We start from the raw sequence: 144179 nt of genomic DNA, 5'->3' as shown, positions 1-144179 counted from the left end.
ACGCCAGGGCAGCGCCGGGGGCTTCTGGGCAGTTGCATGAGGGGGCGAGAGACCCCGCGAGAACAGCATGGTCTCTGTATCCGCAGGACGCGGGGGGCTGTCGGGGCAGGGGGTGACCGGCGGTGGGTGGGGGCCTGGGCGGATGGGGAGGAAGCGGCTGCCACGGGGGTCCCCTCACGGAGGCTCTTCTCTCCGTGCCCAGGGGACGTCTTCCAGAAGCCCTACGTGTCCGGGGAGGCGGACGTGGCCTCCCGGGAGCTGACGGGCTCCGAGGACTACCTGCTGCTCGCCTGTGACGGCTTCTTCGATTTCGTCCCCCACCAGGAAGTCGCGGGCCTCGTGCGGAGCCACCTGGTTAGGCAGCAGGGCAGCGGGCTCCATGTCGCCGAGGAGCTGGTGGCCGAGGCCCGGGAGCGAGGCTCCCACGACAACATCACAGTCATGGTGGTCTTCCTCAGGGACCCCCGAGAGCTGCTGGAGGGTGGGGTCCAGGGCACAGGGGACTCCCAGGCAGATGGGAGGAGCCGCGACTTGCCCTCTGGCCTCTCAGAGCCCCAGACCGAGGCTCCACGGAGAAGCTAGGTGGTCCCGGCCCCTGCCCGGCGTCTCCTCCCGCCCTCGCGACTCTGCCCCTCGGAGCGCTCGGGAGGGCAGGCAGTGGCAGGGGCGGCCGCCCACACAGCGCTTTCCCCAGCACCCAGGAGCGCTTGGGGTGCTTGCCACGGTGGCTGCGGGACTGCACTGGGCAGAAGGAAGCCGAGGGAGACCTCACCAAAGAGAAAGTGGCCCAGGAAAGGGACAAGCTCCTGCTCCTGGCTCCCACTGGGCCAGGGGTGGGACCAGAGGCCACAGGTGCCCAGCGGGAGCCAAAGCAAAGACACTGGTGTGCGGTGGGGCAGCGCGGTCTCGGGGGTGGGACCCTCGAGCAGACCCAGGAGCCGCAGACTTCTTCCAGCGTGTCCTGGGGCCGGGCACACAGGCAGGGTGTCCGGCCTGGTCGTCTCCCCACTGGGGCGGGCCGGGAAGGTTGGTGCTGGCAGGTCCGCCGGCAGGTCCGCGGTGGCCGCCCCGATCCGCAGGCCCCGGGCGACTCTGGCCACGCTCTTCCCTCGGGCACCCCGGGGAGGTGAAGCTCAGAACGGACGTCTCACACGTGTCTTTTGTTTGTGTGTTTGGTTTTTTTCCAGGGAAAAGTCAGAAGCAGTATTTCAGGTTTTATCAGTGCCATGGTGACCCGTTGTGTCATCTAATTTAAGCAAAGCTTAGTGTTTATTTTATTCCTTAGAAAACTTAAGTATTTACTTTTTTTTTAAAGCTATTTTTCAAGCAAACCTTTTTTGCAGTATTACTGAATTTATTTTCTAAATCAGGATTGGAACAGAAACTTTTCCAGGTGGTGTTAATAAGCCACTCAAGTGCCTTAAACAGCTTTAGACGAGGCCAGAGCTGCTGTGCCTGCCGCGGGTTCCGCTGGGTCGGAGTCTTTACAAAAGCAGGATTTGTTTTATTGGGGAGGTGTGATTTTGGCTGGAATCTTTCTGGAAGATTCTTTCTGCCTCCTGGTGATGCGGAGTGCCCAGGCGCGTGGCTGAGGTGCGTGCGGGAGCTACGGCTGCTGGGCGGCAGTGCCAGGCCCCACAGCAGGGCTCCGGGCACCAGGGGTGACTGTCGCCTGTCCGCCGCCACACCCAGCCCCGGGCCCTGGCTGGAGCCCAGGCGGTGAGACCTTGCTGATTGCCTGGAATGTCCCCGAATGTCTTGTGTATTTGTAATCAGACTGGTCTCATGGGGAAAGACGCTTAATTAAGAGGCTCTGACAAGCCGGCGGCAGCCTGTGTGTCTCTGGCGTTGTCTGGAGGCAGCAGGGGTGCTGCTGGGAGTCTGATGGCACCGGCCACACCCCTGTCTCGCCGTGGCCCGCGGCCTCCCTGCCTTGCTCTGCCCTGTGACCCGAACAGCTCGTTCCCTGGCGCACGCTGGGGAGGTGGGGCTGACACGCAACCACTCGTGGGTGCCTCGGGGGCTCACAGAGCATGTGCAGAGCCAGGAGTGGCAGGGCTGGGCGCGGGTGCCAGGCAGAGGACAGGGACACAGGTCGGCCAGCGCAGGAGGTCCCTGGGGAACAGCGTTGGAAAGGCCGAGCCACGGGTAGGGCTGCTTCGGGCAGAGGTTCAAGGTCTCCTGATAAAAAGCATCTTAAACATAGTCATTGTCATTCAGAGAACACTTGGCCCCCAGCAATGACCAGGTGTTGCTTGGCTTAACTTGAAAGCTCTCTGCCTCCTGGGAGCCAGAAACCAGGGCTCCTGGTGCCCTCTCGGCACAGGACTGCCAGCCTGTCCTGCCCTCGGGCATGACCGTGACAGAGGAAGCGAGCTATTGGCTTGTTTTTGTCTTTTTTTTTTTTGCTAATCTTATTCTATTCATGGCTGCCAAGAGTGGAGCTTCACCCCGTGGAGGTTGGGTCACCCCGTTTGGCGGTGTGGTTCACCCTGGCCGCAGGCCCTAGCAGGAGATCTCCCCAGGCCTGTCTGAGCGCCTCCCCTGAGCCCTGCGCCAGGCTGCTTGGGGACAGCCATGCCCCTGCCTGGCAGAGGTCTGGCAGCCAGCATCGGGGGCCAAGGGAGCCCTCGCTCTCCCCCCGTGCAAGGCTGGCCTTGTGCTGGCACCCAGGCACAGAGGGGGCTCTTCTCTCTTGACTAGGGCTGGACTGGGAGTCACCAGGCGCCTTCAGCCTCCGAGACTCCTGGGCCACCTCTTCAGGCCACGGTCCCACAGGGAGCCCTAGCCGGGGACACTGGTCTGGAAATCTTAATTTCTTTCTCAGGCCCTAGCTTGGCCACTTGTTTATTGTACGAGCTTAGCAAGTCATTGCACCTCCCCAGGCCTCAGTTTCCCTTTTGTAAGGCGCAGGGGTTGTGCTGAGTCTGCAGGGGAGATGCTGCCAGAGCCCAGGGCCCCTCCCCCACCGCCAGCGGGGAGGGGTGATTAAGTATTATTAGTGTCTATTCTTAAAAATTAAGTGGGTTGGAAAAGACTGGAGCTCCAGATGCCAGCGCCTTATATGGAATACAAAACCGCGCACCGGCGCCCTGCTTTACAGGTAGGGCAGCCGGCTGTGGGGGCGGGAGGTGCTCCAGCCTCATAATAGGAAATGAGTGTGTTTTAGGGGGCGAGGGACACGGTGTGACATCAGGGCCCCAGGACCCGTGGGAGAAGCACAGGCTCTCTGAGGTCTTGGGTCAGCCTTGAGCCAGCCCCTGCCCTTGGCCGCAGCCGTGTCCGGCCTCCCTCGGGCCAGCACGGGCCCAGCTCTCGCCCTCCCCTGCGCCGTGAGCCCTGCCGGGTGACCGGCTACCTCAGCAGTGTTCCCAGGGCTGGGAGGACGGCCCTGGCTGTCCCCAGGCCTGCCCCTGCCCCAGCTGAATGGAAGCCGGGTGGGCCTGTGTGAAGGAAGCTGTATGTTGGTTCGATTCTCTGCAGCGCGAGGGGGCAGCCCCCGGGGTCCTGCGCCCTCGGCCCAGGCTCCACGGCTCTGCCAAACGCGCCGAGCTTTGCCATCACGTGCCGCACCGGCCTTGCCAAGGGTTTATCTGCACAGCCCAGTGCGCGTCCTGGGACCGTGTTCTACGACAGGGTGACTGTCTCCCATGTTCCTAGGGCTGAGTCCCAGGAGGAAGGGGCCAGAAGGGTGTTCTCCCGGGGCCCCCTGTGCAGAAGTGTCAATAAACCACGAGTTCTGATCTCTGTCTCCTGGGTCCTGCTTGCCTCTCTCACCACGGAGCATCTGGGCCCCCTGGGGGCGCAGGGTGTGTTTGGAAGCTGCTGAGGTGTTGGGGACCGTCTACACATCTTGCAAAGCGAGTACCTGAATTCTGGAGAGAGCCCTGCCGGCCCCCAGCCCCTCGGGTCCAGCCAGCCCAGCCTGGTTTTCAGCCCCGACACCCTGAGCCCGCCCCTGCTCACACAAGGAGGGTGACGGGAGCGAGATCAGGCCTCTGGACCTCAGTTGACACTGGGGAGCTGCAGGAGTCCCTGGAGGCCCCTCACTCAGCAGGAGCCTGGACTGCCCGGGTGCTCCCTGCTGAGGGTGGAGTCCCTCCAGGCACAGCACTCAGACGGGCCACCATTCGTACCCTCCTGATACTGCCCAGGAATTCCGGTTAGGAAACAAGTACTAAGTGTTTCTTTTGCCCCTGGCTCCTGTCACCCGTGCTGTCCCCATACTCTTGGCCTGCCTGGCACTCTGCCCATCCTGCAAGAAAAATAGAAAACTTAGCCAGGTGTGGTGGTGCACCCCTGTAGTCCCAGCTACTCAGGAGATTGAGTCAGGAGGATCGCTTGAGCCCAGGAATTCGAGGTTGCAGTGAGCTGTGGCCACACCATGGTACCCAAGCCTAGGCGACAGAGCAAGACCCTGTGTCTTAAAAAAAAAAAATGCTTTTACCAAAAGACGCAGGGCAGTCAGCCCACAGCAGAAGGCAGGGTGACCTGGTGGACTGGGAGTGGCAACGGTGGCTCCACTGAGTGGAAGGGCACGGCCGGGGCCGCCCCAGCCCCACGGTGGGCTCCAGTGGGGGGCAGGCTCACCATTCCTGGAGAAAGGCGCAGAGCCTGGGGGTCCCTTTGTGGCCAGAGGGACTGGCCCCTCACGGCTGCCTGGACAGGCATCAGGACCCTGCCTCGGGCCACCGCATACGGCAGGGTGTAAGGGAGGCCCCGTAGGGCCCAGCCACCCAGCCACCTGCCGCACTTTCCACCACACCTGTGACCCCAACAGTGACCTCCAGCCCAGACCTCTGTCACCTCGCGCACCCCAACATCGGCTGGCAGCCGAACAGAGGGCCTTGGCCCCGGCACTGTGGCCCCCGGCACTGCGGCTGGTCGTTTAGCAGCCGGGACGCCCAGGAGGGCTGGTCCTCGAGCCCCCGCGCGGGCGCACATGCCCAGTGCGCACAAAACCAATCTTAGACCCACCTCAGAGCCTTCTCAAGGCCCTCGGGGGTCTGTACTCTGTCGTTTCAAGTCCAAATGGCTCCGAGAAGCAGCCAGTCTCGGGACTCAGTTGTCCAGTCCTTTAGTGGACATTAGCCTGGGATTGTCACACTGTTCCTAAGCTGGGACGAGGGGTGACAAAGCAGCCACCAGCCGGCCACCACGTCACCACCTGAGACAAAATGGGACTCGGCTTAACACACGGGTGTGGTGCCCCTGGGCCGCGAGGCCATGACAAGTCCGAGCCTCGGAGAGCCCAGCTGTGCCCCCCGGCCCGGCGTGACCCCGCTCTCCGGCGCTCTCGCTTTGGCCTTTGGTTCCTTTCTGGTGTCAAGACAGGGGAGAGCGGGCCGGCAGCCTCCTGCTTGTGCTCTTGGCTGGGCTCAGGCCTCAAGGGGACACAGAGCATGTCAAAAATGCCTCCGTGCAGACAGCTGAGCTGCAGCCCCCGGACACGGCCCTGAACTTGTCCCCAGAACGTGGGAGAGTTGGGTCGGCCGGCCCAGGACTGCCCGGGCCGCTGCCTTTTCCCAGCCTTCCCTCTGCCCGCCAGCCCCTTCTCTCCTGCTCGCAGTCCCTGTCAGCTCCTCCCAGACCACCCCCATAGCCCTCAGGATCCCCCCCCCCACCCCAGGGGGTGCCAGATGCCCAAGGCTGCAGCCTCTGACCCTTAGGACCAGCTGCAAGGCAGGCAGCCTCACGGGCCTCCCCTGTCACAGAGGGGGCATCCTCGGCAAAGCACGAGAACTGGCCCGGGATGCACGGACTGGGGTTCCCCGCCCGGCCCGGGCCCCAGCCCACCTGCTCACGTCGGTCTCCCCTCCTTGCCCCTCTGAAGCTCCCAGCAGAATCTCTGTAAGTATAGCATGTCTTGATTGTTCGCTAAGGAATTGTCCCGTGTGCCTTAATCCTGGCTCCGTAGCCAGATGGTGGCTCTGTGCTCTCCCTGCCCCCACCTTTAGGGAGCCCGGGGCCTGGAGAGGACCCACTGGGTGGGGCGGGGGAGGCCTGAGGGACGGAGGGTGCACGGGGCGGGCAGGGCTGCAGGTGGTTTACCCGTGAGACGAGGCCATCATGGCGGCCAGCGGCGTGGGGTGGGACTTGAGCTGGGCTCTCAGCCAGGAGGGGACAGACCTCCAGCTCAGTCAGCACAGACAGCTGAGGCCGGCAGTCTGCCTGGGGCAGGGGTGGGGAACAGGCTGGGGGGCCAAATGCCCTCTGAATGGGGGCTTCCGCTTAAAGCCAGGCCAGGCCTGGGCTGAGGCAGAGCCCAGGAAGCCAGCAGGATTCTAGGCTGGGAGGGCAGGAGGGCGGATCCCTGGCCCCAGAGTTCCCCTGGGGGGTGGTCCCAGGACCCACAGCTGTCCCCTTCTGGTCCTGCACACCCTCCCATCCTTGGCTGGCTGGTCTGGGGCAGAGTCAGGCTCTGAACCATCTAGAACAGGGCCTCAGCTGGGGCCCCCGGCACACAGAGCTGTCTTGGGTCTGCTTCCTGGGACTGCGAGGGGCAGGGTTCTGGATATCTGGGCCTCCCTAGACCAAGGAGTGGGCGCAGCCGCCACCCAGGAGCTAGCCCTGAGGATTTGTCCAACGCCCACAAAGGGTCCTGGGCAGGTGTCAGCTCAGGGAGTGGCACGGAGGTGGTGGCAACCCCGCAGCCTCTCCCCAGGCAGGCCCCCCTCGGACCACCGTCCCGGACAGTCATTCTGTCCCTGGCGGGGAGACCTCTTCCTCACTCGTCCTCCTGGCCTGCTCCCCGCTTCCCCAGGCCTTGTCCGCAAAGAGAGCTCCAGGTCACTTCTAGTCAGGGTCTTGGTGGCCTCTGTCCACATTACATTCGTGACAGCCACGCGCAGCATAACGTGGTTGCTTCAAAGCATTATGTAGACAGCTGCTGTCGCGTGAGTGTTTCTAGCTGAGATATTAAATTGAGCATAGAGATTTTAAAGGGTATAAAGAGTGATTAAAATGTATTCTGCATTTCCCAAATGATAGAAGTAATCTAACAACATGACAAAACTTGGAAAAGAGAGAAGAAAAACAAGATTTGATTTTGAGCACGGAGCAAAGTCATCAAGGTAAGTGTTGGAAAATGCAGTTTAAAAAACAAAACCTCTTGGCCGGGCGCGGTGGCTCACGCTGTAATCCTGGCACTCTGGGAGGCCGAGGTGGGCGGATCGTTTGAGCTCAGGAGTTCGAGACCAGCCTGAGCAAGAGCGAGACCCCGTCTCTACTAAAAATAGAAAGAAATTATATGGACAGCTAAAAATATATATAGAAAAAATTAGCCGGGCATGGTGGCGCATGCCTGTAGTCCCAGCTACTCGGGAGGCTGAGGCAGGAGGATCCCTTGAGCTCAGGAGTTTGAGGTTGCTGTGAGCTAGGCTGACGCCACGGCACTCACTCTAGCCTGGGCAACAGAGTGAGACTCTGTCTCAAAAAAAAAAAAAAAAAAAAAAAAAAACCTCTTGAAATGAAAGGCACCCTTTTTGCCCAGAGAGACTAAAACAACACAGAGTTGCTGAAGACGAGAAAGAGTAAGTGTAAGAGCTGTTGTCGAGTCACAGCTCTGTGTGCATATTTCGTTGACAAAACCGGCCAGAATTTGGGACCTTTAATGTCCTCCCCAGATGCTAACTCTCCTGTTTCCATCATCGGTCGTGAGTTCGTGTTCTCTGTGAATTAGGAGGCCTCACTTTACCGAGCTGTTTCTCGGTAGCTGCCACTCCCATCCAGGACAGCGGAGCCCCCCTGGGGGACAGTCAGTCCCCTTTCAGGAGCCCACGAGCTGCGGGTGGCGGCCTCTCCAGGGCCTCAGGCTCAGCCCGGGGACACACATGGTGTGCCGAGCCCTCCCACGTGCCGCCTCCACGCCCGCCCCTGACAGTGCATCAAGCTTGGGTGGGTCTTTCCTTTTTGTTTTTTTTTTTTAGAGACGGGGGTCTTGCCCTGAGGCCCAGACTAGAGTTCCTGGTACCTGGCCAGGTTCTTCTATTTATTTTATTTTTTATTTTTATTTTTTTTTTTTTGAGACAGAGTCTCACTTTGTTGCCCCGGCTAGAGTGCCCTGGCGTCAGCCTAGCTCACAGCAACCTCAAACTCCTGGGCTCAAGCGATCCTCCTGCCTCAGCCTCCCGAGTAGCTGGGACTACAGGCACACGTCACCATGCCGGGCTAATTTTTCTGTATATATTTTTAGCTGTCCATATAATTTCTTTCTATTTTTAGTAGAGACGGGGTCTCGCTTTTGCTCAGGCTGGTCTCGAACTCCTGAGCTCAAACAATCTGCCCGCCTCAGCCTCCCAGAGTGCTAGGATTACAGGCGTGCGCCACCGCGCCCAGCCGCTTCTATTTTTAAAATATGAAGTATTGGCTGTGCTTGGTGGCTCACACCTGTAACGCCAGCACTTTGGGAGGCCAAGGCAGGAGGATCGCTTCAGGCCAGGAGTTCAAGGTTATGGTGAGCTATGATGGTGCCACTGCACTCCAGCCTGGGTGACAGAGCAAAACTCCATCTCTAAAATTAAAAAAAAAAAAAAAATGCTGTCTTTGACATTAACACCTAGAGAATTGATGTCATTTATCTGCCCCAAAGCCTAACATTGAATCAGACGCCACAGCTGTCCGTAATACTGAGGCTCCTTCAAGAGCCCAGCCTGTGGTGTCCCGAGGCCTCCCCCAGTCACCAACATCCTAAATATTTAGAATCAACCTTACACAGCATTTCTTTATAGATCTCCCGCTGTATGTATATCCCTACACACTGCCATTTAGTTTTGCTTTTTTTTAACTTTGTGAAAATGATATTTTACTATATGTATTCTTATACTTCATGTTTTCACCGCCCAGCATATGTTTCTTGGATTCATCCAGGCTGTGTGGGCTCCTGGCTCTCTGCAGAGACAGAGCCGCTATAAACATTCTCGACGGGTCTCCCGGTTCCCATGGACAAGGGCTTCTCCCGGGTACATACCAAGAAGTGAAACCACTGGGCAGGGCTGGATATGTAATTTGTAAATTAAATTTAAATTAATTAAATTTTAAAATTAAATTAAATCTAATGTAAAGCTAAAATTAATCCATTAAATTATAATTAATTTGCACTTTATAAGTGCTTAGGGGTTTCGGGCCAGCAGCAGCCGCCACTGCAGAGCCCTAAAGCAGGTGCAGGGCCCCGGCCTGCCCAGGTTCACGGCCACCCGCCGGGCTGTCCACAGGCTCGAGCCCAGCATCCGCACACCGGCACCCGCTGCTTCGAGTCCTCCCCGTCACTTGGCACCGTCAGACGTTTTAATTTTTTGTCGGTGTAACAAGTGTAAAACGCTGTCTCACTGTGGTTTCAATTTGCATTTCCTTGGTTACCCACAAGGGTGAGCAACTTGTGTGTGTGTTGACTACAGCGGACAGAGTTGCCTTTAGTTCCGTTCTTGCCCCTGAAAAACCATGTGGGCTAACCCCGAACCCTAACCCCTAGCCCTAACCCTACTCCTACCCTAACCCTAGCCCTAACCCTGACCCTAACCCCCAACCCAACCCTACCCTTACCCAACCCTAACCCTAAACCCAACCACAACCCCTGAGGCCTCGACAGTCTCATCTGACCGCTAGCAAGATGCTGTTCCATAGTCCTTTCCGTACCTGCCTGCCATCAGATCACGTCCCCTTGAGGTCATCTTTGCATCTTTAGCGCAGGGCCTGCCCCAGGCTGGTGTGCACGTGACTCTGTTGGGCCCACCCTGCCTCACTGGCAGCGAAAAGACCTGGGGCCCAGAGAGAGGTGTGAGCCCCAAGGCGGGGCCTATGGATGCACCCGAGAACTCAGGGGTGGAATGAAAAGAACAGCCACTGTTTCTGCCTCTGATTCATTTGCAGATGAGTGGAAGGCCCTTTGCCCAAGGTTGCAGAAGTTGGCAGAGCTCAGCTTTGAGTTAGGTCTTTGCTTTTGTCCCCCCCCCCAGTCCGATTCCTGCCTGGACTCTGCACCAACGGGCCACGGAACTACCGAGACAGGTTTGCAGGAACAAGGGGGAAGCCCGTCACGCCAGAGCTCTGGCTGAGGTGGCCCACGCGTGCCCCGCTCTTTTGATTGAGGTACAGTTTACACAACACCACATTTTAGGACTGAGCATCTGAGACCCCTGTGTGATGAGCTTAGGGGCAAGAGCGTGATAAAGTATCAGAAATTGCGACGTTCCTCCCCCTCCTCCCCAGCTCACCTATGTCCTCACACCGGCATTGCTGAAATACTTGGGATGGCTTCATCCTCCACCAGCCAAGCTGCTGGGGGACCAGGAGCAAGAGCAAAGCGAGAGCAGGGGTGGGTGAGGACCACCTCTCCAGCTGTCTCCTGGGCAATGTCCCTTGAAAGTCATGTGGGCACCTCTGACCCTCTACCTATGTAGGGGTATGTACATAGTGGTGAATCTATAAAGAATTCCTGTGTAAAGGAGATCCTGAACATTCATTACACACAGGTCTCGCTATGTTGCCGAGGCCAGTCTCGAACTCCTGGCCTCAAGTGATCCTCCCTCCCCGTGTCCCGCAGTCACTGCCCTCCACCCAAGCTCCACCTCACCCTAGGGATTAGCATCGCCATCCTCCACCCAGATACCCACAGCGGACCCCAGGAGCTGGCTCCGCCCCCTCCCCACCCTGCCCAGCCTTCCCCAAGCCCTCTCGGAGGAGGTCCGTGTAATTCATTGTCCAAACCGTGACACCTCCGAGAGGCAGCGAGGGCACTATTAATGATTAAGCTCAGACAACAGGCAAACGCCAGGACGTCTGGCGACAGGGGACGTGGATGAGTCGCGATCATTACCAGGCTGCTGCTACTGTAGCCAAGAAGGCGACAGCCTCACTGTCCACCACCAGGAGCTGCTCTCAGGACGGGGTCCCACTCAGTGTTCGAAAATGCTGTTGCTAAATAACTTCAGAAAATTTGAATAGAAAATAAAAAACAGCTGGGAAATTTAAATAATCAGAAAAAAAATTTTAATTAGGAAAAATAATTGGGGAAGAGTTAAGGTAAATGATAAGTGACAAAAACATGCTAAGTGTTTCTGAGTGTGTACACAGACGTACAAATATGGGCAGAGACGTGCGTACTCTGTGCACACACAGAGAAAAGGCTAGAAGGAATCACACCACAGTTGAAATCACAATTGCCTCTAGATAATTGGATTTTGGTTTTGGTTTTGTATTTTTTTTTTTTAATTTTTAATTAAAAAATTTTTTTTATAGAGACAGGCGTCCCACTGTGTTGCCTGGGCAGTTATCAAACTCCTGGCCTCAAGTGATCCTCCTGCCTCAGCCTCCTGCATAGCTGGGGTTACAGGCGTGAGCTACCTCACCTGGCTGTATTTTCCAAATTTTTCATAATGAGTTTTCAAATCAGAAAGGAGAAAAAAAACTTTAATGTTATTTCAAGAAATCAAAACAGATTCGTTCATTTGTAAACGCTTGCTGAGCCCCTATTTCGGATAACTCACTGGTCTAGACTTTGGGGTGCAGAGACAAGTGGACAGAGATGCCGTTCTCGGGCTGTAGCTCTGTCCTTAGGCCTGAGGGCGCGAGCGAGAAGGGCTGGGAGGACCAGGCCGGCGGGCGGCCCGAGGCCTTGCTGCTTGGATCTGATGGGAGGGAGGCCGGCTGTCTCGGAGGCTCAAGAGCTTGGTGACAATGGCCCAGGGACAGCAGAGGGAGGCCCAGGCCAGATCACAGACCTCATTGTCCATGACATTCCAAGGGAGCCTGGACACGCTGCACAGGTCTGGGCGGGAGACTGGCTGGACCGATGCCTTCCAGGCTGCTTCTGGCGCCTGTCCAAGAAAGGGCCTGGCAGACGCCCCGAGGGGGAGCCAAGCAGCTGGTGTGGGGGGTGCATGCAGGAGTCCAGGTGGGCTAGAGCCAGGGACAGCGTCTCTTCAGTACACTCATTCAACAAACGTCCATTCTCACTGAGCCTGTAGCTAAGACCTGATACGGACGCACAAAAGTGACAGATTGCGGGGAGAGCAGGGGGCTGGGACAGGGATAGAGTGCTTCGTGTGTGCGCGGAGCAGGTGGCACCTCACTGCTGAGAGAGAATGCGGGGCTGGAACAGCTTTCTGGGCAGAGGGAACAGCAAGCCAGAGCCGGTGCGGGGAGGTAGCGCTTGCTGCTCTCCTGTGGTTCCGACACTATGTCGCCTGCAGCCCAGTCCTGGCAGGGACTGGACATCTATGGCTTGGATTTCCCTGGCTGCATGTCGATTTCCCTGGAGCCTCACAGAACACCAGGCTGGAGGGGCAGAGAAGCCTGGGGCTGAAGGTACACGCAGGGATTCCATCTCTACAAAGCCAAGATCTGTGGTCACAGAAGTCAAAACGGTATTCCCCCTGGGTGGGGGAGGGCCGGAAGGGGCACCCGGGGAGTGATGGAAACATTCTATGTCTTGATTTGGGTCTTGGTGACTTAGGTAAATGCATTTACCTAAATTCTTTAGGCCATATGCTTGAGATTGGAGCAGTCCCCGGTGTGTGATTACACCTCGATACACGATGAAAAGCCTCCAGCATTCGTTGTCATCCCTGGGCAGAGGAGGAGAGTCAAGGTCGCCACCTCGTGCAGCATGACCCAGCTGCCTTCGTCCAGAGAGCCAGAGCCAGGCGTCCCCACCGCTGGCCATCACCTGCTGTGGCTGAGAAACCACAGGGTAGCAGGTATGGCGTGCGTGCGTGTGCACACGTGTGCATGTGTGAGCCACACGGCTGCACGTGCGGCTGAGTCAGAACAGAACAAGTAGGAACCGAGTTCCGCGTGTGCCTGCAGCGCGTCTTCAGCAGGCTTTGCTGAAATCTCTCCTCCAAGAAATGATCGGTTGCTCAATTTAGAAGATAAATACAGTCTCAGCAAGAGGTGGAGAGTGCGGGCTGCTCCCCTCGGTGCAGAGGGTGTGGGTGCGGCAGGCCTGGGTACAGGACGCCTCCACTGGGGTCTTGTCTCTGTTCTGCAGCAACAGCCAGCCCTGCCTGGGCGCTGAGGGCGGGCGGGGAAAGCAGTGCATTTGTGGCAGGTGGAACGGCTGGAGATGGCATGTGTAACAGTGCAAACCAACCTCCATGAGGCCACACCGCACTTGCCCGTGTGCATACGGACAGCACATGCAAATAGGATCATCCGACTTTAGTACGGGGACTACTTGCCAAGGCGTGGGGAAGGTGCAGGGGACGGCTCAGTGCCTCAGGGCCAGCGGGACAGCTGGGACTGTCCGGTGAGAGACTGTCAGGGAAGACTCCTGCAGGAGCTGGGACATGGAGGGTTGTAAGCAGCCAGTGCGACCTGCCAGTGCGACCTGCCAGGAGGGAGCAAGCGGACAGTGCCCTCAACTCACTCTCCTCCGCCCTGTAACCTCCCACCAGCGTCCCCTTGCCAAGCCCCACCAGAAACCAGCCCAAGTGGAAGTCACCCTTTAAACCTCCGTCGGTGAGTGAGAGGTGAGAGGATAAATGATGGTACATTCTCATAACAGATGCCTGTTTAAAAGATTGTAGTAGCCCCGCTCGGTGGCTCACGCCTGTAATCCCAGAGACTCAGGAGGCCAAGGTGGGAGGATCACTTGAGGCCACCAGTTCAAGACCAGCCTGGTCAACAAATCAAGACCCTGTCTCTAAAAAAATGAGGGGAAAAAAAAAAGCCAGGCATGGTGGCACATGCCTGTAGTCCCAACTACTCAAGAGGCTGAGGCAGGAGGATGGCTTGAGCCCAGGAGTTTGAGGTTGCTGTGAGCTAGGCTGACGCCACGGCACTCTAGCCTGGGCAACAGCAAGATTGCAGTAAGATTTATTGTGCTCAGATCTGGGGGGTAAAAGCAATGAAAATATATAAAACTATCCTATTTCACTGTTAAAAATTATACAAACAGGTGCATAGGAAAGAAGTCTGTTAGCTCTAGGAGGTGGCATGTTGGGGGCGGTTGGAAACGTTCATGCCATGCTTTGTATGCGTTGCGTTATTTGAGCTTGCAAAAATGAACATGAAATAGTTTTGCAATTTAAAAAAATTGTAAAGAAGAAAAAAAAGGAAGGAAGCCCCCCTGGAAGCCTGAGGGAATGAACGGGCTTGAGGAAGATGCTGCTGGCCACGGAGAGGCCAGCTGAGCAGTGGCCAGGACGCCCAGGGCAGGCAAGGAGGGACAGAGTGGAGGGTGGGGTCCCTGAGTGCTTAAGACACTCCTCCTCCTCCTCCTCCTCCTCCTCGTCCCTCTCCTTCCTTCCCTTAGAGACAGAGCCTGGCTGGAAGCCAAGGAGGCAGCTGGTGTGGTCAGAAAATCGAACAAATATATTGAGAATATGGGAGCCAGGTTTCTCACAGTTGGAGAAGGGAATTGCAAATATGGGCGGGGGGAGGGGGGGGACCGGAAAGAACCCTGAGGATTTGGAGATGTCAGTTCGAACTTTTTATGCATATATGTAAAGTTGCGGGTGTCAGCCTGGAGGGGCTCCCACTGACCGAGTCTGGTATGACAGGCATCCAAATGACAGCCATCAGAGACCACAAGCTACTGCACAAACAGGCGTCCCTGAGTCCGCACTGGTGCATGGTACAGTGCCACCCACCAGGGTGACAGGGGTGAGGGAAGTGGAGAAACCAGGCTTTGGGAAGCACCATAGTGGTAGGCAGACTCGGGCAGGAGGGTTGGGGACTCAGGGCTGCCAAGGCTGGCGGGTGGCGGGTGGAGGAGGAACAGGATGTCGCAGGACACGCAGTGTATTTTCCAAACTCTGTTCCCACAAAGTCTCCCTACCCCCCACACTCTCCTGCCACACCCCCGCCAGGAGGTGAGTCTAGTGTCCCTCCCCTTGAGTCTGGGGGGCACCTTAGGGACTTGCTTGGAACCAATGTCACGTGGTGGGAGTGACACTGTGTGACTCCCAAGGCCAGGTCAGCTTTTGCCTCTGTATCTTGGAACTCTCTCTCTCTTTGTCTCTCCCTCTCCCTCTCAGCTGACACCGTGGTGTGAACATCCCAAGCCACAGGGAGAGACCACATGTCGGTGGCTCCGGTGAATAATCCCTACTGAGCCACCTCCGCTCAGGAGCCATTGTGGAAGTGGACCCTCCGGTCACCAGCCTTGAGAGTCACTCCCGGAAGTTGGAGTCACGTCAGCGGAGAGCCAGGCATCACGGAGCAGTGAGGAGCTGGGCTGGCTGTGTCCTGCCTGAATTCCCAGCTCACGGAATTCATGAGCACAATAAGATGGATTTTGTAATGTCACTAAATGTGGGAGTGGTGTATCAGACAAAAATAGATACCTGGAGCGCTGGCACAGGCTCCGGTACCTCTCCGCAAAGGCTGACCCCGTGCAAAGGACAGGATGGTGGCTGCGTAGTGGAAAGACCTGGTGGACACCAGCTTGGCCATGTAACCAAGGTCACTGTTGTGGGTGACACGTCATCGTCGTGTGCCTCCTGATGTGAAGTGCTGGGAAGAACACAGCATCGTTTCCGGCCAGCAGTGCGTGGCCTGGTCCAGTCCTCCCAGATTGCGACCAGGGCTGACTTACCCATGCTACTTTTATAGGCCCACAAACATGTTTAATTTTAATTCACTTTGAAATCAGAGGACAAACATGAACATAACAGTGAATCCAGCATTGATTATATTCACCTTTATATCAATGCAATATACGTATTTTAATTTTTTTCTTTTTCTTTCGTGCGCGCGCGCGTGTGTGTGTGTGTGTGTGTAGCAAGAGACTGACAAGTGCAAAACTGCACGGGGCCTACAAAAGCCATAATGCATCCTTGGGTTGGGGACATCCTGCAGAATAAAATATGCCGGTGCAGGTGGAGCCGGCACACTCTGCCCGTCTGTGCCATGGAACGCAGCCATGAACCCCGGGCAGACGCGTGGTCCGGCTGAGAACTGGGAATGGGAAATGATAGTGGGCATACTGGGCAAGAGTACTGAATTCTAAGTGCTCCTCACCCGGTAGTGACTCCCCGCCTTCTTTCTCCTCCAGTATCCCCAGTCTAGACTCAGTGCAGCCTGCAACCTAGAGAAGCCCATCAGTGCGGGGAGAGACAGCGTCAGGAGAAGCCCGCTAGCTCTGGCTGGAGGAAGGAGGAAGGGGCCTCTTAACACGCAGAGAAAATAGGGTAAGATCCCGTTTGTCTTCTTTTTCTCCTCCCCACCCCAGTCTGTCTTGTCCCATCAATTTCGTGTTGGTGGCAGCCACCGTGATAGCAACGGCAATGGGGGCCTTTGGGAGCCTGAAATTCTGAGAGTGGAACCTTCCTCTCTGATCAGAGCAGTTGTGATTCCCAGGAAGATGAGTCTTGTCTTCTCCGTCTTCCACTGCTCAGCTCCTGGTGTGGCTCTAGTCGTGGGGAGTATGTGGAAAATGGGGGAAATAAAGCCACAGCTTTCTTGTCAGAGAACTGCGGAAGGGAACGCCAATAAACAGGGAAGGACCAGGAAGACTGCGGAGTTGTTTATGAACTAGACTCACCCAAAGGTGGGCACGTGTGGACCTGACTCTAAACAGTGTCCCACACACAGACTTTGAGAACTGTGGAACTGATACCTGGGTCCCAGACTGGCCACTGGGTGGTGCAGCTGGGGGACAGAGCTGAGTAGCACGACAGAGGCTCTGAAAACAGAACTCACGTTGAACCACAGCACACAGAATGGTCAGAACTTGCAGCCTGAACCCAACCGAATCAGCTGCCTGCTTGAACAATAATATCAACATTCTCATAGGATTTAAACAGGACCCAGAATCCTATAACATATTTTAAATGTCCAAGATATAATCTGCTGTTGACTGTGTCTTCTCAAAATTCATATGTTAAAACCTAATCCCCGGCCGGGCGTGGTGGCTCACGCCTGTAATCCTAGCACTCTGGGAGGCCGAGGCGGGTGGATCGCTCGAGGTCAGGAGTTCGAGACCAGCCTGAGCAAGAGCGAGACCCCGTCTCTACTAAAAATAGAAAGAAATTATATGGACAACTAAAATATATATATACAAAAAAATTAGCCGGGCATGGTGGCTCATGCCTGTAGTCCCAGCTACTCGGGAGGCTGAGGCAGTAGGATCGCTTAAGCCCAGGAGTTTGAGGTTGCTGTGAGCTAGACTGACACCATGGCACTCACTCTAGCCCGGGCAACAAAGTGAGACTCTGTCTCAAAAAAAAAAAAAAAAAAACCTAATCCCCACTGTGATGGTATTTGGGGGCGGGGCCTTTGGGAGGTGATTAGGTCATAAGGGTGGATCCCTCATGCATGGGATTAGTGCCTTTATTAATGCTCTCTCACCTCAGAGAGCTCCCTCACCCTTTCTGCTATGTGAGGGACATGTAAGAGATTGGCCAACTATGAACCAGGAAAAAGGTACACAACGGACACCAAATCTGCCAGTACCTTGATCTTGGACTTCCCAACCTCCAGAACTGTGAGAAATAAGTTTCTGTTGTTTATAAGCCACCCAGTCTATGGTATTTTCATTATAACAGCCCAAACGGACTAAGACATATTGCAGTATATTTCTAACAATGACTATGTATTATTCAGTTTACAAAAGGTCAGGAAAATTTCAACTTGCCTGGGAGAGGACAAACACTATTGAAAAAAATGGAAACAGGCCGGGCGCAGTGGCTCACGCCTGTAATCCTAGCACTCTGGGAGGCCGAGGCGGGTGGATTGTTTGAGCTCAGGAGTTCGAGACTAGCCTGAGCAAGAGCGAGACCCCGTCTCTACTAAAAGTAGAAAGAAACTATATGGACAGCTAAAAATATATATAGAAAAATTAGCCGGGCATGGTGGCATGTGCCTGTAGTCCCAGCTACTCAGGAGGCTGAGGCAGGAGGATGGCTTGAGCCCAGGAGTTTGAGGTTGCTGTGAGCTAGGCTGACGCCACGGCACTCTAGCCTGGGCAACAGAGTGAGACTCTGTCTCAAAAAAAAAGAAGAAAGAAATGAAAACAAATAGAAAGGCATCTCAGAAAAGAAATAGAAGATATAATGAAGAACCAAATGGAAAGTAGATCTGAAAAATACAATAACTGAAAAGGAAACCCTCACTGAATGATCTCAATAACAGAATTGAGATGAAAGGGAAAGAATTATTTAATTTGAAGATAGAAAAATAGAAATTATATAATCAGAACAACAGAGAGAAGAAAAAAGATGGGAAAAAACAGAAAGTCAGGGACTTGTGGGACAAAACTGAAAAGTCTAACTTTTGTGTTATATAAGTTACAGAAGAAGAAGAAAAATCATGTAGTCCAGAAAACAATTGAAGAAATACTGGTGGCTACACTGGTGAATTCTACCAAATGTTTCTAAAAGAACTGATACCAGTCCTTCTCTAACTTTTCTAAAAAATTGAAGAGAGGGAACACTCCCTAACTTATTCTCTGAGATCAATAATACCCTGATACCACAGCCAAAGATACTACAAAAAAAATCCACAGACCAATATTTCTGATAAATACTAATGCAAAACTCCTCAAGGCAATACTAGCAAAAAAAAATTCAGCAGTATATTAAAGGATTATACAACATGACCAAGTAGGATTTATTCCTGAAATGCAAGGATGGCTCAACACATATGAATTGGTCAGTGTGACACATCACATTAACAAAAAGAAGGAAGAACACCACATGATCATCTCAATAAATGCAGAAAAAAGCATTTGAGAAAATTCAACATTCTTTCAGATAAAAACACTCAACAAAGTAGGAATAGAAGGAAGCTACTTCAATATGCTAAAGGCCATATATGGAAAGCCCACAGATAACATCATACTCAATGGTGAAAGATTAAAAGCTTTTGCCCTAAAATCAGGAACAAGGCTCAGAGTTGCTAGCATCTGTAGGGAAAAAAAGCAAAATAAAATAAAATAAAAAATAAAAATTGGGAACAAGGAAAAGATGCCCATTTTTGCCATTCTATTTAACATAGTACTAGAAGTTATAGCCTGAGAATTTAGGCAAGAAAAAGAAATAAAAGTGATCTAAATTGGAAAGGAAGAAGTGAAATTATCTCTGTTCACAGATGATGTCATTTTATGTGTATAAAACCTAAAGATTTCACCAAAAAATCCTTTTAGGACTAATAAACAAAATCAGAAAAGATGCAGGATACAAAATCAATGTGCATAAATCAGTTGTGTTTCCATACACCAACAATGAACAGCTCAAAAAGGAAATTAAGAAAACAACTTGGCCGGGCGCGGTGGCTCACGCCTGTAATCCTAGCACTCTGGGAGGCCGAGGCGGGTGGATTGCTCAAGGTCAGGAGTTCGAGACCAGCCTGAGCGAGACCCCGTCTCTACTAAAAATAGAAAGACATTATATGGACAACTAAAAATCTATATAGAAAAAATTAGCCGGGCATAGTGGCGCATGCCTGTAGTCCCAGCTACTTGGGAGGCTGAGGCAGTAGGATCGCTTAAGCCCAGGAGTCTGAGGTTGCTGTGAGCTAAGCTGACGCCACGGCACTCACTCTAGCCTGGGCAACAAAGTGAGACTCTGTCTCAACAAAAAAAAAAAAAAAAAGAAAACAACTTTATTTACAATAGTATCAAGAGGATTGAAATACATAAGAATTAACTAAGGAGGTAAAAGACTTGTACATAAAAACTACAAAACATTTCTTAAATGACAGAAGACAATGGAGGAGCCTCCTGCGGGGGAGATAAAATGATGGAAAAGATGCGCCACACAACCACAAGAAAGCTGAAACAGCTACGTTTACATCACACAAATTTTTCTTGAGAACAAAGAAAATTACCAGGGATAAAGAGGGGAATTACATAATGATAAAAGAATCATTTCACCAAGAAGACTAACAATCTTAAATGTGCAATAACAGAACTACAGGCCGGGCGCGGTGGCTCACGCCTGTAATCCTAGCTCTCTGGGAGGCCGAGGTGGGCGGATCGTTTGAGCTCAGGAGTTCGAGACCAGCCTGAGCAAGAGCGAGACCCCATCTCTACTAAAAATAGAAAGAATTATATGGACAGCTAAAAATATATATAGAAAAAATTAGCCGGGCATGGTGGTGCATGCCTGTAGTCCCAGCTACTTGGGAGGCTGAGACAGGAGGATCGCTTGAGCCCAGGAGTTTGAGGTTGCTGTGAGCTAGGCTGACGCCACGGCACTCACTCTAGCCCGGGCAACAGAGTGAGACTCTGTCTCAAAAAAAAAAAAAATAAATAAAAAAAAAAAATAACAGAACTACAAAATACATGAAACAAAAATTGACAAAAACTGAAAAGAGAAAAATAGGCAAATCCACAAATATACTCGGACACTTCAGCTCCCCTCTCTCAGTAATTGTTAGAATTATATCCAGAAAATTGGCAAGTATATAGAATTGAACCATTAACCAATCATTAGCCAACTGTATCTAATTAACCTCTATAGAACACTCTACCTGCATCAGAATATGTATTCTTTTTAAGTGCACATAAAACATTCACCAAGAAAGACTGTGTCATTGATCATTATAAAAACCTTAACAAATATGAACAGAAGTCATACAAAGTATGTTCCCTGATGGTGATAAAATTAATCTTGACATAATCACAGAAATATAATTGAAAAACCTCCAAACTATTAGCAATTAATTATACTTATTAAATAATCCATGGGCCAAAGAGGGAGTCTCAAATGAAACCAATATGTCAAATTGAATGAAAACAATAATATAGTGTATCAAAATTTGTGGGCTGCAGCTAAAGAGTGCTAAAACAGAAATTTATAGCACTAAATTCTTACATCAGAAAAAAGGAAAAGTCTCCAATTGATAATCTAAGCTCCCTCTCCAAAAAATGAGAAAAGGAGCAAAATAAACCCAAAGTAAGCAGAAGGTATGGAATAAAAATAAATGCAGAAATCAGTGAAACTAAAACCACAAAAATGATAGAAAAAAATCAGTGAAACCAGAAACCGAGTCTTTGAGTAAATCAATGAATGGTACCTCTAGTGAGATGGACAAAAAAAATAAATAAATAAGAGAGAAAGAGAGAAAAGACACAAAATTACCAATTTCCAACGTGAGGAATGAAAGAGGGGATATCAGTGCAAATCATATATATTAAAAGGATAACAAGGAAATACCACAAACAACTCTACACACAAAAATTCAACTTTTTAATGAAATTGTCCAATTCCCCAAAGGCCACAGACTACCAGAATTCACCCAAGATGAAAACGATAATCTGAGTACTTCTAGAGCTATGAGAGAAATTAAATTAATAGGTTAAAACTACCTGAAAAAGAAATCTCCAAGCCCAAATGATTTCACTGAAGAATTCTATGGAACATCTAAAGAAGATAGAGCTCCAATTCTACACAATTCTACACAATCTCTTTTGGAAAACAAATAGGCAGGAACACTCCTCAAATCAGTTATCAAGGCCAACATCATGCCTCTGTAATCCTAGCACTTTGGGAGGCCGAGGCAGGAGGATTAATTGAGGTCAGGAGTTCGAGATCAGCCTGGGCAATGAGACCCTGTATCTACAAAAAAAAAATTTTTTTTTTAATTAGCCAGGTGGGGTGGTGCATGTCTGTAGTCCCAGCTACCTAGAGGTTAAAGCAGGAGGATCACTTAAGCACAGGAGTTGGAGGCAGCGGTGAGTTATGACGATGCCACTGCACTCTAGCCTGGGCCACAGAAGGAGACCCTGTTTCAAAAAAAAAAAAAAATTATAAGAAAACCAGTATCTCTCATGAAGATAGATGCAAAAACCCTGGCAAAATATTAGCAAATCAAATCCAGCAATATATAAAAAGAATAATATACCACTGCCAAGTGGGGTTTATACTAGGAATGCAAAGGCTTTTTCATTATTCAAAAATCAATCAAAGCAATTCACCATATCATATTAAAAACTTAAAGGAAAAACCCCACATATCAATTGGTGCAGAAAAACCTTAATAAAATTCTACATCCATTCATGATTTAAAAAAAAAAAAAAATCTCTCGGCAAGCTAGGACTAGAAGGGAACTTCCTCAACATTATAAATAATACAGAGAGACTAAATTTTTCCCCCCTAAGTTTGAAAACAAAGGATGGACACTCTCATGGCTCCTAGCCAGTTCAATAAGGCAAGAAAAAGAAATAAAGGATACAGGTGACAGGAAGAAATAAAGTGGCCTCCATGTGCAGATGACATGATTGTCCACGTAAAAACTACCCAAAAAAATCTACCACAAAGCCCTGTTAAAACTAACCAGCGAGCTAGCTGAGCACGGTGGTGTGAGACTGTAGTCACCTACTCAGGAGGCTGAGTCAGGAGGGTCCCTGTGTGTCTGTTGCCACAAGAATAGACGACATAGATCTGGAACAAAAGAGAGTTCAGACATAAACTCTCACAAATATAGCCCATTTAATTTGTCAGTGGCAAAATATATACTGTAACAAAATTTGCCATTGTAACCAATTTTTAGTATTCTTTTTTTTTTTTTTTTTTTTTTTTTTTTTTTTCGAGACAGAGTCTCACTCTGTTGCCCCGGCTAGAGTGAGTGCCGTGGCGTCAGCCTAGCTCACAGCAACCTCAAACTCCTGAGCTCAAGCGATCCTACTGCCTCAGCCTCCCGAGTAGCTGGGACTACAGGCATGCACCACCATGCCCGGCTAATTTTTTTCCATATATATTTTTAGCTGTCCATATAATTTCTTTCTATTTTTTTAGTAGAGATGGGGTCTCGCTCTTGCTCAGGCTGGTCTCGAACTCCTGAGCTCAAACGATCCGCCCACCTCGGCCTCCCAGAGTGCTAGGATTACAGGCGTGAGCCACCGCGCCCGGCCCAATTTTTAGTATTCTTGTTGTGGTAAAATATACATAATATAAAACTTACTATGGTAACCACTTTAAGTATACAAGTTAGTGGTATTAAGTAAATTCACAATGTTGTGCAAACATTACCACTGCCTATTTCTAGAACTTTTCATCACCCAAAGCAGAAACTCTACCCATTAGGTAACAACTCCCCAGTGTCCCCCACCCTCAACTCCTGTAACCTCGAATCTACTTTCTGTCTCTATGAATCTTTCTATTCTAGACATATAAGTGTAATCCTAAATTATCCTTTTCTGACTGGCGTATTTCACTTAGCATAATGTTGTAAAGATTCATTCCCGTTTACAGATGAACAGTATTCCAGTGCATTCATGCACATGTTTTGTTTATCCGTTCGTCTGTTGATTGACATGTGGCTTGTTTCCATCTTTTGGCTATTATGAATACTGCTGCTATGAACATTGACTCCCTCTCATCAAATATTTGGGCTATATAACTAGGAGTGAAATTGCTGAGTCATATGGTAATTTTATGTTTAACTTTTTGAGGAAGCACTGAACTGTTTTCCACAGCACTGTATACTTTTGTATTCTTACCAGTAATGTATCGGGGTTCCAATGTCCCCACATTATTTCATGTGTTTATCTGCCATTTATATATCTTCTTTGGAGAAATATCTACTTAAGTCTTTTGTCCATTTTTAAATTTTTGTTGTCATTGTTGTTCATTTGTAGGATTTTTCTATATATATATTCTGGATATTAATTTTTTCAGATATATGATTTGCAAATATTTTCTCCCATTCCTTTTTTTTTTTTTTTAAGAGACAAGATCTTGCCCTGTTGCCCAAGCTGGAGTGCACTGGCACAATTATAGCTCACTGTAACCTCCAACTCCTGCGCTCAAGCAATCCTCCTGCCTCAGCCTCCCAAGTAGCTGGGACTACAGGTGTACACCACTATGCCCAGCTAATTTTTCTGACTTTTTGTACGGATAGGGTCTTGCTATGTTGCCCAGGCTGGTCTCCGACTACTGGGCTCAAGCAATCCTCCCACCTCGGCCTCCCAAAATGCTGGGATTACAGGTGTGAGCCACCACACCCAGCCTATTTACTCCCATTCTGTGGGTTACCTTTTTACTCTCTCAGTAGTGTCCCTTGATATGCAAAACGTTTTAATTTTGATGAGGTCCAATCTATTTTTTCTTTTGTTGCCTGTACCTTTGGTGTCATATCTAAGAAATCATGCCATTGTGAAGCTTCTCCTCTATGCTTTCTTCTAAAGGGTTTATAGTTCCAGTTCTTATATTTAGGCTTTTGATCCCTTTTGAGTTAATTTTTGTATGTGGTGTGAGGTAGGGGTCCATTCTTTTGCATGTGGCTATCCAGTTTTCCCAGCACCATTTGTTACAGAGATTATTATCCTTTCCCATGGGATGGTCTTGGAACCCTTGTCAAAACTAATTTGATCAAAACTGTATTTCTGGGCTTTCTATTCAATTCCATTAATCTACATGTCTGTCTTCATGCCAGTATCCACAGTTTTCATTACTATAGCTCTGTAGTAAGTTTTAAAATTGGAACGTGTGCGTCCTCCAACTTTGTTCTTCTTTTTCAAAGTTGTTTTGAGTATTCAGGGTCCCTTGAAATTCCACATGAATTTTAAGATGGATTTTTATATTTCTGCAAAAAAAAGTCATTGGGATTTTGATAGGAGTTCCACTGAATCTGTAGATCACTTTGAATAATATTGACAACTTATAATATTAAGTATTTGAATCTATAAACATAAAATGTCTTCACATTTATATTATTTCTATTTATTTATTTTGAGACAGGGTCTTACTCTGTTGCCCAGGTTGGAGTGCAGTGGCATCATCATAGTTCAATGCAGCCTCAAACTACTGGGCTCAAACGATCCTCCTGCCTCAGCCTCCCAAGTAGCTGGGACTACAGGCATGTGCCACCACACCTGGCTAATTTTTCTATTTTTTTGTAGATGGGGTCTCTCTGTTGCTCAGGCTGGTCTCAAACTCCTGACCTCAAACAATTCCCCCTCTTCATCCTCCCGAAATGCTGGGATTACAGGCACGAGCCACCGCGCCTGGCCTTTTCTTTCAGCAACATTTTGTGGTTTTTAGTATACAAACCTTTAGCTTCCATGGTTAAGTTTATTTCTAAGTATTTTATTATTTTTGATGCTATTAGACATATAATTGTTTTTTTAATTTCTTTTTGGAATTGTTCATTGTTCATGTATAAAAATGCAACAGATTTTTGTGTGCTGAGTTTATCCTGCTACTGTGCTAAATTTGTTTATTAGTTCTGACAGTTTTTGGTGGAATCATTAGGACTTTATACGTATGAGATCATATCATCTGTGAATGGAGATAATTTTACTTCTTCCTTTCCAATTTGGAGGCATTTTATTTCTTTTTCTTGCCTAAATTCTTAGGCTACATCTTCTAGTACTATGTTGAATAGAATGGCAAAAGTGGGCATCCTTGCTTTGTTTCTGATCTTAGGGGAAACAATTTTAGTCTTTCACCATTGAGTATGATATTAGCTGTGGATTTTCCATATTTTTTTTTATTATATTGAGGTAGTTTTCTTCTATTCCTAGTTTTTTTAGTGTTGTTATCATGAAGTGTATTAGATTTTGTTAAATATCTTTCTGCATCAGTTGAAATAATCATATAATTTTTTTTCTTTCATTCCATTGTGTGATGTATTATACTGATAGATTTTTTTTTTTTTTTTTTTTTTTTTTTGTGAGACAGAGTCTTGCTTTGTTGCCTGGGCTAGAGTGAGTGCCATGGCATCAGCCTAGCTCACAGCAACCTCAAACTCCTGGGCTTAAATGATCCTACTGCCTCAGCCTCCCAAGTAGCTGGGACTACAGGCATGTGCCACCATGCCCAGCTAATTTTTTCTATATATATATTTTAGTTGGCCAGATAATTTCTTTCTATTTTTAGTAGAGACGGGGTGTCGCTCTTGCTCAGGCTGGTCTCGAACTCCTGAGCTCAAACAATCCACCTGCCTCCGCCTCCCAGAGTGCTAGGATTACAGGCGTGAGCCACCGTGCCCGGCCCTTGATAGATTTTCTTATGTTGAACCACCCTTGCTTTCCTGAAGTAAATCCCACTTGGTCATTGTTAATAATCATTTAAAATGCTTGGATTTGATTCACTATCATTTTGTTAAGGATTTTTGCATCTGTATTCATAATGGACATTGATATATAATTTTTTTCTTGTGATGATTTTAATCTAGCTTTGGTATCAAAGTAATGCTTGCCTCATAGAATGAGTTACAAAGAATTTGAAAAGAATTAGTATTAAATCTTTAAATGTTTGATAGAATTCACCAGTGATGCCATCTGGTCCAGGAGTTTTCTTTGTTGAGAGGTTTTGACTGCTGATGCAATCTCTTTACATGCCATAGACTTGTTGAGATTTTCTATTTCTTCTTGTGTCAGTTTATGCAATTTGTATATTTCAAAGAATTTTTCTATTTATTCTAGGTTATCTAATTTGTTGGTATACAATTGTTCATAGTATTCATGTGCAATCTTTTTTTTAAATCTGTTTAAGGCTGGTAGTAATGTCTCTGGTATAATTTCTGATTTTCTTTATTTGTGTCTTCTCTCTTTTTTACATTGCCAATTTAGCTAAAGGTTTGTCAGTTTTGGTGATTTTTTTCAAAGAATTGACTTTGGGTTTCACTGATTTTTGTCTATTGTTTTTCTATTCTCTTTCAGTTATTCCCACTCAAGTTGTTATTATATACTTCCTTCTCCAAGCTTTGGGTTTTCTAGCTCATTAAGGTATCAAGTTAGGTTACTGATTTGAGATCCTTCTTTTTTTTTATTTTATTTTATTTTTTATTTTTATTTATTTATTTATTTTTTTTTTTGAGACAGAGTCTTACTCTGTTGCCCAGGCTAGAGTGCCATGGCGTCACAGGAACCTCAAACTCCTGGGCTTAAGCAATCCTCCTGCCTCAGCCTCCCAAGTAGCTGGGACTACAGGCATGCGCCACCATGCCTGGCTAATTTTTTCTGTATATATTTTTAGCTGTCCATATAATTTCTTTCTATTTTTAGTAGAGATGGGGTCTCGCTCTTGCTCAGGCTGGTCTCGAACTCCTGACTTCAAGCGATCCTCCCTCTTTGGCCTCCCAGAATGCTGAGATTACAGGTGTGAGCCACCGCGCCCGGCCGAGATCCTTCTTTTATAACACAGGCATTCACAGCTATCCATTTACTTCTGGGCACTATTTTCGTTGTATCCATTAAAGTTTGGTGTACTGTCTTCCCTTATTACATATGGGAGATGGTGTATCCCGGCTTATACCCAAATCCCTGTATATACTCAAGGCCTGTGGAACCTGGGAAACCAGGTATGTGAAAAGTCGGCCCTCTACCCATGCAGGTTTCTGCATCTCCTCAATACTGTCTTTTTTGTTTGTTTTTGGGATTTTTGTTTTTTATTTTGACATAGGATCTGACTCTGTTGCCTGGGCTAGAGTGCAGTGGTGTCATAGCTCACTGCAACCTCCAGCTCCTGGGCTCAAGTGATCCTTCCACCGCAGCCTCACAAATAGCTGGGACTACAGGCATCACCACACCCAGATACTTTTTAAAATTTTTTGTTATGTTGCCCAGGCTGGTCTGGAACTCCTGGCCTCAAATGATCCTCCCACCTTGGATTCCCAAAGTGCTGAGATTACAGGAATGAGCCACCAGGCCCAGCCTCAATACTGTATTTTTGAACCATGTTTGGTTGAAAAAAATCTACCTACAAATGGACTTAAGCAGTTCAAACCTGAGTTGTTCAAGGGTCAAATGTATTGTATTTTTATATTCATTCCTCTCAAGGTACTTTCTAATTTCCCTTGTGATTTCTTCTTTGACCCACATATTTGCGAGTTTTCCAGGTTCCTTGTTATTCTCTTCTAGTTTTATTCCATTGTGATTGGAAAAGATGTTCTGAATGATTTCAATCTTTTAAAATTTAGTAAGATTTGTTTTGCAGCCTAACATGTGGGATATGCAGGGTAATGTTGCATTAGCACTTGAGAGGAATGTGTGTTCTGCTGTTGTGTGGAGCGCTCTGTTATGTCTGTTAGGTGCAATTGGCTTATAGTGTTATTCAGGTTCCCTATTTCCTCATTGTGCTTCTGTCTGGTTGTTCTTTCCATTACTGAAAATGGGTATTGAAGTTTCTAACTATTTTTGTAAAACCACCTATTCCTCCCTTCAGCTCTGACATATATGTTGCTTCATATATTTTGTGGCTTTCTAGTTAGGTATACATGTATTTATAATTGCTCTCTATTCTCGATGTACTGAAACTTTTATTAATAATAGAAAAGTCCTTCTTTTTTTTGTTGTATTCTTTTAGCAACGTGAAACTAGATGTCTCATAACCTTTTTTGATTTAAAGTCTGTTTTGTCTGACAATAATATAGCCGCCTCAGCTGTCTTCTGGTTACATTTGCCTGTAATATCTTTTTCTATCCTTTTACTTTCAACTTCTTTGTGTCCTTATATCTAAAGTGAATCTCTTGTAGACTTTATAAAAGATGGGTGCTATAGTCTGAATGTTGATGTTCCCCCCAAATTCATATGTTGACACCTAATACCCAATGTGGTACTATTAATAGGTGAGGCCTTCTGGGAAGTGATTAAGTCATGAGGGCTCTGCACTCATGAATGAGATTAATGCTCTTATAAAAGACGTTAAAGGGAGCTGCATTCTGCTCCTTCCACCATGTGAGGACATAGCAATGATGTCATTTTTGATTCAGAGAGCCTTCACCAGATGCTGAATCTGCTGGTGGCTTGACCTTGGACTTCCCAGTCTCTAGAACAATAAGAAATAAATTTCTATTGTTTATAAATTACCCAGTCTAAGTTGTTTTTTTAAAGACTAGTCCAGGCCGGGCGCGGTGGCTCACGCCTGTAATCCTAGCACTCTGGGAGGCCGAGGCGGGTGGATTGCTCAAGGTCAGGAGTTCGAGACCAGCCTGAGCGAGACCCCGTCTCTACTAAAAATAGAAAGACATTATATGGACAACTAAAAATCTATATAGAAAAAATTAGCCGGGCATAGTGGCGCATGCCTGTAGTCCCAGCTACTCGGGAGGCTGAGGCAGTAGGATCGCTTAAGCCGAGGAGTCTGAGGTTGCTGTGAGCTAAGCTGACGCCACGGCACTCACTCTAGCCTGGGCAACAAAGTGAGACTCTGTCTCAACAAAAAAAAAAAAAAAAAAAAATAAAGACTAGTCTAAGTTATTTTTGTTATGGCAGACTTAACAAAGACAATAAATCTTGTTTTTTTATCCATTCTGCCAACCTCTGTCTATTAATAGAAGAGTTTAATGCATTTAGTGATTAAAGTGATTACTTGTAAAGAAGGATTTAATTTTGCCATTTGGCTATTTATTTTCCATATGTCATATATGCATTTTGTTCCTAAGTTCCTCTGTTACTGTCCTTTTGTTGTATTTAGTTTATTTTTATAGTGTACCATTTTGATTCCCTTCTTTCTTTACTTTTCTGTATATTTTTTAGTTATTTTCCTATTGATTACCTTGGGGATTACAATTCACATGTTGAACTTATAACAATCTAGTTGAATTATACCAATTTCTTTTCAGTGGTATACCAGCACTCTGCTCCTGTACATCTCCATCCCTTTCTCTCAACATTTTTGCATAAATTACATTTTTATACATTGTATGCCATCTACATAGATTTATAGTTATCATTTTATGCATTTACTTTGTAAAACATATAACAAAAAGAGAAGTTAGAAACTAAACCAAAAATACAATAATATTGGGGGTTTTTTTCTCTTTCATTTTTAGAGATGGAGTCTTGCTCCATTGCCCAGGCTGGAGTGCAGTGTCATGATCACAGCTCACTGCAACCTCTAACTCCAGGGCTCAAGCTTTTCTCCCACCTCAGCCTCCCAAATAGCTGGGACTACAGGTGCATACCACCACACCTGGCTAAGTTTTTTACTTTTTGTAGAGATGGGGTCTCACTATGTTGCTCAGGCTAGTCTTGACCTGGCCTCAAGCAATCCTCCCACCTTGGCCTCCCAAAGTGCTGGGATTATAGGCATGAGCCACTGTGCCTGGCCAATATTGGCTTTTATATTTACCTATGAAATTACCTTTACTAATGTTCTTTATTTTTTTTTCTTATGTCTTCAAGTAACTATCTAGTGTCTTTTTGTTTTAGCCTGAAGAACTACCTTTAGCATTTCTTTTAGGGTAGGTCTACTGGTAATCAATTCCCTCAGCTCTTATTTGTCTTGAAATATCTTAATTTCTCTTTCATTCCTTCAGGATAATTTTACCGGATATAGAATTCTTGGTTGACATGTTTTTCTTTCAGGACTTTCAATATGCCATTCCACTACCTTCTGGCCTCCATGTTTTCTTTTTTCTTTTTTTTTTTTTTTTGAGACAGAGTCTCACTCTGTTACCCAGGCTAGAGTGAGTGCCGTGGCGTCAGCCTAGCTCACAGCAACCTCAAACTCCTGAGCTCAAGCGATCCTCCTGTCTCAGCCTCCCAAGTAGCTGGGACTACAGGCATGCACCACCATACCCGGCTAATTTTTTCTATATATATTTTTAGCTGTCCATATAATTTCTTTCTATTTTTAGTAGAGGTGGGGTCTCGCTCTTGCTCAGGCTGGTCTCAAACTCCTGAGCTCAAACGATCCGCCCACCTCGGCTTCCCAGAGTGCTAGGATTACAGGCGTGAGCCACCGCGCCCGGCCCCTCCATGTTTTCTAACAAGAAATCAGCTGTCAATTTTATTGAGGATCACTTGTATATGATGAGTCATTTCTCTCTTGCTGCTTTCAAAGCTCTCTCTTTGGCCTTGAGTTTCCACAATTTGAACATAATATGTCTCAGTGTGGATCTCTTTGAGTTTAGCCTGCTTGGAAATCTTTGAGCTTCTTGGATGTGTATCTTCATATTATCATCAGATTTTGGAAGTTTTTAGCCATTATATCCTCAAGTATTTTTTTCTGCCCCCTGCTTCTCTTTCTTTGGATGCCTATAAAGCATGTTTTCTGTTTGTTTGTTTGTTTGTTTTTTGAGACAGAGTCTCATTCTGTTGCCCGGGCTAGAGTGCCATGGTGTCAGTCTAGCTCACAGCAATCTCAAATTCCTGGGCTCAAGCTATCCTCCTGCCTCAGCCTCCTGTGCAGCTGGGATGACAGGCATGCACCACCATGCCCAGCTAATTTTTCTATATATATTTTTAGTTGCCCAGCCAGTTTGTTTCTATTTTTAGTAGAGACAGTGTCTTGCTCTTGCTCAGGCTGGTCTTGAACTCCTGAGCTCAAACAATCAGCCCACCTTGGCCTCCCAGAGTGCCAGGATTATAGGCATGAGCCACTGCACCTGGCCTAAATCATGTGTTGATCCACTTAGTGACATCTCATAGTTCCCTAGACCTGTTGAGTTTTTTTCACTTTTTTTTGTTTCTGCTCCTCAGACTAGATAATTTCAAACATCTTCATGCTCATTGATGCTTTCTTCTGCCTGTTCAAATCTGCTGTTGAATTGCTCCAGTGAGTTTTTAGTTAATATACTTTTCAGTTTCACAATTTCTTTTTGGTAACTTTTTCTCATTTCTATCTCTTTCCTATTGATATTCTCATTTGTTCAGATAGAATTTTTTTTACTTCCTTTGGTCCTTTTCCATGGTTTCCTTTAGCTCATTGAATATACTAAAGACAGCTGATTTAATGCCTTTGACTAATAATTTCAATGTCTGGGCTTTCAGGGATGGTTTCAGTCAAATTATTTTTTTCTTTTAATGGGCCATACTTTCCTGTTTGTGTGTTCTGTAGTTTTTTGTTGTTGTTGTTGTGAACTGGAAATTCTGAGTAATTATTGTGGTAGTTCTGTAGATCTAATCCTCTCATTTCTCAGGGATTGATGGGTTTTGCTTGTTGATGCTGGGAACCATCCTTTTGTGACCTTTCCAAGCTATTTTTTGCAAAGCAAGTATTCCTTATTGGGTATTTTCACTAAAACTTTTCTACCATTGTCTCTGGGGTCAGCCAGTGACCCGATGTGATTTCTTTAAATGTCTGACTCCCAGGAGGAGAAAAATAAATAGATCCTGTCTCTTTAAATCTCCTCTTGGCCAGGAAGCTGCTTCAGCCTGTGGTTTAGGAAACAATAGCCAACTTCTGTGCTGGCCCCTCAGCGATCAAAAACAGCAATCAGTAATCAGAACCCACAACTTGATTTTTGGAAGACAAGGTCCTTGTTGCTCACCCGGAATCCAGCAAGCTATACCAGGAATAGGAACTGCAGTCCCCCACATCTGCCTGCCACTGGGATGGGGCATAGGAGATGGCAGCCCCTGCTGTGTGAAAAAACTGAAATTTACCTGGCTCTTCATCAGGCTCTTCCCTGGTTGCTGAACTAGATTCGGGAGTTCCAAAATAGTTGCTTCAGGCAGTTTCTGCCAGTTCAATTGTTTCCATGGATAGACAGATTCCTGGAAATTCCTACTGTGCCATGTTCCCTGATGTCACCTCCTGCCAAGTGATGTTTTACAAAGCTGCAAAGGCAATTCAATGGAAAAAGAAAGAGTCTTTTCAAGATATGGTATTGGCATAATTGGGCCTCCATAGGCAGAAAAATGTACCTCAATCTAAGCCTCACACCTAATGCAACAATTAACTCAAAATGGATCAGAGGTCCAAATGTAAAACTATAAAACTTTTAGAAGAAAAACAATAGTAGATACCACTGTACACCTATTAGAATAGCTAAAACAAAAGCTATTGACAATACCACTATGCTGGCCAGGATGTGAGCTAAGTGGGAACCTCATATATTACTGATGGATGTAAAGTATATGGTACCTCTGGAAAATAGTCTGGAAATTTTTCACAAAGTTAAGTATATACTTACCACATCACTCAGCAATCCCACTTCTGGGTATTTACTCTAGAAAAATGAAACTTATATTTACACAAAAAGCTATACATAAATGTGTAGAGCAGCTCTATTAATAATCACCCAAACTGGAAAAAAAATGTCCTTCTATAAACAAACTTTGGTACATCCATACAATGGAATGGAATATTCTTCAGCCACAAAAATGGTCAAAATATTGATACATGCAACAACTTAGATGAATCTCAAAGAAGCTTGCAGAGAAAGATTACATATTTATTTTATGGCCGAATGTTTGTGTTCCCACTAAATTCAAATGTGGAAGTCTGAATCCCTACTATGATGGTATTTGGAGGCGAGGCATTTGGCAGGTGACTAAGTCATGAGCATAGAGCCTTCAAGAATGGGATGAGTGTCCTTATAAGAAGAGACACAAGAGAGATGAGCTCTCTCCTGGCCATGTGAGGACACATGGAAAGGCAGCTGTCTACAAGCCTGGGGGTTGACCCTCACCAGATACCATATCTGCCAGTGCCTTGATCTTGGACTTTCCAGCCTCCAGAACTGTGAAGAATAAATGCGTATTGTTTAAGCTACCAGCCTATAATATTCTGTTACAGCAGCCCGAACTAAGACATTTTATGATTACATTTATATGACATTCTCAGAAAGACAAAACTGTAGTGATAGAAAACAGACCAGTGGGTTGCTAGGGGTAGGGGCTGGCGGGGGAAGGGGGAGAGTGTGACTATAAAGGGACAGCACAGGGAGGTTTTATTTGGGGGGGCGGGTGATGGAAGTGTTCTATAGCTTTAATGTAGTGGAAGTTACATAAATCTATACATGTGTTAAAACTCACAGAACTACTGTGTACATTTAAAAAGTCAATTTTACTGTATGTTAATTTTTAAAATTTTTAAAAATTAAAAACAGCTCACTAAAAAAAAAAAAAGAAAGAAAGAAACAAAACCACATGGTTACAAAAGATGGGGAAAGAAAAAGGAAGTGTTACAGACTGAAGAAGACTAAAAAGACAGCTAAATGCAACTCATGATCCTGGATTAGATCCTGGACCAGAAAAGTAAAAGAGACATTGTGCAGCAGTCGGCAACATTTGAATGGAGTCTGTGGCTTGAATGGCAGTGTTGTATTGGTGCTAATTTCCTGAGTCCAGTGATCATACCGTGGCTATGCAGGAGACTGTCTTGTTTTGGAAAACACTCACAGGGGTATTTAGGGTTGATCGGGGATCATCTCTTCGACTTTCTCTCAAATGGTTCAGGAAAAGAATTATGATAATGATCATACACACACACACACACACACACACACACACACTTGTTCCTTGACTTACTACTATAAGGCTACATCCAGATAAACCCATCGTAAGTTGAAAATATCATAAGCTGAAACAGTACCTAACCTACCGAACATTATAGCTTAGCCTAGTCTACCTTAAACACACTCAGAACACTTACATTAGCCTACAGTTGGGCAAAATCTTCTAACACAAAGCCTATTTTATACTAAAGTGTTGAATATTCATGTACTTTGTTGAATACTGTACTGAAAGTGAAAAACAGTACAGTTGCATGGGTCCTCAAAGTAAGGTTTCTACTGAATATGTATAACTTTTGCACCATTGTAAAGTTGAAAAATTGTAAGTTGAACCATTGTAAGTTGTGGACTGCCTGTAGAATCATTATATGCATATGTATTTATGTATATATTCACATACACATACACACATATATATACAGTTGTCCCTTGGTGTCTGAGCAGGGGTTGGTTCCAGGACCACACACACACACACACACACAATAAAATACATGGATGTTCAAGTCCCTTATATAAAATCGTGTAGTATTTGCATATAACCTACACATGTCCTCCTGTATACTTTAAATCATCTCTAGGTTAATTATAATAATGAATACAGTGTAAATGCTATGAAAACAGTTGTTATATACTGTATTGTTTAGGGAATAATGACCAGGAAAAAAAAGTAGTCTATACATGTTCAGTACAGATGCAAGCATTCATTTTTTTCCCAAATATTTTTAATCCAAGATGAGTTGAATCCATGAATGTGGAACCCATGGATATGGAGGGCCGAATGAATATATATGGGGGGAAGATATGTGATATGGGATTTCTTTGTACTGTTCTTGCAACTTTTAAGTTTTATTTCAGAATAAATTCTAAAAATCAATATTAGAGATGAATATCCCATCCAAAAAAATCCTAGATAATTTATGTAGATACACCACCCTCAAGGAGGTGGAGCCCAACTCTCCATTCCTTAAGTATGAGTCATGCATGGCGACTTCCTTCCAAAGAATACAGCATGGAAAGGGAGGAAAAAAGAGTACCTTTACAGGGGAGAAATCTGACAAACACTAACTCAGCCAGGTGATCAAGGTCAACACTAACAGTGACATGTCATGGTACTAGTATGTAACCTTGACGGGATGAAAATGGTACTTTAACTTTGGGGTCTTCCTCCCCTAAACCCATAAAACCAGAGTTATTATGAGAAAAACATCAAACAAATTTCAATCGAGGGACAGCCTATAAAATACTTGGCCAATACTTTCAACACTGTCAATGTCATTGAAAACAAGGCAAGTCTGAGAAACTGTCACAACCAAGAGGAGCTTAGGGAGACACAATGACTAAATGTAATGCAGTCTTTTGGACGAGATCCTGGAACAGAAAAAGGACCTTTGATAAAAACCAAGGAAATCTGAATAAAGTATGGACTTCAGTTAATATTAATGTATTAATACTACTTCATTAATTGCAACAAATGTACCACACTAATGTAAGAAGTTAACAATAGGGGAAATTTGGCATGGAATATTGGGAACTCTCTGCACTATCTTCACATTTTTTCTGGAAATCTAAAACTGTTCTTAGTCCATGCAGACTGCTGTAACAAAATACCATAAACTGGGTGGCTTATAAACAACAGACATTTGTTTTTCACAGGGCTAGAGGCTGGAAAGTCTAAGATCAAAGCACCAGCAGATTCAGTGTCTGGAGACAGCCCCTTCCTGGTTCACAGGTGGCCTTCTTTTTGCCAGAACCTCTCGTGGCAGAAGGGGGCCTCTTTTATAAGGGAACTAATCCCATTCATGGGGGCACCACCCACATGACCTAATCACCTTCCAATGGCCCTGCTGTCTAATACCGTCGCCTTGGGGTTAGGATTTCAACGTATGAATTTTGGAGGAACACAAACATTCAGACCATACCATGTTCTAAAAGCTAAAGTATTTATTTTTTTAAAAAGCCCATATTTAGGCAGTCCAGTAAGGAAGATTTGGGCATGAATTGTATGTGGGGTCGGTAAGGAACAATGATGAGGAAGATGCTTGCTTTCTGGCTTGGGGAACTGGAGGATGGAGGGGCTCTTGGCTAAGACAGGAAACAGGGAGTGGGCAGCTGAGGAGTACAGGTGCAGATCTGTGGTGAGAGGCTGCACTCTGGAGGGGCAGCTGGGCACCTGGGTGGTGAAGGTGAGGAGCCCCCCTGGGAGGAGTGTGTCAGGTGAGAAGAGTAGAACACTGGCGCTGGCTGTCCCTCCATGCTCTCTTTCTTCCTGACTACTGGAGCCCTGATTTGGCTGTGGTGCCCACCGTCCCCCATGAGGTCAGGGGAGAGTTACCCACCCTAGGTTCTAAGGGTAAATCCTGATTGTCCTAAGACACTCACAGTGATTATTCTTCTTGGTGCTGAGTAGGTGGGGTCAGCATGTGACCCAGTCTGCCAACGAGGCATGAGGGGAAGACTGCTGGGTGGCTTCTTAGGCCTAAGAAGGAGACCCTCAAAGAGATAGTCCCTTTCTGCCTCTGAACAGTGTGGTATCCCCTGTGTTGCCTGGAACGGCCGCAGCCATCTCTCTCCCTACTTGCCCGAGGAGGGTGCCAACACACAGAGGAAGGCAGAGCCTCGAAAAGAGCCGAGGAGACGAGCCAGAGCCGTACCTGTGTCGGATGAGAAGGAATGCACAATTTGGTCTGGCAGGGCCAGAACCAGGGTGAGGCAGTCCAGCACCTAGGACAGATTGTTTAGGGAGGTGCTCACTCTCAGACGCTGACGCTGCACTGGCAGGACCCTGAGAGCCAGGGCCTCCTTCAGCGTCGCCCCCCAGGGGCCTCACTCACCCTGCTCCTGGCCCTGTTCCATTTGGGGCTTTCTGCACTTACAGCTAAAAGCTTCTGGCTGCGAAGGACAGGGCTCTAGAATTTAAAGAACAGATAGATAAGAGGAACCCAGAAAAGGAGATTAAAAAGCAGCTGCTCTGTTTGGGCCAGAGCACTGTTATATAACAATGGTGCCAGGGGCCAGCCCAGCCTTCAGCCTCACATCAAAGGACTCGTTCTCCAAGTCTGTAGTGGTCGTCAGATTATGTCCATGATTCTGCGGAATGTGTTACTGTGTTCATATTTCCTTTCTGACTGAAACATTATGTAGTAGAATGTTTGTCAATGTTCTAACAAAGTATTAATTCTTGGTTGGATGTTTGTTAATTTTAAAATTTGTATATGTGGCCGGGCGCGGTGGCTCACGCCTATAATACTAGCACTCAGGGAGGCCGAGGCGGGCAGATCGTTTGAGTTCAGGAGTTCGAGACCAGCCTGAGCAAGAGCGAGACCCCGTCTCTACTAAAAATAGAAAGAAATTATATGGACAGCTAAAAAATATATATATATAGAAAAATTAGCCTGGTATGGTGGCGCATGCCTGTACTTCCAACTACTTGGGAGGCTGAGGCAGGAGGATCACTTGAGCCCAGGAGTTTGAGGTTACTGTGAGCTAGGCCGACACCACGGCACTCTAGCCAGGGTGACAGAGCAGGACTCTCACTCAAAAAAAAAAAAAAAAATTTGTATATGTGATTTTCTTTTATTAAATTGTGCTATGATCAGAGGATTTGACCTTGATCACTTTTTGGTTTATTTGGATTTAGTAAAACTTTTTGTAGTCCAGTGAAGGGTAAATTTTTGTGAATGTTCTAGAGATATTGGGAATGGTGGGAATCTATTTTATGTAGGTACAGAATATAGCATATGTTATTATCCTTATTAATTCTGTTGTTTAACTGCATTTTATTTTTATTTATATGTCATAGTCTGATGGTGGTATAACTGTGTTTCTACTAGTTGTTATTTCTAAAAATTTTTGGCTTCCTTTCCCCGCCCCCCCCAGACAGGGTCTTGCTATGTTGCCCAGGCTGCAGTGCATTGGCTATTCACAAGCACAATCAACGATCATAGTGCACTATAGCCTCGAACTTCTAGTCTCAAGTGATCCTCCTGCCTCAGCTTCCTGACTAGCTGAGACTACAAATGTGTGCCACCATGCCTGGCTCTGCTTCCTGTTTTGTGTTGCTATGTTATTTGGTATCATGATGCCTTTTACACTACACACACAGACACACACAGACACACACACACACCTTTTTAAGAAACAGTATATATTCAGTGTTTGCCCTTTGATCTCATCTGAGATTTTCATATTTTATATAGTAATTTTATCTATCTACATTTTTCTTATTTATTTATATTCGGCTTATTTGTTACACTTAGTCTAACCTTTGCTTGTCTAATTTTCTGGCATTTAGATATTGTTTTTTATGATTCCTTGACTTTTTTTTTCCATTTACATATGTGAGGCAAGTGTCTAGTATATTTCCTGGTACAAGATTCTTGATTTTTGCTATATTAAGTACATTTTTTCCTTCATCTCCTGTAATAATTTATAAGGTATACACAAAGCTTTTTATACTGAAAAATTATATGAAATTATACCAATTTTAAAAGTAGCTTTTATCCTCATTTTATGTAAAACAAAGAAGTGTCTTGTTTTTTCTACCCTCTTTCTTCCTCCCTGGTTTTCACTGCATAATCTCAGGTTAAAAACCCTATTTCTAAAGATCCTCTTTCTGAATTTTTTTCTTTTGCATTTTGTTTGTTACCATAGCAACAATTATTTCAACTTATCGGTATCAAACAGTCTCTACTGAGTGGTGTTTTTATTCAGTTATCTCTCTATCTTTAGCTAGTTTCAAGGCTCATTGCCAGTTCTTTTCTCTCATTTCATCATTCATGAGTTTCTGATTCATGTCTCAGTGATTTATTGTACAATTCTGAGCAATTTTGGCAGAAAAGGGAGTTAATTGGGTAGTGCATTAGTCAGAACTCTTATGGTTTCAAGTGGCTGAAACCTAAAGTCCAGGCTCAGCTGAATGCAGCTTCAAACTACGGCATCAGGAAACTCTCTCCATCACGGCTTTCCGTGTGTCACCTCCACTCACTCACAGAGGGCATTTCTCACATCCCGGAGTGTTTGGCCCCCGACTCACATTTACTGCCCTAGCAAGCAAGCGAAAAGGAAACACCCCTTTCACGTAGCTTCTGCAAAAGTCTGAGCCGAGTGTCACTGGCCTGGTTCAGGGCACAGGGCCACCCTTTGAGCCAACCTCTGTAATGCTGATTAGGGAGCCTTGGGTCACATGCTTACTCTTGGAACTTGGGGGTGGGGCCAGCTCTTCGATCACATGAAAATGCAGAAGGGACAGTTCACTAAAGAAAAATTGGGTTGCTGCTACCAGAAGGAGGAGTTGATGCTACGCAGGAAAAAACAACAGATGTCCGTTGTTTTCTAAGATTCTACAGATTGTGAATTGTTACCACTGTAGAGAGACAATGAGGAAGGCATCCAGGTAGCCAGCCTCACGCTCAGATGGTAGCTTGGTATGGTCTTACAGTGTTCCCGAGCCTGCCTCTCTGCTCTGTGCTTCCAGAAACTTGCTGTTGTCGGCGTAGCTGATGATTGTTCCCTCTGGGCCTGGCTCATGCTAATCTGACTCAGCAGAGACTGATGAGACTAAACCCCATGTTAGAACTAACAGTAATTGCCACAGGACCCAAATAGGCTGTCCTCTGGCCAGGGCACTTTCCCTGTCAGGAAACCACAAGTGAAGCCACAAACTCTAATCATAAGGTTGCTTACTGCCCATGGAACCAGGCAAGAGGAGTTCTCTGGAGAAAATCAGTGGTCAGATGCATTATGCCACGAGAGTGTGGTAGTTTAAAAATGTCCACAAATGCTGGAATAGTGGAGAGAGAATATGCTACAGGGAGAGAGGCTGATACACGCACAGACCAAAAGACAAGAGAGAACCGAGAGTAATTTCACCTGGCTGGTGCACGGAAGGCAAGGAGGGGAGAGCAAGAGATGAGCGTGAAGACATGGTTAGCAAAGACCTCACTCTGAGTGTAATGGGGAACCACTAATTTCAGATGGGAAGGGACACTGTCAGATCTGTGATGGAAAGATTGATCTGGGTATAAGGAGAAACAGCTGCAGATGGGCACTCCGAAAGCAGAAGGGTTAACTAAGGCTGCAGTGGCAGCCTTGCTTAGACAGTTGATGCAGCGGCTGTAACCAGCAGAGTGGCAGGTGGGATGAACTGGTTATGTTTAAAACAGTGCTTCTCAAAGTTTAACATGCATGCAAATCACCTGGGGGTCTTGTTAAAATGCAGATCCTGATTCAGGTCTGGGTGGGCCTGATGCTGCATTTCTAACAAACTCCCAGATGATGCTGATGCTGCGGTCTGGAGACCACACTTTAAGTAGCAAAGATTTCTGATTTTTTTTTTTTTTTTTTTTTTTGAGACAGGGTCTCTCTCTGTTGCCTGGGCTAGAGTGCAGTAGAGTCATCATAGCTCATTGCAACCTCAAACTCCTGGGCTCACATGATCCTCCTGCCTCAGCCACCCAAGTAGCTGGGACTACAGGCGTGCCACACCACGCCCAGCTAATTTTCTATTTTTTTGTAGAGACGGGGTCTTGCTCTTGTTCAGGCTGGTCTCCAACTCCTGGCCTCAAGCAATCCTCCTGCCTGGGCCTCCCCAAGTGCTAGGATTACAGGCATGAGTCACTGCACCCAGCCAGATTTCTGAAATACTAACGAAATAGAATTTACAGGAGTTTGCGATTGGTTGGATGGGGTTGGGGGTAGGGATTGAGGTATTAATAAAATGCATTGTTAAAGATCATAGCCAAATTTCCAGCTTGAGTGTCTGGATGAAAGTGTTGCTATCCATAGGTATATATGATGAAGAACAGGTTTGGGTGGGGTAGATAATAACAACTGATAACATTTATTGGGTAAGTAACATACTATGTGCCAGGCTCTTCATATATGTTGTTTTATTTACTCTGTCCAACAAACTTATGAGGCGCATATTATAGTGATCCCCATTTTAAGTCTGAGGAAAATGAGGTCAAGGTCACACAGGTGGTAAGTAGATCGGCTAAGACTTAAAAAGTCTCAGAACAGTTAACTCATGCAGTTAACCACTGGTGGTTTGGATATGGGATGTCTACGTGGAGCTGTCCAGTGTGCAGTGGACATGCTGACCAGGAGCTAAGGAGAGATCTTCTGACGGATAAAGATCTGGGAAGAAGGTGGGTGTGGTGGCATGTGCCTGTAGTCCCAGCAACTCAGGAGGCTGAAGTGGGAGGATCGCTTGAGCCCAGGAGTTTGAGTCCAGTCTGGGAAACATAGCGAGACCCTGACTCAAAAACAAAACAAAAGAAAAACAAAAAAGACCTGGGAGGAGTAAGTCATTGAGCGAATGAAATCACCTAGGGAGGTTATAAGGTGACAACCCTAGCCCTACCCCTTCAGAGTGCTGTCAATCTTGCTCCATTTTGAGGAGGAATCTCAAAGAATGCCAGTTTTTGGCTTTTTTATAAATAAACTTTTTTTCTTTTTCTTTTTTTTTTTTTTTTTTTTTGTTGTTGAGACAGAGTCTCACTTTGTTGCCCAGGCTAGAGTGAGTGCCGTGGCGTCAGCTTAGCTCACAGCAACCTCAGACTCCTCGGCTTAAGCGATCCTACTGCCTCAGCCTCCCGAGTAGCTGGGACTACAGGCATGCGCCACTATGCCCGGCTAATTTTTTCTATATAGATTTTTAGTTGTCCATATAATGTCTTTCCATTTTTAGTAGAGACGGGGTCTCGCTCAGGCTGGTCTCGAACTCCTGACCTTGAGCAATCCACCCGCCTCGGCCTCCCAGAGTGCTAGGATTACAGGCGTGAGCCACCGCGCCCGGCCAAACTTTTTTTCTTGATTGGAAAGTATTAGTGTTTGTTCTTTATCCCTGAAATTTAACAATTTTTCTGGATTATGTCCTGAAGTTGGTTTCTGCTTATTTTCTGGATTCTAGTGAAGCCACTCAATTTCCCACCTCCACCTCAGATCTTTTCCCACGTAAGAAAAGTTTTCTCCCATTATAATTGTGGTTTTTGTTTGTTTGTTTGTTTTTGTAGAGACAAGGTGTCATTATGTTGCCCAGGCTGGTCTTGAACTCCTGGCCTCAAGCGATCCTCCCACCTTGGCCTCCTGAAGTGCTGGGATTACAGGTGTGAGCCACAACCCCAGCCTCCCATTATAATTTTTATTGTCGCCCGTCTTCCTCTGGGGAATCCCATGATTTGAATCCCCATGATGCTCTCCATCCCCACTCTCTTCTCTCTTAAAGGATTCCATCACTTTATTCTGTATTCTCGAAATTTTTCTCAACTTTATCTTCTATAATATATTACCAGTTTGTTCTTCTGCATCAAGTCTGTTTTTTACCACTTCAACTCTTGCTTTTACTTTGGTTATGTGGTTTTAATATCACGGTACCCTCCATTTATCTTGGCCTTTTTAAAAAAAAAAAAAAAGATGGATTGTCCTCTTTCAGTAATGAATAAGAATTAGGTGTTTTCTAAAATTGGGTTCTGTTGTGGTGAAGAAACTCCTTTCAATGAAGGAGTCATTTTTGGCTCTACCACTTTATTTCTTTTCCTATGTGCCACATACTTTTTTCCCCACAGTTGGTTTGTTTGTTTTAGAAACTTGTCTATTCTCCTTTGAGATTGATTAGTTGATCTTTATTGATGTCTGGAAGTCCAGAGCTAATGGCCTTAAAGATAGAAGTGTTGGACAATGGATCTGTCACTCTCCCTTCCCCCTTGAACAGTTCGGAGGCAAGTGGCTGGATCATCTTCTGTCTCAACGTCTTAGCTCTTCTTGGTATTCACCTGCTTCAGGATTCCAATTTTTATTTTTCAACCTCTGATGTCTGTGACTGTTCCTGAGCCTCAGTGTGTCCGTCTCTTTTTCTCTAAATCTTTTTGTTTTGGTTTTAGTGATTCCAGATTTGCATTTATATTTCATGATGTTCTATGTCTAAATTTCTGCTCATCTATACCAATCTGGGTCTCAGTCTGAGTGCCAATGCCTTTCTCAGGTGTTTCAAGCCACTACTCCTAGTCTCTTACTCTGTTTTCTATTTCTTCACAGTTCTTATCGCAGCTTGGGTATTACATCTATTTGTATTATATCTTCTCTCTAGAAGTCATCTTCTACGAGGGTGGCTCCCCAGGGACATGATGGGTGCTCAACAAATATTTGTTGAAGTAACCTGATTAGCGGCTCCTCTCAGTCTTTCGTTTTGGTCTCTACATGAATGTGTGACACTTTCTCAGTATGCAAAGGTCTTTGTCGGGCTCGGTCCGGGTTCTGTCCTGGTCTCGAGGCCCCTACGTGTATCAACGTGTGGGCCACGGTTTCACAAAGGCCTGTCTCGGGCCGGCCACCGGTGTGTGCCGCGTCGTCAGGCCTCACGCCCAGTGGGGGTCGCTCGCTGGTTCGGTTCGGACCCGGCTCCGGAGCTCGTCCCGGCCCTCGCCGTCTCTCAGCTCAGGTCAACAGTTTTGTGCAGACTTCTCGGTCTCCCTCGCGGACTCCCACGCCCGCGCACGTGACCGCGCCCGCCGGCTCCACCCCAGCCCGCAGAGCTCCGCCCTGCGTTCGGCGCTTCCGCTGGCCCGCGCGGCCCCGCCCCAAGGCGGTGGGAGCCAATCCGCACGCACGCTGCTTGGCCCCGCCCTGGCGCCCTCCTCGGCGCGCGCCCCGCCCTCCGCCCGCCCGCCGGCCCGCCCGTCCGTCAGGCAGGCAGGCAGGCAGTCGGTCCCAGTGGCCGTGGGCTCTCCACCTCTCCTGCACGGCGCCTTCCTTCCTCCCTCCCGGTCAGCGCCGTCGGCTGCACCGGCGGCGGCGCGATCCCTGCGGGAGGCGCGGCAGGAGTTGCGCGGCGGCCGCGGAGCGTCCAGCCCAGCGCGGCGGAGGAGGCGGCGGCGGCCCGGCAGCCAACATGGCGGCGGCGGCGGCGGCGGGCGCGGGCCCGGAGATGGTCCGCGGGCAGGTGTTCGACGTGGGGCCGCGCTACACCAACCTCTCGTACATCGGCGAGGGCGCCTACGGCATGGTGTGGTGAGTGTCCGCGCCCGGCCCCCACCGCCCGGGACCGCAGCGGCCGCGGCCGCGGCCTCGCCCGTGCCTCGGCCTCCCGCGCGGCCGCGACCCCGAACCCGGGCTTGGCCGCGGTCCGCGAGCCGTGGGCTCGGGCGGGGCCCCGGGCCGGTCGAGGTTCAGGTGTCGCACGCCGCGCTTCCCGGGCCGGCCCTCGCTCTCCACGGGGAGGGGCACGGAGGGCGGAGGCCGGGACGCGGTGACCCCCGGACCCGGGCGCAGCGCGGACTTTAAAGCCTGACCCCCGAGAAGGGAGCAGAAGCGTCCCCACCCACCAGTTTGCTGGCATCATGGGCTGCTTTTTGACATCCGATTGTAAAACCCGGAATTCCATCAGAGGCTTGGCGGCCGTGGTCTTGAAAGCAGTTCCCTTCGGGGTGCGTGCAGAACACCGAAATAATTATTATTTTTCTCTCCTCGCCTCTGTTTACCGCAAACGGCTTTCATTAAATATCTTCAGTGGTGCTAATGGTGCTCTCCTGCGCAGGCTTTCTAAAAAGCATTAGTGACACCAGCGTCGGTTGTAGAATATTTCACTCTTGAAGTTTTTATTTTTAAATGGATTTTTATATCGTACTGTTGGTATTTCAGGAAGGATAAGCCAGTATCACTCTCTTGATTTGTTGAAGATCGGTTTGGAGTTGGGCCTAATTTGACTTTTTTTTTTCCCCTTTACCCTGAGTGAGCTCTCTCACCAGCGTACATGCATCCAGACATTTTAGCCCAATTACTGTGGACTTTTCCTGTTAATGTTTTAGTGGTCAGTATATACGCAACCTTAGTGGAATTCTTGCAGAATCACATGCAGGCTCCCTCATCTTGATCTAGGTCCCTCAGAAAAATTCGTGGAATGATGGTGATGGTATTGTTTTTATTAGAATGATCTAGATGAAGTGTTTTGTGCTGATGAAGACTTGTGGAAGTAGGTACCCTTAAATTTGAATCTTGTTGTAAGTGTCTTTTGTGTTGAGTCAAGTAAATTAATTTATTGAGAGCTTCGTGGCAGGTACTGTGCTATGTACATTGCTTCACTTTATTTGAACAGCCACATTGAGGGAGGAAAAGATAGGGCTATCCCCTTTTTCAGGTGAGAAAGTATTTCAAGGTGAAGCAAATTCCTAAGGTCATAGAACCAGAGAGTCAGACCGAAGATTGTAGACTGAGATCCTGCTTCAAATTGGTGCAGCTGTTTTCATGACACCCTGCTTTCCTTAGCGTTATGAATAATTTCAGAATTTTAGTGTCTTTTACTCTTATAACTATGTCTGTTTCAGAAATGTATTCGAATTTGAATGGTCATAATTTTAGAAATACCACTGAAGGCATGTTTTACCAAGTATCTTAGCTAGGTAGAAAGGCTAGTTAAAATTCTTTATAAAAAGATTTTAATGAAATCTTGAGTATTTCATTTTTCTTGAGGAACAAAATGCTTCACAGAATACAACTGTGAAAATTAGTGTGAACTCACCAAAGAGAAATTAAATTGGGTCAGGCCTCAAAGAAATAAGGCCCTAAAAAGTAATGGGGAGAAAGTATTGCCCACAGCATCACTTCTCTGTGATACATCTTATTGCCGTTGCACCTACTGGTAAGTGTGCCCAGAAACGGGTCTCGTTATGAGAGGCTTAGAATTGCCCTTCACATCCTTTGGCTCTTTTAAAAAAAATTAGCTTATCTAAAATATGGACTGGAAAAAATCTTTAGGTTTAGAATATGTCAGTTGAAAAGATTTTCCCCTACATGATAAGGTTTTCCCCTGTCTGATAAGATTTTTACTAGTCCGAAGATGATTTAGATCTGGGAACTGTTTCCATCACTGCTGTAGACTTATTTAATGTTCTGAGTCTCTAGTTGAAATGCTAGGTCTTCGTGCTGTAATTTTCCTTCCCTAAGTAAAATAGAAATATAATTGGAATTTGAATCCTGGGCCCAGATTATAGACTTTTATCAGATTGGTGATATATTCTACTATTAATTTAATTTTCTACATTGCACATTATTAGTGTTTAATATGTGTTGATTAACAGTGCTGGGTTAATGGAGGGCTTCTTGGTTGAAGTGTTAATATTTGAATAGCAGTCTTTAAAAAACTTAATGCGTACAGAAGCATTTCATGCAGGGATGGGGAACTTGTGGTCTTTGGCCTTCTAGGTCCTTAAGTGTGGCATTTTGACTGAATCTCAATTTCACAGAACAAATCATTTTATTAAAAAGGGGTACAGCAGAGAAAGGTGAAGCTTTTTTTTTTTTTTTTTTTCTTCTTTGGTGCTTAAAAAAGAACAATCTTGAAATCAGAAGCTACAGGTTTCCCACCTGTGAAAGGATTTTCCAGCCATTTTGTAGCATTTTACCCCCATTTCCTTATCATTTCATTAGGTATTGTACCTGTTTTGCTCAGCATCCTTTCCTAATCATTATGGAGAGGGTATAAAGAAGGAGAACGGGGTTTGAGTTGGACCTGTTAGTGGGTGTGATTTTGATATACAGATAATAGGAGCAAGTGACAGCTTGAGCTGTGGAGTCTAATTCTGGAAAAGCACTTAGGTGGCAAACTGTAGAGGACTCCAAAGCCAAAACTGAGTTTGTACATTTGTGCAATGCAGAAGCATCAACATTTTTGAAGGAAGCATTCACATGGCCAATTTTGAAATTTTGGGGGGCGATCCATCAACACTGGTGGGAATGATAGGAAACAGAACTGGAGTGGGGGCATCAGTTAGGGTATTGTGACCATCTAGAGGTGCAGTAACACAGTGGCAGTGGAAAGCACCAGTGGAGGTGAGGGGCCTTCTATAGATAGAATAGGTAACAGGGCTTTTGTGGAAGGAGTGATAGGAAGACTCTTAATCATGGCAGGTGCGAGTGGAAGCAGAAGATGATGAGACCCTAAAGGGTAAGAGACCAAGAGGTGGGATTTGGATTTGAGAGGGATTTCTGAGATAGAACAAGACAGAGTTTGGTGGTTGATTTGGTGTAGGCATAATTGTTCATTCCAAGGCTTCTACCTTGGGAGCCCGAGAGAATAGTGGTGCCATTATCCAACTCCTGTTAGGCAGAGCAGATTTGTCAAGGAGAAATAATGAGTTCTGGTTTGGACCTGTTAAGTTTGTGATGCTTGTGTGCCATTCGGACTACATCCAGAAGACATCTCAAAATTTGTAAGAGAGGAGCAGAAGATGGGGGTGAAAATTTGTGTAAATGATAGTTAAAATCTTGCATGGATGAGCACACATTTTTATTTGGGGTCATTGGCTAGGTGAAATTGCAAGCATGTGTTTTGTATATTCATTGTTTTGGTGAATAATCCATAGCATTCAATAGGTCTTCAAAGGACTCCATTATCCCAGAAAGGTTAAAAAACCACTGAGGTAGAGCAGAAGGACCAAAGAGGTAACTCTGGCAAAGGAAGAGGAAATGGAGGACTGGTGAAATGTGTAAGGGAACAGTGGAGAGGACGGGGAGGAGTAAGGGAGGAGAAATTAAAGCTATATGCTTGGTCATCTTAAATTAAGATAGCAAGTGTCTACTTGAGTAAGTTGAGTTTGAAATACTGTTTCTGAATGTGACAGAGGTCATGGGGTCATCTCTGTAGAGATACTAATTGGAGCCTTGAGAATGGATACGATGAGGGAAGATCTGAGAATTGAGCCAAAGGAATGCTTGCCTTTAGGCGTCAATAAAGGGCAAGTTACAGAAGAGGACACAGGAAATGTGGTCAGAGACCAGAAGACCAGAGTGCACGTTATCAAAGGAGCTGAGCGAGGTGGTGGTCACTACGGGATTGGTACTGAACGCTGCAGAGGGCAAGCAGAACACTGCTGAAGACAAGCGGCTACTATTTGTTGTCTTTGAACCCTCCTTTTTTTTTTTTTTTTTTTGTTAAAAAGGATTGGTCCAACTAAAATTTCATTGTGATCACATTCCTGATGGTACAATATCCTGTCCTGTTAAGGTTTTTGTGAATATAGCAGACTAGTAGAACTACCATTTATTCGGTACTCTGTTTTCTTTGTTTTTTACATAAATTAACTCTCATCCTTACAACCACACTGCATAGGGGGTTATTTTTGTTGTTGTTTTTAAACCTGTGAAGAAACCTGAGACACACAGAGGTTAGTTAACTTGCACAAGGACACACAGCTAGGAAGTGATGGAGCAGCCCAGTCTGTCTGGTTCCTAAGTAATACTCAACCAAAGATCGGAGTAGAGAAAACAGATTATTTCAATAACAGAAAATATTTGTTGTCTGCTTTTGCTTGTATCACTTTTTAGCCTTCCTTAAAACCTTTCATGCAAAGTCCAAAAACATTTACTGAACACTTGCGTGCCAGGATTCACATGGTCCCCTGCCCTTTCGTAACTCTTCATCCAAACAATGGGATGAAATTGAGCAGTAACACAGGGACTATACCAGCGCTATTCAGGAGGATTGTGTGAAGTGCGTGAGAAAAAGGCCTGAGTGTGTGGGGCTGTCTTTCTATGGCTTCTCAGACTTCTGAAGTAGGTGTTGATGTGTGACTAGGAGTTTGCCCTGAGAAGTGCATTCTGAAGTATGGAAACACATCAGGTCAGAAAAACTGAAAGTTACTTGGGATGGCTGGAGGATAGGGGTGTCTTGGGGACAAGGCTGGAGTGCAGACAGCTGAGGTAAGCAGGGCCAGGTCCTGAAGGGCATTGTTTGCTAAGGAGTTTGGACTTGATCTTGTAGGTGATAGAAAGTCCTTAAAGAATGGCCCTCTTTCTGCCACTTCCTCATCACATTTTGTTGATTGTGTTCCCCTACTTTGTCTCTTATGCTTTCTACCCACCGGGCCTGCTCTCTTCTTTCTGCTTATCTAAGTGGTCCTCAGTGGGTGTGATTTTACCTCTCTTCTGTGGGGACATTTGAAAATGGGGGAGGGCTTTTTTTGTGTGTTATCACATTATTGGGGGGGTGTTAGTGGCCTTCGGTGTGTATGTGATGGGGGCAGACATGCTAAATGATCTGCAGTGCGTGTTACAGTCCGTCCGCTGGAGAATGGTCCCGCCAGGATGCCAGCAGTGCTCCCCTGCAGCCCACCCTGAGAAACAGAGGGCTGTATTCAAGTCCTGCCTCTCTGTAAGGCTCATCTCTATGAATTTCGCCTTCGTACTGCCTATCAATGCACTCCCTCCGTGGAACTCTGCGGGGTGTTTGTACCACCTGTTTGAAAGGCAGGAACGGCAGCAGTGTGCATCATATATAAAAGCTCTAGTCCTGGAGACAGAGATCTGAATTGAGATTCTTAGTTTTGCTTGCTAACTCTTTAACTTTTAATAAAGAAGTCTCTTGTATACTTTTTGGAGCTCAAAGATGTGAGGAGACCAGCTTACATGAGGAACAGAAAAATCTATTGCTTCTAAACAGAGTTTAGAGTACAAGTAAAACTCAGAACAAATTTTCTTTTCTTTTCTTTCTTTCTTTCTTTCTTTTTTTTTTTTTTTGAGGCACAGTCTCACTCTGTTGCCCGGGCTAGAGTGCCGTGGCGTCAGCCTAGCTCACAGCAACCTCAAACTCCTGGGCTCAAGTAATCCTTCTGCCTCAGCCTCCCGAGTAGCTGACTACAGGCATGCGCCACCATGCCCGGTTAATTTTTCTATGTATATTTTAACTGTCCATATAATTTCTTTCTATTTTTAGTAGAGATGGGTCTCGCTCTTGCTCAGGCTGGTTTCGAACTCCTGAGCTCAAAAGATCCACCCGCCTCGGCCTCCCGGAGTGCTAGGATTACAGGTGTCAGCCACTGCGCCAGGCCTGAACAAAATTAATTTTGATGTTAATAGCATCCCTAATAATGTGCTCCTGGTAGTTAGCTATAACTATTACAACATTCCCATAATTTGATTTGTATAAATTGGGTTTTCCCAGGAATCATATATAGCTTATTCCTCACCTTAATGTACCTCATGCCCCAGCAAACATCCAGAGCTCCCTGTATCCAGCTTATTCTACCTACTTGCCTCTCTGTTTCTGAGATGCTGTTTCTCCCCTTTTGCTTCTCTTTTCTTTTTCCCTTCTTGGGGCTTCCACACAGAGATGCCCAGGAGCACATCCAGTAGTTGTACTGTCTCTGCTCCCTCCAGGAAAGGCCACCTTCCTGAACTTGGAAATGGCTCACACTGTACCAGAAGGGGGAACAAAGAAAGATTCCAGGAGGATTCTGACCCCAGGCTTTCTGGAATCCAGGCAGAACCACAGGAGAAAGCTGTGGACAACTCAGCAAATATGTGGGTCCCGATTTCCCCCTGCTATAAAATGAAAGGATTGGGCTATATCTGTGGTTTTCAAACGGCCTTCTGTCTTAGGGGCTTCAGGCTTCACCCCAAATGAGGAAACCTCACATGCAGCACTTGCTTTCCCCTAATTGAAGCATCCCCGCTTTTTCCTTTTGTTCATTATCATCTTCACGTATATAACTATTAGGATTAGCAGGGTAAGGTTCCATTTGGGAAAAGGATTTAGTTGCTTTAAAAGTGTTGGGAAACCAACAGGACAGATGTTCTCCAAGGTCCCTCTCAATTCTCAGCCTAAGAGCAGGCTCTGGGTTCTGATCTTATGGCCATTAAGAGCTAGATGGGGGGTGTCTGCATGGGATATACCGTGACTAATGACTAACGTTAGTTGCTAGCCTGCCTTGCTTTAGGTGGTTTCAAATTCGTTCTCATCCTGGTCTTTGAGTTATTATATTTTCTCACTTTACAGATAAGGAAACTAGGTCTCAGGTCACTTGTCCAAGGTTCACAGCCAATAAATACATTGCAGAACTGAGATTTGTCTAGACTCCAAAGCCTGTGACTTTTTTTCTTTAACTAACATAGGCTTTTCTCTGTTATACCAAGTTACCTAGAAAAATGCTTCCCATAGCCTGGATTCTGGAATGCATTGGCACTGTAGTTTAAAATGATGATTGTCACAGCCAACTCAGTCCTGAAGAGGAGGCTGGAAGTGGGTAAGGTTAAAGCAACTTAGTTCTCATCAGGAGGCTAGTGTTGATTTCTTCTCACCCCTCCTATTTACCAGTTTGTTGATTTTCATTCATTTAATAATAATTTGAATTAAACATGTGCCTGGCCTATGCCAGGTGGTCGGAACAAAGTGGTGAACAAAAGAAGTGGTTCTTTTGGTACTTACAGTCCAACGGGACAGTAATAACAAGCACTGAGTGTGATGGGTTGTGGAGTGCTACCAGAGGATATAAAAGGGAAAGCTAGGGTATTCTGAGTAGTCAGGAAGAGGTTTCCTGGAAGAAGTGGTGTTTAATTTGGGACCTGAAGAATGACTTCAAGCTAGCTGGGTCAGAGGTAAGGTGGAGTGCTAGAGACTTTAGGCATTACCTTGTAGAGACTGTATTGTAGAAAATCATTAAGATCTGGGGCAGGGCGCCTCATGCCCATAATCCCAGTGACTCGGGAACTTGAGGCAGGAGGATCGCTTGAGCCCAGCAGTTTGAGGCTGCAGTGAGACCCTGTCTCTTAAAGGGGGGGGAAAGATCTGGGGGTCTTTGCTGTGGTACTGCAGGGAGCAGGAAGCGCAGTTAAGGCTTCAGGTATAGTTGGAATCAGGAACTGGAAAATAGACCAGAGCAGCTACTGCCCTCCCTGTTTACATTTACAAACTCTTCTTGCGCCCACATCTCTGAACAGCTGGAGTTTTTTCTTTTCTCTTTTATCACTTCCCTCTGCACTTGGCAGAAGAGAGCTGACCCTAGCTTCCCAAAGGTGTGTGTCTTCAGTTCATTCAACGACCAAAGGCCAAGAACACTCTGAATCTGATTCCTGGGGGAGAGAATCTGACCCAGCTTGGGAGAGTATCACCTCTGGCCTAGTCCTGAGGTTATTTGGTAAGGCTGGACCTCTCTAAGGTCTGAGGGGCGAGGTGGGAACGGTTAAAGGAGGTCTCTCCTGGACTCTGACTTGCCAGGTTAAAGTTTTTAGTGCTGTTTCCCCTGCTGTTCTCCAGGCTGAAACCTTTCACTGTTGTTGGTGTGGGGAAAGGACAGAGGGGAGAAGGGAGATGTGTTTGAGGCAGGAGAAAGGCCTTGGATTGCATTTAGGGCTGTTCTGCCTTCCCATTTCTGGCAGTATGAGGTGGCAGCTAAACTAGGTGGCATATTTAAAATAAAATTTATTTAATATTTAACACATATATGACATATGTGAGTTACGTAGCCTAATGATAAACACCTAAGAACCTGCCACCCACTGAGTGACTTGACCAGGTTTTCTGAGGCCAGGTTCCTGATGCCTGGCCACGGCCCTCGCCCCGGGGTTTATCTCCTTTCTGGTGTCTGTACGGTGGAGTGGGCAAGAACATGGGTTCTGACCTCTTATTTGTGACTGTGTCAAGTTACCCACCTGAGCCTCGTTTACCTCATCTGTAAAAAGGAGGTAAACTATACCCCTTATGGTGTCCTGAGGATTAAATGAGGTAATGTAGGTGAGCGGCAGCCCACTGGGGACTGCTTACGGTGCTGTTGTTGCTCCCTTGAAGGGGGCCTGGCAAGATGTAGACCCTCCCTTGCCTCAGTCCCTGGGATTATCCTCCTGGAATGTAAAGCAGAATGTGCAAAAGTGAAAATATCAGACTTGGGTTCATGCAAGGTGTGTGTCAAGTTCCAGTCATGTGTTCTTGGGCGACTTGCATTCCCATTCTTTGATTTCACAGGGAGCATCTTCTGTGCCAAGCCCTGGGCCACGTTCCTACCCTTCCTCAAGAATGTGGTACTCTAGTATTGGGGACAGATTGATAAGGAAATAAATTACTGTGTAACATGGTTTGTGCTTTTAATGGAAGATAAACACTGTTAGGAGATCGTTCTGGACAGGGCGGCTAACTCCACCTGTGCTTCCCAGTTGCTAATTAATTCAACAGATAGTGTATGTACTGGGTGATGTTCTCCGTGCTGTGGCTCCGTTAGTGAACAAAAAACATGTAGCTTTCAGAGAGCACAGGATCTGTGGGATAGCCAAATGGGAGTGACTCGAAGCAAAGGTTAGAAAGGATTCATCAGGGCCTTGGCTTTGAGTTCCTTCTAATAAGTTTCTCTATTTCTCTTTTTATACATTTATCACAAAGGTCTAAAATACATTTTTCAAAGTCTGCCGACATGTCATTTAATTTTAAGTGGCCTACCCTATTCGTCTGTTTGCTTGTTTTGCGTTTGGGCAGCTAAAAAATAAGTGGCTTATGCACAAACCTGTTTTTTTTTTTATTTTAAGTGAGTTATTCTTTTTGTTGTTATTAAGTGGACATGAAGCCCGTCTGAGCAGTTCCTACGGTAAGCAGATCATACATGTTTTCTTTTTTCTTATATACGTCCCCTAAAATTTTTGAGAATTCAAGACTGTATCATAATTGTCCCCCATTTAAGAATCATATTCTGTTGTAAGAAATAAAACAATATTGACAAATAAAAACTTGACAAGACATCCTAACCAGGAAAATTAATAATTTCTCAACAGTCAGGATTCTCTATGTAAGTTTAAACTTTGTCGCTGCGCTGTTATTTTAATTACTAGCAAGGACAGGTTTGCCTTTCTAAACCCAGGTGCTGGAGGGATGGCTGATGTGTGAGTCTCCCGCAGATTCTGGGAATTCCCTTTGAGGCAGGCCTGAAGGACCAGACAAATTGAGAGTCTTGAGGTCCCACATTTTGCAGTTTGGACCTTAATTTGGGTTAACAAGGTCTTTTAAAATGCTCATTCACAGCTGGGTGGAGTACCCTGTAATCTCAGCTACTCAGGAGGCTGAGGCATTACTTGAGCCCAGGGATTCAAGGCAAGCCTGGGCAACAGTGAGACTTCATCTCAAAAAATGCTCATTCACCCCTTTATACTATATTGATTTTTTAAAAACTGACCAAACAACAAGCAAAAAGAGTTTGTCTCTAACATTTTACTTTTTATTTTAAAACAGCTTCACTGACATACCATAAAACTCTAAGTGTTCGGTGATTTTTTTTTTTTTTTTTTTTTTTTAGTAAGTTTACAGAGTTGTGCAACCATCGCTACAATCCAGTTTTAGAACATTTCCATCATTTAAAAAAGTTCCCCTGCCATTTGCAATTCCCACCCCCACCCACAGGCAACCCCTGATCTGTTTTCTGTTTTGTCTCTTCTAGAACTTTCATGAAAATGGAATAATGAGGATGTAGTTCTTTATATCTGGTGTTTCTTTCACTTATGTGTTTTTGTGATTCATCCATGTTGTTGCTGGGATCAGTAGCTTGTTGCTTTTGTCATCATATAGTAATTACTTGGATGATACACCAGGTAATACACACTTGGAAAGTTTTCAGTTTTTGTCTATTATGAATAATGGTGCTGTGAACACTGATTTACAAGTGTGGGCAGGAGCGTAGTTGCTGGGTCATTAGGGTAGTGACAGATGGTTTTTTGGGGGGGGGTGTAGTTAAAATAATTTTAAACTATCATAGTACAAATTCATTTATTGAACGAACATGAGGACCCTGTGTACCGGCCACTGTTCTAGGCCATGAGAATATAGTGATGAACAAAACCTCGTCCCTGCCCTGGAGGAGCTTGTTTTTCCATGGAGAAGGCATCTGTCATTATACACGATGTCTCACTTTACTAAGTGCTGTGAAGAAAACTAAAATGAGATCAGGGTATAGAGCACGAAGAGGAGGAAATTCTTTTTTCCTGTAATAAATTAAAACATTTTTAATGCTATATATTTTTGTTTTATTTGAAACAATTTTAAATGTACAGAAATGTTGCAAGGACCAGTTTAAAGAATTTTTTCCCCTGATTGCTGATACAGTGCCCCATCTCACCTGAACGATTTAATGTGTATTTAATGTGTTTCACCAAACAGGGACACTCTGCTACATAATCATGACACAGCCATGCCATCGGGAAATTATTTTATTTTATTTTTATTTTTTTATTCTTATTTCAGCATATTGTGGGGGTACAAAAGTTTAGGTTATGTATATTGCCCTTGCCACCCCCCCCACAGTCAGAGCTTCAAATGTGGCCATCCCCTAGACAGTGCACATCGCACCCATTATGTATGTATACATGTGCATGTATACATATCCCCTCCCCCACCCACATCTGCCCGAGGGAAATCAATACTGACACATTACAACTGTCTACCCCTCAGACCCATACAGCAGTCACCTTGTATTTAGTAGTCTTGTCTCTTTGGTTTCCTTCAGTCTGGAGCAGTTCTTCAGACTTCCTTTGGCTTAAACTTTTGAAAATTGATGTGTTTTTAGCTTTTTAAGAAACAGCTATTTTCCAAAGTAGCTGTACCATTTTACATTTCCATCAGCAATGCATGAGGGGTTCCCAGTTTCTCCACGTCCTTTTTAACACTTGTCAGTCTTTTTTGTAACATCTCATCTAGTGGGTTTGCAAGTGCTAGCACGTTATGATTTTACTTTGTATTTCCCTCATGGCTAATGTCAGCATCTTTTAACCATTTGTGTAACAAGCATATCTTATTATGCTTGTTAACCATTTGTATGTCTTATTAACCATTTGTATGTCTTATTAACCATTTGTATATCTTTGGTGAAGTGTCCAGTCGTATCTTTTGCCCACTTTTAAAAATCCTCCTTTTGCATTCAATTGGATGTACAGTCAGTCTCTGACTTGTGATGGTTCAGCGTACGAGTTTTTGATTCTGTGATGATGCGAAAGTGATACACATTTAGCAGAAACCATCCGTCAGGTACCCATACGACCATTCTGTTTTTCACTTTCAGTACAGTATTCAATATACATGAGATATTCAACACTTTATTATAAAATAGGCTTTGTGTTAGATGATTTTGCCCAACTGTAGGATGAGTGTTCTGAGCACGTTTAAGATAGGCTAGGCTAAGCTATGATGCTCGGTAGGTTAGGTGTATTTCCGTATTTTCAGCTTACAGTGGGTTCATAGGGACATAACCCCATCATGAGTTGAAGAGCATCAGCACCCTCCAGGTTTTCCTTTAGAATTGGGACAACCAAGGGTGTGGTGAACAATCCAAATCTAATCATGAGGCAACATCAGACAAGCCCTAGTTTAGGGATAGTCTACAAAATAACTAGTCTGTAAACCTCAAAAATGGGAAAGTCACTGAACTCAAGAAAAGACTGAGGAACTGTTACACACTGGAGTCTAAAGGGACACAACTACATACGGTACGTGATTCTGAATCGGTACAATTGGCAAAACTAGAGTGGGTTCTGAAGATTAGATTGCAGTAATGTAGTTAATGCTTTTGATGGTAGCGTTTTGATTATGTAGGAGAATGATTTTTTTTACAGGAAATACAGAAGTATTAGGAGGTAATGAGGTGGCATATTGGCAGACTTATTCTTAAATGCTGTAGAGAGTAAAAGTTTGATGAGCTACATTTATAACTTTTCTGTAGTTTAAGATATAATTCCTTTTCCCTAAAGAGTTGTTGGTGAGTCTCTTTTAGAAAGGTACTTGTGTGAGGACATGCTGAAAGTTGGCGGAAAGGCAGCTTTTAGCCTAGAGCACTGGCCTAGAAGTCAAGAGACCTGAGTCTTGGTCCCTGTTGCTCATGGCAGGTCACATGGGTTTGTGCTAGTCGCTTTGCTTCTGTCAGTTTTAGTTTTGTCATCTGTAGAATTAAGGGATTAGGATGGTCTCTAGGGCCCCTTCCAGCTCTAATACTGTCAATGCCCTCAGGAACATTACATGAAATTAGCATGTATGCACATATATGAAGACTCGTTATGGATTATTTGTTTTCCTATTACCGGAGAGCTGTTTTAGTGGAGTTTACATGGGAAAACTCTGGATAATCGTTATTGAGATATAATGAGATGGGAAAGAACTTGAGGGTAAAAACTAGCAAATTGATTAACTTTAATGTTAAAAGCCCAAAATTAAACCCTTGAGGAAAATGACTGTATTTTCTCTGTTCTGAGAGTAAAGTTGGAACTTCCTAATGCTGTACGAGAGTAGTCATTTATCTCAAGGATTAGATTATTCGTGTGTGTTTGACTAAAGAGACTTTTTACCTAGTGACTGGAATGAATGTTAATGCTGCCATTTTAGCAGGGGGAAAAATGTGGTTTCAGAGGTAGGAAAATATTTGAATAGAACTGATTGAAAGCAATTCTGAAAAAGAAAGAACTTGGTACAGTATGTTTTATAGAAGAAAAAGCTTTGCTGCACAGCTAAAGAAAATAAAGCAAAAATAATACATTTCCCCAGTCAATATCTAAATTGCCACTGAACACAGGTCAGGCTTGCAAAGTAGAGAGTAATACCTATAGACTTCACCTTGTCCATAAGGATTTATCTTGAGTTAGTAATTTAAGTTTAGGGCACTGCTGTTTGTTGCTTCAGTAGAGATGTGAAAATGTTTTGTTTGGGGGCTCATTTGAAATTTTCCTTCCCTTATCAATCTAGCTAAACCTATCCTAAAAATTTACACTTTTTTCCATTACATCAATTCTGTTTCTGTTCCATGGGTGAAGCCGATACTTTAAAAAGAAAAAAAAAGATCAATGTAGACCTTTCCCATAAGTTAATTTTTACTGCAGGGCCATACAGGCATATAAAAATATTTGATGTTCTATTTCAGACCAGTGAAAGTACAATTATTGATGGTAATGATGGATTATAACTGTTGCCAGAATGTTTATCCACTTTGTGAGCCACTCTGTCTATGATCTTTTTTTTTTTTTTTTGAGACAAGAGTCTCGCTCTGTTGCCTAGGCTAGAGTGCCGTGGTGTTAGCCTAGCGCATGGCAACCTCCAACTCCTGGGCTCAAGTGATCCTCCTGCCTCAGCTTCCCGAGTACCTGGGACTACAGGCATGTGCCACCACACCGGACTGATTTTTTCTATTTTTAGTAGAGAAGGTGTCTTGCTCTTGCTCAGACTTGTCTTGAACTCCTGTGCTCAAGCGATCCTGTCACCTTGGCCTCCCAGAGTGCCAGGATTACAGGTATGAGCCTGTAAGTTTTCAAGCATCCTTTCAGGACAACCCTGATCATTTACCAAAGTATTGATAAAAGTGGTAATCTTTAGGAGTGTTGGAAATTCTTTCTTTCTTTAGTTCAAAGGGAGCTAGGAAGAAAAAACATTTGTGATTCTCTGTCCACTCTGACATAACTGCTAGGAAGAGCCATTTAATTATTGCCACCAAGAAAATATAAGAGAAATAGTTGTAAGAAGGCCAGAGTTTTATGGTAACATTAGGAGTATTTCTGGTTATTCCAAAAGGGCAGAATTTAGCACTCAAGAAATGGTAAAGGTTCATCTAGCATCCAAGAATTTAATGCTTACCTATAAGAAGGTAAACTGGAAAGTATTTTGGCTTTCATGGTTTGTAACCTTAATAGGAAAGTGTTTCCCCATTAAGTCAGATGCTGGTATTGGGCTGAGGTGTATTTTATTTACTAAAGGATGTACCCATCACTTCCTGTTTTGGTTGTTTTTAACATAAATGGGTGAATTTTGTCAGATATCTTTTCTGCCTCCTTGGAGATGATCATATGATTTTTTCTCATTAGTATTACCAATAAGAGGATCATATCAGTGGATTTCCTTATATTGAACCTCCCTTATTGGAATAAACTGCTTGGTTATGCCGTATTCTTTTCATGGAGGGCAACAGGCTTGCACCTTTGCTTACATATACAGGAGTTAAAATCTGTGCACAGGTACGTGCTTTGAGATCAGGATAAAGATGTGAAAGCAGAATAATTATGAAAATGTCTTCTTTTATATAACATTTTGTACTTTTTAACTTGCTTTCACTGCTGTCATATCAAACCTCTTCACACTTCTGTAGGATAGATAAGGCACAGTTATTTCTCTGTTATGCAGATGGGGAAACTGAGACCCAGGCAGAGGTAGTGGCCTGTGCACAGGTATGACAGTCACCATGTGAGCGATAATTAGGACTGAAGTGGAGGAATTTTCGCTTGAGTTAGGCAGTAAGAGACAAAACCTTCATAGGAACTGTAAGTTTTGTATCAGTGGAGAGATTCCTGTTTTTCTGTTGGGTAGATTGACAGTGTCAGAAGAAGGGATATTTGTGGGAGAAAGCCCCAGGGAGAAGGAAGATGGAAAGGCCTCTGGCCTATGTTGAACCTCCGTTGCCTTTGGTGTAGTTGTGTATGTTGTGAGATCACAGATGGCAAAGAAAGAGGAGCTCTTCCCCCTCATCTCAAGAGAGGAAATTGAGGGTGCTGTAGGAGCTGACATCGGTGTAAAACCATGCCAAACTGAGTTTGCATAAGGGCTTTCATGCCAGGTGGCCTTAGCTTCTGAGTGAGGTAGGAGGTAAGGTTGGGCATTGCCAGGACTACAAGTGATCAGGGGCTTGGCAAGGGTGAAGAAAGTCTGAAACAGCTGTTGTGTGCTTGAAAGTCAACTAGACACAAGTCAAAGGACAGGCCCTACTCCTTGAGAGCAGGGACTTTGTTCCCTGCTATATCCCATCACCTAGTACACACATTGCCCGTAGTAGGTGCTTAGTAAATATTTGTAAATCAGGCAGATGTAATACCCTGAGGCTGGCTAACTCTGTGCTGTCCCCATAATAGTCTTCACCTTCTCCTCACTTTTCCATTAATTTCTCTGTGTTTGAATACGTGGATGAAGGAAAGAATCTCACTGAACTATCAGCCTCTTTAAGAGCAGCAGGGAACATACCTCATTTATCAATTTTAGAAGTTGCATTTGAAACTTCATCTGTGGCACTAATAACTGGGTGACTTAGAGCATAGCACGTCCTTTAACTTCTCAGTCTTATTTTACTCTTTGGTGACACAGGGATCATGCCTTTTGAGTGTTGAAATGACTCTATCAACTAAATTAACTGTGTAATCCTGAGAGAATTTTTTTGTGCCCCAATATGGGGTACAGAATAAAGCATTGAAATAATTGACTTTGGGTTATAGGCTAGACACCTATGTACATAGGTAACTTCGTGGAGCCTCTAAAAATAAATTGTGGTAAAATACACATAAAATAAAATTTACCATCTTAACTATTTTAACTGTACTGTTTAGTAATGTTAACGGGTATATTCACGTTGTGCAACCAGTCTCCACAACTTTTTTCATCTTGCAAACCTGAAACTCTGCCCACTAAATAACAACCCTGCATTCTCCCCTCCTCCCACCCCCTGGCAACCACTGTTCTACTTTCTGTCTCTGTGAATTTGACTACTCTAGGTACTTCATGTAAGTGGAATCATACAGCATTTGTCTTTGTTTTACTTTATTTTTTAGAGACAGAGTCTCACTCTGTTGCCCAGGCTGCAGTGGAGTGGTGCTATCATTGCTCACTGCAGTCTCCAACTCTTGGGCTCAAGCAGTCCTCCTGCCTCAGCCTCCCAAGTAGCCAGGGCTACAGCTACATGCCATCACACCCAGCTAATTTTTAACTATTTTGTAGAGATGGGGTCTCGATATGTTGTCTCAAACTTCTAGGCTCAGGCAATCCTTGTACCTCGGCCTCCCAAAGTCCTGGGATTACAAGGCATGAGCCACTACACCTGGTCAGTATTTGTCTTTTTATGACTGGCTTGTTTCCTTACAATGTCTTCAGGGGGCTGGGCATGGTGGCTCATGCCTGTAATCTTAGCACTTTGGGAAGCCAAGGCAGGAGGATCACTTGAGGCCAGGAGTTTGAGACCAGCCTGGTCAAGAGTGAGACCCTGTTTCTACAAAAAAAAAAAAAAAAATAGAAAAATTAGCCGAGCATGGTGGCACGTGCTTGTAGTCCCAGCTACTTGGGAGGCTGAGGCAATAGAATCACTTGAGCCCAGGAGTTTGAGGTTGCTGTAAGCAATGACACCATTGCACTCTAGCCCGAGCAACAGAGCAAGGCCCTGTCTAAAAAAAAAAAAAAAAAAAATCCTCAAGGTTCATGCATGGTGTAGTATGTATTCTGACTTTTCTTTTTAAAGGTGGAGTAATATTCCATTGTTTATATACACACCACATTTTGTTCATCAGTTCTTCTGTTAATGGACACTTGGGTTGCTTCTGCCTCTTGGCTATTATGAATAATGCTGCTATGAATGTAGGTGTACAAGTATCTGTTTGAGTCCCTGCTTGCACTTCTTTTGGTTATGTACCTAGAAGTGGCATTGCTGAAGCATGTGGTAATTCTATGTTTAATTTTTTTGAGGGACCACCATATTGTTTTCCAAAGTGGTTGCACCTTTTTACATTCCCACCAACAGTGCGTAAGGGTTCCAGTTTCTCCACATCCTCACCAACACTTACTTCTTGCTTCCTTCCTTCCTGCCTGCCTGCCTCTCTCCCTCCCTCCCTCTCTTTTCTTTCTTTTCTTCCTTTCTTCCTTTCTTTTTTGATAGTAGCCACCCTAATGGGTAGAGGTGGAGAGCTTATTTTGATGGTTCTTGTGCCCTGTGTGTTTGATGTACCATCAGTTAGCAGTGGGTGTTTGGCAGCTAAAGTGAGAGTGACTCAGTAAATACTGCGTTAAGTGCTTCTGGGATAAAAATATGATTAAGACACAATCTTTACCTCAGAGAGAGCCTTTGATAAATACAGTAGGGAGCTTACAACTTAGAAGTCCGTGTGTGTGTTTCCCAAGTGTGCCCTTTGTTCATAGAAAATTATAAAAATATATGCATCTTAAACCAAATGGTCATATAGGATCACCATTGTTAATGAATTAATGACATTAAACATGGGAAGTTAAAGAATGTTTTATTTTATTTTATTTATTTTTTTTTTTTTAAGACAGAGTCTCACTTTGTTGCCCAGGCTAGAGTGAGTGCCGTGGCGTCAGCCTAGCTCACAGCAACCTCAAACTCCTGGGCTCAAGCGATCCTCCTGCCTCAGCCTCCCGAGTAGCTGGGACTACAGGCATGCGCCACTATGCCCGGCTAATTTTTCTATATATATTTTTAGTTGTCCATATAGTTTCTTTCTATTTTTAGTAGAGACGGGGTCTCGCTCTTGCTCAGGCTGGTCTCGAACTCCTGACCTTGAGCGATCCACCCGCCTCAGCCTCCCAGAGTGCTAGGATTACAGGCGTGAGCCACCGCGCCCGGCCAAGAATGTTTTATTTTTATTGCCTAGATTTTTAACTGAATTTTAAAAGTCCACATGATAAATTTTCCAGTTATTAAGACTAGACTTCATAAATATTCTGATTCGCATAATCCTGCAGGTGAGTTTGGGAGAATTTCCGTTTTTCTCAGCTTAGGGATTTCAGTAGCTGTCCAATAGTAGTATTTATCTCATTTATAAGTCTCCTAGGTGACAGGGCCTACAGCCTTCCTGAGGGTGGGGAAAGGTGGGCATTGCCCTCAAGTTCTCCAGTATAATTTAATAGAGGCAGGGGAGAAGGTAGGACCCAGATGATAGTATGTACCGAGAGGGTAAGGGAAGGCCCTGTCTACTTCATCTATGGGAGATGGAGAGATACTTCCTTCCCTAAGTGGTCTCAGAATTTTCTCATAGAAAGCATTCTTTTCTTTTTTCCTAGAATTGATAAGAACTTTTTTTAAAAAAAAGTTTTTAATGCATTAGGTGAAACTACCAAATTGCTTTGTGGTGTTCAAATTTTTTATGATAGGTTGTAGCTGAAGAAAAGCATATTGATTATGGATTAGTTACTCCTAATAACAATAATCAAGAATACTTTACCTGTGTAAAAAATGCTTTATTGAAATATACATACAGCCAAGGCCGGGCGCGGTGGCTCACGCCTGTAATCCTAGCACTCTGGGAGGCCGAGGCAGGTGGATTGCTCAAGGTCAGGAGTTCGAGACCAGCCTGAGCAAGAGCGAGACCCCCGTCTCTACTAAAAATAGAAAGAAATTATCTGGCCAACTAAAATATATATAGAAAAAATTAGCTGGGCATGGTGACGCATGCCTGTAGTCCCAGCTACCTGGGAGGCTGAGGCAGGAGAATCGCTTGAGCCCAGGAGTTTGAGGTTGCTGTGAGCTAGGCTGATGCCACGGCACTCACTCTAGCCCGGGCAACAAAGGGAGACTCTGTCTCAAAAAAAAAAAAAAAAAAAAGAAAGAAAAGAAAAGAAATATACATACAGCCAAGTACACATCTCCTAATTGTTCAGCTCAATATTTTCAGAAACTGAACATGCCAGGTAATTAGTACCCAGATCAAGAAACAGAACATGATTGGCACCCCAGAAGCCTGCTTTGCACTTCCTTTTGGTCACTACTCATCTCTCACCTGCCAGAGTAGCTTCATCCGGACTTCTGACAGGTAGATTAGTTGGTTTAATTTTGCACTTTATATTGGTTTATTAAGTATGAAATGTCCAATTTCCTTAAGTACTAAATTTGACAGTTGATATCTGGGACATTTCACTTTGACACTTCTTGTTTTATTTTTATTGTGAAGGTACATCATCAGTCTTGCAAATGCACGTTTTGGCTTGTGATTATCTGTCAAATATTTTTGAGCAATGTTTGTGAAAGCATGGATAAGTCGAAAATTCACATTATTTTTGAATATGAGTCCCACTGTGGAACCAATGCAGCACAGACAGCCGGAAATATCAATGAAGTGCTTGGGAAGGATGTGGCTAATAAATAAATGCACAGTATGTTGATGGTTTGAGAAGTTTTGTCCTGGTGATTTTAATCTTGAAAATGAGCCACACGGGCAACCTGAGACCAAGGTGGATAATGATGAGCTGAAAGCCGTAGTGTAGTGGAAGCGAATCCATCTCAGCCTACACGTGAATTACCAGCAAGGTTTGATGTTTCCATTCCAACAATATTGGACTATTAGAAACAAATAGCAAGGTAAAGAAACCAGATAGATGCGTTATCACATGAATTAAACGAGCGTCAGAAGAGAAATCGTCTCAAAGCTTGCCTTTCTTTGCTATCATGACATAAAGGCGAACCATTTCTACACTGTATTGTTACGTGTAATGAAAAATGGATTCTTTTTGACAGTCTCAGGGGTTTGGCACAATGGTTGGATCGAGATGAAGTGCTGAAACACAGTCCAAAACTGAGTATTCATCAAAAAAAAGCTGATGTCTGTTTGGTGGTCCAGCGCTGGTATCATCCACTACAGCTTCATGAAACATCAATCAATTACAGCAGATGTCTACTGCAACCAATTGGACAAAATGATGAGGATGCTTGTGATTAAGCAGCCAAGATCGGTCATCAGAGACAGGCCAGTCCTCTTGCAAGACAGCGCTTGAACACATGTCACACAAACAACACTGCTGAAACTACAGAGGCTGAACTTGGAAACTCTCTGCACCGTATTCACCAGACCTTGCACCAAGTGACTATCACTTCTTCCAGGCTTTGGACCACTGCTTGCAAGGAAAAATACTCAGTTCTCGACGAGCTGTGGGAAATGCCTTTCATGATTTCATCGCTACTTGCTCTGTAGGCTTCTTCGCTGCTGGCATCAACAAACTACCGTTAAGATGGCAAAACTGGGTCAATTATTTAGGCATATACTTTGATTAATTGTACTGCTTCTTGTTTGAGATATAATATACATTTTTGAGTCAAAATCAGACATTTAATGACCTAATGTAAAGGGGAGTCACATAGTATATATTCTTTTGTGTCTGGTTTCTTTTCTTTCTTTTTGTTCTGTTCCTTCCTTCCTTCCTTCCTTCCTTCCTTTTTTCAATGGGGTCTCGCTCTGTTGCCCAGGCTGGAGTGCAGCAACGTGATCAAAGCTCACAGCAGCCTCAAATTCCTGGACTCAGGTGATCCTCCTGCCTTAACCTCCTCAATAGTTGGGACTACAGGTGCACACCACCACCACCCCTGGCTCTTTTTTTGGGGGGGGGGGGGGCGGGGAGACAGGTCTCACTATATTGCCCAGGCTGGTCTTGAACTCCTGGCCTCCAGCGATCTTCCTACCTGGACCTCCCGAAGTCTGGCATTATAGGCATGAGCCACCTCACCCAACCTAAAATTACTTTACTTTTAAAAGACTACTTCTACCTGTGAAATCATAACAAAAGAAAGAAAGGAAAAAAAACTGCTAACAACCTACAAAGGGACTTTCCTCATTTTTCTGTAATTGATCCCATGGCTTTGCAGTGCTGTTAACGCTTCGCATTCTCTCCATTTCTTTCCCAGACCAGATGACACAGGAAAAGTTTTCCATTGTCGTGTTTTACCTCATTCTGCTGCTGTATTACTAATCTGTTGCTGCAAAACAACTTCCCTGCAACACAGTGACTTAAAGCAACAATAAACATTTGTTGTTACTATCTCACAGTTTGTGAGGATCAGGAGTTGAGTAGTGAGCCTAGCTGGACAGTTGTGGCTCGGTCTCATGAGGTTGCAGCCAAGACGTCAGCTGGGGCTGCAGACATCTGAAGGCTTGCCCGGGGCTGGTGGATCTGCTTCCAAGTCAGCTCGCTCACGGGGCTGGCAAGTTGGTGCTGGTTGTCGTCGTTGGAAGTGTAGGGGTTAGGCCTCATTTCCTCCCCAGAGAGGTTTTTCCATAGACCTCTTGAGTGTCATCTCTCCAAGAGAGAGAACCAGGCACAAACAATCCTTTTCATGACCTAAGCTCAGAAGACAGGTAGCATCACTTCCACCCCATTCTATTTGTTAGAACAAAAGCAAGTCACTAAGTCTGGCCCACATTCCTAGGGGAAAGAAGGGAATTAAGCTTTTAGAGGTTAGAGAATTCATCTGCTGTATAGACTTTCATGTAATAGAATTGTGGCCAGCACTACATAGTCACATTGTTGGCTCTTAAAAACTCTCTTAAACTGAATAGGGTTGCTCTGGTTTCAGTGTCCCCTCCAAAACTCATGTTCAAATTTAATTGCCGTTGTGACAGTCTTAATAGGTAGGACCATTGAGAGGTGATTAGGTCATGAGGGCTCTGCCCTTACGAATGGATTCCTTATAGCAACAGTGAGATGTTACGAAAGCAAGTTGGGCAGAGTGCAGTGGTGCACGCCTGTAGCCCCAGCTACTCGAGAGGCTGAGGTAGGAGGATCCCTTGAGCCTAGGAATTCAAGTCCAGGCTGGGCAACATAGTGAGACCCCATTTCTTTAAAAAAAAAAAAAAAATTAATGAATTGGGCCCTCTCTGTTTCTTGCACTCTTGGCCCTTGCTTGTCCTGCCACGGGATCATGTGGCAAGAAGGCCCTCGGCAGATATGGGCCCCTTGACTTTGGGTTTCCCAGCCTACAAAACGGTAAGAAATACATTTCTTTTGTAAATTTACCCAGTCTGTGGTATTCTGTTACAGCAGCACAGACTAAGACACAAGCGGTTTTAATGGGGTAAAAGAGTTGGAAACTTAATGTCAACTACCCTGAGTGGATACTGTGTTGCTGATTATAGCAAAGCCATGTTAAAAGGTAAGCCTATTGCTATAGGTTAAGGGTAGGTAGTATTTATTTATTTACTGTGTTTATAAGTATCAACATTTTAAAGGGGTAAGTACACTGAAGCTAAATATTAAATGCTTCTGTCTTCTGTAACCATTTGCTGTTTAATCCGAATAAATCTTACCTGTTCTTTAAAAATGTGCTAATAATTCTTTGGGTTTTGAATCTCTAATATAAGTATGTGTATATGTATAAATTTTAAAAATATACGTGCATGCTTTCTGGCTAGATCTCCAAGGCTCAGCAGAGCTAGAAAATGATACAACTCAAGTTATCAGACATACCAGAAGTATACACTTGATGAGCTTGGTTGGGATACTGCGATCCTCCATCCTCGGAGTGCTGCCTGGTGGCCCCCACGCTCTCCCATCTGACAGGACAGCTCTGCCTGATCCTTTGCTGAAGAATTGAGTTCTCTTTGCCCTTCTCCTGCCTCTGCTGTCTCATCGTCTCCAAATATGGGCTGTACCCCTCACAGCACAAACACTGAGTTCTTCCTTAGCAGAGCCACAGGGAGGGGCCTGTTAACACTGGAATGGGTCCCAGGGCTGGGAACTCACTCTTCATCCAGGAGCCCCGCTATCTGCAGTCCTTTATTTGCAGCTCAGGCTTTCAGACCTTTTTGGATTTCTTTTTTAACTTCTTTAGGGCAAAACTTGACCTGAACTGCCGTGAGCCTTTTTATGGTCTTTATTTTTCCCATGTAGTGTGATTATTCTCATATTTGCTGCAGAAATGTCAGTGTTGGATTGCTGGGTGTGGTACCAGACCTCGCTAGGGATGCATGACCAGCATGTATAAACTATATTACCTTTCTAAAATCTGAAAGATACTGAATTCTGAAACACCTTCCATTCCAAGGATTAACAAATCTGTGCTTTTCCTGAACCTAGTACAATTTGTAATGCCCAAACAAACAATATAATTTGATAATGTCAGTTTTTTATTGTAGGACATCTGTAAAATACACAAAGGCACACATGAAAAGCATTCACCTGTAATACGACTACCTAGGGTTATCTGCTGTCAGCATCCTAGCACATTTTTCCCTAGTAAAATTGGGATTACATTATATACATCGTATGGTTTAGTGTTCTGATTCTTTTCACCCAACACAGTATAAGTATTTTCCAGGCCACTAAACATTCTTTGAAAACAGTCAAAATTTTAAAACCATATCATCACTCATACATTAAAAGGCAATGTATTTAAATAATAAAAATGATTAACTTTTTAAAATAAAAGGTATATTTTAAAAGTTTTAGTTTTACAGAACATTATGAAGATAGGGTTTTCCTATATACCCTGCACCCAGTTTCCCTAGTATTAATGTCTCCATATGGTACATTGTCACGTTTAATGAACCAATACTGATACAATATTATTAACTAAAGCCCATACTTTATTCATTCACATTTCTGAGTTTTTACCTAAGATCCTGTTTCTTTCTGTTCTAGGATCCCATCCAGGACACCGCAGTACATTTAATTGTCATGGCTCCTGTGTCCTGTGACAGTTCTTAGACTTCCTTCATTTTTTATGACTGCGACCATTTTGGGGAACGCTGGTTAGATATTTTGTAGACTGTTTCTCATCTGGGATTTTTGTTGTTTGTTTGTTTGTTTTTCTCATGATTAGACTGGGGTTATGTGTTTGGGGGAGGAAGACCACAAAGATGAAGTGCCGTTCTCATCATATCCTTTCAAAGATACGTATAGTCAACACTGTTGATGTTGACCTTGATCACCTGCTGAGTTAGTGTTTGTCAGGTGTCTCCATTATGAAGTAACTTTTTTCTACCCTTTCCATAATGTAGTTTTTCTGAAGCAAGCCGTTAAATGTATCCCACACTGAAGGAGTGGGGAGTGAAGCTCCACCTCCTTGAAGGTAGAGATTTACGTGAGTTATCTGGCCTTCGTCTACTTGGGAGATTTGTCTCTTCTCCCCATTTGTGTATATCAGTATGGACTTGTGGATATTTATTTTACATTTGGGTTACATTCTCAGTGGTACTTTGTTTTTGGTGCTCAAATTGTTCCCGCTTTCAGCACCTCATCATGAAACCCTATACCCTTTAGCTGTTGTCTGTCTTTTTCCCTTTTCCCCAATGCTAAACAACTGCTAATCTACTTTCTGTCTGGATAGATTTGCCTATTCTGGACATTTCATATAAATGGCATCATATATGTGACTTCTTTCACTTAGCATAATGTTTTCAGTGTTCGTCCAGGTTGTAGTATTTATCAGTGCTTCGTTCTATTTTTATGGATGAAAAATTTGGCATTGTATAGAGACATCACATTTTGTTTACCCGTTCCTTGGTTGATGGATCTTTGGGTTATTTCCAGCTTTTGACTATTATGAATAATGCTGCTATGAACGTTTGTGTACAAGTTCTGTGGTCATAGTTTTCATTTGGAGAACAAGGAAAATCCAGCGAGAATCTGGATATAAAAGTACTGGGGGAGGTGGGGAAGGGAGGAAATGTACCCCACCCAGGAAGGGGCCATGCTTGGAACTAGAAGAGGGGTCTTGGGTACCCCAGGATCAGAGATGGCATGGGGGGGGAAGGAGCACAGGGGAAAGGAGGGGGGATCTGGAGGGAAGGTAGAAAGGGAAAGGAAAATGGTGGTGGGGGGATGGGGAGGGAGGAGGGTGACAGCAACAATGTGGTGTTCAGCAAAGCAAAGAGCTGGAGTGGGGCCAGGTAGGGGGAGGCAGTGGGGCCTGTTGGGTCTCAGGATGGTTCCCCCCTCACTCACTTGGGTCTGTGGGTCTCTGCTGTCCAGGGTGGTCCTGACCCGGGGACAGAGTCACTCCTATTTCCTGAGTGCCACCAGGCTGGGCGATGTGTCCTTTGCATTGAGGGTTGGGGTCATTGAGGGTGGGGGTTGGTGAATGAAAGAGGGGCTCATGGGCTATGACTCTCAATAATAATTCTTCCAGCTTTTTGGAGGTTGGGATCCGTGGTGGACAGAAGGCGGGCTGGCTGGCAGTGCCTCTGGTTGCACGGTGGAGGAATGTCCTGCCCTTCTGGCCTTTGTCGCCTCAGCTACTCCCTCCGCTGCCCCCGACCATGCCTTGCTTCTTCCCCCACCCAGAGTGACCCTAATTTTTCTTCTGTTGCCTGTGCTTTGGAGTCATGTATCTAAGAGTCCATTGCCAAATTTTCAGGCTTATGAAGATTTACCCGTGTGTTTTCTTCAAAGAGTTTTGTAGTTTTAGCTGTTGTATTTAAGTGTTTGATCATTTTCTGCTGTGTGGGGTAAGGATCCAAGTTCATTCTTCTGCACATGGCTGTCTAGTTGTCCTAGTTCTCTACCGGTCTTGGCACCCTTGTCAAAAATCAGTTGATTTATTTCCATCTTTTCAATTCTGTTCCATCAGTCTATAACACTTTCTTTGTGCCAGTACCACACTGTCTTGATAACTTTTTTGATTATTTAGTTTGCAATAAGTCTTGGAACTTGGCACTATGAGTCCTATAACTTTGTTCTTTTTTTGCAAGATTGTTTTGGCTGTTCTGGTTTCCTTGAGTTTCCATATGAATATTAGGACCAGCTTGGTGATTTCTACAAAGAAGCCAGCTGGGATTCTGTTAGGGATTGTGTTGAATCTGTAGATCAATTTGGGGGTTATTGCCATCTTAACAATATTAAGTTTTCTGATCCATGAACATGAGATATTTTTCCATTTAAATCTTAATTTTTTCAGTAATGCTTTATAGTTTTCAGAGTATAAGTTTTGTACTTTTGTTAAATTTATTCACAAGTATTTTATTCTATTTGCTGGTATTGTGAATGAAATTGTTTTCTTAATTTTATTTGAATTGTTTTTGCATGTGAATACAATCTACTTTTGTACACTATGTATTATGTATATTGATCTTATATTCTGCAGCCTTGCTGAACTCATTTATTCTAATAGGTTTTTAGTGGATTACTTATCTTATACTAAACATATATATATGATTATGTCATCTACAAATATAGGTTTGCTTCTTGTTTTCCAATTTGGATATTTTTCATTTCTTTTTTGATCAGTTGCCCTGGCTAGAACCTCAAATTCATTGTTGAAGAGAAGTGATGAGGCCAAAGACATCCTTATCTCGTTGCTGATCTTAGGAGGAAAGCATCCAGTTTTTCACCATTATGTGTGAAGTTAGATGGGCTTTTTGATAGATGCTCCTTTTCTGTTACTCATAGTTTGTTGAGTGTATTTATCACGAAAGAGCTTTTGTCAAATGTTTTTTCTGAGAAATCTGGGCTTAACTTTTTAATGACTTCCTCAGTGACTAAGGATTTGTACAGGATTTCTTTTTTTTCTTTGCTTTTTTTTTTTTTTTCCTGAGACAAAGTCTCATTTTGTTGCCTCAGGTAAAGTGCGGTGGTGTCACTGTAGCTCACTACAACCTCAAACTCCTGGGCTCAAGCGATCCTCCTGCCTCAGCCTCCTGAGTAGCTGGAACTACCAGGTGCAGACCGTGTCACCCGGCTAAATTTTTTCAATATTTTGTAGAGATGGGGTCTCACTCTTGCTCAGGCTGGTCTTGAACTACTGACCTCAAGCTGTCCTCCCACCTTGGCCTCCCAGAGTACTAGGATTATAGGTATGAGCCACTGTATCCGGCCAGGATTTCTTTTTTAATTTAATCATTATTTTTATTATTTTGAAGTCATATTCTAATTTTTCTGAAGTTGTATTAGCCAGTTTTATAGTGAAAGGGTTTTCTTTTTTAATTTTGTATTCTTTGACCAGCATCTTTCCAACCTCCCGTGAAAGATTTTTTTTTTTCAGCCCAATGGACAAAAGATTTTCTAAATCAACAAAAACAGACCTTTTGCTGTAAAACACTTCCAATACCCATCTGTTTTTGTTACTCTACCCAGTAGTTTTTAGTTGATTGATCTAGTCTTCAATTTTCCTGGGCCCTACCCCAGTAGTTGCAAGAGAGAGTGCCGTTTGCTCTCTTCCCCTGCACAGCCAGATTCCCTGAGGAATGGTTCCTACTGCTCTCATTTTCCTAGTGCTCCAGTGCTCACCTCTTCTGCTCACTGCAGCCAGACTTCAGCTGACCCCCCACCCACTGTTGCATGCTCAACTTACGCTGTGCATACTTCCTAATGGACAGTCTTTCTCTGTTTTCATCATTCTGGACTGGAGGCTTCCCCACCTCAGTCAAAGATTTTTATTTTTCTGGAGCAGTTGATGTTGTAAACCGTTTTCTTTTTTAAAAAGTTACCTCCACTTTGCTGAGACACACCTCTGGTTTTTCCAAGTCTTTGACCTTTTGTTCTTAGTTCTTGGACCCTCTTGTGTTCCATACAATCTCTCTGGGATGACCTCATCCAAATTCCTCGGGGCTGATGACTCTCCTTTCCTAAAAATAAAACAAAGCCAAACCTCCACGTCTCTTGGAGGCACTACCATCCTCCTCTCTCCTCCAGGCCCCCGCCCACTGTTCCACCCTCTCCCTCCCGCTTTGGGCCAACGCTGTCTTTGCTCTGCTGAACCTGTTCTCAGAAAGATTTGTTTTGTTTTTTAAACCTACTTAATGCTCACCCTGTCATATTGTGTCCTGTTTTTTCCCCTTTTCATGTATTGATGAATCCAATGTGTAATGTCAACATAACATTAAATTTTATTAAAAACAGGTCATTTATAGAACTGTTTGTCATTTGTTGGGGATTCAGATTGCCTCAGTTTTTCTCTATTTTTAAATGATGCAACTATAAACATTTTTAGTAAAACAGCCCCCCCCCAATAATTTTCCCAAAATGGGTTCCCCAGGTCAGGTAAAAAATAAGACTTTTGTAGTGTGTGACCTGATTGCTTTCCCTGTTCCCTCTTGCTGTGACAGCATGATATTATTTTACCTAATTGAATAGAAATAAGGCAGTAACTTACAGTTGCAGGTAGAACCTTACAGTTGCCTTGTTTTGGGTTAATTTGTAAAGCTAAACCTTTGTCTAAGTTTTACTCATTCATCTGGTGTTTGAACTGTATTCACATTATTGGATCATTTACCCATTAGAAGCTGGGTATTAATCTTTATTTTCTGAAAGCTTTAAAAATATATCATATCCATCAACTAATTCTTTACTATATTCTTTCATTGCTTCAGAATTGGAGAGGTACACTAAGGCTTTTAACCTTTAATTTAGCCCTTTAACCTGTGTTGCAATTATTTTGGAGAAAATTAAGAAATTGTGGAGAAATTAAGTGGAGAGCTACACTTAGATGCTTGGTTTCAGTCCATATTAATAGTTTGTTTTATCAGTATTTAGTAATTGCTTTTCACATTGTCTAATTTTGTTTGAGTTGTCATATTAAACTTACACATATTTATGTTTTTCTGCTATTTGCTCCACTGGTCTAGTTTATTATTTTTAACTGCACCTGGCATTATAAAAAGTTCTTCCCAGATATCTGCTTTTCAATTTCTTAGCAGGGCGTCTGCCTTGAGTCCCTGTCAGCTTTCCTTCTTGGGTGAAGTAGGTTGCCCAGGATAAAAAGCATCATCAAGAAAGATGCCATTTCTCTCCTCTCCCCACTCCCAAAACCCAGAGCTGGTTTGTCTCCCTACCCCATGCTCTTGTGCCCTGTTTTGGTTGCTGTTAGCGCTCCAAAGGGAAGAGATCTCTCACGTTAGACTCTTTCAAGTGTTAGCACCTCAAATAGTAATCTGAAAAAAGAAGGGATGTTTTTTTTTTAAAGAGACCTTTCTTTCCTTCCCTCCCTTTCTTTCTTCCCTTTTCTTTCCTTTCTTTTTCTTTTCTTTTTTCTCTTCTCCCCTCCCTCCCTTCCTTCCTCCCTCCCTCCCTCATTCCATCTGTCTTCCTTCCGATATAATTCACATACCAGAAAAATTCACCCCCTTAAAAGTATGTAATTCAGTTTTCAGTATATATTCACAAAGTTTTGCAACTGCCACCACTGTCTTATCACCCTAAAAAGCAACCCAATACCCATTAGTGGCCACTCCCCATTTCTCTCGTCCCCCAGCCCCTGGCAACCAACCCCTGTGTCCTTGAACAGTGCAGAACCTGTCCTGCTTGACTCTGAATGTACACGTGTCTGTCCTTATCTTTCCACGTGCATTTGACTATGTTGTGTCAGGATTTACTTTTTGGAGTCATTAGTTATTATTTGGCATTGACTTCATCAAATCAACTTGAATAATCGTCTTTGCTAAATTTTAATTTTCTTAGTTGGGCCCAGGTGTGTGTCATCTTTTCATTCTCTTTCTACATTCTAGATCTTTTTTTTTTTCCTCCCTTCTGTTTAGATTTTGTTATTCTCCCTGTTGATGAGCCTCTTCCTCTTAGGTTTAACCCTGATTGGTAGGCGCACTCTGTTCTTTTCCTTCTCACCAGTGATGTCATTTGTTTTGTTTTGTTTTGTTTTGTTTTCAAATTTGAAAAAGATTATTTGATTATTTTCTTTGCTGTGACTTATAAACAGTTAATCTTAACTGTTTCTGTTGGCTCCTATTCTTGTGGATTAATAATTTTTATGTTTTTCAGCTCTAACGGCTTCACCTGCATTTTCTTCTATCCTGTATATTCTGTCATTATTAGTGTTAAGCATCTTATAATTTATATTTTGCTTGACTCATTTTTTTAATCCTGTTTCTGCTATTTGCTGCCTCCAGCGGTGTTTTAAATTCTTTTCTAATATGCCATAGTTCTGCAATATTTATTCTTTCTGTTCTTTATTTAGCATTCCCTTATACATAACACCTTACATGTAGTTAGCCCTCTTCCACCTTTGTCTCTGTGTTTATGGACTTTTGATAATGTCAGGGCTGCTTGTTTTCTCCTGGGCCTTTATGGTTTGTACTTAGTTAGCACTCCCAGGATCTGCATTGCCCTTTAAAATTTGCTTGCTGTGTTCCTTGCATTTGAATCTTATCTTTGTTCTTTGTTTATAACATGTTTATTTTGTTGGGTTTTGAAGGGGGAGGCATTCTGTACTATTTCTCACTTAGCTTTTCCCAAAGTTCTGTTGTGTATGACTTTCTGGGCACATTCTTGTATAATGGAAAGGACATAGAATTTGGAAGAAAGAATAGGAGTTGATCCTAGCTCTCTTTGGGTGGCTTTGGCTAAGTCACTTGGCCAAAGTGACTCTTTGGTAGGACTTTAACTCTTTTGAAAAGTCTTATATAGTTATCATGTTCTAAAAATTAGCGTCATTTTTGTATTTGATGAAATATAAGGAAAACTAATGCAGAGTTTACAACAATCAACAGAAAAAATAAGAGTAATAATTTATAGATCATTAAATCATTTAATGATTAAAAATATAAAATAATTTTAAAATGAGATTGTTGAGGATGGGATTGTGATAAAAATCTTCTAGGTGGCAGTGATATTGTTTGTATTTGTATTGAATTTATAAAGCAAATTCACAGATACTTCTTTTTCCAGATAACCCTATATGTGAGAGATAAGTATTCTTTTCATTTTAACAAGGGAAGCAGGGCTAAGAAAATTGCCCAAAGTTACAAGCACAGAGCTTGACAGTGTAAGAACTTGAATTCAGGTTTCAGGACTTCCAAGACCAGGGCTTTGTACCTTGACCCAAAATAAAACTTGAGTAGTTTTTAGGTTATTTCTTCAAATGCCATACATATCACCCTGTCACTTCAGTAGGTTTTCTGGAGTGGGTGAAGCTGCAGCATTGCCATTGTCATCCTACAATGGAATACTGGCCAAGTTTTTGTGAAATTACTCAAATTTTTCATTGCTCAAGTTACTGTGGAAATCTGATTTCTGAAATAAGTTCCTTTTCTTTTCTTTCCATATTATCTCCTCACTTTCACCCTTGAGCAATAAATACATCTGTTCCCAAACACAAGCAAAGACCTACACGGAGAGAAATAGTGCCAGAGTCAGTGGCAATATTGCAGCTTTTCAAGCTGCCCCCGGACGACAGCCATGCCCACAACACTAACCCACGGCACATTCAGAGTAACAGATGATCTCCAGGACAACTGCTGAAACTCCTGCCGCCTTCACTCACTCCAGAAAACCTACTGAAGGACCTGAGGAATGGAAGACTAGATTGAGGAATTGGAAAGTCACCAAGAACCAAGGCAGTCCCTCTGTCTGGAGCAGCAGGCCTTGTTTCTGCGCCTCGTGTCTGTGTGCTTGTTACTCCTCTCTCTCTGCAGGATGAAGTCTGGGTGCACGTGGCCCATCCCAGCATTCCCGGCTCTCCAAACACACATTCCTCTGCCAGCCAGGCCCCTCTGCTGCCTGACCTGCAGTGTCTGTGCCCTGGCTCAGCCTTTGGATGGGCTCTGCCTGGGCTGGGGGTGCCCTGTCAGCCGCGGCCAGGAGCAGTACTCTCAAGGAGCATGGACAAAATGGGGCAGATCCCTGTGGGTGAGGGCCATGTGGGCTGGGTAGGTACCCTGAAAGGTGTCTGTAATAGAAAGTCACCTGGGAGAACTTCGTAAAAAAAACTTCCAGGTTTTACTCTCAAGAAGTTTTGTTCAGTGAATAGGTATGAAATAGAAACTAGGTGTCTGTGGTTTTAAATAGCTCCCTGGATGATTCTGATGCCGCCTCAGGTTTGGAAATCACTTTACTCCAGTAGATGTAAATAAATCAATATGTGTTTGTGTTTGCATAAGGAGATAATGGAAGGATAAACAAGAAACTAGTAAAAATGGTTACAGGGTGGAGGTGGACAAGGGCAGGGATAGGAACAAGATCTCTCTCTCAACTTTTAACCCCTTAAAAAGTTTAAAGAAGCACTTCAGCTTAACAGTTAGGAAACAAAATCAAAAAAACCCCACCTCATTTTTAAAAAGTTGATACTGAAGACCAGAAAGTATCACTGTATCTGTGGCCAGGTTTCTTACCTGTGAAGTAATTCCAGTTTTTGGTATCATTCGTTTAAATATTTATTTTTTCGTCAGTATAATCCCAAAGAAGTTAATACTGGTAGGCAGGAGAAAGGGGTAGACACTAAAGGGAAACTGGAAGAATTTGGGTCCTTTGCCTTGTTCTGTAGGGATAGCACCTCCATGATAGACCTGAAACCAGGAAACATGGGCCCAGTACAAAGTGGGTTGAGAAGAAAGAGTTGAAACAATGATTCTCGATCTTAGTTGTACGTTAGAATCACCTGGGGTCATTAAAAAATAAAAATCTCCATTAGTATACACACACGCACACATACATACCCAATCTAGGACTATTATTCTTAGTTCTTAAAGCTTTTTATCTAATTACGATAATTTTTTTTTTTACTTGAACCCCTTTTCAGGAAACCTTAAAGCTTTTTAAAATTGGCTCTTAAATAACCACAGATAGTGAAAGACCAATTCAGTTAGAATTTCTGCATGTGAGAGCAGGCCTTTTTTAAAGCTCCACAGATGAATCCAATGTGTAGCCAAGTTCAAGAATCACTGGATTAGAATAACAAGAAACTTATCACCATCATAACTTTGCCTATTTCCCTTTTTGTCTTTTATCATTTTAATGTATTAATCAGAAACATTTATTGAATGTTTCATTTGCACCAGACATGATTCTGAGTATGTCTTTAATTTATTCTTCCATGTTTTCTCTCACTATTACCTCTTACCACCAGTTAACTTTTTGAAAAGTCTAACCTGTTTCCCTCTTTCTATCTTTCATGTCCTTCCTTCCCATCTTTTTCTTTCTTTTTAAAATCTTTTTTACACATATAACTTTTGTTGTTGTTGTTGTTTGTTTGAGACAGAGTCTCACTCTGTTGCCCAGGCTAGAGTGCTGTGGTGTCAGATTGGCTCACAGCAACCTCAAACTCCTGGACTCAAGTGATCCTCCTGCCTCAGCCTCCCGAGTAGCTGGGACTACAGGCATGTGCCACCATGCCCGGCTAATTTTTCTATATATATTTTAGCTGTCCATATAATTTCTTTCTATTTTTAGTAGAGACGGGGTCTCCCTCTTGCTCGGGCTGGTCTTGAACTCCTGAGCTCAAACAATCCTCCACCTCGGCCTCCCAGAGTGCTAGGATTACAGGCGTGAGCCACCGCATCCGGCCTACACAAATAACTTTTAACATAAGCAAATAATTTTTATTTTTTAACTTTTTATTCTGAAATAATTTTAGACTTACAAAGATAGCACAGAGAGTTTTCATATATCCACCTTTCACTAATGTTTACATTTTATATGTCTGTAGTAAAATTATCAAAACCAAGAATTTAAAACTGGTACAATACTCTTAACTAGACATGGGCCTTGTTTGGATTTCCTCATTTTCCCACTAATGTCATTTTTCTCTTCTCAGGTCCTTTGTAGCATTTAATTGTTGTGTCTCCCAGGTCTCTTCCAGCTGTGACATTTCTTTGATTTTTCCCTGTGTTTCATGACCATGGCACATTTGAAGAATACTGAACTGCTATTTTGTAGACTTTCCTCAATTTGAGTTTGTCTGATGTTTTCTCATAATTAGAATGAGGTTATGCATTTTAAGCATGCAAGAATACCACAGAAGTGATGTTGTACTTCCAATGCATCATGTCTGAGAGTTTGTGATGTTGCCGTGTCTTATTCCTGGAGATGTTAACTTTAATCACTTCGTTAAGGTGGTGTCTGCTTGTTTTCTTCTTTTGAATTAGCAAATATCTTGGGCGATGTACTTTGAGACTGTGATCAAATTTTTACTCACTAATTTTAGCATCCATCCATGGATCTTGTCTGAAACAATGATTATTGTGGTATTTGCCTAATGGTGATTTTTTTCCTGTTTCCTTCCTGCCTTCTGTATTTATTAATTGGAGTGTTTCTCTAAAGAAGGGCTGTCTCTTCTCCCCCATTCAGTTACTGATGTTAAGTGTGGACTCAGGCATACTTGTCTTACTCTATGAATTTAATCCAATGCTATCATTATGTATGTTGTTCCCCAAATTGTTAAATTTCAACCTTTCTTTGCTCCTTGCCTCAGGTTGGCCTCTAGGTCCTTTCTACAAGCACTGTCCTTTTTTGAGTACACTTTTAAGTGTGCTACTGGGTGTGGTTACTTCTAGGTCTTTTCAGCAGACAGGGTCAGGAAAATGCATGTATGTATACTAGCCCACACATCACATACATGTCTAAATTTCTGTATCTGTCTGTGTATATGTTGAAAGCTATGAGTTCGTACAAAGCCGAAGTGGGAGGATCACTTGAAGCCAGGAGTTCAAGACCAGCCTGGGCAACATGGCAAGACCCTGTCTCTATAAAAAATTTAAAAAAAACTAATTAGCTGGGCATAGCACACACCTGTAGTCCCAGCTGCTTGGGATGCTGAGGCAGGAGGATCACTGGAGCCCAGGAATTGGAGGTGGCTGTCCCCCCCACCAAAAAAAAAGACATTATGAGTTTATATGGATATCTCAGATTCTAATCCAATGCTGTATGATTTATTTTAGCCATCCCCCTTATTGGTATTTATTTCACCAGACTGGCTCTCATTGTTCTTTTCTTTATTCTTTGTTTTGTTTTGTTTTGTTTTACTTGTTCAGCCCTATTCTCTATGAGGTAGTGTCAGAATGGCTGACTGGTATCCTTGTGAGAAACAAATTTACTAACTAGGTAACAGGGATTTGTGTGCAGTTCCTTCTGACTTTAGCTTTACAGCATCCAGTCAAACTACTGTTTCCGAGAGTTTCTTCCTCATGCTCAGTGTGGTTATATTATTCATTTGTAATAGTTAGGTTCATTTGTTACTGTGATATATTGCTCAGGTTCCAAGGGTCGGCTATACAAAGGTGTACTCAGAACAGTGTCACTCTGTGATATATTACTCAGGCTCTAAGAGTCGGCTATACAAAGGTGTACCCAGAGCAGTATCACTCTGTCCTCATCCCTACCCTGTTCCCATTTCCCCTTCACCCTTTCCCACCTGTCTCCTGTAGATAGCCAGTCTCTTTGGTTTCTGATTTATCCTTCCTGTATTTGTACAAATAAGCAGACATATGTATATTTCGTATTATCCCTTATACGAAGAACAGTATGGTATCAATCTCTTTTGTACCTTGCTTTTTCAACTTACACAGTATGGAATTCACTGCATGTCAGTTCTTAGAGGTCTTCTTTATTCATTTTTACTGCTGCATTGCACTCCATTGTGTGGTTGTACTGTAGTGTGTTCAACCGCTCTCCAATATATGGGCATTTAGGTTACTTCCAATATTTTACAGTTACAAATAATGCTGCAGTGAATACCCTTGTCCATACGCATTTTTATATCATTAAAGGTGTACAGGGTAGATCCCTAAAAGTAGCATTGCTGGGTTGAAAGATCCGTGTACATACATAATTTTGTTAGGTATTGTCAAATTACCTTCCAGAAGAGTTGTACTGTTTGCATTCCTACCAGCAATATATGAAGGTACTTGCATATATTGTAAAACTTCACATACAAATGAGTGATTATCAGATTTTGTTCAGGATCTTCTTTTCCTTCTCTGCTTCCTCTTCTATCATGATGGGTTGCAAAAGCAACTAACTACAGCAACTTTTTCATGGAAAGAAGTAAAATTAGTTTCCCAGAGCTAACTGGAGATTTTCTTACTGGCATTTTAGAGTTATAATTATGTATTACATTTTTCCACTTTACCTAGTTTAGCATGTGTTATATAACATCTCACCACCTGCTTAGTTGTGCAGGCAGCTCTTTTCAGTTTGGAGAATACTGTATACTTCAAGTTTAAACATTTCCCCACCTTAGAGCGTTTTTTTCCACGTGTCTAAGGCAGGTATTTAATGTTTCTGACGACGATGCGGCAGTTCATAAGAGACTTGCATTTCTTCACTCCTTAATGTTTCAGTGATGAAGACAGTTGTCTGAGCCTCTCTTCCTTGGACTTACCTCTTCGAGATATAGCTTACAAAAGTGTGCAAGGGTTGCCCTGATGAAGTAGGTCATCCTCTTTGCAAATTGTAGCACCCTGTCCTCCTACCTGATTTCCCTTGGGTCCCCTGGCTCGAGACCTTCGCCTTTTGGGTTTTCCCTGTCTGCTGGTCCTCTCTGGCCTGGCCTGGATTCTGACCAGATTTCAATTTTCTTGATCTCTCCATTCCCACTCTACAGGAACCCGACTGTTATTTTGTCTAATCTTGCTCACACGTTGTTAATATATGCTGGAGAAAATCACTTAATTGTCATGATTGGCACCACTAAAGATCTCTAGATTCTAATTTCTGCTGGGTCTGCAACATGGTTTTTTGCTTGTCCCTATTTGGGTCCTTTTCTCACCTCCCCCTGTATCTGGTTTTCCTTTGCATCTTCTGCCTTCTGCTCTCCCCTTCTCCCACACCTCTTTTGCAGCACATTTTTGCCTCTTGTATCAGGGGAGACAGGTTTTGGCTTATCCTGAGGAAATAGGTCTAAATAGCCAGAATCAGCCAGGCATAGTGGCTCACTCCTGTAATCCCAGCAGTTTGGGAGGCCAAGGCAGGAGGATCACTTGAGGCCAGGAGTTTGAGACCAGCCCGGGCAACATAGCAAGACCCCCATCTCACCAGAAATGGAAAAATTAGCTGGGCGTGGTGGCACATACCTGTAGTCCCAGCTACTCAGGAGGCTGAGGCGGGAGAACTACGTGAGCCCAGGAGTTTGAAGTTACAGTGACCTATGACCGCACCACTGCACTCCAGCCTGGGTGACAAAGCAAGACCCTGTCTCAAACAAAAAAGAGAAAAAATGGGTTTTGGAGGTCAGCACACCTGGGTTTGAATACCAGTTCTGCCAGCTAATAGTTATGTTATCATGGACAAGTCAATTCATCCCTCCCCTCTGCCTCAGTTTCTTTATAAAGTAGGGGTTATGCTTCACAGGGTTGTGGTAAAGATAGTATTAATACATAAGGATTTTCCTAAGTCTCTTAGCACTGTGAAACTATGGTCATTATGATTAATGAGGCCTTCTCTCATTTTCTTACTCTACTTTAGGGCCAGAGGCACATGGAGCCTGTGCTGCTACCCTTGAATGTTAGTCATTGGAGGAGACTTAATGTTCTTGGTCTTTGTTGGTATTACTTCTAGCTGTTCTAGTTAATTAATTGCTAGCCTGCTCACGTGGACCATTCTCAGATTCTTTCCCAGTGAAGGTGGGAGGGTACAGCTGAGGAGGAAGGAAACGTAGGGGAATGACCAGGAAGTGGGTAGCTCCTTTGCTTCAGCTAGGTCTCTCTGTCATATGACAAGTCCAGAACACAGTGAAATTGCAAAGATTACTTCTGAATAGTACCGCTTTGGATTAGAGAGTATGTTACAGAGCATACCAAGTCTGAATTGGTGCTACCCTAGCGTGCTTCAAATAAAACACAGCTGCTTGGTTGTGACTGTTTAGGATAATGGATAGTCACAATACTAAATCCTGATAGGGTATCTTAGATCTAGGCTTATTTTTCCTATTCACGGGGAGAGAAATGTTAGTTTTTCATATGAGTCACTACAAGTTTTTGTCTTTCCATGTCTATGCATACATATGTATAATTGAGCGTGGGGTTGTTTTTCATTCCCTGTATACTATCAAATTTTCGTCCTTCAGGAAGAAGCCTGAACATGGAATAATGGAATCTTCCTTTTGTAGCTTGGCCAACATTATCAAGGCATATGTTTGGGGCATGGCTGAGTTAGGACTAAAACTTAGACCTCCTGATTTGAAGCCTGGTGTTCTTTTCTGATGTTATACCTTCTTTTTAGGGTATCATAGGATGAAAGGTAATAAATAATAATATATAAAATAATTTTAAAAACATAATACGTTTTTTTGAAGGCTTACTTTCTTTCAGGCTGCATCTGCTATTTCTGTAATCTTCATAACCCTTGGGCTTTACTCATTTTTCAGCCAAGCAAATGATCTCTACAGATGTTAAGTAACTCAACTCGTGCCTCTCAGCTAGTGAGGGACAGGGCCAGAATTGAAACCTCACCTAGTCTTTAGCCTCTGTCTTATTACTGAAGAGATTAAAAAATGCCGTGTAGCATTTGTTCAAGCTCGGAGCTCCCCAGAGTACCTTTTCTGGAGAAGGTTGTATACATGTGTTAATGACATCAGATCGTAAGCCATGGAACCTATAGTATATTGGAATATTGACTCTTAAAATAATATAAAATTATGAGTAAATGCAAAGCATTTACTCTTACTGGTTTTATAGCTAAAATGACTTTATGCTAACTTTTATTTGCTCAGTTGTTTGCAGCCTCTAAAAAAACCTTCTTGGTTAGTGAATTTAAGAGAACCAAACTAAAGTAAGGAATACATTTTCTCTTAAAGCAGTCATTAGTATTACCTACCTACTTATTTTTGGAACATTAATTTGGATCAGTCTAACTTAGCATCTGAAGACAAGTTAATTTTTATCTGTGAAACAAAGTACTGTAGTTTTGTGTTCAGATAATTAAAGTTCACTAAAATGGGTGCTTAGAGAACAGCTTAATAGCTTTCTCTAAAAATAACCCATTCACAGTTGATAGGTAGCATTTTAGTTGCTTAACAACATGTACAGAGTATGGTGCTTATGCATAAGATATCTACTTCATTTAGACACACTTTATGATCCACAAATATTATTGAGCCTCTGCTGCGAGATATGACAATAATGACAGGGGACTAGGCAGGATGGGAAGAAAACCTGAACATACCAGAAATTTTATGTCAAAGTCTTTGAAATGATTGTGGAAGGCCGGGCATTTATTCTAATGATACTGCCATTGCTCAAAACCTACTTGGAAAATTTCCCTTGAAATTGCCTTCAATATGAGCTTATGAACCACGAAAAACCCCATAATTCTGTAGCACAGCTCAATTGTTTTTTTTTTTTTAAGTCACCTTTTGAGGTATATATATGCAATACAGTACATCTGTTTTCAGCATACAGTTCAGTGAAGTCTTGACAAATGTATGTACTTGTGTAATCGCCACCACAGTGAAGACACAGAACATGTACATCACTCCAGAAAGCTCTCTTGTGCCCCTTTGCAGTCAGTCTGTGCCTCAGGTAACCACGGACCAGTTTTCTATCGCTGTAGATTAGCTTCAGCTTTTCTAGAATTTCGTGTAAATGGAGTCAAAAAGTATGTCCTTCTTTTGTGTCTGGCTTCTTTCACTTAGCAGTGTTTTTCAGATTCACCCTTGTTGCATGTTTCAGTGGTGTTTCACCTTCATTGCTGAGTACTATTTCGTCGTGTGTATGGATGTACCACACTTCGGTTACCCTTTCCTTGTTGATGAACATTTGGGGCTGTTGGGAATAAAGCTCCTACAACATTTGTATACCAGTCTGTGTGGACATATATTTTCATTTTTCTTGGGTAAATACTTAGGAGTGGAATTGCTAGGTTGGATAAGCATGTATTTAACTTTTTCAGAAACAACCAAACTGTTTTCCGTAGGGCATGTACCATATTGCAATCCCACCTCAGTATGTGCACCCTCACCAACACTTGGTATGGTCAGTCTTCTTTATTTTAGCCACTCTAATGGGTATGTGGTTTCAATTTGCATTTCCCTTGTGACTGACTCGTCAGTCGTATTTTCATGTTTGTGATCACACAGGAAGTGTCTATCATTATCTTTTGTCTATCTTTAATATTGGGTGGTGGTCTTATTTTGAATTTTAAGGGTTCTGTATATGTTCTAAATATGAGTCCTGCATGTTGCAAATCTTTTTTCTGCCATCTGCGCAGCTCATGTTTGACCACAGTGATACTGTCCAGCTTGCTCACCATCTCGTTCGAGGATCTCTCTCAGGCTTTCCCTTCCAGTCTTGCTGTCCCCACTGTCATCACTCTTGTACGCTCCAGGGACTTTACTACCCACTTGAGAGGTGTGGTGGTTTTTCTTTGTCTCTCCTTCTTTCAGATTGTTTTACTGACTTGGGAGTGCTGGATGCTACATGTCCTGCAGTTTTACACAGTGAACTGATCTGCTTGAAATGCCAGTTATGTGCTTGTTGCTTAGCCCACGCTGTTAGCAGTCATACCTCGCTGGTACCATTGCAGTGCTCTGAATGGTTTCCTTTTTTTACTTTCCCTTTTTACAGTTCAGTTCCTATCTTAGCTAGGGAGATTATTTAAAAATATAAGTTGGGTACTTTTATTTCCCAGCATAAAGTAGAGGGTGCTCTTAAGATAACTCTTAAATCCTTAGCATAACCACAGGTCACTGCCTATCTCTTCGGCCTCTGCTTCATGCTCTCTGCTTGGTACACTCTAGCCACAATGGCCTTCTTAGGGGTCTGTCCACAAATATTCCAGCATGACCCTTCCCTGCTCATAGAATACTTGCCTTCTTTGCCGCCACCCAACCTGGCTAATTCCTGCTCATCTTTCCGATATCTGTTTAAATGCCTCTCTAACTTCCTTAGAGAGAAAGAGCCTTCCGTGAGCCCTTTAGTAAAAGCATTTGTTTTGTAAAATTTGGATTCGGTCAAAAGTCCACACTCAAGGATCCAGATGGCCACATGTGGCCCTGAGGCCACAAGTTCCCCACCCCTTGAAGTTCTCTAATTAGCCTTAATTAACATTAGTTTGATTATTTGCATTTTCCTTAGCATTCATCATAATTTATAATATAGTCGTATAATAAATACATCTATATAATTGATACTAATATCTATGTCTCTTTATAGCTCTCCCAAATTAAAGTTTGTGAGGGCAGAGAGCTTTCTATTTTCTCTGCTGTATCCACAGTGCTTAATACAATGTTGATGAATAATTGGTATTTGATAAATAAATAAAATTGACTGTTTAACATTTGAATGTTTTTAAAGTTATTTCGTGCGCATCCTTCAAGGTCCCAAGCTGATATTCCTTTCTCTTGAATACAAACTTCTCTCCTAGTTTCCTGTCTCTACTAGAGTTCTTTTTTTTTTTTTTTTTTTTTTTTTTTTTGCCCACTCTGTTGCCCAGGCTAGAGTGAGTGCCGTGGCGTCAGCCTCGCTCACAGCAACCTCAAACTCCTGAGCTCAAGCGATCCTCCTGTCTCAGCCTCCCGAGTAGCTGGGACTACAGGCATGCACCACCATGCCCGGCTAATTTTTTTTTTTTTCTATATTTTTTAGCTGTCCATATAATTTCTTTCTATTTTTAGTAGAGATGGGGTCTCGCTCTTGCTCAGGCTGGTCTCGAACTCCTGAGCTCAAAGGATCCGCCCACCTCGGCCTCCCAGAGTGCTAGGATTACAGGCGTGAGCCACCGCGCCCGGCCTTCTACTAGAGTTCTTTGTCTTTTTTATTCCATGGGTCCTTTAGGCAGTTGGTGAAACGGGTTGCTCCTTCTCAGGTTGATGTTTTTAAATGAATAAAATAAAATATATGAGATTACGAAGGAAATCAGTTGAAATAACATTTTTGAAATATTAAGAAAATAAGTCTTTTACATATGTGCTTCTTTACTAATGCCTTAAGTAGCAAGATCAAGCAGTAGGTCTAAGAATTACTGTAATTTCAAAGCAGTAATGGATGTAAATGTTGTGAGAATTACAACTGTCGTCTTTTCACTGGTCTTCCTGTTTCTAGTTTTAGCCTCCTTCAGTCAGTTCTATACCTGTATTTTTGATTGTGCTACTTTCGTTTTCTATTATCAGAGCAAAGTATAGATTTCCCAGCTTTCCAGTAACATCACCTTTTGCTCTTCCCCTGGACAGGTGTAAACTCCAGCCGTATTGAACTGTCCGGCACTGGCGCTCAACCTTTCGTGCCTTAGCTCCCGCCGCGCCTTCCTTCTACAATGCCTTTCTCATGGGCTGCCTCCTAAAATCCCACCTGCTTTTACGGCACCGTTAAATACCACCTTCTTAAAGAGGTCCACAGGTACTAACATAGAGCAGCACCTGACATGTAACAAGAACTCAATAAAATGTAGCTGTTGTTTAAAAAGAATTAATCATAACTTCTTTTCAATATCACCATCACCTGATCCCTAGGAAATAAACTGTAAACATTTTGAGTAATCCATGTCTATGAACCAAGGCAAAGCAGTGTTATCAGTAAGTGTAGGCAAGTATAATGCAAAGCAAATGCATAAATGATCAATGTTTAGAATTTAGTTTTGCTCTCAGTTTGAATATTGATCAGGTTTACATCACAGCACAATGAGAAAATGATTTAAATAGACTTGGACATTTCTTACCCTTTATATAAAACTTAGTTACAAAAAAACCCACCAATCTGTAATAAGATAGATTTAGAGTACTGTCAGTCTTTTTTTTTTTTTTTTGTAAAACAGAGTCCTCAAGCTTAGGAATTCTGTCTTTCTTTCTTTTCTTTTTTTTTTTTTTTTTTTGAGACAAAGTCTCACTCTGTCGCCTGGGCTAGAGTGCTGTGGCGTCAGCCTAGCTCACAGCAACCTCAAACTCCTGGGCTCAAGCCATCCTTCTGCCTCAGCCTCCCGAGTAGCTGGGACTACAGGCCTGCGCCACCATGCCCGGCTAATTTTTTTCTGTATATATTTTTAGTTGTTTGGCTAATTTCTTTCTATTTTTAGTAGAGACTGGGTCTCGCTCTTACTCAGGCTGGTCTTGAACTCAGCTCAAACGATCCACCCGCCTCGGCCTCCCAGAGTGCTAGGATTACAGGCGTGAGCCACTGCGCCTGGCCCTTATTTTATTATTTTTAAATTTTTTCTTTTTTTCTCGTTTCAAGAATCAACAGTTGACTATTTTTTAAAGAGTGCTAATAAGGCAAGTAGGAGGAAAACAAGTAGAAAATCCAGGTAGACAATGGAGAGAGGCGCGGGGTGTTCTGAAAGCAGTGGTGGGTCGAAGGTGGGGGACCAGGTGCGGTGAGAAAGAAGGCTCCTGAGGGCCAGTCAGGGGGTGAGAAGGGAGAGTAAAATTTCAGGCAGCGCAGACCCATGTGCCAAGGTGCAGAGGCCCGTGGGGACCGGGGGTGGTGGAGCAGTGAGTGGGCCACGAGGCGACACAGCAGGGGTTGAAGCTGGAGGGTAAGCTAGAGCCAGCCCACATCTAGGTATCTACAGTTTTATCCTGGGGCGGGGGGCCACCAAAGGATGTTAACCAGAGATTTTAAGCATGGCAACATTTTTATTTTTATAAAGTTTCCTCAGGCAGCAGTTTGTTGAAAGAATGGAATGGGGAGGGTGGTGCACCAGGTAGTCCGGAAGCAAGGAACCTTTTAGCCAACTCCGAATGAGTGGGAGCCACAGCTCTGGGTAAAAGGGCCAAGGGCAGACTCAGAAGTGGGTGCCTGTTTCACAAACGTCATGTTTCCTAGCTGGGTCCTATTCAAATTATCTCCATCCAATTAGACCAAATTCCTCAAAGGCAGAACTGTATATTCTAAATTGCTCATATCTTCTTTATAGCAATTGTAACCAAATTTGCAGGGGAGAAACAAAATACTGTGCCTATCTGATGCCTCCCAATGGAAGATTTGATAATAAAAATCCTGTAGGTAAGCCACAAATGCCATAAGGAACAAGATGTTAGCCAGCCACAAGTACTTTGTTCTTGACAACTTGGCATCCACCTGTTGTAGCCCCAGCCCCAAGATACCTGAAATACCAGTGAGCCGCAGGCCTAAGTAGCCCAAAGATATTTCAAATGTAGTCTTGAGCCCATCCCTCACACCTTGAGGGCCGACTGGACTTAGTGACTTGTTTCCAAGTAACAGAATTTGGAAAGGAAAAAATAGTAACTTTACAGGAGAGAAACCCAGCAGATACTACCTCAGCCAAGTGATCACGGTGAACATCACCCAGTGATACCATGTTGGTAACACGTACACCTGCCACATGATGAGAGAAGAATGGCATTTCACCTCTGTAATATTCTTCCACCTCAGTCTAATAATGACAAAAACATCAGACAAACCCAATTTGAGGGACATTCTACAAAATACTTGAGTAGTACTCCTTAAAACTGTCAACGTCATGAAAAGAAAGAGTAAAAAACTATCACAGACCAGAGGAGACTGAGCAGACATGGTAGCTAAATGCATGTGGCATCCAGGAGTGGATCCTGGAACAGAAAAAGGACATCAAGTGGAAAAACTGGTGAAATGTGAATAAAGTCTGCAGTTTAGTTAACAGTTACACACCGGTGTTGGCTTTTTGGTTTTGATAAACATACCACAGTAAAGTAAGATATTAACATCAGGGGAAACTGAAACTGGGTGAGGGGCATACAGATATCTTTGCAACTTTTCTGTAAATCTAAAATTATTCCAACGTAAAATTTCAATTAAAGGTATTCCACTAAAGGATACCACTAAAATTTTCAAAATAATTAGCATGTCAATAATAGGAGCTTAATTTAATAACTAGAAGGAAACAAACATTTCATAATTAGCCATTTTAATCTCCAATAGAAATATAAGTAAATACTGATGTATAAAAATATTCCTAAAAAGATAACTGAAAACCTTACCTAACTGAATTTTATAAGTTAAATTCCACCTCAGTCATTTGACAAACATTTACTGAATACCTACTAGGGCCTAAAATACTCAATGCAAATTGAAAGACATCGTTCCACCTGCCTCTCTCCCTTTGAGGATTCTGAAGAATAGGGGTGAGATATAAGGGTATTCCAGCACTACCTGAAAGAACAAAACCTGTGTTGCCAGGCATAAGAACACATGATGGAATATTAACGGATCATCGTGCAGCCATTCAAATAAGTACAAAGATCATATTACTTAAAGATTCAAAATAAAATTACAGATTAAAAATATTTATCCAGAGGAGGCAATTTATAAAACAAAGCTAGCTATAAGTGGGATAATGAGTGATTTAAATTTCTTGTTTATTCCATTGGGAGGAAAAGTAACCAATAAAATGTGGCTTATATAAGACACGGCAGCTTAAAATAAATACTTGAGATTTTAAATGAGTTCCTAAAGTTCTAAATACCTTCACAGGCTTCTGCTTCCAGCCATAATGGAGGAACAGAAACTGATTTACTCTCATGCCTTAAACAACTAAGAAAACCCAGACAGTGTATTAATATAGATGAAACAACAGTTTTCTGACATCAAACAGGCAGCACAGGCAGCTGGGTGAGCCTGCGATGGCCCCAGCCTACTGCCGGGAGGGTTTCAGAGAGGAGAGATCCAAATGGAGCCCGGCAGTCTCCCTGGGCTGAGGACAATGTGGGGTTTGGAGAATCCAAGTCAGTCGGGATTTGTGGGGCAGAGTACTGGAAAGAAGAGAACTTCACAGGGAGTTGGGGAGATCTGCAGACGATTCCCTTTTGAGTCTTCAGATGAGTATTGATCAGAGCACGTGCTGGATGAAATTCCAAGGCAGAGCAAAGAACAGTAGGTGGAGCAGGTGGAACGATCCATGTGTGACAAGGCTGGGAATAGTTCCTGTCCCATCAACTAGAGAAGAAAGACCCCCTAACACACAAGGCATCAAATTGAGTCCTCAGAAGGGGACAAAGTGCCTCAGTACTGGGGACAAATCAGTCTTTGACTAAACAGCTATTCTGGACCTGCCTAAGAACACTTAAATCAAGCCTTGAAGGATCAAATTGTTTCCAGGTAACTTATTTGCATCCCAGAAAAAAAAAAAATCCAAAATATTCAATGGAATACCCCAAAAATCTAGCACTCAATAATGCAAAATTCACAACATTTTGTATCCAACCAAAATTTACTGGTATCTCAAAAAGCAGGAAATTATGATACATAATGAAAAATCCATCAAAAACCAAATCCAGAAATGGCAGAGATGATGGAATTAGTAGACAAGAATATTAAAACAGCTATTATAAATCACTCCGTATGTTTAAGAAAGTAGAGGTGCTTGAGCATAAGGAGACAAATGAAAGGTATAAAAAAGACCCAAACCAAACTTCTAGAGTTAAAAAAAATACAATAGTTGGGATTAGCAACAGATCACACCCTGATGGAAAATTTGGTGAACCAGAAGACACAGCAGCAGAAACTATCCAAAATATAACACTAAGAGGGGGAAAAAAAAAAAGACAAAGTGTGGGGAGAAAACAGGGCATCAGTGAGCTGTGGAACAAGATCAAGTGACCTACCATACGTTTAACTGTTGTCACGTGTACAAAATCTAAGGGAAAGTAATTGCTTATTTCTATAAAAGTGTTAATATCCAGGAAAAAAAAAACATATAAGTGCTGTCTCAACACTGATTTTAAAACTACACAATAAGTGCTAGTTAATAGTGGAAAGAAACTGTCATTAAACAGAGTGAAAACTTTCTGACATCCAAGTATCAGCCCAGACCAGCTGCAGTTAGACACTTACGACATTCATCTCTTAGACTGTAAGAGAAAGTAAGTATTTTTAGATTTGCACTTGGACATGTAGGAATACTTTTATATATTCTGGACTCTGAGAAACATAAGAGACACTTCAAATCTACTACTATTTGCCAGCTAGGACTGACAGCAGCAGTCTTGTTTTGGGGAAAAATACAATACATGGAGGAAAGGGCCTCTTCCAAATTACTGCATGACAACTATGCCTTTTATACTTTAAAAAGGCATTATTTCAAAGTTTCAGGATTTCTTGTTATGCTGTTAGAGCTTAGGAACTAAACTTTATTCTTAAGACTTTATTTGAATAGCTTTACTTTTTGTAGTAAAATACAGTTCCTTTTGCTGACAGTTACTTCTTTGATTATTTCTCATAATGTTCATTCCCCCCATCCTGAGTGTACTTGTTTTTCTCTAGGTGCATTTGGGTCTGTCCACGGCCCTGAAAGTAGGGCACTGAGCACCATTACTATTCTCCAGTGCTGCTGGTCCCCCCGAAACTCAGGAAGCAGCGACCCCGCCTGATCCCCGCAGCTCCACTTGCAGCACCGCGCAATTCCACGTGCGTCTGTGCTGCGGGGCTCGAGCAGCCATCTCTGCACGGCCGGCTCGCACTGGGCGCCTTTCACACCGCCCATTCCTTTCGATGCCATGTTTACTACTGTGCAGAAAGCAACAGTTGTTGACACTTAGTACTTTCAAGTCTTGTTTCTCCCTGTGTCAGGGTTTCTGTTTTTGGTGTATATGAGGCAGATGTATACTCAACAGCAATTAGAGTACATTAAAAATGTAAAAAAAAAAAAAAAAAGCCACAGAATTCTTAGGAGCTTGGCCCGGCACAGTGGCTCACGCCTGTAATCCTAGCACTCTGGGAGGCCGAGGTGGGTGGATCATTTGAGCTGAGGAGTTCGAGACCAGCCTGAGTAAGAGCGAGACCCAGTCTCTACTAAAAATAGAAAGAAATTAGCCAAACAACTAAAAATATATATAGAAAAAATTAGCTGGGCATGGTGGCGCATGCCTGTAGTCCCAGCTACTCGGGAGGCTGAGGCAGGAGGATTGCTTGAGCCTGGGAGTTTGAGGTTGCTGTGAGCTAGGCTGACGCCACGGCACTCTAGCCCGGGCAACAGAGTGAGACTCTGTCTCAAAAAACAAATAAATAAATCGGGACATTCATAACTGTCCATGGCCCCCACCCCCATCTTCAGTTTGCACCTCCAAGACCCAGGCCCACCTCTCATTTTTGCAAGGCCTAGGTCAAGAATACAAATGGGACCCACATACTGTAAAAAATCAAGCTAAGAAACATTAAATAGAATATGTTTTCTCCTCCCACCATGACAGATAGACCTTCTTAATGACCTGGAAGACCAGGTTCAAATAGAGAATTCTCAGACTTTTTGGAGTTCTGTGCCAGCAGCTCCAGGAGAGCAGGCCTCCAGCACCTCCTTCATCCCTTCCCAGCTACAGGGCTGTCCCCCACTGTGAGCTTGAGCCCCTGGGCATGGCCTGCCACCTGCAGTCTGTCTAGGTGCAGTGTACACCTGCGAACAGCTGCCCCTTGGCCGCCCCTCAGGTACACACACTGGGCATAGGCCTGCACAGCCCCAGTCGCAGGGAATTCTGGGGCTCCTGATGGCCCTGTTCCCGACCCCAAAAACCTCCTCCTGAGAAGGGTCATGGTGGGTGGGGGCCAGTGGTCCCCTCAGATGGCTCAGTTCCCCTCTCCATGTGTTTCTTCCTGCTTTTCTTTGTGCCCTTGCTTTTCTGACAGAAGCCTCTCCTCATTCAGGATATGGCTTGTATAGGTCTCATCTTCTTTTAATACTCGGTTTGGAATGAATGTACCCAACTTCTTGTGTCAGAAGTACTTTACTATGATAAAAGGCAGAGTATGTTGTGTGCTCCTGTCTCCTTCCCTCACTAAATTGCAAGTTTCTTAAGAGCAGGATCATTATTTGTCATTGCCACCAGTCCTTACATGAGGTCTCACAAATGAGAAGTGCTTGCGAAAAGTGTGGCTTGAATTCACCACAGTTCTGGCGTCACTCTTGTGTTGTTGTGGTAACCCTATCAAAACAGGAAATGAAGTTAGTTTAGCATGACTTGTTCATAATTGACTCATGCTGGTTCCCTTTTCTTCACTAAGCAATCACAAAACATCTGTTAAATAATCTCCTCCCGAGTTGTGTGAACGTCTGCTTCCACATTTAGTGGTCAGTACACTTCTGGAATCTCCCTGTTCCCGCCCACCCCAGCTCTGGGATGGACCATGTATCCAAAGAGCCCTGGCTCCCCCCGCCCCCGCCTTTTTAAATAAAGTGTAAAGTTGGGTAAGTTTGTGCACATTATGTATTCCATGAAACCATCAACACAATTAGGATAGTGAACATATTCATCACCTCCAAGTTACCTGGTTCCCATAGGTCATTCACCCTCCTCAGGCAACCCTACCGATCTGCTCTCTGTCCGTATAGATTAGTTTATATTTTATATAAACGAAAGTACTTTTCTTTTGGTCTGGCTTCACTCAGCATAATTATTTGAGATTCATCTGTGTTGCGTGTATCGATAGTCCATTCCTTTTCGTTTTCAAATAGCAGAACCGATCAGTTTTGAGAATTGAGATGAGTGTGTTCACCTCCAGCTTTGACCTCCTCCCATTCCCCACAATTTATGGGTCTTAGGATTGAATTCATCTGAGACTTGAGGCTGCGTTCATGTAAGAATGACTGGGTGCTCTCACTGTCTTGAGCTCTTCAAGGGGAGAGTATTATTTATAACCTTTGTGTCCCAGTGTTACAACAGTCCTCAGTACATAGAAGATACTAACTCAGTGCTGGATAAAAGTTTCCTCCCTTATTTTCTGTGTGGTTTTCTTTAAAAAAAAAAAAAAAAAAATACCCAATTCCAGATTCTTGTTTTGTTTTGTTTGAGACAGGGTCTCTGTTGCCCAGGCTGGAGTGCAGTGGTGTCATCATAGCTCACAGCAACCTCAACCTCCTGGGCTCAAGCAATCCTCCTGCCTCCCTCTCCAGTAGCTGGGACTACAGGCCGCACCACCACACCTAGCTAATTTTTGTGTTCTTTGTAGAGACGGGGTCTCACTCTGTTTCCCAGGCTGGTCTCAAGCTCCTAAGCTCCGGTGATCCTCCCACCTCGGCCCTCCAAAGCACTGGGATTATATAAATAGATGTGAGCCACTATGCCCCGCCCCAATTCCTGTTTTAAAGATTATTCTCTCAGGTGAGAATGAGGTTAAATGAAGATATTTTTTTACTCCTTCCAATAATATTGTAATTTCTTTTTCAAATCTTTTTGTATTGGTAAGGAATTCCAAAATGATTGTGCTTTCTCCTTTAACGGTATTCCACTAGTATTTTTCTTTTTTATCTCTAATTTAAAAAGTACTAAAAAGTTGTTCGGTATTTTATTTTTTTGAAGAGGTTCATATGGCTCATAAGTCAAAACAATATAGAGAGGTATACGGGAAAAGGTTACACTCCCCTCTCTATCTCTGTCCCTCCCTCCATCCCCACTCCTATTACTTCCTTGTCTCTTTCTAGAGTTTTTTTTAATGCAAATATAACCAAATGTTAATATATAATATTACTTTAATTCTGTATTAGAAACAACATCATGTACTAGCCACTTTTTTTCCCACTTACTAGATCTTGAAGATCTTTCCACATCATTTTTTTTAGCTTCATAGTATTCCATTGTGTGGATAGCTACTCCCCTATTGATGGGCATTTTTAATTAAAGTTTTTATTGTGAAATAATTGTAGATTTACATCTAGTTGTAAGAGGCAATACAGAGGAATTCCAGTTTCCTCCAGTGGTAATATCTTACATAATTATTGTTCAGTAACATAACTCTGTATCATTGACACTGATACAATCTGCAGAGTTCATTCACATCTCACTAGTTTTGTATGCCCTCATTCATGTATGTAATTCTGTGTGATTTTATCACGTATGTAGGTTCATGTAACCACTGTCATTCTTTTTTGATATCCCTTGAAATGTCTGATTTTTTTTTCCCCTCTTTAGCATGCCTTATTCTCCCTTTTAAAAATTTTCTTTAAAAGCTGGGTGCAGTGACATGTGCCTATAGTCCCAGCTACTCAGGAGACTAAGGCAGGAGGATCCCTTGAGCTCAGGAGTTCAAGACCAGCCCGGGCAACATAGTGAGACTTCATCTCCTTTTAAAAAAAACCAAAACAAAATGCAACTCAATTATAGTAAAAAATAAATAAATAAAATTAAAAAAAACCCACACATAAAATTTGCTGTCTTAACCATTAAAAAAAATTTTTTTTGTCTTAACCATTTTTAAGCATTCAGTTCAGTAGTATAGTTAAGTATGTTCACATTGTCGTACAACAGATTTCTAGAACTTTTTCATTTTGGAAAACTGAAACACTGTATTCATTGAACATATCTTCCCATTTTCCCCTCTCCCCAGCCTTTGGTAACTACCATTCTACTTTCTGATTCTGTGAGGTTGATAACTTTAGCAGTATTTCTGTTTTTATGACTGGCATAATGACAGTTGGCATAATGTCCTCAAGGTTCATCCAGGTTGTAGCATGTGATAGAATGACCGACCACCTTTTTGTTTTTTCCCCCTAACTTTATTGGTATAATTGACAAATAAAAATTATATATATTTATGGTTTACAATGTGGTGTTTTGATATATGTATACATTGTGAAATAATTTCCACAATCAAGCTAATTAACATATCCATCACCTCACATAGTTACCTTTGTGTGTGGTGAGGACAATTAAGATCGCCTCTCTTTCCTGCATGCTATACAGTATTATTAATATTAACTATAGTCACCATACTGTACATCAAATCTCCAGAACTTATTCATTCTGCATAGAGACTTTGTACCCTTTGACCAGCATCTCCCCAGTTCTACCACATCTCCGCCTGTCGCAACTACTGTTCTATCCTCTGCTTCTATAATTTTTTTTAGATTCCACATGTCAGTGAGATCATACAATATTTGTCTTTCTATGCCTGGATGATTTCACTTAGCAAAATGTCTTCCAAGTTTATCCATGTTGTCACAAATGAGAAGATTTCCTTCTTTATTAAGGCTGAATAATATTCCATTGTGTCTATATGCCACATATTCTTTATCCATTCATCCTTTGATGGCCACTCAGATTGATTGCACACCTTGGCTGAATAGTGCTGCGATAAATATGGGGATACAGATATCTCTTTGAGGTACTGATTTCATTTCCTTTGTATGTATACCCAGAAGTGATGTTATTGGATCATATGGTAATTTTATTTTTAATTTTTTGAGGAACCTCAATACCGTTATCCATAGTGGCTGTGCTTATTTACATTCCCACCGACAGTGTACAAAGGTTCCCTTTTCTCCACATCTTCCCCAGGACTTATCTTTGTCTTTTTGATAATAGCCATTCTAATAGGTGTGAGATGATGGTTTTGATTTGATTTTCCTGATGATTAGTGATGGTGAGCATTTTTTCATATACCTATTGGACATTTGTATGTTTTCTTTTGAGAAATGTCTATTCAGGTTCTTCACCCAATTTTATTTTATTTTATTTTATTTATTTATTTTGAGACAGGATCTCTCTCTGTTGCCCAGGCTAGAGTGTCCTGGTATCATCATAGCTCACTGCAACCTCAAACTTCTGGGCTCAAGGATCCTCCTGCCTCAGCCTCCCAAGTAGCTGGGACTACAGGCGCACACCACCACGCCCAGCTAATTTTTGTATTTTTTTGTAGAGACAGGGTGTCGTTCTTGCTCAAGCTGGTCTCAAACTCCTTGCCTCAAGTGATCCTCCCGCCTTGGCCTCCCAGAGTGCTAGGATTACAGGTGTGAGCCACCGTGCCTGACAAATTTTTAAAAAAATTCTTCCAATCCATGAACACAGGATAGCTTTTCATTTATTTGTGTCTTTTTCAGTTTCTTTCATCAGCAGTTTTATTGTACAGATCTTTCACCTTCTTGGCTAAATTTATTTCTACGTATTTTATTTTATTGATGCTATTATAAATGGGATTGTTTTCTTAATTTCTTTTTTGGATAGCTTTTTGTTAGTATATAAAAACAGAACTGATTTTTGTATGTTGATTTTTGTGTCCTGCTACTTTACTGAATTTATTAGTTTTAACAGTTTTTTTGGTGGATTCTTTAGGGTTTTCTATGCATTAATGTAAGATCATGTCATATGCAAACAGAGACAATTTAACTAACTTTCTGATTCGGGTGCCTTTTAGTTTTTTTTCTTGCCTAATTATTCTGGCTAGGACTTCCAGTATTATGTTAAATAGAAGTTTTGAGAGTGGGCATTCTTCTCTTGTTCATGATCTTCTCGCTGTCGAGTATGTTAGCTGTAAGCTTGTCATACATGGCTTTTATTATGTTGAGATACATTCCTTCTATACCTAATTTGTTGAAAATCACTGGTTTGGGCCCTTATGCAGCAGACCAAAGCAAAATAAGATTTTGAGTGGTGATTCTTTTAATTAAGAAAATATATTTTATTTCAAAGTATTTGGGGAGGCCGGGCGCGGTAGCTCAGGCCTGTAATCCTAGCACTCTGGGAGGCCGAGGCGGGCTGATCGCTCAAGGTCAGGAGTTCGAGACCAGCCTGAGCAAGAGCGAGACCCCGTCTCTACTAAAAATAGAAAAAAATTATATGGACAACTAAAAATATATATATAGAAAAATTAGCCGGGCATAGTGGCGCATGCCTGTAGTCCCAGCTACTCGGGAGGCTGTTGAGAGTTTTTAAGTCATGAGAGAATATTGAATTGAATTTCCTTGGTTTTTTAAGGCAGAATAATATTCCACTGTATGCATATGCTGTATTTTTTTTATCCATTTATCTGTCAGTGGACATTGGGGTTGCTTCCACGTCTTGGCTATGTGCATAGTGTTGCAGTGAACATGGGTGTGCCAATACCTCTCTTAGATTCTGCTTTGAATTGTTTAGAATATATTCCCAAAAGTGAGGTTGCTGAATCATATGGTAACTTTTTAATTTTCTGAGGAATTTCCATAGTGGCTGTACTGTGTTATGTGCCTGCTGCTGATGCCCAGGGTTCCAGTTTCTTCTTCATCCTCACAGCACTTTTCTGTTTTTCAGTAGTGGAAATCCTGATGGGTGTGAGGTGAGAGCTCATGTGGTTTTGATTTGCATTTCTCTGGTGATGATTAGTGATGCTGAGCATCTTTTCATATGCTTCTTCGCCATTTATAGATCTTCTTTGCAGAAATGTCTATTCAACAGTATGTCTTTTTACTGTGTTTCTTTTTAATGAACCATCCTTGGATTCCTATGATAAATATTACTTGGTCATAATTGTTTTTTTAATGTGTTGTCAAATCATATTTACTCATTTATTTTTAGTTGATTTTCAAGCTTGTGTTTAGAAAAAAGATTGGTCTTTTTTTTTTTTTTTTTTTTTTTTTTTTGAGACAGAGTCTCACTTTGTTGCCCAGGCTAGAGTGAGTGCCGTGGCGTCAGCTTAGCTCACAGCAACCTCAGACTCCTCGGCTTAAGCGATCCTACTGCCTCAGCCTCCCAAGTAGCTGGGACTACAGGCATGCGCCACTATGCCCAGCTAATTTTTTTATATAGATTTTTAGTTGTCCATATAATGTCTTTCTATTTTTTAGTAGAGACGGGGTCTCACTCAGGCTGGTCTCGAACTCCTGACCTTGAGCGATCCACCCGCCTCGGCCTCCCAGAGTGCTAGGATTACAGGCGTGAGCCACCACGCCCGGCAAAGATTGGTCTTTAGTTTGGGTTCTAGTTCATATATATAATATTTCTCTTATTAAGATGAGTTAGGAAACTCTTCATCCTTTTAATCTTAAACAATTTATTTAACCTTAATTTTTGTTTTTGAAAAGAGCAAATTTATCAGTTCAGAGAAAAAAATATATAAAAATCCTAAAAATAACCCACCTAAAGATTATATAATCACAAATTGGATTAATATCCCAAACTGGAACCATAAGTTGTTTAGAAGAAACAAAGTTACAGCAAAAAGCTGTGGTATAGTGATAGTTGGAGACAAAAGGGAAATGAGCAAAGATTAAACTCTTAGAGAAAAACAAAACAAGATCAGTAGTATCAAAGTGATTTTAAAGTACAAACTATTAAGAGACACCAAAAAGTCCATGATATGCCTTATTTGCCGACAGAACAATAAAATATATAAAACAGAACTGAGAAATCCAAGGAGAAAGGAGCAAATATAGAGTTGTTATGGAAGAATGTAACCTCTTTGTGATCAGTTCTATGAAAGATAGATTGTGTAAACCAAAAAGGCAGTAGAATGGATAGGTAGAACAGACAGAAACAGACCAAACTCCATGGACAGAACAGGTGAAAATGATCTCATGCTTTCTTACCTAAAAGGGGGTCAGTTGGTTATTTATGTCATAACTGAGTGAGTGTTGATATTAATACAACAGAGGGACACTGACCATAAGCTCTTCCCTCCAGCAATCTCATTAGATTGTAATTTTGTAAAGCAAATTTATGGCTGCATTTGACTACTGTCTTCAGTAAAACTAGAAGTTTGTAATGTTGAGTTTAAACCAATATTTTGCAGCTATTTTAATCCATGTTCTCTTTTGTTGAACTCATGATCTATGATTTGAATTAGTGAAAAAGACTTTTTATTTCTAAAAATACTTGTTCCCAGTATTGAATAAGCTTGCTTAAACTAAACATCTCTTTGCCTGCCTACCTGAAAATCACTGGTTTGGGCCCTTATGCAGCAGACCAAAGCAAAATAAGATTTTGAGTGGTGATTCTTTTAATTAAGAAAATATATTTTATTTCAAAGTATTTGGGGGCACCTATGTGCAGTGTATTAATGGCGTGTGGTATAATTGGAGCTAAGACAAAGTCCTTCCCAGAGCACAGTCTTGCCTGGAATCAGACAGATGTATCAATAGTCCTCAAAGCACACTGATAAGTAACATTATACAAGCACAAGGTTTAGGATAAAGTTATTTTACTGTTTTATATTTCTATTACTTACCCTGAGGAAACAAGAAGTAATATCTTATTACCTGTCAGTATTACTACATTGCTTTGGTCAATGGACCAGATATGGACATTTATTAATATGAAAAGCTCTTACAGAAAAGCTTTCAGTAAAATATTGATCATAAAGATAGCGGTAATATTCAAGATTCAATTTTATCATAAAATCAAAGATACAATTTTTATTATTGCTTCTGCTTAGAATTCTATTAAGCCAGATCTTCGGGCAGCTTGGAAAGAACTGGGCCTGGTGTTGTTGCTACGAAGGTATTTTTGATGAATATTTCTTAGGTTTTGTTATAAACCTGTCCAAACATCTTGGTTCAGTTCCTTGTGGTGGAGGGGGAAGTAGTCATGTCATTTTGCAAGTAAGAGAAAGTTGATAAAAGTAATCAAGGCATCGGCCTCTTTGATCCATTTTTGTTAGGGGTGAAAATGTGATTGATGGTCATTTGAATGTTTCTGCTAAGTCAGAGGAATTCAATACATGAGTAGGAAGTTGTTTTGGAGGCAAAAGTGGTTACTCTCACCAGAATGCAGTTGCTATTTAAGACAGTGAGAAAATGCTTTATTTGTGTGTGTGTGGCAGGAACCCCTGTTTCTGAGTTTATGAAAATGGGCATCCACACAGTTCCCAGGCTTGGGCCTTCTGTTAACTTTGAGCTTCAGCATCTGCAATCTTGTGTCAGCTGCATCCATCCTCCCTAGCTTAAGCCCCTTTTGTGGGTGATACACATGCCACCTTCATGGGTATGAAACAAGTGTTTACACGGAGTGTTAAAAATTTAATACTTTACCACTTTACATTCTTTCTGCCAAGATGTTCTGGTGGGCTGTTTTTAATGCCATCTCTCTCTCTCTCTCTCTCTTTTTTTTAAGCTCTGCTTACGATAATGTCAACAAAGTTCGAGTAGCTATCAAGAAAATCAGTCCTTTTGAGCACCAGACCTACTGCCAGAGAACCCTGAGGGAGATAAAAATCTTACTGCGCTTCAGACATGAGAACATCATTGGAATCAATGATATTATTCGAGCGCCAACCATCGAGCAGATGAAAGATGTGTATCCTTTTCAGGCAACTAGCTGATTCCAGCTGCTTGGTCACCTTGTTGAGTAAATATAACTTGAAATTTCCTCGACTTAGAATGAAGGAAAACTTCATAAAGCATGCTAAAGGGGAAATTGTAATCTGCTCTCCATTTACCATTAAAAGTTTTTCTCTTTCAGTTTCTGTAAAGAGTTTTCTTTAAGTGTAGTTATGGAAATAAGTCTTGGTTAATATTTCCAGTAATGTTTTTTTCCATTCAAGGGATGATTTGTTAAGATGGGGAAAAGGGAAGGGAAAGAGTTGTGGATGAAGAAAGAGGGTACCCTGGATATCTGCCTGGTGAAATCAGGACTGCCTCATCTTTGAAATGAAGGAGCCTGGCGCTCATGATCTTTAAGGCTGACTCACCTCTCAAATTAGATGACTATGACTGACATTCCGAAATCTGGGCTAAACAGGTCCAGAGGATGCTGCCTGGGTAAAGGCTACATTGGAAAGGGGAAGGGTTAAGTATGCTGAAGAGGATCTGCCAGAAGAAAAAAAGTTAGGCTAATACAGCATTCCTACCAGCTTGTCCAATTTGCATTCCGCCCCTCCAGGGAGCAGCAGCCGCTCACTGTCTCTAGGCAGCCCTTTCCATTTTTAAATGCTCTGTTAATAAGTTGCAGTGATATTTGAAGTGAAATGCCTCCTGCCACTGCCACCTGTTGGTCCTGCTTTACCTTTTGCCATGAAAATAAGCCTCTCTTAGATGACAGATTTTTAAGTCATGTTTCCTTTGAATTCCATGCTTGTCTCATCTAGCATGAATCTGTAGGGGACAGAGAATAGTGTCTACACAGAAATGAATAAAAGAAATGCAAAATGAAATAATATTATGGTGAAGTTAAAAGCTAACGGCCTTTATAATTTAATTTCTTTAAGAAAGGAGATAGCTATAGTTAAAGTTTTAGGTGCTTAGATACATGGCTTGGCAAGAAAGCAAAATTAGCACAAACCCCTTCTTAGCATGACTTCCCCATGGTCTTATTTATTTAGGATCTTAACATTAATTTAAGAGCCAAGAAAATAGACTTAGGGCTGGATTAAGTAATAGCAGCAGTGTATTTCTAGACCTGTATCTCCAGAAGTTTTATGGTTGGTGTTTGAGGAGTTGGGGAGGGGAGGAGAGGAGTGGTGAGAAGGAAGGAGAAAGAATAGTGACGTTAGGGGTTGTTGCTGGGCCAAAGAGGGGGAGTATTATGATGTCTGCTGGCCACCACCCTTTCCCAGCCTTTTCCAACAAGCCTTAGAGGGCGTTTGTTGATGGTGAGCAATTTAGCGAACAAGGTTATTGAGACTTCAAGATTGGGCAGTGTTTCCATAACAGCCTGTTTCTGGTCGTAGTCTAGGCCCACAACCAGACACATCAGGCAGGTGTAATGCCTGTTGTCTCACAGGACCTAAAAGGAGCTAACTGCTTCAGATCCCTCTGTGAAGGTGCACCGAGTTTTCATCAGTTTCTCCTTTCCCTTAAGGGCCTCATGATGGACTGTTTGGGAAGAAGGTAAAGAGAGGGTACATTTTGTTTTTAGTGCTTGGCTAAGTGTAACCAGCTAATTTGGTATTTTACCTTAACCTGTTCAAACAGATATATAGTACAGGACCTAATGGAAACAGATCTTTACAAGCTCTTGAAGACACAACACCTCAGCAACGACCATATCTGCTATTTTCTTTACCAGATCCTCAGAGGCTTAAAATACATCCACTCAGCCAACGTTCTGCACCGTGACCTCAAGCCTTCCAACCTGCTGCTCAACACCACCTGTGATCTTAAGGTCAGCCAGTTATTTACTCTTAGGGTGATATGTGTTGAAAAAACTGAGGCACAGTTTTTACAGTGGCGTAGTTGTATTTATCATTATTCCTATGTAAAAATCCTACCAGAAATACACGAAAACATTTTAATGGCAAAAATACTAGTAAAGAGTGCTACTCCTTTTCTTTCTCATGTCATTGTTCCTTCCTCCCCAGGGATAACTAACAGGTGTGACCAAAATGGGCTTGCTTTCTCCAAAGTTTTTCCTGTACTCTTATATACTTGTATGCTTTTACACTGTATATAGGTAAATAGGATCATGTACATTATGTGTAAGTTTTAAGCCATCTGTTTTCATTGGTGACTTTTTTCTTCAATAAATTTTATACAAAAGACACTCAGAAATCAGCAGAAAACTTAACCTCACTGACTTTAATACCTAATAAGTCATTTCAAATAATAGGGAAACCCGAGATCCTTTACAGTCCTCAGAGTTCTCCTGAAGATGTACAGTGTTTATATATTTCCGTTTTAATAGGTGTCGGAGCTAAATAAGCAGGGAAATCTATAGGTGTCTTAGATGCAGTGAAGAGATGTGGATTCAGTCTAATAAAAATGTGCAGGAATTCAAGAAGACCTAAATAAATGGAAAGACATCCGTTGTTTGTGGATCATAAGACTATATTGTTAAGATGGTGGGATTCCCCAAATTGATCTACAGATTAAGTACAATCTGTATCAAAGCGCCAACTGGCTTTTCTGCAGAAATTGACAGGCTGATCCTAAAATTCATACGGAAATTCAAGAGACCAAGAATAGCCAAAACAATACTGATTTCAAAACTTACTACAGGGTCGGACACAATGGCTCATGCCTGTAATCCCAGCACTTTGGGAGGCCAAGGAGGGAGGAGCGCTTAAAGCTAGGAGTTCCAGACCAGCTTGGGCAACGTAGCAATATCCTGTCTCTCAAAAAAAAAAAAAAAAAAAAAAAATTAGCTACGCATGGTGGCGCCTGCCTGTAGTCCCAGCTACTTGGGAGGCTGAGGTGGGAGGATCACTTACTACAAAACTGTGGTTACTATGCCAGTAGACATCTTGCTACTGTCATAAGGACAGACATACAGATCAGTGGAATAGAACTAAAAGTCCAGAAATAAACCCACGTGTATGGTCAACTGACAAGGGTGCCAAGTGTTCATTGAGGAAAGAATAGTCTTTTCAGGCTGAGCACAGTGGCTCATACCTGTAATCCTAACACTTTCGGAGGCCAAGGCAGGAGGATTGCTTGGGGTCAGGAGTTTGAGGCTGCAGTGAGCTACGATAGTGCCCTTGTCCTCATACTGGGGCAACAGAGCAGGACCTTGTCTCAAAAAAAAGTCTTTCAACAAATTATTCTGGGACAAGTGAATAGCCACATGCAAAAGAATGAGAAAATTAACTTATTAGTAAAATGGATCAAAGAACTCCATTTAAGAACTAAAACTTTAATGCTCTTAGAGAACATAGGAGTAAATCTTTGCCATCCTGTGTTAGGCAAAGCCTCTTAGAATGACACCAAAAGCACAAGCAACAAAAGAAAAAAGGTAAATGGATTCCATCAAGACATAGAAACGTGCTATAAAGCAAACCAGCAAGAAAGCAAAAAGGCAATCCATAGAATGAGAGAAGATATTTACAAATCATGTATCCGATAAGGAACTTATAACTAGAATATGTGAAGAACTCTTACAGCTCAATAATAAAAAGGTAAATAGCCTAATTAAAAAAATAGGCAAAGGATCTGAATAGACATTTCTCTAAAGAAGACAAATGACCAATAAGTACATGTAAACATGCTTTCCATCATTAGTCAGTAGAGTAATTGCAAATCAAAATCACAATGAGATACCACTTCATACTATGCACTAGGATAGCTATAATCAAAAAGTCAGACAATAAATGTTGACAAGGATTCCACTCCTAGGTGTATATACCTAGTGAAATGAAAACATGGACCCACACAAAAACTTGTACATGAATGTTCATAGCAGAATTATTCATTATAGCCCAAAAGTGGAAATATCCAACTGTCCGACTGATGATGGTAGATCCACACAATGGAATAAAAAGGAGTGAAGTACTAATAATGCTATAACATGGGTGAATCTTGGAAGCATTATGTAAGTGAAAGAAGCCAATCACAGAAGGCCACATATTGTATGATTCTATTTATATGAAATGTCCAGAATATGCAAATCCATAGAGATAGTAGATTAGTGGTTGCCTAGGGCTGGTGAGACTGGGGAGGAGTGGAGAGGGGGTGCTAATTCAATCTGGAGTTTCTTTTTTGAGGTTATAAAAATGTTCTCAAATTGGATGGTGGTAATGATTGTATAACCCTGTGATTATAATACTAAAAATGATTGAGCTGTATACTTTAAATGGATGAATTATATGGTATGTGAATTATATCTTGATAAAGCCGTTTAACAAGTGCATATAGCAATAATCATTTCTTGGAATTCAGTTTGACATTCCTGTGAGAAGCCTCGTAAGGTATGCCAGGCAAGGGAGATGAGCATCTGCCCCCAAAATCTGAAAACTGTTAGGTCAGAAATCTGGTATTAATAGATAGTTGATGATTATAATAATATGTGATGTAACTCAGATAAAGCAAGGAGTGGTATATAAATGCCAAGGAGAGAGGTGGGCTAATTCTGGCTGGGGCTGTAAGAGATGGCAAGAAGAAGGTGGTATCCATGCTAGCCCTCTGAGGAAGGGCGGGCTTTCCTGTAGGAGGTGAACAGCTATATTGGGCATAGGGTATCGTAGGCAGAAGGAACAACAGAAATAGAAATAGAAGTAAGGGACTACTACACAAAACATTAAATCCTCTTCTCTGTGGCTGCAGTGTTGGGTGAGTAATAGGGCGTCACTGACATTAAGCTGATGAGGTTGTTGGGAAGTTGATCATGGAGAACCTTATGGAGCTATCTGAAAAAGGGGGTGGGTTCCGTCTTCAGGTGGTCAGCTTACGTACTGTCACTGGTTGTTTGAGACAGAGTGGTCAGCATCCAGTGAGATGTTATGGAATACAGCTTCCTTCGTCAGGTATGTGTGAGTTGAACTCTGTCACCTCTTAGGATTCCTCTGATGTGTAATCAACGTACTGTCCACATGGGGTGTAACCACCTCCTTTGCCCAGATCTGTGCAACTAAAAGCCAAGTGAGCACAAAGGAAATGAAGCTGCTTTTAGGAATGGCCGTACTACTTCTTTGGCTCTTACTGATTTTCTTGAAAAATGACAGTGAATATTTTTATGTCTCCTCATCTTTTTTCTTTTGGTTTCTTATCACAGCCCTGTTATGGCAGATTGTTTTTGTTTTTGGAGAGACATTTTTTTTTTTTTAATCTTATTATGGGGGATACAGAATTTCAGGTTGCATACGTTGCCCATGTACCCCCAAGTCAAAGCTCCAGGCGTGTCCGTTCCCCAGACAGTGCGCGTTGCACTCATCATGTAGGTATACACCCATCCCCTCCTCGCCCCACCCCCTCCCCGAGTCAGCACCATTTTAAGTATATAGTATTTCTGGGAAGAGTTAGCTCTTATTTTTGCTTGAAAATGTTCATCCTTAAAAATAAAACAAACAGAATCAGACTATTTTCTCTGTTACCTCTTCACTTTTTATGGACTTACCTTTACCTGGGGCCGTTTTATTCACCTACTCACCAAAACTCACACTCACCCTGATATATATGAGTTGTTGGCCATCAGCATAATCCAGGCATTGTTTTCAAAACTCAAGTTAACACACAGAATTAGAAACAGAACAGGATATTTTAGATATTTAAAGTAGTACAGTTCACTCACATTTTTAAAATGTATTATGGAGTGTGCATAATTCACATGGGTATAAATGTGAGAGGAGAGAATCTCATTCCAAAGATGAGTACAGTGTGTCACTGAAGTCACTGCTTTGTCACAGTGACTGTGTCCAAGCCGGACAGAGTGCATGGCAGTTCCAGGTGCACATGTGACAGCTGGGAGTGCCAGTGCGGAGAAGCGTCTTGTTCGCTGGAGCTTGGGGATCACTGCGCGTCTGTCGCATCCTCAGTGCCTTGTAGCGACCGTGCTGCCTGTCCCACATGCCCCATTGCCCAGAACATAGTAACCTGTGGCCTTACTCATCTGTCAGTTAGGGCCTTTTCCATTTGCAAGCAGGCAGTTCTGTCATTTCTTTCTTTTTCCATTGGCTTCTGTGTTACTAAAGTGTTGCTGACTCTTGCACCCTCATGACATCAGGTGTTCTCAGTGTCCTAGACCTTTAACTTTTGTTTTGGCTCTGGTGTCACTCAAAGCCAACGGCGGTAACTTTCTGTTTGGTTTCCAAAAACATGCTTTACGCTTATTATCCAAAGTCTTGAGAACCAGCAGATGCCGACCTCTCAGGACCCTTCTGGAACCCTGTCTTGTGGACTTTTTCTTTATTTTTCAGGGCCACAGGAGCACACAACGGTTATATACCCTATTTGGAAGTTCTGCTAGAATATTTTTAGTGGAACTACCAGGGGGATGTAGTCCATACCAGTCTGTGCTCTCGTTTGCTACACTCACCCCACAGAAATCCCAGTGGGAGTCACAGGATGCTGGGATCACAGCCTGGGAAACTTTTGGCTGGGCCTATGAAGGCCACACTGGAAGATGCAAAAGGAAACATGTCTTTGGGGATTCCTTTGTTTTTTAAAAAATTTGAATTTATACAAAGGGTGCAAAAGTTGATCCGTCATTTTGTTTTCTTGTACCATGTCCTAATTGTCTGTCTTCCTTTGTATGGAATTGTACTGAGGTACTACTACTTTTTTATCTTGTAGCCTTGGCAGTGTACTTGTTAATGCCGTGTATATTTGGTTAGTCTTCGGTATTGTAGTGTTAAGAGAACCTTCCAAAAAAAATCGCCTGAGCTTTCCATTGATAATCATGGAGTTGTGAAATCTTTTAAAGGTCTGAGGCTCACATCTCCGTCTTTATTTTTTAAATCGTAACTAGTAATTTTAGAGAACCTACTAGTTCTATGCCTTTTACTAGATGTGGGCAACACAAACGATTAAACACAGTCCCCCTTACACTAACTCACTATGAGAATTGGTAAAGGGAAAGAAACATTTTCCCTGTCTTTCCAGTAGGAAATCCACTAGGATCTGTGCATGAGGGTAGACAGATATCCCAGTTGATGAACCATAGCCCTTCTTTAAAAAGAATGCCAGCTAATAAATGGAGAGGGAATAATAAAATTAGGAAAGTCGCCATTTTTCAACCCCCAATGAAATTGAGTTGTGCAGTATCATCCTGTTGGGATTCCAGTCCCCTGGGTGGGCTGCCACTGCCTCCCCTACATGGGCTCATTCCTCACCTCACACATAGACCCAATCCAAATTCTTTGTTTTTTTAAGAGACAGGGTCTTGCTTTGTCACCCAGGCTGGATTGTGGTGGCACGGTCATAGCTCACTGTAACCTCAGATTCCTGGGCTCAAGTGTTCTTCCCACCTTAGCCTCCCAAAGTGCTGGGATTACAGGCATGAGCCACCACGCCCAGCCCATATCCAGATTCTTGAGCCCGCTCTTAATTCCACTTGGATGCTGCATGCCCTGCCAGGCTGCTGTGTTTCTCCTCACCTCCTGGGGAGCCTTGACGTTGCATGACCCCAGTTAATGGCTTTTGGACTGAATTTCTTGGAAGATAGGGATATGAAAGAACAGCTACATGTTTGGTTTTAGTTTTAAAGAAATAGGCGTAGACATACTGCGTCAAAGCGACGGGGTAAGTTGTCCCTCATCATGAAGGAATGCTATTCTTACTTTTAATTTTTCCTCCTTCCTTAATATTGCCACTTTGAAAATATAATTTTATTAACATTTTTTAAATTACTAATGTGGGATGTTAGCCCTGGTACTCTGTACCCTTTTTATTTTTAAAAGATTATTGCTAATTCAGACATTGTGAAAAAAATGGTCATTATGAGAGTCTCTGCCAATTAATCCACCCCAGTTATTTTGTTTCCTATGAACATTTAAAGTAGGGCATTTACTCACCGAATGTTGAATGTACACTTTGTATAAGACACTTAGAAATAAAAATAAGTCAAATACTGCCTTTTTCTTGGGACTTATATTCTAGCTGGGACTTACAGCTAATTATCATGGATTGCAGTTATGTGCTTTAATGTAAGTCTAACAGAATAGTATGGGGGAGTTCAGAAAAGTGGCCAGTTAATTGTTGGGGGTGGTGTTGATGCCTGGGAAATTTCTCAGAGGGGAAACTTTCCAGCTGAGTATTCAGGGTTAGTAACGGCACGGATAGAGGCCCACAATTGAGATGGTATCGCACAGTTCGGGGTGAGAGGTGTAGGTCTAGAGTGAATAGGATCAGATGCAGGGACAGGGCTGATGATGGTAGGAGATGGAAGATGTGGAAGATAGTTTGGTGGCAGTTTGAGAATGGTCTCGAGAGTCATGCTTAAATAATTTGGTCTTCATTCAGTAGGCAGAGAGGATTGATTAAAAGATTTTGAGCCAGAGAGATGATTTATCTTTTAGAAGTAACACTTAGGCAGGAATTTAGAGGATGAATTAGACTGTGGCAGGGAGACTAGCTTTTACGTAAGTCCAAAACTGAGTCCAAACTAAGGTAATGGCAGTTGAGATGCAGGAGAAGAAGCCAATTCAAGAGACATTTTAGGAGGTTGCAGCTACAGTCCCCCCACCCACATGCCCCACTGCTTCTGTCTCTAGGGAATTGCTCTCATTTCCCCAGGCCTTTCCTTGGCTGATACCGCTGCAGGATTTCAGTATCATTTTACATGGGTCGTCCTTAGAGAGTCACTCTGCCCAGTACCACTCTATTAGTTTTCTCTTGCTCTGTGACAAATCTCCTGAAAACATAGTGACCTAAAACAACAGTGATATATTACCTCACAGTTTTGGTGGGTCAGGAATTCAGTTAAGATGCAGCGGGGACAGCTGGTCTCTCCCCAGTGTCTGGGCTTCTGCTACAAGACGCGAAGGGAGGGGCTGGCATTATCACTTGTGTGCCTGGCTGTTGATGCCGGCTGTGACTAGAATGCCCCTGTGTGCCCCATGTGGCCTGGGCTTCCTCACAACATGGGCAGAGGGTTCTAAGTACCCTAGAAGAGAGAGCCAGGTAGAAGCCATATTGCATTTTATGATGTAGCCTCAGAAGTCACACAACATCACTTACACTGTATTCTTTCGGTTCAGGCAGTTTCAGAGGTTCACCCAGATTCAAGAGGATGAAAGATGGACCCCATCTCTTGATATTAATACAAGTTCAACCAGAGAGTTTGTAAGAAGAGCATGGAGGCTGGGTTATATTGGTGTGGCCTTCTTTAGAAAATACAGCCTGCCACAAGTGGGTTTAAAGTTATTCACAGCACTTTTCCCCATCTTTATAGAAATTTAAGAATCTGATCAAGCTCTCTAAAGTACAGCTTCCCATTTCTTTGTCTACAAATCCTAGAGGAATGTGGGGACATCGTCCTCAATCCTTGGCTTCATTGATCTATTGATTTCTTATATTCTGGCTTTTTGTTTGTTTGTTTGTTTGTTTGTTTGTTTTTGAGACAGAGTCTCACTCTGTTGCCCAGGCTAGAGTGAGTGCCGTGGCGTCAGCCTAGCTCACAGCAACCTCAAACTCCTGGGCTCAAGGGATCCTCCTGCCTCAGCCTCCCGAGTAGCTGGGACTACAGGCATGCACCACCATGCCCGGCTAATTTTTTCTATATATATTTTTAGCTGTCCATATAATTTCTTTCTATTTTTAGTAGAGACGGGGTCTCGCTCTTGCTCAGGCTGGTCTCGAACTCCTGAGCTCAAACGATCCGCCCACCTCGGCCTCCCAGAGTGCTAGGATTACAGGCGTGAACCACCGCGCCTGGCCTGGTTTTTTTTTAATCTGAGATTTGTTTTGTGATTTAACTGAGCCATGAAAAGCTGTGTATCGAGTCCGGACACATTCGTTCCGTGTGACGCCAGGCCCTGCGGGCAGTGAAGGATCTGTGCGCACGTTCTGGGGTTTGCCCCGGTTTTGCTCTGCTGACTGCACAGTATTTCTTCTCTGATGCATGATTCAGAGTGCGGCTTCAGGTATCCGTTTACACCACAGAAGGCAGAGTGGTGAGCTTTGGTTGAACTTGAATCAGAAGGTGAACTGTTAACCCTGAAAAAGAGAGAAACTGTGTCCCAGAGATATTGAAAGATTGAAACCACACAGAATGGAATTGGAACGATAATATAGCCCAGCATGGCAAGGGGAGGCTCTGAGTGGCCAGAGGCTCCTCTTTAGACGTAAGAAGAAATCAGTTGTTCATTGTTTCCCTGAGTTGGAAATCATGCCAACTGGCATCATGTTGCTAGTGAGCCTCCTGGACACGAGTTTTGGGAGCTCTTCCTGCAGTTTATAGGAATTGGTAGAAAAGTCTCTAAAGAAACAAATTAGATGCAGTTACATTGAAAAGCCTCAAGATCAGTCAAGCAGAAGTTAGAACTTAACAATGATCCCCTTCAAAAGCTTATGGCCATGCCTCAGCCAGCTCCTCTGAGAGGCCCGTGACTATCGGAGGGCATAGTGGCACGCCAAGCCAGCTTTGCCAGGAGAGGCCCAGGGCTCGGAGGGGAGGTGATGTCGGCTGAGGGAGCACAGCGGCTGGAGTCCGCAGCCACAGCCACGGAAGACAGGACTTCCTTGCTGCTCTGCCCTGTGAGCATTCACGGGGAAAACAGTCTGCAGAGGAGTCACTGGACAAGCAGGTCACTCTTGGCTCCTTTTGATGATGCAGTAATGGTGTCTCAGGAGACTGAGAAATTCTGCAACACAGATGTGCAGCTTTTCTCAGATGCTGCAGCGGAGCAAGTAGTAGGGCTTATGGAATCAACGGTGCTACCTGGTAATGCTGGCCTTTAAGGTGGGAAAGGCTAGAGGAAGATATTGGGAAGCGGATGGGATCTTTCTGAATTATTGAAGCATTCAACTGTGGGATATCTAAACAGACTGATACCTGGATAGGCTCCAGGTCCTGTGTAGATCTCTTAGACTTGTTCCTCCTTGTCCCCATTTTTATGGTCTGAGTTCAGGCCCTTATCTTTTCTTATCTGACTTAATGCAATAAGCCTCCAAAGTAGTCTGTATTCCAAGCTACCTTCTACTATACTCTGGCCTGTTTTTGTTAACATGTCTGTGTCTTGAGTTAGTTCTCTGGGGACCAAAGAATTAAAATACCCTGTAGTTGTATGGGACTAACTGCATTATGGTGATATTTTGTATATGTTGGAGTCTAGCAAGGTCCCTGGCCCCAAGTAACACCACAGTATTGGAGGGCCAGATGATGAAAGGCCAGCAGGGACTTGTGAGTCAGTAGAAAATGAGAAGCTGGATATTAACAAAAAAAATCCCAGACCCAATTTAGCATCTTAAAATAAAATAAAAAAGAAAGAAATAAAATGGTATATCTTCAGTATATGAAACTTTTTTAAAAAGCTTTGAGAATAGATTTGACTACCTAGAAGGGGAGGGAAGTAGGAGGAATCTTTGGAAATAATATATTTGCGGACTGAGTAGAAGACTAGCGGGAAATGGAGCCTGAGAAATCGGTCAGTGCAATCCTCCCAGCAATCCCAGAGCTCCAGCAGGATGGGCCCAAGAAAGGGCCCAGGGTCACTTTACCCAGAACAGTTTTTGTCAGATCACCTAAGTGGATTGCTTTGTGCTAAACAGATAATGAATTGTGTCCCATTAAAGATTCCTTCAGCCTGTGTCCTAGACTCTGGTATGTGGATTGTCGTTGCTGCCTTTCAGGTTGTCAGGAAGATTAAATAATGGGTTTGTAGAATTCCCAGCAATGTAATCTGCCACATGGTAATGGTAGCGGCTACTTAGTATCATTATTATTGCTATTGTCTTTTTAATTTTTGTGATGATATCAAGCTGGTTAGAATTTCTAAGACGGTATCTTGGTTTTTTTTTCTCTTAGATCTGCGACTTTGGCCTGGCCCGTGTTGCAGATCCGGACCATGATCACACAGGGTTCCTGACAGAGTATGTAGCCACACGTTGGTACAGGGCTCCGGAAATTATGTTGAATTCCAAGGTAAGGACCAAGTTTGCATAAAAAATAACAGGAAGTAAGAGAACTTTCTAAATGTGTTGCAGTAAGCCTCCCTCTCCAGCCTGTTTCCTCTTGGGTTGAGGCTTGGCCTGTATTGTCAGAGCCAAGGTGCTGTCTTAATCTCCTTCAGATCTTCTTGTTCAGCATTGAACTTTTGGGCCCTGGGGTTCAGCTTCTCCACCTCAGCCAGAGTAGTGCTCACGTGTTGCGGGGTGTGCCTCTGCAGTCACCGTTACCCACCCTCGGTCAGCTCTCCTAAAGTCCTGCCTGTGGCTGCTCTCACACCTGCGGCTGCCCCTTCCAGGAGCAGACGGGGTTTGTGTTAGAGGTTATCCAGTGATGTGTATTACTGTGAACACGGGCCAGGGCTGTTCTGGAAAGGTCAGATTTATCTGACAATGAAGAAGGTCTCTTCAGCAGAATTACAGCATAATGTTACACTTGAAGAAGACATAGATGTGGAAAGAATAGGAATTGCTTTGGATTCTTTTGAAATTATATGGTCGTCCCACCTCCCAGTGACATGCCTTCGTCTGCGTCTCCGGGGGCCTGTGGAGAGTGTGTCCAGGTCACATCCACACTCTGCTAGCAGGGTCTGTGTATGTCTTGGTTGTAAGAAGTGGTTGAATACATTTATAAAAGCAAGAAAAAATAAAGCATGTCATCTTCATTAGGTTTATGAGCCAGGAGGCAAAAATTGAGAGCTATTATGGAGACTGAGATTCAGTATTTTTACTATGCCATTTGCAAGTAGTGTATGAATAAGGTGTGAAAATTGGGTAGTTAAGTGGGCCTGACATACTACCTATATCTAGTATCTCAAGATTATGTGACTGTTAAACACCAGGCCATCTGCTGTAAAGACACATGAAGGAAAGCAGTAAAAATAGACACTGGCTCTTGTGCTGGAGCCCAGGCACTAGAATAGTCCTGAGAGGCTTAACGGGAGTGAAAGGGATGGATCTGACGAGCTCGTAGGCTTCCTCTTTCTCTCCATCTTTATAAGTACGGATGAGGTATTGGATTGCTTTTGTAAACAAAGGGAATTTACTCAAATTGTGTAGTTAGTTATTCTGGATATCCTACATTTGTTCAGTTGAGTGATAAAAGTAAAATTCCATTATAAAGAAAGATTTGGTGTAACAGATGTTTCAAAGAAGAAAATGCTGTTCATTCTCTTCTACGTACAGTGAACACCCCTAGACCCCTAAACTTGGTTCATCAGCTATTAACATCTTGCCATATTCTTTATTCCTCCCTCCCTCTCTTCTCCTCCCTTTATCTCTCTTCTCTCTCTTCTCCTGTCTCTTTTCTTTTGTCAAGCCACCTGACACTTCACCACTTTCCTCCTAGACCCTTTGGGGCACACTCATGCTCCTGAAAAGGGAGGTGTCATTCTCCACAGCCACCGTGCCCATAGCATACCTAAGATGATCAGCCTTGGTTCAGGGACATCCCAGTTGTCCCCTCCAAAAAAATCTTTATAGCTTTTTGTTTTGTTTTCAGTGCATTACCTAATGAAGTTTCACGCATTATTACTGGTCTAGAGCAGTCTCCCACTCTTCTTCTCTTCTTCAAGACATAACTTTGCGGAGTTTGCGGAGTACAGATCAGTTGTCTCATAGCACGGTTCACTTGCTGGATTCTTCGTACTGGTTCTTCCTGATCAGATGCAGGTCGCGCATTTCCTGCACAAGCACTGCAGGTTCCTGGAGACTGCATGTGTGGCTTTCCTCTGTCCCTGCAGCTGCTCCCAGTGGTTCAGCACCCTTTGATGCTCCTTCCTTCTATCAGTTATCATATTGGGGTTATAAAATGTTAATTTTCTAAGTTTATTTATCCTTTTACATCTTTTAGCTGGCATTCTTCTGTGAAGAATTTTTCCTTTTTGCCGTTTCTCTTCCTCTGTGTCTCACCTTTATTTTTAAAACAGTATTATGGACTCATGTTTTGTTTTGTTTTGTTTTTTTAATGTGCTGTCCATTATCTTCTTTTTCTTTTTTAACACATACTGTCCCAGTTTTGGCAAGCTAGAGCACTCTGTGTACATATTGTGACATTTTATTTTGGTAGAATTTAACTTTCAGAAAAGTATAATGTAGCCATTCTCAAACCTTCCAGCCTCAAGATCCTTTTAAATCTCTTAAAAATTATCAAAGACCCACACACAGGTTTTATTTATGTAGGTTATATCTATTGTTACTTACAATATGGAAAGTAAAACTGAAACTTTAAAAATGTGTTAATTCATTTTTAAATAGTAAACCCACAACAAGAATGTTTGTGTGAGAAGAGCAGTGTTGTTTTCATTTTTACAGATCTCCTTGATGTCTGTGTGGCTTGATAGAAGACAGCTGGGTGTGCATTTGATCCTGCATTCAGTCTGTCAGTATGTTGTTTTGGTTTAAGTTAATGAAGAAAAATCTTCATACAGACATGTAGCTGGAAAAAAGAGGAAAATTGTAATAGTCTTTCAGCTATCTGTGGCTATTCTTTGATACTATACCAAAATTCAACAAGTGGTAGGTTCTTAAAGGTTAATTGTAATGTGAAATTTGAAACCTTATCGGTGAACTTTTTGTACTGTTCTGTAGAATCCATTGATCTACCTTGCACTCACATGCATGTGTGATTTTGTAACATCAATCTTTTGGAAAATACTGGTTCCCTGAGTTACGCAGATACTCCAGATGTCACATTTCATGTACAGTATCATCATTCCTCATGTAGCCTCTGGGAAAATCTCTTGTATACTTGTGAGAGAATAAGTGAAAAGGATAAAAAACATTTTAGTAGTATAATAAAAATAGTGTAGACCTCTTGGATCCCCTAGAGCTGCGGTCCCCGACTCTGAACTGCAGACCAGTACAGGTCCTCGGCCTGTTAGGGACTGGGCCTCAGAGCAACACCGCCCCCCACCCCTGCTCCAATCCCGTGGAAAAATTGTCTTCAATAACATTGGGGGGGGGCACACAGCAGGAGGTAAGCCTCAGGCAAGGGAGCTTCATCTGTACTTACAGCCACTTCCCATCACTCCCATCATCACTGACCTCCGCCTCTGAGGAACAATTGTCTTCTATGAAACCAGTCCCTGGTGCCAAAAAGGTTGGGGACCACTGCCCTAGAAGGAACCCACAGGGGTCTCTGGACCCCTCTTGGAGAACCACTGGATAGAACTCCTATATACCCTTTTCCCCATATTCACACTCAGGGATTTATCCTTTGCCCCATTTGTTTTATCATCCTGTGTCTGTGTGTTTGAGTCATTGAGAGTAAAGTTGTAGATATGCCCGTTTACTACTAAACATTTTAGTGTGTATTTCCTTAGAACAACAGTTCTAATGTTCCCTGGGGACTTTTGGCAATGTTTTGGAGACATTTTTGGCTTTCACAGTGAGGAGGGAGTTGCTACTGGCATCAAGTGAGTGGAGCCCAAAAGTGCTGCTGAACATCCTACAATGCGTAGAACATCCCCCACGACAGAAACTTACTTAGCCCAAAATGTCAGTAGTGCCAATGTTAAAAATCCTTGCCTTAGAACAAGGGTAGTCTCTGGTAAGACCACAGTACTGTTATCAGAAACAGGAAATTTAGCACTGATTTGGTATCTAATGCAGTTTATATTCAAATTTTGGTGGTGTTCCAATAATAAACTTTATAATCCCCGACCCTACCCCAGTTTAGGCTCACACGTTGCGCTGTCGTGTTTCTTTAGGATCTGGAATACTTCCTCAGCCTTTTCTTCACCTTGGCATTTTTGAAGAATGCAGTTCAGCTTTTTTGTAGAATGCCCTCAGTTTTGTGTCATGCATTTTTGGCATGAATACCGTGAAGCAATGATTTGTTCTTCTCAGTGCATCATATCACAAGGCACATCTGGTTTGTGCCAATATTGTTGGTGTTCATGTTGATGTTTTGGTTAAGATGGTGTCCTCCAAGTGTCCACTGTAAGGTTACCCTTTCTCCTTTTATAATTAATAACAGTTTGTAAGTTATCTTCTTCACCAAATTTCACCCACTGGTCTTGCCATCCATTGATGACTTTATAACTCTATCATTCCTTCTATATTTTAGTTCTCTCCATTTATTTATTCAGTAGTTTCTAATCCAGTCCTACCATTATGTACATTGATGCTCAGATTGTCCCAGATTTGGCAGATATGAGCTGCCCACAGCCCTGTGCACTTCCTTGCTTTCTGGCACTAGGTGCTCCAGGCTCATCTTGTACTTCCCTGTCCCAGTCCTGGAGCACCCATTTGTCCCGGAGGCCTGGGTACCTTTTAGTTACTTATTTTTTGTGTGATGTCAGTATTTCCCTTTATTTACCTTTGGCTCAAAGGAAAAGTTATTTGGATTTACAGGAGTTTTAGAAAGAAATATTACAAAATTCAACCCCATTTTATCATAGCTGTAGATCTGTCACTGATTCTTTGTTGGCTTTTCCAAAACGATTTCACTATTTCCCTAAATTTTAATGTTTGACTCAAAATTTCTTTTTCTCAAAATTTCCACATTTCTTCTTTCATTTATCACTATACCTAACATTTTACATAGAATTCAACTTATTTCCATCTTATAATAGACTGCTAAGAAAATTCAACTTATATTCCTTGGAGAAACATCTTTTTTGCACTGTTATGATTTAGACAGAATCCTTCCATGACTTTCTTAACAAGATTCCTTTAAAAGAAAATGTATACCTAAAAAATGAATTAAAAAAGATGAGAATATTGAAAACAGGGATTGGTAAAATATGATGGAACCAGCACACACTCCCCCTCCGCACCCCACCCCCAAAGATCAAGGTTTTCCAACCTGACTTTTTAAAAAATTATTTGCAAAATATGTAAAGATATTCTGGGCCAGGGTACAGTGGCTCACACCTATAATCCCAGCATGCTAGCATGCTGAAGCAGGAGGGTTACTTTAGCCTGGGAGTTTGAGACCAGCCTGAGCAACACCTGTCTCTACAAAAATTTTTTTTAAAAAATTAGCCAGGCATAGTGGCACACGCCTGTAGTTCCAGCTACTTGGGAGGCTGAGACAGGAAGATTGCTTGAGCCCAGGAGTTTGTTGTTTCAGTGAGCTATGATGATGCCATGGCACTCCAGCCTGGACAACAGCAAGATCCTATCTTTAAGGAAAAACGAAAAAAAGATTTTCTGGAAGTATAGCAGTGTTACTCCTTTTGAGTTGATTTCCAGATTTTCAGTAATGAGCAAATGGGCCACAAATGTGCTAAAACAATGACTGTTACTACTTTTTCCTTTTCCCAGCTCCAATTTATAAGAATTCTAAATCTTTCTCTTAAATCGTTTGGAAAAAAAAGACTGACATATACTTCAGAAATTCTAATTTAATAAATTAATCAACTCTGAAGAGAGGAAATTAAGTAATCTTGGTTGTTCCACCTCTCATAAGAAAGCCAAATTATTTTTTGTTTTTCTGTGCTGTCTACCTGTATTTCTGAATCATAGGCTCGAAAGGAGAAGCTCAAACGCCTGTCATATAGGAAGAGCTCGTCGTGTTCTGGAACACCAGATATCATTCTTGGCCTTCTTTCCCTTTCTCCTGCAGGGCTATACCAAGTCCATCGATATTTGGTCCGTAGGCTGCATTCTGGCAGAAATGCTCTCCAACAGGCCCATCTTTCCGGGGAAGCATTATCTCGACCAGCTGAACCACATTCTGGGTAAGGTTCTCCAGCATTGCAGGGGCTGGGTTTGCTCAGTTTGCCTGCCTGTGCTTTACATCAAAGTCACTTTGTTAAAGTAAGAAGAATTCTAATAACTCTTTAACCTGTCCATGGTAGGCATGAGTTTTAACCGTCCCTGATTTAAAATGTTAAGGACCTTTTTGTGAAAACTTGTGAAGAAAGATAAGCATCGGGAGGTGGTGAGAAGACATTAATTACCAGCATTCATTGTGTCCCACTGCTGATGATTGCCTTGATCTTGATAATTAACAGCTAATTACTTTATCTGATAGGTATTCTTGGATCCCCATCACAGGAAGACCTGAATTGTATAATAAATTTAAAAGCTAGAAACTATTTGCTTTCTCTTCCACACAAAAATAAGGTGCCATGGAACAGGCTGTTCCCAAATGCTGACTCCAAAGGTAAATATTATTTCATTGATTAGCTTTTCTCAGACTTAGCTTTGTATTTGTTTATTTGTTTAATTTGTTAAATTGTTAGGTCACTTGCCTGAAAAGTTAGCCGATGGCTAGTGGCTAATGCCTTACTTGGTACTCGTTCTTTACTGCCCTCTTCCCTTTTCATTTGGGAGCAGTGGCAGGAGAGTAAGAGAGTCTGTGACTATCTAGTTTTCTACCTTTGGGTTCTTTGCTACTTTTTTACTTGAACTATGTTCATATTTTTAGGGTTCAGACGGTCTAGGCACCTGAAAAATGAATTATACCTTTTTATCTTGTGATTTGATAATTTTTAAAATCAAGTTTATTGAAGAATAATTTACATAAAATTAAAATTCACTGTTTTTAGTTGTGCAAGTCTCTGAGGGTTTTTTCGTTTGTTTTTTTGTTTGTTTGTTTGTTTTGAGACAGTGTCTCACTCTGTTGCCTGGGCTAGAGTGCGTGGCATCAGCCTAGCTCACAGCAGCCTCAAACTCTTGAGCTCAAGTGATCCTCTTGCCTCAGCCTCCTGAGTAGCTAGGAGGACTACAGGCATGCGCCACTATGCCTGGCTAATTTTTTCTGTATATATTCTTAGTTGTCTATATAATTTCTTTCTATTTTTAGTAGAGATGGGGGTCTCGCTCTTGCTCAGGCTGGTCTCGAACTCCTGAGCTCAAACGATCCACCCGCCTCGGCCTCCCAGAGTGCTAGGATTACAGGTGTGAGCCACCGTGCCCGGCCAGGTCTCTGAGTTTTAATGAAGCCATACTGTCATGTAACCACCACTGTAATTGAGTGATGGAATATCTCCGTCATCCCCAGAAGTTGCCTTGTGCCCCTCTTGTAGTTAGTTCCCTCCCCAGGTCTCTGGCAGTCACTGATCTGATTTCTATCCCTGTAGTTTTGCCTTTTCCAGAATGTCATATTAATGGAATCATGGTATATGTAGCCATTTTATGTCTGGATTCTTCCACTCAGCATACTGCATTTGAAATTTGTGAAAATCCACATTGCTGCTTATATCAGTCTCTTCAACAAATGGTGCTGGAATAATCAGATACCAATATGAAAAAAAAAAAAACCCTAAAAATGGAACATAGACATAAATAAAAGTCCTAAAACTATTAAACTTCCAGAAGAAAGCGTAGGACAGAATCGTCATAACCTTAGTTAGGTTAGGCAAAGATTTCTTAGATATAACACCCGTAAATGGAAAAAGTGATAACAGATCTAACAGATTTTTATCCTTTGATATGTTTTTTAGGTTAACTTTGTTTAATAATTGTATTATCCTTTATTCGCATTTAACATGTATCTTTTAATTATATTAGGCAGCTATTTTTTAAAACTTTATACTTTTATAAAACTCTAGTAGGCAGAATGATGACTGTCTCCAGCCCCGGCTCCAAGATAGCCACATCCTAATCCCTAGAATCTGTGAATATATTAGGTTACCTGTCAAAGGAGAGTTACAGTTGCAGATGCAATTAAGGTCGGTTGTTCATCAGATGCCTTTTGATATCGGGAGGTAATCCTGATTACCTAGGTGGGCCCATTATAAACACAGGGGTCCTGAAGAGGGAAACAGACTCTGGATAGGGCACTCACTTTAATGTCTTTCTCTGGATACATACATTATGCACGTTTTTCCCAAAATTAGCTTTTAAAAATAATCATTCTAAAAGTTAACATTTTCTGGTAAAAATTCAAAAATAGAAATATTTAAGAAGGTGAAATTCTTTATAATGATTCTCTAAATGTCACTATTAACAGAATTGTGTTTTGAATGTTTTTCCCTGTCATTACATAGATACAGCTTATCTTTAATGATTTTGTAGTATTTTCATCCAGTATTCTGTTGAAAATTTAGCTTTTTCTAATTTTTGCTATATTTTCTCTATATGTGTGTATGCGTGTATATGTATCAATATGTGTATACATATATTTAACTTTAACTGTCTACTTAGATGTTGAATTTGTTTGTGTATTGACCTGAGTCAAGGTTCAGAAACACTTGGTTATTTAGAATTGAATTTTTTTTGGATATGGGAGAAACTTTCTTTTTAACCTTTGGTATAAAGGTAGTTTATCATCATAGTAGACAGTTTAGAGTGTAGAAAGAACAGGTAAGAGAGTAAGAAATGCTCCTGATGGCCAGAATCCCAAAATAATCTTTAACTTTTTTTATACCAATGTGTGCAGGCTTGTACCTATGTGGTTGTAATTATGTAATTTATTGATTGTAGGATTTTTTAGTTAGAACTTCACAAGTGGCACCTGTTACTGATTAAATTGGCTTGTATACTATGTCTCCTAAGCATGTTACATAAATGGTATTTCCTGAGTTGCCTTTTTAAAGAGGTGCATATATAACAAAACTGCCTCTTTAAGATTTTATGATAAATAGGCCTATTCCCAGACTTTTCACCTCTTTTTCTTTCCTCCCTCTTTTCTATAGGTAGGCATGATTTGTATCAAATTATTTCTCAGCCTTTTTTTTTAAGCTTGTTTTCCTTAGGCGAAGGTCATGAACTTTGAGGTTCATTCATTCAGATAGTAACACCACCAGAATCCAGGAAATTAATTTTGAGATGGAGGTAGTGAAAGATACAATCAAGAATTGTAGAAAGGCTCTAAATACAGTAAAGAAACTGGTGACATGAGAGTTGATGCTGGAGTGAGCAGCAGAGCAACATGTGTTAGGAGCACAGGCTTTGCAGCCAGACCTCCTGGGTTCAATCCACAGCCTGCCACTTACTAGCTGTTTGACCTTTAGACAAACTACTTAACCTCTCTGGGCCTCACTTTTCTTATAAAATAGGATTAGTAATAGTACCTACATCATGGGATTACATTACTATCCATACTACTGGCATTTGTAAGTCTAGAATCTGAGATCTCAAGACTGAAACTTTTTCATGTATGTGTCTTGGAGATCTTTCCATAGCATTCCCTTGTAGGGATGATCTATAAGCATCTTTAACCAGTCTCGTGTTGGACATTGAGGTTCACCTCAGTTATCTATTGCTGTATAACAAACACCCCAAAACTCAGGGGCTTGAAATAGCAACGATGCATTTGTTCATGAGTCCGTTGGGCTGGTGCAGCTGGGTGGGTCTCCTGAGTTCACCTAGGATCAGCCATGCACTAGTTATCTGCTGGCTTTCCTCAAGTAGGGTAGTTTAAGGTGGCCTCACCACATCTTGCAGTTGGTTCTCCTCCTTGCAGTTGTCTCTCTTCCTACAGTAGACTAGAGTGGGCTTCTTCTCATGATGCTGGGAAGATTCCAAAAGATCCATAGCAGAAGCTGCAAGGTCTCTTGAGATCTCAGAACAACAGCACTTCTACCATATTCTGTGAGTCAAAGCAAATCACAGAGTCAGCCCAGATTCAAGTGATGAGAAAATAAATCCTTTCGTTGATGGGAGGAGCTGCAAAGAATTTGTACCATATTTAACATATCACTCAGTTTTTCCAGGTTTTTAATATACATAAATTCATTCATTTAATAAATAGGTTTTGAGTTTGTGTTCTGTGCCATCAAAACTTCTAAAGCCCTGGACATAGAACCAGCAATAAGAGAAAGTAAGAATGTGCATGGAGAGAACTGATAGTCTATATTTGTGTGAAAATGACATAAGGAAATAAATGGAAGACCTCATGGAACTCAAAAGAGTAGAACCTTCAAGCTTGGCTGGGTGTGGTGGCTCACTCCTATAATCCTAGCACTCTGGGGGACCGAGGCGGGAAGATTGCGTGAGCTCAGGAGTTCAAAACCAGCCTGAGCAAGAGCGAGACCCCCGTCTCTACTAAAATTTAAAAAGTTAGCTGGGTGTCGTGGCATGCGTCTGTAGTCCCAGCCCAGGAGTTTGAGGTTGCAGTGAGCTACAAAGACACCACTGCACTCTACCCAGGGTGACAGAGCGAGACTCTATCTCAAAAAAAAAAAAAAAAAAAACAAAACCTAGCTGAAACACTGGAGCTTTTAAATCTAGTTAATGAGAGTTCACAGAAAAGGAAATGGGAATGTCTCTTAAATATAGGAAAAAGGTGCTCGATCATTTTACTCATTATACAAGGTATGAACATTGAAAGGTCAGTAATTGATTTTTGTTTTTTTACCCCCACTTATCACAGTAGCAGACATCAAAAAGTTTTGATAACCCACAGTGTGGTCAAGGCTTTGGGGAAGCAGGTGTTCTCAGAGACAGCTGGCGGAGTATAAGTTGGTTGAGTCTCTCTGGAGGACATTTGGCAATTCTGTCTCATGTCTTTCTCCAGCAATTCTGGGTATTGAACTTTAAAGTCTCCCAACCAAATGGAGGGGAGTGGCATTTAATTTGTTTTTCTTCAGTTAAGAGTGAGATTGAACATTTTTTCACGTTTGTTGGAAATCTTTGATTGCTGAATCCCATGAACCAGTAGTGTTGTAGATTTTTCTTCAAAGGAGTCTTAGCTTAGGATTCTCTCCAAAATGACTATAGTGAAGGGGAAGAAATGATTATTATTCAGCAGATGGTACTGGGCTAGTTGGATAGCTATTTGGAAGAAAATCAATTTAAATCATTACTCACACATCAAAATGAATTCCTAAAGAATCAGTGATTAAATACTTTTTTTTAAAAAATTGTACAATTAAAAACTAACAATATTTAGAGTAGTCAGTATTTTTCTGATCTCTGCTTGGAGAAGGACTGTCTTCCTAAGCTCTAAAACAAACAAATGAAGAAAACAAACATTAAAGACATAGAGTAAATCACATAAAAGTTTAAAACTTAAAGATTAAACAGATCAAGTGTGGACAATAGGTCCACAGTGTTCTAAATGGAATGGCATTTAAAGGGTCCCCATCCTGGCTGTTAGCAGAAGGCAGCCCAGCACGGTGCCCCTGTGCTCCTAGTTCAAACTGGGAAGGCTTTGATTTCGTACGAGTTCCTTAACCTCTCTCTCTCTTTTTCATGATTTCCTGTTTTGTTTTTTTTTTTTGTTTTGTTTTTTTTTTTTTGAGACAGAGTCTCACTCTGTTGCCCGGGCTAGAGTGAGTGCCGTGGCGTCAGCCTAGCTCACAGCAACCTCACACTCCTGGGCTTAAGCGATCCTACCGCCTCAGCCTCCCGAGTAGCTGGGACTACAGGCATGCGCCACCATGCCCGGCTAATTTTTTATATATATATATATATATATATATTTATTTTAGTTGTCCATATAATTTCTTTCTATTTTTAGTAGAGACGGGGTCTCACTCTTGCTCAGGCTGGTCTTGAACTCCTGACCTCGAGCGATCCACTCGCCTCGGCCTCCCAGAGTGCTAGGATTCAGGCGTGAGCCACTGCGCCCGGCCGTTTTTCATGATTTCCTAACTCACAATTGGTACAAATTGTAGTTCCCATGTTATAGGGTAGTTAAGAGGATTAAGTGAATTATTAGTTATTAATGTTAGATTCATCATTAATATTATTAATGTATAAAGAGCAGAGAAAAATCCAAGACAACAATTGTATAAATAAATGAACAAAGGACGAGAGCACGCAATTCACAGGAAATACTGAGATGAGGGAAACTCTAGGAGGAGCAGTTTGAGCGATAGCAATTGAGAATTTGGTTTGGGCTGTGTTAAATTTAAGATACCTGTTAGGCATTAGAAACAACCTAAATGCCAATTGTTGATCAAATGATTGAGTAAACTATGATACATCTACTTAAAGGAATATTTTAAAGCCTCTGAAAATGACTTTTACGAAGTTTTGATAGCGTAGTAAAATACTAATAAGCAATATTTACTGAGGAAAAAATAAAACAGCATTGTTACATATAATATGATTTCAACCATGTAAAAGAAAACACAGAGAAAAAATTCAATGAAATATGCCAAAGATGAGCAGCGGTTACCACTGAGGGAGGGACATGGCTGAGTCATTGACAGAGAGCAGAGGGCCCCGTTTGGCAGGTCAGCTATTTGAGGACTTTTCAGTTCCACATAACAAGAATGCACTGCCCTCTGGCTTAGGCCCGAACAGTACTTAATTGGCTCTCATAACTGAAAAGTCCAATAGCATTTGGGTTTGTGGGCACAGCCACTGAAACTGTAATCTGGACTTATTTGTCGTCGTTCAGCTTCATCTTCCTCTGGGCTGTCTTTGTTGTCAGCCTCTTTTCTCGTAGCGGCAGGAAGGCCACCAGCAGCGACAGGTTCACACTGACCTGTTTCAGCCCAAGTCGTAAAGCTGACTTGTACTGCCTCTTTCAGCTCAGCCTGGATGTCGTGCCCATCCCTGACCAGTTGTGGTGGCCGAGCGGGTGTCGCCATTCCCACAGCACAGCCAGGGAGCGTGGGCGAGCCTGAGAGCCGCCCCGTGGCAGACGCAGCTGGATGTGATTAGAGGGCAGTGGACACTGGCAGGCACCCAGCAGATGACCCTCATAGTGAATTCTGTTCTTCCTCTCTCACTTTTATTTTTTTAATTAAAAAATGCTATTTTTTAAATTAAACTGTAAATTTATCTCCATTTCTTAGATAACCTAATGTTTGACAAGCTTACAGACTTTGTTCTTGCCTATGTAGAAACATGTATTGGTTGTAAAGGGGATCATAGGCTATAAACGCCTTCATTACCTACACTGTGTTGTGTGTGTGTGTTTGTTTCTTTCTTTCTTTCTTTTTTTTTTTTTTTTTTTTTTTTGAGACAGAATCTCACTTTGTTGCCTGGGCTAGAGTGCCGTGGTGTCAGCCCAGCCCAGCTCACAGCAACCTCAAACTCCTGGGCTTAAGCAATCCTTCTGCTTCAGCCTCCCGAGTAGCTGGGACTACAGGCATGTGCCACCATGCCCGGCTAATTTTTATCTATATATTTTTAGTTGTCCAGCTAATTTCCTTCGGGGTTTTTTTTTTTTTTTTTTTTTTTTTTTGTAGAGACGGGGTCTCACTCTTGCTCAGGCTGGTCTTGAACTCCTGAGCTCAAACGATCCACCCACCTCGGCCTCCCAGAGTGCTAGGATTACAGGCGTGAGCCACTGCGCCCGGCCTGTGTTGCGTTTCTTTACCTGAAGCTTGATCACCCTAGGCTCAAAATGGCCCTAGGAGTCCCATGACTTTTGAAATCATGTGCAAGGTTGACTGGTTAAAAGAATGAGATGGTAAGAAGCTGGAGATCTCACACATTCAGTGGGTATTAAATAATATAGAAAGAACGAACAAATAAAAGAACTAGTACCATATGATTCCACAGAAGCAGAGGTGGCATTTTTAGAAAGGGGGCAAATACAACAGTGTCCATTCAGCAGAGGCCTAGCAAGATACAGATTGAAAAATGTGGGTTAGTTTTCCAATGACAGGTTTGTTGGTCACCACACAAGAGTAGTTGAAACAGTGAGTGGGAGGGGGAGTTTGAAACGGAAAGTAGAGACAGAAGTGACTGGCCCACACGGTGGGGAAGGGTTCATGGGTCTGACCACAGCTTGGGGAGGATTAACTTTGAACAGAGAGAGGGTCTCCTCCCTTTTGGCAGCGTTGTTAAGGACGTATGTGCAGCTGGGTAGTGGGGAGAGCTCGAAAGATCACTCCTGGGGCCTCAGCTTGCTTAGTAGCACCCTCAGGAGGACCTGTTGAGAGTAACAAGGGTCAGCTGGCAGGAAGGTCATGACTCAAGTCGTGCTAGTTGGTAGAATCTTAGAGGAGGGGGCTGAACAAGGCTTTCCTGAAAGTGTTGAGGGCTTGTTTGTTTGTTTGAGACAGAGTCTTTCTCTGTTGCCCGGGCTAGAGTGCCGTGGCATCAGGCTAGCTTACAGCAACCTAATCTCCTGGGCTCGTGCAGTCCTCCCGCCTCAGCCTCCTGGGTAGCTGGGACTACAGGCATGTGCCACCATGCCCGGCTAATTTTTTCTATATATATTCTTGTCCAGCTAATTTCTTTCTATTTTTTTAGTAGAGACGGAGTCTTGCTCTTGCTCAGGCTGGTCTTGTACTCCTGAGTTCAAATGATCCACCTGCCTCGGCCTCCCAGAGTGCTAGGGTTACAGGCGTGAGCCACCATGCCCAGCCCGGGGGCCTTGATGTGACTGAAAATCTTGAGTTTTTTGTAGCACAGTAGTTCTCAACAGTGTACTCCTTAGACCCCTGAGGTTCCCAGGATCCTGGCAGGGTGTCCGTGAGGTTGAAGCTGTGTTCATGGTACCACTAAGGCGTTTGTGACACTCTTCTCTGTGCTGCCATCTGCTCTCTCGGTGCACGAGCCATGGTGAGCAAGGCCGCCAGCACCTCAGTCCAGGCCGGGGCAGGACAGTGCGCCAGAGCGGTCCTTGAGCTCTGCTCTGCCACACCCTTACAAACCAGTAAAAAGTGCTCACTCCATGAAATCCGTCCTTAATACATGTCTTTATGATGTTCTGTGTGACAAAATGGGAAGTACACTCAGAGCATTTCTGCTGCATACTAAACGCAGTAATTTTCTCGGGAAAAAGCACTTGTGCAGTTAAGCTGTGAGCTGAATTAACTGCTTTTTAAAATTGATCTTCAGTAATTTTTAAGAGCATACAAAGTGTCTGAGTTCAGAAAGTTCGAGAAGCACTGTCACAGTGGCACCCTTTGGTTCTTTTCTCTGGCCCTATTCTCAGAAACTTGAGTTTAGGATGGAAGTGACAGGTTGCAGCATTAATCCAGGATCACAGTTTTGCTGGGCCAGCGAGACCAACCTGAAGAGGCGCTGTGGAAAGCCACTGAGATGGCCCCAGGGTCGGGCAGGACCAGAAGGAAAAGGCTGATGGATTAGAGGAAAGGGCGGGGTCAGGTTGCTGTGTACTCTGAAGTCACAGCGAAGGTGTGTCATTCTGCAGGGCACTGGGAAGAGGGATTGTGGTCAGGTGTAAACCTAGCCTCAAAGGGACATCAGTCTTGTAGGGGAGATGAAACCTGTGTCTGAGTAAGCATCCTCGCAGGCGGCTGCGTGAGCCATCTGAGTGCTGCGAGTGGGTCGCTGCCTGGCAGTGGGGAGGGAGGCTGGGCACCCTGGCTGTGGGACCAGCACCTGCCAGCTGCTTCCCATTTCTCTCCTTTTCTCTTTCTGTGGCTAAAATAATGCAGAAATAGCACTTGCAGTAAAAGGAGGCTGGAGACCCAGTTATTTTTCAAGTAGCCCACCCCCAAAAAATCTATCATCCTTTGAAATTTTTGCCTGGAGGTTTAAGAGCCTAGAATTTAACTTGAAGGAGCTAACATCTGTTTTAGAAATGCTTAAGCTGCAAAACATTCAGTTCGGTTCAAGTGCTTCCCTACATAATACCAACAAGTTTGGATGGGGGAAGTACCCCCAACAGTTTAGAAATAATGCTGTTAGAATCTAACTTTGGTCCAGCCCTCCTGGACTTTTCCAAGCACAGAAAGTGTTCAGCTGGGCAGAAGGCCAAATGACTTTTAATCTCCTCTCAAGAAAGTCCTTGAGAAAATGTCCATGAGCTATTCGGAGGGAGGGGTGGTGGAAGCAGGAAGCAAGGTTAGTTCTATTACCTATATTATAAACAACAGGAAGCTAAAATTCAGCAAAGGTTATGTATCTTAACACATCTGCCAAGAGTTCTGTGGGAGTAGGGTTTGAGCCAGAGGTGCCTGAGTTCATGACGTTCACGTTGCGTTGTCCTCATCATTGAGAAGGCCACCTCCTAAACCTTGCTGATTCGTGAGCCCATGACCCAGTGTCATGACTGCAGACACCTCTTCTGCTGCCCAGACTCTGCTGCAATCCAGGGCAAACCTGTCCAGATTCTCTAGTCCGAAAAGTTTTCTAAAGTGAATGTCATGATTCAGTAACTTCCTAAAGTATGCTTGTGCATATTGGAAAGATTATAGGGCAGGCGCAGTGGCTCACACCTTTAATCCTAGCACTCTGGGAGGCCAAGGTAGGGGATTGCTTGAGCTCAGGAGTTCAAGACCAACCTGAGCAAGAGCAAGACCCCATCTCTACTACAAATAGAAAAATTAGCCAGGCGTGATAGCTCATGCCTATAGTCCCAGCTACTCGGGAGACTGAGACAGGAGGATCACTTGAGTTTGAGGATACAGTGAGCTGTGACAACACTACTGCACTCTCTAGCCCAGGCAACAGAGAGAGACTCTGTCTTGGAAAAAAAAAAAGAAAGGAAGAAAAAAAAAGATCAGAGACAAAAATACAAATAAATTTGAAATGTATTATTTGTAGAAATTCATTATCTGTGCTTTTATATATATATATATTGGATATCAGAAAAGTTCTTCATTATATGGAATTTCGTTGTGTCCAACGTGTGGTTTACCACATTTTATTATCTCCTATTGTCTTGAAGACTGGGGGTTGGCCCCTAAGATGTCATGAAACAAGGGAAGTCAGAAGTAGGGCCAGAGCTGAGCACGCACATGAGAGCGAGAGCACGCGTGAGCGAGAGCACGCGTGAGCGAGAGCGCACATTCACACATGCGCACATCCTTTCAGTGTCTTCAGGCAGCCGGGTGCCTCCCACCTCCACCTAACACCCAAGCAGTCACTTTAGAAGGTTTACTAGCCTGCTCTCAAGGGTTGAGCAACTTTTTTTAGTGAGTAAATGAATGATAAAAACTTATTTTGCAGATGGATGAGGTCGATGTTGGCACCTGCAAATAACCCAGTAAGAAATGATCACTGTAGGCCAGGCACGGTGGCTCACACTTGTAATCCCAGCACTTTGGGAGGCCAAGGCTAAAGGATTGCTTGACCCCAGCAATTTGAGACCAGCCTTGGCAACACAGCAAGACCCCATCTCCACAAAAAAATAGAAAAATTAGCTAGGCATGATGGCACATGCCTGTAGTCTCAGCTGCATGAGAGGCTGAGGCAGGAGGATGGCTTGACCACAGGAGTCTGAGGTTGCAGTGAGCTATGATGGTGCCACTGCTCTCTAGCTGGGACAATAGAATGAGACTCTGTTTCTTAAAAATAAAAAATCATTGTCAGAAAAAAGACCAACGTTTTTCTTTGTTTTAGTGTCACTACATTCTTTAAAAATTTGTATTGCTTATTGGTTGGCTAGTAGTTTTTTCAGACTTGCAATAGGTTGTTAGACTTGTTCCTTGGAGCCTTGGATATTTTAGGGGTGCCTCAGGGGCCATGAGCTAGGGGCCTAAGGGAGGATAGGGTAGCTCCTTTCTTAACCTATTTCCATATCTTGAGGCTCCTCTTGAGTTTTAATTTGAAGAAAGGACCTGCTATTAAAATAGAAATCACTGATCTGAGCATCATTAAATAAAAGGAGACATAAAATATTTTTAAAAGGAGCCCCTTTTGCTTCCTCTTTACCAGAAGAATAATGTATTCTCTAGCGTGTGTTCTTTCTCATTGATACCTACTCCTGCTGCTAAATACAGGAAGTATTTCACGTTTCCTTTAATCCTTCAGCCAGGCCCCCCAGCCACCCTCATGGCTTGGGGTGGTACCTGGGCCTTAGCCGCAGAGGCCAGCAAGCAAGCTGCTCATTGTTGCCCCTCCACCATGCTTGCATTGATCCAGCTTGCTCTTGCTGCACTCTAGACATGAAAGAACTGCTCAGCTGTTGACTACTGGCCAGGTCAAGAGAGCACTTTCACGTTTGGGCCTTGCAGAAGGACTCCAAGCTGCAGGATAGGCTGGGGGGCTGGGGGTCACACGTGACTCTCCGCCAAGATCTGGAAGGAGAATACTGGTCACCTATGATCTTGGAGGCCTTTTCTGTGTGTTGAGAGACAAACATACCATTACAAAATGACTTTGGAGTTGATCTGAGAGAAGTACATACATACAACCTTTGCTTTTGATAGCTGCAGAGCAGAGTAGTGATTTAGTAAAAGTCCAGGTCTTGTAGGCAGACCTGGGTTTGAATCCTGGTCTTGTACTTTTTGCCTTTGGCTGGTCACTCTGCTGAGTGTTAGGGTCTGCGATTGTCAGATGGTCAGTACCTATGTCCACACAGCCTCGGGAGGCCCGGAGGTATAATAGGCACTCCCGGTGCTGGCCACTCGCTCTCCCCATGATGATGTTTAACGTGACTGTTTCGTGAGTCAGTTTACTTATACAGGAAATGGAAAGTATTTCAGTGACTACTTTTGCTCTCACCACTGCAAAACCCTTCTCTTTATAGCTCTGGACTTACTGGACAAAATGTTGACATTCAACCCTCACAAGAGGATTGAAGTGGAACAGGCTCTGGCCCACCCGTATCTGGAGCAGTATTATGATCCAAGTGATGAGGTAAGAGCCTCTGCTGCTGGCCGATGCTTCAGGGTTGGGGATCAGCCCACATTAGGCCAATCCTGTCCTGCTTAGACTGTCCTGAGAGGTACATGGTGCCGTACTTGGTCCTCCCAACATTCCCACCTGCTCTGCCTTGAGGATGAGTGCTGTGGGGCACAGCTTGGAACCCTGTCCCCCAAACCTCTTCTGTTTATCTCAGAAGACTTCTTCCAGGCCACCTGCTGCAGGTGGGGGCTGGGGAAATGTGTGGATAAAGGGGAACAGCTGCACCAAGGTGGAGCATGGAGAGGGCAGGGGTCCGAGGCTGGAGACCGTTGTCATGGTCTGTGGCAGGAAGAGACACTTCAACCAGTATGCCGTCCCTGAGGGTGGAGAGGAGGCAAGGCAGCCTGCTGGCGGGGCCAGCGCGCAAAGTGAGGAGGAGAGGCCATCCTGGACAGTGGCTTGGCGACTCCGTGTCTGGTGTGCCGTTCTGCCTGGAGACAGGGACACAAGAGCCTGTTGTGGTGAGAAACTGTGAGGCCAGTGGTGGGTGTGGCTGGGCGTGCAAATAAAAGACGGCGTGTTATGTTCTCTCCAGGACAGGCCCATTGCTGCGGTTCCCTGATTCCTCTTTGGGCTCATTTTAAACTTCGTTCTTTGGAGGATAACAGAAAAGTGCAGTGTGAACTAAAAGTTTGTGTTGTTCTAGTTGAGGCTCATATGCATAGAGAATAAAGGCTTCACACTCCTGTTTCTAAAGGGGAGAGAAGTAAGAAGGATATGTTAAAATTAAGGGGGAAAATGGAAAAGGAAGGAAAAAACTAACTACCAAAGCTAAAAGCTGATACAGAAAAAGAGGATAGAAGTCAAAAAGAGGAGCTATTTATTATTAATCAGTTTCCCCTGCCACATCCATCCCCTTCCCCCTTAGAAACAAGTGAGACAACTTTTAGAAATACCTGTAACTTAGTCACACAGAACAGGTCAGAGTGCAAGTTTGGGTCTGCTTGGCCTGATGACTTGGAGATTCCTACGTCTCCATGCCCTGATCAGCAGGCTGGGTGGTGGGCGGTGTGCACCGGACCCCCAGTGTGGCCCAGACGCAGAGCGGCCCTTCAGGCAGGCTGCTTCCTCTTTCGTGGGCGTGAATCCTTTTCCCTCTTTCACGTGCCCACAGCTTAGTGGGGAATCAGTGTCTGTGCTTCTCCCCCACAGGCCGTGTGTGGGATGACACGGTCTGGAGGCCTGGGCACCCGCTGATCGACAGCTGGTGTCAAACACTGGCTCAGTTCTCTAACATCGCATTAGTTTGTGGGCATTTAAAAATCAAAATAGTATTAATTGGTTGATTAATATGATTGTTAGAGTGTGTACAGGGTTCTTTGACACAAATAGACAGTTTATATTTTCCTTAAATAACTTTCTGATTATTCATAGAGTGTGGTAAAAAATAAAATTGAAACTCAAAGAAAAATATAAGAAACATTACTTTTTAATCTCATTATAGTTACTCTTATTAAAATTTTGGAGTATTTCCTTCCCAATCTTACATTTCTATATCTAAATTAAAGAAATAAAGCAGGATTCATTCTTTTTATTTAACACAAAGATGGGCATTTTCCCATGGTGTTAGTCTTCCTTGAAGCTTCACTTTTAAAGCTCCATGATATTTCTTCATATAAAGATTCTATAATTTAATCAAATGCATTTATTTTAGTGTCTTGGGTTTTGTTTGTATAAGCATACCACCACCACCACCCCCGCAGCAGCGTGTTTCTGTTATTTCAACCTTCAGTGCCTTAAAACATTTGAAAAGGATTCCAGGATCTGTGATAAGTTCAGAAGAACACTTAAAACGGATTGAGTTGCTCCCAGACCGTTTATGTGCTGATGAGAAGGGTGCTTTCAGGAGTGTGGGCACAAATGTGTAGACGTGTATCAGAGCTCTCAGTTTTTATGAGACATCAGTCTTGTGTAAATTTCAGAATCTGAGCCATAGTCATTTTATGAATCTGTAAATTACTTCTTTAGCCATAACAACTTTTGACTATTAAATGTTTCTTGTTTTCTCTTAAAGCCCATTGCTGAAGCACCATTCAAGTTTGACATGGAATTGGATGACTTGCCAAAGGAAAAGCTCAAAGAACTCATTTTTGAAGAGACTGCTAGATTCCAGCCAGGATACAGATCTTAAATTTGTCAGGTACTTTAACCATGCAATTAACCCTAGCAAGGGAGAGAGAATATAAATGAAATGTTATTAAAAAGGAAAAAAATTCAATGTATTCCTCTATAGTTGCATGTAGTCATCCCTTGCTATCCATGAGGGATTGGTACCAGAACCCAGCGCCCCACCTCCAGGGATACCAAAATCCACGGATGCTGAAGTCCCTTATATAAAATGGCACACTCTGTGCGTATGTCCTGTGCACATCCTCCAGCGTACTTAAGTCATCTCTAGATCCCGTACAATACCTGATGCGGTGCCTGCACATTAGTTCATTCAGGTGGATTCAGTGTAGTAGTACTTTGCACACAGCAAAATCAAATTTTGCTTTTTGGAACTTTGTGGAATTTTTTTTTTTTTTTTTTAAATACTTTCGATCCATGGTTTGTTGAATTCACAAATATTGGAGGGCAAGCTGTATAGCTTTCACACTGATTGCTTCATGATTCAAACCTGGAAATTAGACTTTGTCTTTCACCACTGTTGAAGAGATACACTTGGAATTCTTTAATTTCTGGCAGTTTACAAAGACATGAAGTTGATGTGAAATTAAAGTGGTGGTTTTTAGAAAAATAGCTACCGTGAGACTAGGAAGACAGTGAGCGTGAGAGGAAAATCACGAAAGACTGTTCAGAGGAAAGGAAGGAGAGGAGGTGCAGCCACAGGAGGAGGAAAGAAAGATGCATAGACGTGCCAGGCAGAACACAGCTTCTCATAGCTTGGTGTTGTAGAAGAATTCATAGTACTGGTGTGTGTGTGAAGAGGGTGTTTAACTGTCGTGCTTGCTAGGAATGTGGGTGCCGGGACACACTGCCCTCCAGGACAGGAGCCGCGTCCTGCTCAGAGTGGCAGTCTGATCCCCGCACTCCCCTGGGTCTTTAAAATGTTATGTTCCTCAAGATAAGTCTGTTATTTTGTATTCTTTTCCCAGCTCCTTTTTGAAAGGTATTTTCTTTAATTTAGAATTAAAAATAATTTAGAATGTTACTTACATTCCTTTAGGAATCTCCTTCCTTTAGAAGTCCTTCCTTTCTTTACTCAAGGGTAGTGAATGTGATTATTTGGGAGCTGCTTGTTCGTATTCTAGATTGTTTGGCTTTTGGTTCTTATTCTTTCCTTGCTGCGTGTCCTGGGCAGTTTCTCAGTATATGAGCATCTCTCTGGAAAGGGTTCCCTTCAGGACTCCCTTCCTCCCATGGAAAGTAGAGCCACCAGTTAAATAAATCTAGTGTTTTAGAGTCCTCTTGCCCTCCCATTCAGAAGCTGCTAGCCAGGACCTGCTTCTGCAACTGATGCTGCTTACAAGGGGCCCCTACTCTGTTGTCGGTTCAGACCAGGAGTGTGGGCAAGCGAAGCAGGTGAGGCTTCGTCAAGGAACGTAGGCTAGGCTGGCCCCTCGGGGATTCACACGGCCTTCACAGGGGCTGCATGAGCTTAGATCATAAGGGGTGGGGGCCCACGTGGCAAAATAGGTAGCTTCAAAAGAAATAAGAGTACAAAAAAAGAAAACGCAAATCTTGATTTTAGAAGATGTATGGCAAGAGGAGAGAGAACAGAGGTTGTGTTAGAACTATAGAAATGAGCAGTGAGCAAAGAACTGTGAGCCAGAGCAGAAGCAATTGCTGGGGAAATACTTTGGAGAGGACCGTGTTGCAGTTTCCAGGCTCCCAGCCCCCTAGCAAGAACCGAGGAAGGGTAGACATGAGCCAAGAACAGCCAGCACAGCCTCCAAGTAGAGAGCTGTGAAAGCCAAGCAGAGCTGCGAAGCGGTGAGGGATACACTAATAGTTTGGGAGGTAGAAAATGTTTTCAGAAGACATCTGACATCAAGTCAGAAGGGGTTGAAATGAGGGGAGACTGAGCGGGAGACGAGCTCAAAGCAAACCTATGGTCTTCCGTACCAGAGGGGCTCAGCCCTGCACTAGGGCTGTGGTGGTGAGAAGCAGTAACTTCGGGAGAACGGAGGAGAGACACGGTCGGACAGGCCGCGGACTTTCCAAACCCAGCACCTGGAGCGGGGAGGGCTGCCAGCACTGTTGAGCCCCCGCTTGGCCTGCTGCTGACACGGGACACACACCCTGCAGGACGAATTCACAGCGAAGCGTTGAGGAGGCACTTACAGGACGCAAGGGGGCCGTTACAGCCCTGCACACGTGTGTCACTGAGGAGGAGGCCTGGTGTCAGCAGGGGGACTGAGGCGCACAGAGTTGGATTCCTCTCCTGTCCTTCACACACGTGTGACCCCCTGTTGAAGGGTCTACAGACAGTGATAGGTACAATGGCTTACTGACAGAAAGTCGGCCCCGGGATCCAGCCGTTTCCATACCTTGAGTCCCCACCACGCTTCCTTCATGAGGCTCCTGGACACACTCTCCAGTGTCTGTGCAGGGTCAGGTCTGTCTGGTCAGCCCACTGCCGTGTTGTAAGGTCGCATGCAGCCATGCGTGTGCTCTTGGACTGTCACACGGACCGTCTGGCTGCTTTTGCTTTCCAACAGCAGAGTGGGCTAGTCCTGGCAGACACCAATGGCCTGCGAGGCCCAAGAGGTTCACTCTCTGGCCCTCTACAGAGAGGTTTGCTGACTGCTGGCCTAGAAGGTGGAGCTGAGCAACTTGTGTTGCTTTTCCTGCTTCACAGGCTGTTTTCCTTAAGCCGGGCAGCGGCCCACGGTTCTTCCCTGCAGCCTCCCTTGCTGCAGTCCTGGCGCATGACCTGCATGGCCCCTGCTAGGTGCTGAGTTAGACACCAAGGCTGAGCAGAACAAACAGGACCTAAACGTGGCCTCCGTGGAGCCCATGTATTAGGGGAGAAAAACACACAAACAGAACAATTGTTTACATTTTTAGTATAAAAGCGCATCTGGGGTTGACATAATCATCAGTTTTTCATCATTCATTTAATCAGCATTGAGCATTTCCCAGTGCCAGCTAGGGGAGAACAGACTCTGTGCACCGTGAGCTTGGTAGCAGGAAGCAGGTGACCGGCAGGAGTGTGGGTAGCACATGGATGCTATGCCAGTGGCAGGCACAGCACAGCTGGCCCCGGAGAATAAGACACAGCGTCAAAGCATTATGGCTCCAGCGGACTCCTGACAGTCAGGGGCTGTTTGCTGGTGGGGGAGGGAGCAGCGGTGCAGAACCAGGAAGGCAGGTGTGGGTGAGTGTGGGATAGGGAGCTGGGCAGGAAGAGGCCACAGAGAGGGGGAGAGGCTGGCCGGGGGTGTAGCGCTTACCTTAGCAAGGAGCCTGACTCTCCCTCCAGATGCTGGTCCTGAAGCTTAGGTGACCCTGGGGACAGTAAGGATGTAGGAGGACCTCGGAGAGTGGGGACCTATGGGACAACTGGCCAGGCCACTAGAAAGAAGGGCAGGTGGCACAGTGGGCACAGGGGTCAGAGGCGAGGATGCTCCTGGGGCCACAGGGTGTGATTGCCGGCTGAATGCCCGCTACAGTCACGTTGCAGTTGGGAACGAGATCCCTAGCGGGGTCCACCCCAGCTCTGAGAGTCCAGGCTTGGCGAGGACGACTGCATCTGTGCTTTGTTCATTGCTCCAGGCGCATGTAAGGCACACAGATGCACACGCATATAGCATGATTTTTTTCCCCCAACATTCTTTTAAGGACAGTTTTCAACTATTCTGAAAAGTTAGAAGATTTTAAAGTAGATGCTCATATTCCCACTACCTAGATTCTGTGATTAACGTTTTAGTATACTTGTTTTTTCACATAATCTGTCCATCTGTTCCTCCATCTACCCATCAATCCATCTGCTTTTTCTCATGCACTTGAAAGAAAGTTGCCAACCTGTTGACTGACTTACAGTTCAGTCATGTAGAATATAAAAATGAATCCAGGAGGGGCTGGGAGTGTTGATTAAATTGGGCCAGGTTCCTTTATAAATATTTCATTTGAGCGATCGTGACAGCCTTCTCCGAAGTCAGCACGCAGCCCATGTTCATGACTGAGGAAGCCCAGACTGGAGTCTGCAAGCATCCTGCTCATTTGTGTATGTCAGTGGCAAAACTACGGCCCCGGATGCCGTTCTCCTGTGGTCTGCCTTGCTGCCTGGGAACAGTCTCAGAGCTTGTTCACAGCACTAAGGGGCGTTGTCCTGAGTGCCCAGCCTGTGCACCCGAGATTAGAAACTACAAATTGGAGAGCTGGTGTGGGGAGTAGGGGTGAAAGTGCCGTAAGACACAGGGATGTTAGGGAAAGATGACGGTTGACCGCTCAGCTGCAGCGGGGAAGAGCTGGAAAACACCCCCAGGACCACGGGGCACAGCAGGGGACCCTGTGGTAGAGGAGTCCTGCGAGAGACCCCTGCTTGCTGGGGCCCCGGTGATAGTGACGTCCACAGTGATGGCCCTGAGAGCGCTTATAGAGTCAAAGTTTTTTATGTATTTTGCTTCATGGGGTCAGTTTTAAAAATGTTTCCACTGGCGAGTTACAGAGATGCACAGGTTAGCAGCGTGACAAGCCTCATCCTCACCCTTAGGCCCCTGCCCCGTGAGGCTGTCAAGGTGGGAGCAGATACCTGACTTTCTCCTTCATCTGATTGAGAGTTATCTTGGTTGGATTAATCACGAAGGACATAGGCCTCATTTCCCTTTGGTTTCTTGAAGATAAAAGCATTTCAGGCAGCGTCCCCTTTCTGTCAGCTGACAGGCTCGGCTGTGGTTCCCCTCTGGGTGATGGAGGCCGCCTCCCCTCTCGGCCCATCTCCACGTCCACAGTTGGGCTGTCATGCCTGTGCCTTCCACCCCGACTCCTAAGTGCAAATGAAAGCCTGAAAGTGCTCTGTGAGGCATCAGATGACGTGCTGCTAAATTTCCATGCTGCAAGCACTGCACCTCGGTGAGGGTCTTGAAAGGGAAGGGTCTGTTTTGTTTGCATTTTGAGACGTTTGGTTGTCCCACTGCCCCTCCCTACCAGGCTTCCTCGTCAGAACCACAGAACACAGAACATGATTTGAGCACAGTGCAGCTAGGAGTGAAGGTGCAGATGCCACAGGCCAGCGGTTCTCCAGCTGTGGTCGGCCGTGCCCACACCCAGCAGTATGTGCTTCAACAGGCCCCGCAGCGGCTTCCGATGCCCGTGTGGGAGAACCACCAACCTGCAAATGATTGGAGTAGATTTGGTTTGGGATATAATTTTTCCAAGTAAAAATAGAGACATTAGGAAAACAAAGAGAAAATGTGCCACTCGCGCTTTGCTGGCATGACGCTCCTAGTGGGCCCTGGCCAGGCCTAGAAAATGAGTGCGGAGCTGCCTTTCAGGGCGTTGTTGGAGTCCTGCAGGGAAGGTAGCCGTCAGGTCCCCTCTGACCTGGGTGGTCAGCACCACCCCCGCCTGTGGGAGCCAGAATCCCAGCTCTCCACCCTCATGCTTCTGGCCAGGGCTTTGTTTTCCCTCCGAGAGCACTTGAGCATTGTTAGCAGCACGCTGTCCACTGCCTGCGCCGTGGACTTTGTCCTACCTGCTCGTGCAGAGAGGGTCTTGCCGAGAATAGGAGGAGGCAGGAGACTCTTTTGCACAGAGATGTAGTATTTTACAAAGACCCTTAAACTCTAGTTTTGACCACTGGAGTAGAGGTCATGTGGGAAACAAAGGACATCTTGGGAACACTGCAGTCAGCGTGTGCGTGTGCCTCCCCCACGTGTTAGGGAACTGGCCTCCGCTGTCCGAGCAGAGGTGCCCATGGGGTGAGGGCAGAGCCAGGCCCCTTCAAAGAGCTCTGTGGTGCCCCAGCCCCAGTGTGTCCAAGTGATGGCCTATTGCAAGAGGGTTTTTCCCCCTACGTTTTTTCACTTTTCTGTTTTCATAATGCTGCTGATGATGACGATGTTTTAATGTGGTTCATTCTTGTCACTTTTCCATTTTGTGATGCTGCTGCTGTTTTCACATGATGGTTCATCCTTAACTCATCGGTCTGTCTGTTTGTGTTTTAATAGGACAAGGGCTCAGAGGACTGGACGTGCTCAGACAACGATGTTCTTCTTCCCAGTTCTTGACCCCTGGTCCTGTCTCCAGCCCATCTCGGCTTATCCACTTTGACTCCTTTGAGCCGTTCGGAGGGGCGGTTTCTGGTAGTTGTGGCTTTTACGCTTTCAAAGAATTCCTTCAGTCCAGAGAATTACTCCTGGCAGCCCTGTGTGTGTCACCCCTAGGTGACCTGCGGCAGTACGTACTTTCAGTGCACCTACTGCTTTCCGTTGCTTTAGTCACTAATCGCTTTCTGGTTTGAAAGATGCAGTGGTTCTCCCTCTCCTGAATCCTTTCCTACATGACGCCCTGCTGGCCCTGCAGCCACACCAGAGAGACTCTTTCCAGATTGTCTTGAGTCACTGGCATCTCACTATGTGATAGGGAAGGCTACTACCTAGGGCACTTTAAGTCAGTGACGGCCCCTTATTTGCACTTCACCTTTGACCATAACTGTTTCCCCAGAGCAGGAGCTTCTGGAAGTACCTTGGATGACGTTGCAGCCTGCAGCAGGTGCTTCCGTCTGGGGAGTCCTTTGGGAGCACTTGTCGGCATCTTTCCTCACATCGTATGATCACTAACATACTTAAAGTGTGCGCTATTTGCCCAGCTTTTAGGAAATCCAATCATTTTCTAAAAGGAAGTGCTGCACTCAGTGATGTCATTCTGCAGACGTACTGTGGTTGCTTGTACCATTTATAGAGGTGCAACACTGGCCACAACGTGTCACGTGCAGTACTTAGTGTTTGCAGGACTTACACAAAAAGATTTAAAGTGGCAGCTTTACTCCATTTGGTGAAAGAAGTACAGAGGTCACAGCCCCGAGCTGTGGGAAGTTTCTGGGAATGTCCCAGGGTGGGGCTCCACAGGCCCGGCGCACGTATGCCCCCAAGCCACTTCACACCTGTGGGGTCCCGTGACCACATCCGATGCCTGGGGATTTAGCAGAGGGGAACACTGCGTCTTTAAATGAGAAAGTGTACAGTTCTTTTTCCTTCTACAGCATGTCAGCATCTCAAGTTCATTTTTCAACCTACGATATAACAATTTGTAATAAAGCCTTCACGAGCTCACGACATGAAGCACCGTTCTGTCCTAGTACTCTCAAATGTTTCTGGTACTGCTGAGTAGGACCATCAGAAGAGCTAGCGCTAGGTCACGATGGAGCTCTGTCCATATTTTCTGATCTCTAAGTATCTGTTCTGCCGCTGTGTGCTGTGGAGTTGACTCGGTGTTCTGTCCCAGTGCGGTGCCGCCTCCTGACTCCCCCACTGCTCTCTGTGGTGAGAAGTTTGCCTTGTTCAATAATTACTGTACCCTCGCATGACTGTTACAGCTTTCTGTGCAGAGATGACTGTCCAAGTGCCCCACGCCTATGATTGAAATGAAAAATCTATTGTTACCTCTGAGTTGTATTCCACGAAAAATGCTGTCTAGCAGCTCATTTAGGAAAAATTATATTTTTAGCTTTTCATTTCTCAGCTGTCCTTTTCTTGTTTGATTTTTGACAGCAGTGGAGAATGGGTTATATAAAGACTGCCTGCTAATATGAACAGAAATGCATTTGTAATTCATGAAAATAAATGTACATCTTCTATCTTCACATTCATGTTAAGATTTCAGTGTTGATTTCCTCTGGATCAGCGTGTCTGAATGGACAGCCAGGTTCAGTTTGTCTTGACACAGAAATGCTCATGGGCCTCGCCTTGCCACTCTCGGCACAGCCCCAGCACTTTGGTTTACGTAAGATGATTTAGAAACGTATTTCTCTAGGGTCCTTTTTTCCTCTGCACTAGCAGAGAATAAATTCTGTCATGTTCCTTTATTCAAATCATGGCTCTTAAATATTCTGTCAAACCCTGATAAAGAAGTGCAAACATCCCAGGCTGGATTCTCGGGTTCTCTCTAGAGGGTGTGCCCGTGTGCCTCAGAGCTGCTCTGGGCAGGGCCACCCGCAGCACCTGGCCCACGCCACCCTGCGCAGGGCACTGGTGCTCAACCACATGGGGCTGAGGAAGGATGGCGGACTCATCCTCAGCCATCAGAAACACATCTCGGTTCTTGCCCTAAAATACGTCGTTTCCCTTCCACGCTCAAAGAGCTGCTGTGTAAAAGTCCACACAGCATGGACAGGAGACAGATCTGACTGTTATCTGATACATGGATAAGTCAGTTTTCGTTTTTAAAAGAGCATTGACAGTTTTATTACTTCTGTTTCTTTGTACTTTTTAAATGGAATGTTAGTATTATTATGAGGCTAATTTACAGTCTTCTAATTAGAAGAACACAGCTTTGGCTACTAATAGCTGGGGACTGTGAGCTCTTTTCTATCCCCCTTGCTGGTACTGGGGAGTCAGGTTGGCATGAAACCACTAACTGCATTCTAGAATTACTGTAGCCATACGTTGTGTGCTTCTTGTTGATCATGCCAAACATATTTTAACAGGTCAGAGAATTGTCATAACCAAGAAACCTATGAAAAGTACTAGCTGTTATGTGTGATGGACTCATCATTTTGGCTCTTCTTACATTTGTAAAAATGTGCAGATTAGGTCATCTAAATTTATCTTGGTGATACCTCCATTATCAGTGTGCTCAAATAAGCTTTCAGACTAATGGCTTTTTTGGTGTCTTAAAAATGTAAGCAAAAAATTCCTGTTAAACATTCCAGTCCATTCATTCAGTATGAAACAAATACCCAACAAGCCAGTGGGATGGAGTTGAGAGAACTCAGCATGAGGGCTCTGTTCTGACACAAGTCTTCAAAGCTGGCAGAGACATGCAGACCATCGTGGCATCTCAGTGGAAGAATTTCATTCTTCTGTGTGTGCAGTACACAGGGCGGGGTGTGTTCACACTCGTTCACCCTCGTTCCTTCTGCTTTCGGGCACAGGCAGTGGGCGTGGAGGTAACTGGTAGCTTTGAGAAGCTACTTGTGGCTTGCCGGTGGCTGTCTAAGGAATCAGAAGGGACACTGCCCACGCTGCACGCCACATCATACTCAGACCATTCAGAGGAGACTGTTTATCTTTATTTGCTTATGTGTTAATATGGGTTTTAACTTGGTAACTTTTATATAGTATGGTAACAGTATGTTAATACACACATACATATGCACACATGCTTTGGGTCCTTCCATAATACTTTTATATTTGTAAATCAATGTTTTGGAGCAATCCCAAGTTTAAGGGAAATATTTTTGTAAATGTAGTGGTTTTGAAAATCTGAGCAATCCTTTTGCTTATGCGTTTTTTAAAGCATTTGTGCTTTAAAATTGTTATGCCGGTGTTTGAAACATGATACTCCTGTAGTGCAGATGAGAAGCTGTAACAGTAAACACGTGGTTTCTCCTACTGTCATCCACCCTGACACGATGGACAGGAGATGCATGGGAATCCAGAGCGAATCCGCGAGGGTTGCACCAGGGTTTCCTGATGCTTGTTGCCTTTTTTTGCGCTGTTTATCCGTGTAGAGCACTCAAGAACGTTCTGAAACTGCTTTGTATCTGCTTTGTACTGTTGGTGCCTTCTTGGTATTGTACCCTAAAATTCTGCATAGATTATTTAGTATAATGGTAAGTTAAAAAAAAATGTTAAAGGAAGATTTTATTAAGAATCCGAATGTTTATTCATTATATTGTTACAATTTAACATTTATTTGTGGTATTTGTGATTTGGTTAATCTGTATAAAAAATTGTAAGTAGAAAGGTTTATATTTCATCTTAATTCTTTTGATGTTGTAAACGTACTTTTTAAAAGATGGATTATTTGAATGTTTATGGCACCTGACTTGTAAGAAAAAAAACCTTAGAATCATTAAATTGTGTCCCTGTATTACCAAACTAGCATAGTACTGTGCATGTATAGTTTAATTGCAGTTTCACGTGTGAAAGTATGAAATCGTCTAATCCTTTTCCACAGCGTTTTCCAAATAAGTATGTCTTCCTAACCTGGCTGTGCTTATGATGCTTTGTGATGGGAACACAGGCTGTTCTCCCAAGTTAAAGGGGGATGTTAGTGCTCCATTGGGTTTCCAGGTGGCTCTTCAGACCTCGGTGTAGGGGAGCAAAGCAGTGCCCATGTCCCTCTCTCCTCGTCCTCTTGAATTTCAGCAACCCCTCTGCTGGGGAGATGACACGGGCAGCCCCTCTTTTCAGACCAAGAAGTCGTGAATGTATTAGGGACTCTTGGACGTTTGGTTCTTGTCAATATTGGGCATTATGCAGTGACTTCTTTACAAGACAGAGATACTGGAAAATGTTTTTGATGTGATGCTGTAGAAAGAGCACAGGCTTTGGACCCATAGAACTGGGTCTCTGCTCATGACTGCAGCTGGCTTTGGGCCGGTCACTCTGCGCCTCTCCGCTTCAGACTTCAGCTATAAAGTGGAACCAATATTACTTGCCTCGCATGTGGTAAAGATTGCAAAAATATTTCAAGCGTTTAGTGTAGCACCTCAAAGCAAGTACTCAGTAAATAGCAAGTCTTCCTAAATGCTTTCTTACGTCATTAAATTTTGTTGTAAGGTGTCACTAAAATGTCTGCTAACTGAAATAACTGCTTTCTGTTCATCTGAGAGAGGCCAGCCTCTCCTGTCAGAAACTTTGTGCAGCAGAATGAGCTGTTCCTGCCCAAACGGGAAGCGTTCGATGGGGCATCTGCAACACCTGCGGGACGTCCCCTCGCTTTCTCCTGAGAGATGAGCCCTCAGGGTGGGCCCGCCCCTGTAGAAAGTGACTCAGTGGCCGCCCCTTTGTTCAGCACTGGAGTCTGCTTAGCACAGCGGCTGCCGGGGGGA

The 144179-nt window shown here is 43.5% G+C and overlaps 2 protein-coding genes across 4 annotated transcripts in view; both read left to right on the top strand.

Moving 5' to 3' along the window:
* The window catches only part of PPM1F (protein phosphatase, Mg2+/Mn2+ dependent 1F), a 24253-nt gene extending 23552 nt beyond the window's left edge, over positions 1-701 (top strand). For both annotated transcript variants that reach the window (XM_069497237.1, XM_069497238.1), the window contains exon 8: positions 203-701. In XM_069497237.1, coding sequence (XP_069353338.1) covers positions 203-582 — 380 coding nt within the window. In that variant the 3' untranslated portion in view covers positions 583-701. The remainder of the gene's footprint in view (positions 1-202) is intronic.
* A 43051-nt stretch (positions 702-43752) lies between these two features.
* On the top strand, positions 43753-143876 carry MAPK1 (mitogen-activated protein kinase 1). Of its 2 annotated transcripts, XM_069497594.1 has the most exons (9): positions 43753-44079; positions 100692-100874; positions 102491-102680; positions 112692-112808; positions 118404-118518; positions 118815-118946; positions 131079-131188; positions 133251-133376; positions 139351-143876. In XM_069497594.1, the coding sequence occupies exons 1-8, from the start codon at positions 43961-43963 to the stop codon at positions 133365-133367; spliced, it is 1083 nt and encodes a 360-aa protein (XP_069353695.1). In that variant the 5' UTR covers positions 43753-43960; the 3' UTR covers positions 133368-133376; positions 139351-143876. The 2 variants fall into 2 exon arrangements, with proteins under 2 accessions (XP_069353695.1, XP_069353696.1); XM_069497595.1 differs by lacking the exon at positions 133251-133376 and having other exon boundaries at positions 43795-44079; positions 139351-143840.
* The last annotated feature ends 303 nt before the right edge of the window (positions 143877-144179 follow it).

This window comes from Eulemur rufifrons, chromosome 21 (assembly GCF_041146395.1).
Source record: "Eulemur rufifrons isolate Redbay chromosome 21, OSU_ERuf_1, whole genome shotgun sequence".
Lineage (NCBI taxonomy): Eukaryota > Metazoa > Chordata > Mammalia > Primates > Lemuridae > Eulemur > Eulemur rufifrons.
This window is presented reverse-complemented; position numbering and strand designations above follow the sequence as displayed.

Excerpts from the sequence above, each read along its gene's own strand:
- MAPK1 (XM_069497594.1), top strand. The coding sequence starts at position 43,961 with ATGGCGGCGGCGGCGGCGGCGGGCGCGGGCCCGGAGATGGTCCGCGGG. Across the intron at positions 100,875-102,490 it reads ATCGAGCAGATGAAAGATGT|ATATATAGTACAGGACCTAA; the intron begins GTATCCTTTTCA and ends CTGTTCAAACAG. Across the intron at positions 131,189-133,250 it reads ATTATGATCCAAGTGATGAG|CCCATTGCTGAAGCACCATT; the intron begins GTAAGAGCCTCT and ends TTTCTCTTAAAG.